The sequence below is a fragment of the Schistocerca cancellata genome, chromosome 10, assembly GCF_023864275.1.
Source record: "Schistocerca cancellata isolate TAMUIC-IGC-003103 chromosome 10, iqSchCanc2.1, whole genome shotgun sequence".
Lineage (NCBI taxonomy): Eukaryota > Metazoa > Arthropoda > Insecta > Orthoptera > Acrididae > Schistocerca > Schistocerca cancellata.
The window spans coordinates 177,553,749-177,697,927 of NC_064635.1; the positions used below are offsets into that span (position 1 = coordinate 177,553,749).

Below are 144,179 nucleotides of genomic sequence, written 5' to 3' on the forward strand. Positions count from 1 at the left end.
TGTGGTTCATTCTTATCTTTTGTGTTTCTGTTCCTTGGACGCAAAATTCTATCTATCTCTTTTCTTGAGTAGCCGTTTTTTTCAAAAGCCTGCTTCAGATGTTTCACTTCAGCATCCAAATGTTCAGGTGTACATATCCGTTCTGCTCGATCGACGAGACTTTTTATGACACCTCTTTTTTGTTGAGGATGATGATTAGAATTTTTATGTAAATATCTGTCCGTATGTGTTGCCTTCCGAAAAACTTTATATTCCAAGCTTCTATCTGGCCGTCTCATAACTAAGACATCCAAGAAAGATATTCTGTTTTCCTTTTCTATTTCCATGGTAAACTGTATTTTTGGGTGAATTTTATTTAGATAATCAAAGAAATCGTCCAAGGCCTTTCTGCCATGGGACCATGACATAAAACCGATCTTTAAACCAACTAAGAAAATAAGTCAAGTACTACGATCTGTGAAGGATAAGCGCCCTCCTCTGTCGACATGTGGTGTGTATAAAATTCCATGTACCTGTGGTAAAGTTTACATTGGTACTACCAAAAGAAGCGTAAACACGCGACTGAAAGAGCATAAAAGTCTTTGTCGACTTGGAAAAATAGAAAAGTCAGCTGTAGCGGAACATGCTCTTCAACCAGGCAACCACCAAGTGAAGTTTTCGGATACCGAAGTTTTATGTACAACGTTAAATTACTACCCACGGCTTTATAGAGAAGCTATCGAAATTTATAAACATAACGATAATTTTAATAGGAAAGAGGAGGCTATGAAACTTAGCGATATATGGACAGTGGCTCTACAAAACTGTTAACAATTTTTATCTTTGACAAGGTGGTAATCGATAGTCAACCTTATCTTTGCTATGGATTATCACTGCTCATCACGTGTCACCTGAACCACGCCCCTCTTTCTTACAATATATAAGTCGCTCTCAGACACCCGACCAGTCAGTCGGCAAGACTCAGCGGAGCAGCGCCTCTGAGGAAGTCCAGCGCAGTCCTGGACGAAACGTAAGGAGCAGAAAAGTTCTTGGACCACGACCTCGCATCCCGGAAAGTATATAAACAGCCATGTCAACCGGTCGTGAAAGCCTTCATTCTACAATCTGTGCACACAATCCTGCATGACGACCTGAAAATGCGAAAAGTGTCATCCAGGTGGGTGCCACGAATGCTGACGGACGACCACATGGCTGCCCGTGTGGCATGTTGCCAAGCAATGTTGACGCACAACGACAGCATGAATGGGACTTTCTTTCCGTCGGTTGTGACAATGGATGAGACGTGGATGCCATTTTTCAATCCAGAAACAAAGCGCCAGTCAGCTCAATGGAAGCACACAGATTCACCGCCACCAACAAAATTTCGGGTAACCGCCAGTGCTGAAAAAATGATGGTGTCCATGTTCTGGGACAGCGAAGGCGTAATCCTTACCCATTGCGTTCCAAAGGGCACTACGGTAACAGGTGCATCCTACGAAAATGTTTTGAAGAACAAATTCCTTCCCGCACTGCAACAAAAACGTCCGGGAAGGGCTGTGCGTGTGCTGTTTCACCAAGACAACGCACCCGCACATCGAGCTAACGTTACGCAACAGTTTCTTCGTGATAACAGCTTTGAAGTGATTCCTCGTGCTCCCTACTCACCTGACCTGGCTCCTAGTGACTTTTGGCTTTTTCCAACAATGAAAGAAACTCTCCGTGGCCGCACATTCACCAGCCGTGCTGCTATTGCCTCAGCGATTTTCCAGTGGTCAAAACAGACTCCTAAAGAAGCCTTCGCCGCTGCCATGGAATCATGGCGTCAGCGTTGTGAAAAATGTGTACGTCTGCAGGGCGATGACGTCGAGAAGTAACGCCAGTTTCATCGATTTCGGGTGAGTAGTTAATTAGAAAAAAAATCGGAGGGCTTAGAACTTGAATGCACCTCGTACTAATTATGTAGCAGAAACTGTCATTAAACACTACATTGAAATGGAAGAAAATTCAAGACCGCTGACTTCTAAAACATGTTTTGCAGCAAGACATTAGCCATAAGTGACGAAACTGCCAGCTCTTAGTAACATTAGGTCCCACATCAGTGTGGGATCCGTACCAGATGGGGTTGATGGAAGAGAGAGAGAAGATCGAACGGAGAGCAGCGCGCTTCGTTACAGCTGCTAGTAACTGTGACATGTGGGTTCCCCTCACTCCAAACATGCGAATTGTTCATGTTCAAGACTCCAACACGCCCGAACGTTGCTTCCTCGGTAAACAACACAGAGGATGGAAATGTAGGACGCATTTCACACTGTTCCAGGTACCACTGCGATATCTGTGCTCTGGGTGGATAATCAATTGGTTCCAGGTTGCGGACACGCTGTGAGTCAAATGGACGTAACGATTGTTCTCGAAGGACTGTTCTTACATTCGTCTGATTAGTCCCCATGTCGCGTGCAGTTGGACGAGTACTGATTGCTGCAAGACAGCTTCCTCAAATTGCAGCGTTCTTACCGTGCGACGGCGTCCCTGTCCAGGTAATCTGCTAATTGACCCGGTCTGACGCAGACGTTGGTACACAGCAGCAAAGGTCGTATGATGCGGGATACGGCGATTAGGATATTGTTGCTGATAAACCCGCTGTGCAGCTCGTCCGTTGTGGTGCGCTACGTAGTACGCACTAACCGTATTCGTGTACTCACTCCAGGTGTATCGCTCCATCAGTAAACAGAGGCAATGCACTACTACACTGGTGGACAGCAGTTGCCTACAACTGAAGAGTGTAATACGCCCTCTAACAACTGAAGATCGTAATACGGCCTGTAACAACTGAAGATCTTAATACGGCCTGTAACAACTGAAGAGCGTAATACGGCCCCCACCTGTTTAAATAATCTTCACAGGAAAAACATTAGGGAAATATATTTGTTTTGATGTCCCCTACATCCTTCCAGAGTTTGTCGGTTTAAATACTTTTTACCCTGTATAAACACCGATGTGTAGGAAAGGTATTAGTGTCGCATTCGTGTAGCCGATGTTAGCGCGGTAAACGTGGAAACGTGTAGTACAACGTTATTATCAAACGCTCCCAAACAGGACCAACGTGCTGTTATTCTCTTCTTGGCTGCCGAAGGACAAACAGCGGTAAACATTAATCGGGGAAGTAAAAGTGCTGTGTGGAGCAGCACGTCCGTCGAAAACCACCATCGTGAGATGATGACGCGCCAGGGGTTGGCGCTGCTGCATAGTAACGCACGTCTCCATACCGGAAACGTCGTAACGCAAGAAAATGGTTCAAATGGCTCTGAGCACTAAGGGACTTAACATCTGAGGTCATCAGTCCTCTAGAACTTAGAACTTAGAACTACTTAAACCTAACTAACCTAAGGACATCACACATATCCGTGCCCGAGGCAGGATTCGAAACTGCGACCATAGCGTTCGCGCGGTTCCAGACTGAAGCGCCTAGAATCGCTCGGCCACCCCGGCCGGCCGTCGTAACGCAGAAATTAGGCCAACTCAAGTGGCAGACACTCGAGTAACTACCTGAGCCGTGTATCAACTCGTGCTACCTTGTGTTTAGATTTCATTGGTTTTCCTTTTCTTCCCCTGACATGTTTGTTTGATATGTTGGCTGCTTGGTAGTCTTTTCCCTCTGCTATCGATATCTGCGTTTTTGCTTCCGTGAATCTGCTATGGAGGAAGTGAGATCAAATGGCTCTGAGCACTATGGGACTTAACTTCTGAAGTCATCAGTCCCCTAGAAATTAGAACTACTTAAACCTAACTAACCTCAGGACATCACATACATCCATGCCTGAGGCAGGATTCAACCTGCGACCGTAGCGGTCGCGCGGTTCCAGACTGTAGCGCCCAGAACCGCTCGACCACACCGGCCGCGCGAAGTGAGATCTTTGACCGGCTGTAACCTCGTGTGGTGGCGCGGAAGTAGGGGCGTTGCGCGCAGAGAGAGTGTGGTGGGCACCAGAGGGCAATGTGACTCTCCAGCGCGAAGCAGGCGTGGTTGTTTGTACCGAGTCACCACGTGATGTATGTCGGTTGTGTGTAACGGGCGGTTCGAGTTGACGGAAGAGCTCCCCGCGTGTTGGTTGTTTACAGAATCGACCCACGAGTAGTTGCTGTTCATATCGCCTTGGTGGGACGTTAACAAGCCTCTTTAAATCCTCCGTTTCAACACTGGAGTTTAAGAAGGAGACACCTAACATGAAGGAGCGGTCACTACCCGTCAACGTTGCAGAGAAGACGTAAACTCCGGTGACAGAGCGTGTTGTCGCGTGACCGTGGCGTGTTGGGTACGCTGGCGACGCGTGCGCGGTCGGATGTGTGGATCCTTGCCATCGGAGGCCGTGTACTGCCTGTTCGAGCATAATTGCAAGTTAAGTTCGTGGAAGGTTCAATCATTAAGTAATAATTTTGTGTAACCAGCGTCTCTTCTGCCTTGTGGCCTCCGGCGACCGGGTTTCCTGTCCCTGGCACCGGTGTAATTGGAGACAGTGATCTTTCCTCCACCTCTCGTTACTGTCCGATGGGAGGTGTAGTTTTGGCAGTTTAATTGTTTCGCTATTCTGTCGTGGGTTATGAGTAAATTCATGCTTCTTGTTGGTTGATCATGTGGTCGCTCATTCAGGACTGTATGGTGTAATGTTTCCATGCACGAGGTTAGCTCTAATTCTGTCAGCAAGTTAAGCCATCTTATTACAAGTTTTCGCTGGCTAAAAGTCGCTGCAGTGACCAGCCTGAGAGTTGCAACTGTGTTTACGGGCGTATTTAAATTGGTCAGTATTGTATCTAGCCTGAGCATCCCTGAGTGGGTGATTTGTGGCCGCCTTACACTGGTCCGTCATATCTGTTATGTTCTAATGATGTTCCAGGACACTTCTGTTTAAAAAATTTTTTTAATTACCTCCAAGTTTGTAAATTCCTTTTATTGCCATTAATCGTGTGTTTGCTGAGACCTGTTTAATTTTTTTAATGGTGGTGTTGGTAACTTCACTACCACACCGTACTTTATTAACAAAGTTCTGTATTTACTTTGGTAGCCTGTTTACTAATGTTCTTTAAATTTTTTTAAATTGTTGTATTGCTTTAAATTACTTTGATGGGCGTTAGCGGCATGTTTTAAAAGGTAGTTTATTGCCGTACTGCTAGCATATGTGTTTTTTTAATTGTTTTTAAACTGTTGTATTGCTATAAATTACTTGATTGCCGTTAGCGGCGTGCTTTAAAAGGTTGTTTATTGCCGTACTGCTAGCTTCTGTGTTTTTTTAAAAAAAATTTTTGTTTGTTGTATTGCTATAAATTACTTGATTGCTGTTAGCGGCGTGCTTAAAGGCTGTTTATTGCCGTACTACTAGTTTCTGTAAGATACGAATAAAACATTTGTGAAAATGTCAACTCGACAGTAGATTACTAGAAATTTGGCCCAGTTTCCCAACTTGTGGTGTGGCTTGTAGTAACCCTAACCACGGTGTGTGCCACTACCTTACAGTCCTAATCTCTCCCCATGCGATTAACACGCCTTCAGTTCTTTTTTTTTTAATAAAGCCTTTGAATAGTCTACGATTCCTACTGGACGAGGATGTGCACAGGCAGTTACGGACTCCTTCACACAGCAGGACACCGCATTTCTAGAAAACGTGTGTCTTCAGCCTGGAGCGTCGTTGGGATGATTGGCCTTCGGTGCTCACGGTTATTTTGTATCATTGACATACCAATTCTGAAAACGACCTTCGAACGGAAACTTTTCGATCTCCTCTTATAATTGTACCGTTACCGTCGGTTGTGTGAAAACTACACACTAATAATAAAATTTATCAAAGTACCGCGTGAATAACGATTTGGCGCCGGATGGTGTGGCCGAGCGATTCTAGGTGCTTCAGTCTGGAACCGCGCGACCGCTACGGTCGCAGGTTCGAATCCTGCCTCGGGCACGGATGTGTGTGATGTCCTTAATTTAGTTAGGTTTAATTATTTCTAGGCTCTAGGGGACTGATGACCTTACATGTTAAGTCCCATAGTGCCCAGAGCCATTTGAACCTTTTGATTGATGATGGAAAAGAGCCACCGTGGTACAACAACCGAGTTAGAAAACTGCTGCGGAAGCAAAGGGAACGTCACAGCAAACATAAACATAGCCAAAGCCTTGCAGACAAACAAAAATTACGCGAAGCGAAATGTAGTGTGAGGAGGGCTATGCGAGAGGCGGTCAATGAATTCGAAAGTAAAGTTCTATGTACTGACTTGGCACAAAATCCTAAGAAATTTTGGTCTTACGTCAAAGCGGTAGGTGGATGAAAACAAAATGTCCAGACACTCTGTGACCAAAATGGTACTGAAACAGAGGATGACAGACTAAAGGCCGAAATACTAATTGTCTTTTTCCAAAGCAGAGGAAGACTGCACTATAGTTTCTTCTCTAGATTGTCGCACAGATGATAAAATGGTAGATATCGAAATAGACGACAGAGGGGTAGAGAAACAATAAAATCGCTCAAAAGAGGAAAGGCCGCTGCACCTGATGGGATATCAGTTCGACTTGACACAGAGTATGTGAAGGAACTTGCCCCCCTTCTTGCATCGGTATACCGTAGGTCTCTAGAAGAGCATAGCGTTCCAAAGGACTGGAAAAGGGCACAGGTCATCCCCGTTTTCAAGAAGGGACGTCGAACAGATTTACAGAGCTAGAGACCTTTATCTGTAACGTCTATCAGTTGTAGAATTTTGGAACACGTATTATGTCCGAGTATAATGACTTTTCTGGAGACTGGAAATCTACTCTGTAGGAATCAGCATGGGTTTCGAAAAAGACGGTCGTGTGAAACCCAGCTTGCGCTATTCGTCCACGAGACTCAGAGGGCCATAGACACGGGTTCCCAGGTAGATGCCGTGTTTCTTGACCTCCGCAAGGCGTTCGATACAGTTCCCCACAGTCGTTTAATGACCAAAGTAAGAGCGTATGGACTATCAGACCAATTGTGTGATTGGATTGAAAACTTCGTAGATAACAGAACGCAGCATGTCATTCTCAATGGAGAGAAGTCTTCCGAAGTAAGAGTGATTTCAGGTGTGCCGCAGGGGAGTGTCGTAGGACCGCTGCTATTCACAAATGACCTTGTGGATGACATCGCAAGTTCACTGAAGCTTTTTGCGGTGGTATATCGAGAGGTTGTAACAATGGAAAATTGTACTGAAATGCAGGAGGATCTACAGCGAATTGACGCATGGTGCAGGGAATGGCAATTGTATCTCAATGTAGCCGGCCGAAGTGGCCGTGCGGTTAAAGGCGCTGCATTCTGGAACCGCAAGACCGCTACGGTCGCAGATTCGAATCCTGCCTCGAGCATGGATGTTTGTGATGTCCTTAAGTTAGTTAGGTTTAACTAGTTCTAAGTTCAAGGGGACTAATAACCTCAGCAGTTGAGTCCCATAGTGCTCAGAGCCATTTGAACCATTTGTATCTCAATGTAGACAAGTGTAATGTGCTGCGAATTAAAGGAAAGAAAGATCCCATATCATTTAGCTACAATATAGCAGGTCAGCAACTGGAAGCAGTAAATTCCATAAATTATCTGGGAGTAGGCATTAGGAGTGATTTAAAATGGAATGATCATATAAAGTTGAACGTCGGTAAAGCAGATGCCAGACTGAGATTCATTGGAAGAATCCTAAGGAAATGCAATCCGAAAACAAAGGAAGTAGGTTACAGTACGCTTGTTCGCCCGCTGCTTGAATGCTGCTTAGCAGTGTGGGATCCGTACCAGATAGGGTTGACAGAAGAGATAGAGAAGATCCAACGGAGAGCAGCGCGCTTCGTTACAGGATCATTTAGTAATCGCGAATGCGTTACGGAGATGATAGATAAACTCCAGTGGAAGACTCTGCAGGAGAGACGCTCAGTAGCTCGGTACAGGCTTTTGTTGAAGTTTCGAGAACATACCTTAACCGAGGAGTCAAGCAGTATATTGCTCCCTCCTACGTATATCTCGCGAAGAGACCATGAGGATAAAATCGGAGAGATTAGAGCCCACACAGAGGCATACCGACAATCCTTCTTTCCACGAACAATACGAGACTGGAATAGAAGGGAGAACCGATAGAGGTACTCAAGGCACCCTCCACCACACACCGTCGGGTGGCTTGCGGAGTATGGATTTAGATGTTAGATGTAGAGGTGTGATTTCTTTGACAGAGTTGATGATAGATCTGTGTTCGAGAAATGCAATGCCGAAGATTGGTACGCCTTTCGCTACCTTTTGTTGTATTTTTCTCTTGAAGATGCAATGGTTTCCGCAATGCAAGGTTTCATTGACACTTAGTCGCGGTTCTTGAAGAGCAAGGATGAGAATTTTTTGTCGGCTGATTTCTTTTGTGAGATTATTTAGTTTTCGTGTTTGGATCAATGTATCGATGTTTAGGATGACCTTAGATATTAAGCCTCATAGTGCTCAGAGCCATTTGAACCATTTTTGAACAATTTGGCAATCTTCTGCCTTCATGTTATGTGACATGTGAAGAAAATAGACTGATGCACCAAAGAAACTGGTATAAGCATGCGTACTGAAATACAGAAACATGTAAACGGGCAGAATATGGCGCTGCGGGCGCCAGCACTTATAAGAGACAACTGTCTGGTGCAGTTGTTAGATCGGTTACTGCTGCTACAATGGCAGGTTACCAACATTTAAGTTAGTCTGCACATGGTGTTATAGTCAGCGCACGAGCGATGGGACACAGCGTCTCCGAGATAGCGATGAAGCGGGAATTTTCGCGCACGACTATTTCACGAGTGTAGCCTGAATATCAGGAATCCGGTAAAACATCAAATCTTCGACATCGCTGCGGCCGGGAAAAGATCCTGCGAGAACTGGTCCAACGACGACTGAAAAGAATCTTTCAGCATATACTAAGATGGTATCTGTTCTTTCGGACATGTCCATACCATCAGTGGCCTTGCAGCTCGTGAGAATGAAATTACAATTAAATGAACAACCTTCGTTGCTTACAGGCGTTGACATACATCAACGGGGACAGATGAAAATGTATGCCCCGATCGGGACTCGAACCCGGGATCTACTGCTTACATGGCAGTATTTATATATAGTTAAGACTCACCGGTCACTTGGCCATCTTCTTCTTCTGTGCGAATGCACAAATAGTGCCCTAGCTCTTACGGGAATCGACAATGCGCCGCTAGTAATGAGTATAATTGGTGAGGGCACTACGAATGTAGTGCGGGACAGTACGTTGAGAATGTGGGTTTCGCGTGAGGCGTGCCAGGGATAAATCCCTGCAGTCGCGTTATCCTCTGTGTCCTCGGTGGCTCAGAATGACAGAAGTGCAGCCCTTCCGCCAATTTCTGCCTATTTCAATGCTGGGCCATCAGAGTGCGAACCATTCACTGAAATATCATCGTATATTGGCTTTCGCAGCCCAAGGCCCACTCGTGTACCCTTCATGACTGGAGAACACAAAGCTTCGCCTTGCCTCAGTCCGTCGACACCGATATTGGACTCTTGATGACTGGAAACATGTTACCTGGTCAGACGCGTCTCGTTTCAAGTTGTACTGAACGGATGGAGACAACCTCCATGGGGACCCTGCATGTCAACAGATGACTTTTCAAGCTGGTGGAGGCTCTGTAATGGTGTGGGGCGTGTGCAGTTGCAGTGATATGGGGCCCCTGGTACGTCTAGATACGACTGTGACAGGTGACAGGTACGTGAGTATCCTGTCTGATCACCTGCACCCATTCATGTCCATTGTGCATTTCGACGGACTTGGGCAATTCCAGCAGGACAATGCGACATCCCACACTTCCAGAAATGCTACAGAGTGGCTCCAGGAACACTCTTCTGAGTTTAAACAGTTACACTGGCTGCCAGACTCCCCAGACACGAACATTATCGAGCATATCTTGGATGCCTTGGAACGTGATGTTCAGATCTTCAACCCCTCGTACTCTTACGGATTTATCGATAGCCCTGCAGGATTCATGGTGTCAGTTCCCTCCTGTACTACTCCAGACATTGCTCGAGTCCATGCCACGTCGTGTTGCGGCCGTTCTGCGTACATTGTAATGGGCAGGTGTACCAACTTCTTTGGCTCTTCAGTTTATACCAGCAAACAATTACAAAAAAATGTTGTTTTAAGGAATGGAGCCGCCTCGTTACGTTTCACGAGTTTGTAATTAGCTAGCGTGAAATAAACAGACGGGTAAAATATCATGTGATTTCTAAATAGTCGCAAATACAGGGTGAAAAGTATTTAAACCGGCAAACTCTGGGAGGTTGTAGGGGACATAAAAACAAATATTTTTCCCTAATGTCACTTTTTCCTACGAGGATTATTTAAACCGGTGGAGGCCGTATTACGCTCTTCAGTTGTTACAGGCCGTATTACGATCTTCAGTTGTTAGAGGGCGTATTACGCTCTTCAGTTGTAGGTAACTGCTGTCCACCAGTGTAGTAGTGCATTGTCTCTGTTTACTAATGGAGCGATACACCTGGAGTGAGTACACTGATATGGTTGGTGCGTACTACGTAGCGCACCACAACGGACGAGCTGCACAGCGGGTTTATCAACAACAATATCCTAATCGCCAAATCCCGCATCATACGACCTCTGCCGCTGTGTACCAACGTCTTCGTGAGACCGGGTCATTTAGCAGATTACCAGGACAGGGACGCCGTCGCACGGTAAGAACGCTGCAATTTGAGGAAGCTGTCTTGCAGCATGTGGAGCGGGATCCTGCAATCAGCACTCGTGCAGTTGCACGTAACATGGGGACGAATCAGACGAATGTAAGACCAGTCCTTCGAGAGCAGTTGTTACGTTCATTTCACTTACAGCGTGTCCACAACCTGGAACCAGTTGATTATCCACCCAGAGCACAGTTTTCGCAGTGGTACCTGGAACAGTGTGAAATGCATCCTACATTTCCATCCTCTGTGTTGTTTACCGATGAAGCAACGTTCGGGAGTGATGGAGTCTTCAACATGCACAATTCGCATGTTTGGAGTAAGGATAACCCACATGCCACAGTTACTAGCGCTCATCAAGTGCGGTTCTTCGTTAATGTGTGGGTCGGTGTTGTTGGGGACTGTTTAATTGGGCCGTATCTGCTACCTAGACCATTAAATGGCAGGCACTATTACAATTTTCTCGCCAGAGCATTGCCAGAACTGCTGGAAGACGTCCCGCTCCCAAGAAGACAACGCATGTGGTTCCAACATGACGGGGCGCCCGCTCATTTCAGTCCTCGTGTGCGTCGATTCCTGGACCGACGGTTCCCAGAAACGTGGTCCTGTACCATGGCCTGCTCGATCCCCAGATATGTCCCCTCTGGATTTTTTTGTGTGGGGAGAGATGCGCAACCTTGTTTACGCAACTCCTGTTGCATCAGAAGAGGATCTGGTTGTCCGGATAGTAGCAGCAGCAGGAACAATTCAGGATACTCCTGGGGTTTTTGCCCGTATCAACCAGAACATGATCCGACGGTGTAACCTTTGTTTACGTGTCAATGGAGGCATTTTCGAAAATATACTGTAACTGCAATTGGGTTGTGTTAATGTGTTGTCTCTTGGTCATAAACAAATGGAAAAGTGTTTGTTGGTTTAATTAATTTGCCGCCAGAGGAATCTTCCTCTACCTGTTTAAATACTCCTCATAGGAAAAAATGATATTAGGGAAAAATATTTGTTTTGGTGTCCCCTACAACCTCCCAGAGTTTGTCGGTTTAAATACTTTTCACCCAGTATAGCTCTGAGCCAAAAATTCCTTTGGAAAGGAGAAACTAGACTTGTAGCACCTGGACCGCACCGGGACCACTATCCCAGAGAAACAGCGTGTTTTCAAGTATCTCAGGTGTTAGCGCTACAATTAGGTAGCGGAGTGGGAGGCTCGTATGAGGAGCACTTGACTGATAACACGGTGAGTCAAGTCGCGGTTGTGGACTTTGTACGGAAGCGGCGCTCATATAAACGCACAGGAAGGCGTCTTGTCGGCAGTTACGTAGCGGACGCTGACGGAAGAATCACTCTTACAGGTACAGCTTTAGGTTATTTTGGTTGCACCTTTTTTTTTTCTTACATTGGAACATTAGCACACTGGACAAGCGTCAGTCACCTAGAGGAGGCATCAAGATAATACCGTGTAACTTTTGAGAACGTTTTAGATGTAGTCACTTTATATTGCAGTGATAAACATAATTCTACCTTGTTAACTGAATCTTCCGTCGGTTCTTGGTAGAACAACATTATAATAAATGAAAACCACCAGTTTTCTTTCATTGTACAGTATCACTTTTATTGTGTTAAAGGGGGTAGGACGTCAAACGGGTCGTCTTGGAGCAGGAGAGACACCACAGGACATTTTAATTTCCACTGCGTATACTTTTACGAATAAATTCATAAAACTTTGTCAGCATCACCAGGAAGGATTCAGGTTTCACAATCATAGCAGTCGAAGTTCAAAAACATAACCGTTTTTTTACGTGTTAAAGTTCATCATTTTTTCACTTCTATTGGCTGCGTTTGTTGCTATAGGTACACGTTTCTTCATAAGTAAGAGACATTCTTCGGTGAATTTTGCACAGCATACAAACCATACCTAGCGGTGTATGAAACTCTATAAATTATTTAATTTATGAAAAAATGAATGTGCTGTTATATTTTAAACTTCATGTTTAGAAAAAACTCAAATTTTATAGTTAAATATCTCAATTTTTACCGTAGTTTTTAATAGATTTGGAAGATTCTAGAGTTTCATACACCTGTATGGTTTATGTGCTTTACAAAATGAAAAAAAGTGTACCTATAACAACAAATGCAGCCAATGGTAAGTGAAAAAAGGTGAAATACAAATGTAAAAGAATAAATTATTTTCTTATATTTTTGAACTTCCGCCACTATAAATCTAAATCCTGAATCCTTTCTGGTCATTCTGACAAAGTTATATGAATTTATTTTTAAAAGTATAGACAGTGGAAATTAAAATGTCCTGTGGTGTCTCTCCTGCTCCAAGTCGTCCCGTTTGACGTCCTACCCCCCTTGACTGATTTTCGGCTTACAAGGCTATCTATTCTCACTATTATCACCAAAGAAGCGACAGTGTTCGTGAACGACATTGGAAAAGAAATTACACATCTAGACTGAAGCAGAAACGTACAGTAAATAACATCCGTCAAATATGTTATTTATTTATTGTACGTTTCCGCTTCAACCGAAAGTAAACTAGTGCTTTTCATTTATTATAGTTTTACTATTTACGGGAAGCCTAACGCCACATGTATAATTAATTATTAACGCAGATTCATGTCACCCTTCTAAATACGAAAAAAGCCTTTTTTTTTCAAATCTGTGATTTACAGAATACTTAAATTAACCCTGTCACCAGATACAATCCAAAAAGGACTAAACATTTTGAAGCCAACTGTCAAATCTGTCCTAACTGCAAGGAAGTTGATTACTTGCTTCGTAAATTGCTATAGTCTGACAACAATCTTGCAACTCGTAACAGCAAATTTACCAAAAGAAAATAAACGGGCTTAATTTCTGATAAAAAATAAATTCTTAAAGAATACCGGTTTCACAATAGCCTTTACTACTAACAATCGTTTGCAGAATAGGCTGAAACATACAACTGGAAACTGCAATAATATCTATCTAAATTTCGGCGCTATTAAAACGTTATGTAAGCACTGAGACAAATAGTACATTGGTCTGATAGGTCGGAACTTCGCTACTCCTTATTAGGAACACACTTCGGGTACATCTCGTAAGAAGTCAGTATTTGGCCAATACCTGAGGCATCACTATCACGCGGAAGGATTTATAACGAGTAATTTAAAAGTTCTTCAGAAAGCAGCTAAAGGATTGTTACTCAGCACAATAAAAGAGATAGAAATTTATGCTCATTATAAAAATAAACACTCGTCCATAGTCAGCGAGCAATTAGACTTCAGAGAAAAATATTTCTGTGGTCTTTTTGATGACTTATTACGGAACTTTCCTGCTCTTCTTTTCCTCTTTCATTCTTTTATTTTATTTTTTTATGAGAAGTTTTCTTGATTGTATAAAATTTCGTTCACCTTATTTTAAACTCTTGTCTGCTTATGTTTTTACTTTTTATTCATGACTATCTTAATACGCCCAGTTTCTTTTATGGCAATTACTGTGCAGCGCCTCCCTTGATGTAATATCATGTTTTTGCTCAAGACTAACCAAAGAATGGTACTTTATTTGCATTCGTCTTCATTACTCCAAATAATAATTGTAAATTAACGCTTACTGCGATTTTACGGATTTTTTGTGACTGTAAACAACTACGTTCAAAGTTTCTTTTAACTTTCGACTTCTGAAGCGTTTATTTTACATTTACAACTACTTAGATGGTTCCATGATGTATTACATCGCAGTGATGTAACCTGTATTTCCGTACATATTAAATTATGTACGCCTATTTCATGGAATATTTTTGACTATAAACGAGTATGTTCACTTCTTTTAGACGTCAATTTCTTCTGCTCGTTGGCAATGACATTTCGTACCGTAGTTCTTTTGATGTGATTTATTTTTCCATGCTTTAGGTATTAGGAATGAGTAGGCAGTCTCGGATGCAAAATGGTTTTTTATTTATTTAATTTGCGACTCGCTTCACTCTCACAGAATCATCATCAGAAATCTGGGAGAAAAACAAGTTTCCTCAGCAAAACTTTATGATCCAGGCATCAGCTGTAAAGCTACATTGTCAGTTAAATAAACTCCAGCGGGACTTTCTTTACATTTGCCACTTGTGTTCGAGTGTTTTTACTCGGTGAGTTTGTCTTCGGTTACTCTCGTTTCACAACTCAGGACGTGGTTTCCCAGTTGCTGTATTTAACTGATAACGTAGCTTTATAGTTGATTCCTGGCTCATAAATTTGTTCTAGGCACTTCAGTCCGGACCCCGCTGCTGCTACGGTCACAGGTTGGAAACCTGCCAGGCATGGATGTGTGTGATGTCCTTAGGTTAGTTAGGTTAAGTAGTTCTAAGTCTAGGGGACTGATGACCTCAGATGTTAAGTCCCATAGTGCTTGTACTGAGGAAACTTGTTTTCCCCCCAGACTTCAGGCAGGCTAGTCGGTTTTGGAAATGTTATTGTCTACAAACCACTGCCCCACCGATGCCGCTTTACGGCAGCGTGCTCTGTCACAGAGTCATCGTCTCCAAGCTGTTCACCGTTTGCTAGAACATGTTTCTGTAAAATGTGTTCGTTTTCTTGCGTATTTTGCATTTTCGCGAAAGCCGTAAAGGAACTATAGTCCTAACGACGCAAAACGAGCCCCAACTGTAACACCACCTTCCCTGTACTTCATTCTAGGTACCACACATGATGACTATTAAAAGTTCAATTCATTTATCTTGGCGGCACGCGCATGCCCGCCCAGACGCGGGAGATTGCTGCGTTGCCGGTTGCACACGACGCACGCGCCAAGAGAAGCCGTGCCATAGTACGAGGTGCATTCAAGTTCTGAGGCCTCCGATTTTTTTTCTCTGGACTGGAAAGAGATAGAAACATGTGCATTGTTTTAAAATGAGGCCGTGTTCATTGTCGATATGTCCCAGAGATGGCAGCACTGTACGGCAGATGGAATTTTACCGCCAGCGGCGAGAATGAGAACTGTTTTAAATACTTAAAACGACGATGTTTTCCTTACTTGAACAGCGTGCAATCATTCGTTTTCTGAATTTGCGTGGTGTGAAACCAATTGAAATTCATCGACAGTTGAAGGAGACATGTGGTGATGGAGTTATGGATGTGTCGAAAGTGCATTCGTGGGTGCTACAGTTAATGAAGGCAGAGCATCGTGTGACGACAAACCGAAACATCCTCGAGCTCACACAAGCCGGGCTGACGACATGATCGAGAAACTGGAGAGAAATGTTTTGGGGGATCGCCGAATGACTGTTGAACAGATCGCCTCCAGAGTTGGCATTCCTGTGGGTTCTGTGCACACAATCCTGTATGACGACCTGAAAATGCAAAAAGTGTCATCCAGGTGGGTGCCACGAATGCTGACGGACGACCATATGGCTGCCCGTGTGGCATGTTGCCAAGCAATGTTGATGCGCAACGACAGCATGAATGGGACTTTGTTTACGTCGGTTGTGACAATGGATGAGACGTGGATGCCATTTTTCAATCCAGAAACAAAGCGCCTGTCAGCTCAATAGAAGCACACGGATTCACCACCACCTAAAAAATTTCGGGTAACCGCCAGTGCTGAAAAAATGATGGTGTCCATGTTCTGGGACAGCGAGGGCGTAATCCTTACCCATTGCGTTCCAAAGGGCACTACGGTAACAGGCGCATCCTACGAAAATGTTTTGAAGAACAAATTGCTTCCTGCACTGCAACAAAAACGTCCGGAAGGGCTGCGCGTGTGCTGTTTCACCAAGACAACGCACCCGCACATCGAGCTAATGTTACGCAACAGTTTTTTCGTGATAACAACTTTGAAGTGATTCCTCATGGTCCCTACTCACCTGACCTGGCTCCTAGTGACTTTTGGCTTTTTCCAACAATGAAAGACTACTCTCCGTGGCCGCACATTCACCAGCCATGCTGCTATTGCCTCAGTGATTTTCCAGTGGTCAAAACAGACACCTAAAGAAGCCTTCGCCGCTGCCATGGAATCATGGTGTCAGCGTTATGAAAAATGTGTACGCCTGCAAGGCGATTACGTCGAGAAGTAACGCCAGTTTCATCGATTTTGGGTGAGTAGTTAATTAGAAAAAAAATCGGAGGCCTTAGAACTTGAATGCACCTTGTATAGTGTAGTTCGCAAACTTACGTTTAGGGGGGAGCGAGCAGTTTATGAAGTAAAGCCACCACGGCCGCATTAACCCTTTCGCTGCTACACAGACGTGCTCTCCGCATGCCGCGCTGTGCGCGGTTTCGTCATCACTGCACTGCTCTCCTGTGCAGACACACGGTGTTCCCAGTGCTTTGACACACTTATCATTCTATTTCACAAAAACTATTTGGCCCAAAAATTTGATTTTTACACATCTTCTTGACTGATACCTTCCCCCCGTAAATGACTTACTTTTGTTGCGATGTTCAACGCAGTTATTCTGCAGCATTAGATGTAGTAAACCATTGCACAAAATTCTGAAGAGTTTGCATAGCGTATACTTCCCGTATGGTCGTTTTTAGTTGCCACAATGTTGAGAATGAAATGTAGACAAGATACCTAAATTTCATATAAAATTTGCTGTGTAACAATATCTCATTTAAGTACCGATAGGTGTCGTATGTAATACTGAGAAATATTCCGTCTTTCGCGACTATAATAAAAGTTTTATTTATACCAGAGTCATTTCGCGTTTTTCTAAAAAGTTCTGATTAAAACAAAGTTGGCGAAGTACACAAAACTGAAGTGTGGACGTAATAAAACATAGTAACTAAAATATATTGTCAGTGAAGCGCAGTGCGCAAATGATTTGTGTTTGTCACAACGGACAGCAAATACTTGCCAAAACATAGATCAGTCGACGAAAATACTGAATATGATGATGTTGCCAAAGCAGCGAAACAAACAATTGCGACAGACAATCAAGTAGCTCGGCAACGTACGAGCCGAAATTCTGCTCTAAATAATACTTTTAATACTGTTGCAAAAGAATATATCTCAATATGAATAGTAAAATAGCGACTGCGGAAGAGAAGATACACAAACAAAACAGATAACATGAATATTGTATGTGTGCCTTTTCATTGTTTTTAATTGCTGTGAAAAGAAATATTGGAGGACAAAATTAGAAAAACCGAAAACGTATTATGATTATAATTAAGAGACAAAGCACTAGAAATTGCAAAAAAGTTACATTCAAACGAATAAAATTCATGAAGTAAGACACTTCCATATTGTTTTTAAATAAAGAAAATATTAAGCACCGAACAAGGTTGGAACTCTGAACCCTTCTCTTAGCAGTCAAACACCTTAAGCTTAACGCTATTGCAACTTGTTTTTCTACGGATTTCCTGGAGGACTGCAAAATCTCACGCAAAATACCGAGAAACTCTGTTGGTATGACTATGAATTACTCACGTTTCGACGAAGTACAATAGGAAATAAACAATTACCGCTGTTCTTTATTGCGAAAAAGTGGTTTGTGAGAATGATAAAAAACACCTTTCCTTGCTATCGCCTGAATTTGGAGGCTTATTGCTTGTTTTGTTTACTTAATTAATAGAATATGAAGCAACTAGTATAAAGAATGCTTTTCCAAACTTTCTATAAAAGAAAGTCTGCTATCAAGACATTGCTTTTGTTCAATTACTTTATTTATGACTGAACGTTTCTAAAACTGAAGACACTCGTCCGTGCTCTGCACTGCAGTCGAGCTCTGGCAACGTCGTTCTCTGTTCATTGGCTGACTGTGTTTTGTGACGTCAGATGCGCAGAACGAACCTAAACTCGTCCGCCATCGTAAATGATGCATAGTAACGTTTTCCAGGCATTCAGCCAACCCCGACGCTCCCGTAGGACTGCGACAGGGCAAAGCGTGGTTCGTCGCTCCGAATCACTGGTTCCCAGTCGTCCACTGTCTTTACACCACCTCAAGCGTCGCCTAGCATTTACTACTGAAATGTATGGGTTATGTAACATTGTACCCCAGTCTTTGTAACTCACCCCGCACAGTCAGTGTACTAGCTAGATTGCTGGGACACACGAGTGATTTCTTTCGCCAGTTTAATGCGATTTTATACGACCACCCTGTGCAATGTTCGACCGTCCACAGCTCGTGGTCTCGCGGTCGCGTTCTCGCTTCCCGAGCGCGGGGGTCCCATGTTCGATTCCCGGCGGGGTCAGGTATTTTCACCTGCCTCGAGATGACTGGGCGTTTGTGTTGTCCTCATCATTTCATCATCTTTCACAAATGTGGCGCATTGTGGACTGAGCAAAGGTTGGGAAATTTTACGGGCGCTGATAACCGCGCAGTTGAGCGCCCCACAAACCAAACATCATCATCATCATCATCAATGTTCGACCGTCCTTGTTCGTCACTACATGAGGTATGTGTGGTCTTTGTTTATCTGTGGTTATTCCGTCGCGCTTCCACTTCACAAACGCATCACCAGCAGTTGACTTCGGGAGTTCTAGAAGGGTTAAATTGTGCCCTGATATATTTCCCTCTCAGGTGACAGACATCCAATGACTAGTCCACATTCCAAATCACTGAACCCTCCTGAGCGAACCAATCTGATGCCACTACTTCTGTACTGCCAACACAGAACGCCCATCCTCCTTTCACACTGGGGGGTCCATCTCTCATGACATTTAGCGGTCAGTTCCGAATTACACAGGGGTGTTGCGATATTTTTACGAGGGTAATTTCAAAAATACTAGCGCGAATTCTTTACAGACGAATGGAAAAACTGGTAGAAGCCGACCTCGGGGAAGATCAGTTTGGATTCTGTAGAAGTGATGGAACACGTGAGCCGATACTGACCCTACTACTTGTCTTAGAAGAAAGATTAAGGAAAGGCAAACCTACGTTTCTAGCATTTGTAGACTTAGAGAAAGCTTTTGACAATGTTGACTGGAATACCCTCTTTCAAATTCTGAAGGTGGCAGGGGTAAAATACAGGGAGCGAAAGGCTATTTAAAATTTGTACAGAAATCAGATGGCAATTATAAGAGTCGAGGGACATGAAAGGGAAGCAGTGGTTGGGAAGGGAGTGAGACAAGATTGTAGCCTCTCCCCAATGCTCTTCAATCTGTATATTGAGCAAGCAGTAAAGGAAACAAAGGAAAAGTTCGGAGTAGGCATTAAAATCCATGGAGAAGAAATAAAAACTTTGAGGTTCGCCGATGACATTGTAATTCTGTCAGAGACAGCAAAAGACTTGGAAGAGCAGTTGAACGGAATGGACAGTGTCTTGAAAGGAGGGTATAAGATGAAGATCAACAAAAGCAAAACGAGGATAATGGAATTTAGTCGAATTAAGTCGGGTGACGCTGAGGAAATTAGATTAGGAAATGAGACACTTAAAGTAGTAAAGGAGTTTTGCTATTTGGGGAGCAAAATAACTGATGATGGTCGAAGTAGAGAGGATATAAAATGTAGACTGGCAATGGCAAGGAAAGCGTTTCTGAAGAAGAGAAATTTGTTAACATCGAGTACTGATTTAAGCGTCAGGAAGTCGTTTCTGAAAGTATTTGTATGGAGTGTGGCCATGTATGGAAGTGAAACATGGACTATAAATAGTTTAGACAATAAGAGAATAGTAGCTTTCGAAATGTGGTGCTACAGAAGAATGCTGAGGATTAGATGGGTAGATCACATAACTAATGAGGAGGTACTGCATAGGATTGGGGAGAAGAGGAGTTTGTGGCACAACTTGACTAGAAGAAGGGACCGGACCACTGGAGGCGGGCTGCACGATGTTGGGGCGTGAGCGGAAGACGGCCTAACGGTGTGCGGGACCGTAGCCCAGCTTCATGGAGACGGTTGCGAATGGTCCTCGCCGATACCCCAGGAGCAACAGTGTCCCTAATTTGCTGGGAAGTGGCGGTGCGGTCCCCTACGGCACTGCGTAGGATCCTACGGTCTTGGCGTGCATCCGTGCGTCGCTGCGGTCCGGTCCCAGGTCGACGGGCACGTGCACCTTCCGCCGACCACTGGCGACAACATCGATGTACTGTGGAGACCTCACGCCCCACGTGTTGAGCAATTCGGCGATACGTCCACCCGGCCTCCCGCATGCCCACTATACGCCCTCGCTCAAAGTCCGTCAACTGCACATACGGTTCACGTCCACGCTGTCGCGGCATGCTACCAGTGTTAAAGACTGCGATGGAGCTCCGTATGTCACGGCAAACTGGCTGACACTGACGGCGGCGGTGCACAAATGCTGCGCAGTTAGCGCCATTCGACGGCCAACACCGCAGTTCCTGGTGTGTCCGCTGTGCCGTGCGTGTGATCATTGCTTGTACAGCCCTCTCGCAGTGTCCGGAGCAAGTATGGTGGGTCTGACACACCGGTGTCAATGTGTTCTTTTTTCCATTTCCAGGAGTGTATTATATAGTATTACACGGACTGCACTGAGCGCTAGATTGCGCCAGACCCTCACACAGTAAATCGCAGTTTTAATATATTTTTTAACATTTATGGGACACTTTATATGAATGATAATAAAGATAGACTCTCTGAGGAACATTTAAAGCCAATAAAAGAAATTAGGTTCAAATCATCTACATCTGTATCGATACCCCGTAATCCACCTTACGGCCCTTGGCACAGGGTATACAGTACCACTACCAGTCATTTCGTTTCCTGTTCGACTCGTAGAAAGAACGAGCAAAAACGGCTGTCTATAAGCCTCCATATGAGCCCTAATTTCTCGTATCTTATTTTCGTGGTTCTTGAGCGTCAGCCGGCCGCTGTGCGCAAGTGTTTCTAGGCGCTTCACCGGGGAACCACGTGGCTGCTACGATCGCAGGTTCGAATCCTGCCTCGGGCGTGGATATGTGTGTAGTTTGGTTAGGTTTAAGTAGTTCTGCCTAGGGGACTGATGACCTCAGATGTCCCTTAGTGTTTAGAGCCATTAACCTTGAGCGCAGTTTATGTTGGAGACAACAGAACCTTTCGGCAGTCAGCTTCAAACGCCGCTTCTCTAAATTTTCTCAGTCTTGCTCCTCGAAAAGAATGTCGCCTTGCCTCCAGGGATTCTCATTTGAGTCTCCAAGGCATCTCCGCAACAAATCTAGCAGCCCGCTTCTGAATTGATTCGATGTCTTCCTCTACTCCGACGTGGTACGGATCCCAAACACTCGACCAGTACTCAAGTATAGATATTTAAACGATGTGGCTGTGTCAAGCAAGACACTACTAATGCTGTGCCCGAACATTATACGTTTGTTCTCCCTACCCATGTGCGTCTACCCACATTTTTCTACATTTAGACCTAGCTGCCGTTCATCACAACAACTAGAAATGCTGTCTAAGTCATCTTGTATCCTCTTACAGTTACTCAACCTCTACCCCACGACACCATCAGTAGACAGCCGGAGATTGATGCTCACTCTGTCCGGGAAATCAGTTATACCGGGTGATAAAAAAGTCAGTATAAATCTGAAAACTTAATAAACCACGGAATAATGTAGATGTTGTTGTTGTTGTGGTCTTCAGTCCTATGACTGGTTTGATGCAGCTCTCCATGCTACTCTATCCTGTGCAAGCTTCTTCATCTCCCAGTACCTGCTGCAACCTACATCCTTCTGAATCTGCTTAGTGTATTCATCTCTTGGTCTCCCTCTACGATTTTTACCCTCCACGCTGCCCTCCGGTACTAAATTGGTGATTCCTTGATGCCTCAGAATATGTCCTACCAACCGATCCCTTCTTCTGCTCAACTTGTGCCACAAACTCCACTTCTCCCCTATTCTATTCAATACCTCCTCATTAGTTATGTGATCTACCCAACTAATCTTCAGCATTCTTCTGTAGCACCACATTTCGAAAGCTTCTATTCTCTTCTTGTCCAAACTATTTATCGTCCATGTTTCACTTCCATACATGGCTACACTCCATACAAATACTTTCAGAAATGACTTCGTGACACTTAAATCTATACTCGATGTTAACAAATTTCTCTTCTTCACAAACGCTTTCCTTGCCATTGCCAGTCTACATTTTATATCCTCTCTACTTCGACCACCATCAGTTATTTTGCTCCCCAAATACCAAAACTCCTTTACTACTTTAAGTGTCTCATTTCCTAATATAATTCCCTCAGCATCACCCGACTTAATTCGACTACATTCCATTATCCTCGTTTTGCTCTTGTTGATGTTCATCATATATCCTCCTTTCAAGACACTGTCCATTCCATTCAACTGCTCTTCCAAGTCCTTTGGTGTCTCTGACAGAATTACAATGTCATCGGCGAACCTCAAAGTTTTTATTTCTTCTCCATGGATTTTAATACCTACTACGAATTTTTCTTTTGTTTCCTTTACTGCTTGCTCAATATACAGATTGAATAACATCGGGGAGAGGCTACAACCCTGTTTTACTCCCTTCCCAATCACTGCTTCGCTTTCATACCCCTCGACTCTTATAACTGCCATCTGGTTTCTGTACAAATTGTAAATAGCCTTTCGCTCCCTGTATTTCACCCCTGCCACCTTTAGAATTTGAAAGAGAGTATTTCAGTCAACATTGTCAAAAGCTTTCTCTAAGTCTACAAATGCTAGAAACGTAGGATTGCCTTTCCTTAATCTTTCTTCTAAGATAAGTCGTAAGGTCAGTATTGCCTCACGTGTTCCAGTATTTCTACGGAATCCAAACTGACCTTCCCCGAGGTCGGCTTCTACTAGTTTTTCCATTCGTCTGTAAAGAATTCGTGTTAGTATTTTGCAGCTGTGGCTTATTAAACTGATTATTCGGTAATTTTCACATCGGTCAACACCTGCTTTCTTTGGGATTGGGATTATTATATTCTTCTTGAAGTCTGAGGGTATTTCGTCTGTCTCATACATCTTGCTCACCAGATGGTAGAGTTTTTTCAGGACTGGTTCTCCCAAGGCCGTCAGTAATTCTAATGAAATTTTGTCTACTCCCAGGGCCTTGTTTCGACTCAGGTCTTTCAGTGCTCTGTCAAACTCTTCAGCACGTATTGTATCTCCCATATCATCTTCATCTACATCCTCTTCCATTTCCATAATATTGTCCTCAAGTACATCTCCCTTGTATAGACCCTCTATAGACTCTTTCCACCTTCCTGCTTTCCCTTCTTTGCTTAGAACTGGGTTTCCATCTGAGCTCTTGATATTCATACAAGTGCTTCTCTCTTCTCCAAAGGTCTCCTTAATTTTCCTGTAGGCAGTATCTATCTTACCACTAGTGAGATAAGCCTTTACATCCTTACATTTGTGCTCTAGCCATCCCTGCTTAGCCATTTTGCACTTCCTGTCGACCTCATTTTTGAGACGTTTGTATTCCTTTTTGCCTGCTTCATTTACTGCATTTTTATATTTTCTCCTTTCATCAATTAAATTCAATATTTCTTCTGTTACCCAAGGATTTCTACTAGCCCTCGTCTTTTTACCTACTTGATCCTCTGCTGCCTTCACTACTTCATCCCTCAAAGCTACCCATTCTTCTTCTCCTGTATTTCTTTCCCCCATTCCTGTCAATTGTTCCCTTATGCTCTCCCTGAAACTCTGTACCACCTCTGGTTCTTTCAGTTTATCCAGGTCCCATCTTCTTAAATTCCCACCTTTTTGCAGTTTCTTCAGTTTTAATCTACAGGTCATAAACAATAGATAGTGGTCAGAGTCCACATCTGCCCCTGGAAATGTATTACAATTTAAAACCTGGTTCCTAAATCTCTGTCTTACCATTATATAATCTATCTGATACCTTTTAGTATCTCCAGGGTATACAACCTTCTTTCATGATTCTTAAACCAAGTGTTACCTATGATTAAGTTGTGCTCTGTGCAAAATTCTATGAGGCGGCTTCCTCTTTCATTTCTTAGCCCCAATCCATATTCACCTACTAGGTTTCCTTCTCTCCCTTTTCCTACACTCGAATTCCAGTCACCCATGACTATTAAATTTTCGTCTCCCTTCACTATCGGAATAACTTCTTTTACTTCATCATCTATTTCTTCAATTTCTTCGTCATCTGCAGAGCTAGTTGGCATATAAACTTGTACTACTGTAGTAGGTGTGGGCTTCGTATCTATCTTGGCCACAATAATGCGTTCACTATGCTGTCTGTAGTAACTTACCCGCATTGCTATTTTCCTATTCAGTATTAAAGCTACTCCTGCATTACCCCTATTTGATTTTGTGTTTATAACCCTGTAGTCACCTGACCAGAAGTCTTGTTCCTTCTGCCACCGAACTTCACTAATTCCCACTATATCTAACTTTAACCTATCCATTAACCTTTTTAAATTTTCTAACCTACCTGCCCGATTAAGGGATCTGACATTCCACGCTCCGATCCGTAGAACGCCAGTTTTCTTTCTCCTGATAATGACATCCGCTAGAGTAGTCCCCGCCTGGAGATCCGAATGGGGGACTATTTTACCTCCGGAATATTTTACCCAAGAGGACGCCATCATCATTTAATCATACAGTAAAGCTGCATGCCCTCGGGAAAACTTACGGCCGTAGTTTCCCCTTGCTTTCAGCCGTTCGCAGTACCAGCACAGCAAGGCCGTTTAGGTTATTGTTACAAGGCCAGATCAGTCAATCATCCAGACTGTTGCCCTTGCAACTACTGAAAAGGCTGCTGCCCCTCTTCAGGAACCACACGTTTGTCTGGTCTCTCAACAGATACCCATCCTTTGTGGTTGTACCTACGGTACGGCTATCTGTATCGCTGAGGCACGCAAGCCTCCGCACCAACGGCAAGGTCCATGGTTCATGGGGGGAGGGGGGGGGGGTATAATGTAGATAATGTAGATACAGAGGTAAAAATTGACACACATGCTTTGAATGACATGGGGTTTTATTAGGAAAAAAAAAACCAAAAGTTCACAAAATGTCCGACAGATGGTGCTGGACAGCAAAACGTCAGTGACTCCGCATGACAATCGTGTATCAGCGACATGAACTGTTACCTGGCGATTTAGTGAAGGGGAGGGCATTTGCGATGTGGGCATTTTAAAAGATTGCGGAAGATGACGATTGATTGAGTAACGAGTTGTAGAGAGACGAAGCTCATTTCACGCTCCGAGGGTCTGCCAAGGCCCACAACTGCAGAATTTGGGCTGCCGAAAATCCTTGAACTGTCGTGAAAATTCCATTGCACGACGAGAAAGTCACGGTATGGGTTGGATTTACGACATCTACCGTTATCGTGCCTTTTTCCTTCGAGGAAATGCGTGATTCTGGTTTTGTAACTGCTACCGTGACGGGTGAGAGGTACGCCAATATTTTACAGAATCGCATCATCCCCTGCCTGGCTGATAAACACCTGCTGGAACGTACGATGTCTATGCAGGATGGCGCTCCACCCCATATTGCTAGACGTATGAAAGATCTCTTACGCGCGTCGTTTGGTGATGATCGTGTGCTCAGCCGCCACTTTCGTCATGCTTGGTCTCCCAGGTCCCCAGACCTCAGTCCGTGCGGTTATTGGCTTTGGGGTTACCTTAAGTCGCAAGTGTATCGTGACTGACCGATATCTCTAGGGATGGTCGTATGTAAAGTACACAAGCGGCAAGACGCAGTCAATATCTTCGCTGCGCAGTGCCGATGGTACTGTTACCGACGACTGTGCCGCTAAAGCGGAGTTGTTGAACGCAGTTTTCCGAAATTCCTTCACCAGGGAAGACGAATGGAATATTCTAGAATTTGAAACACGAACAGCTGCTAGCATGAGCTTCTTAGACGTAGATACCTTAGGGGTTGCGAAGCAACTCAAATCGCTTGATACGGGCACGTCTTCAGGTCCAGATTGTATACCGATTAGGTTCCTTTCAGATTACACTGATACAATAGTTCCCTACTTAGCAATCATATACAACCACTCGCTCACCGATAGGTCTGTACCTACAGATTGGAAAATTGCGCAGGCCGCACCAGTGTTTAAGAAGGGTAGTAGGAGTAATCCATCCAACTATATACCTATATCATTGACGTCGGTTTGCAGTAGGGTTTTGGAGCATATACTGTGTTCAAACATTATGAATCACCTCGAAGGGAACGATCTATTGACACGTAATCAGCATGGTTTCAGAAAACATCGTTCTTGTGCAACGCAGCTAGCTCTTTATTCGCACGAAGTAATGACCGCTATCGACAGGGGATCTCAAGTTGATTCCGTATTTCTAGATTTCCGGAAAGCTTTTGACACCGTTCCTCACAAGCGACTTCTAATCAAGCTGCGGGCCTATGGGGTATCGTCTCAGTTGTGCGACTGGATTCGTGATTTCCTGTCAGGAAGGTCGCAGTTCGTAGTAATAGACGGCAAATCATCGAGTAAAACTGAAGTGATATCAGGTGTTCCCCAGGGAAGCGTCCTGGGACCTCTGCTGTTCCTGATCTATATAAATGACCTGGGTGACAATCTGAGCAGTTCTCTTACGTTGTTCGCAGATGATGCTGTGATTTACCGTCTAGTAAGGTCATCCGAAGACCAGTATCAGTTGCAAAGCGATTTAGAAAAGATTGCTGTATGGTGTGGCAGGTGGCAGTTGACACTAAATAACGAAAAGTGTGAGGTGATCCACATGAGTTCCAAAAGAAATCCGTTGGAATTCGATTACTCGATAAATAGTACAATTCTCAAGGCTGCCAATTCAACTAAGTACCTGGGTGTTAAAATTACGAACAACTTCAGTTGGAAAGACCACATAGATAATATTGTGGGGAATGCGAGCTAAAGGTTGCGTTTCATTGGCAGAACACTTAGAAGATGCAACAAGTTTACTAAAGAGACAGCTTACACTACACTCGTTGGTCCTCTGTTAGAATATTGCTGCGCAGTGTGGGATCCTTACCAGGTGGGATTGACGGAGGACATCGAAAGGGTGCAAAAAAAGGGCAGCTCGTTTTGTATTATCACGTAATAGGGGAGAGAGTGTGGCAGATATGATACGCGAGATGGGATGGAAGTCATTAAAGCAAAGACGTTTTTCGTCGCGGCGAGATCTATTTACGAAATTTCAGTCACCAACTTTCTCTTCCGAATGCGAAAATATTTTGTTGAGCCCAACCTACATAGGTAGGAATGATCATCAAAATAAAATAAGAGAAATCAGAGCTCGAACAGAAAGGTTTAGGTGTTCGTTTTTCCCGCGCGCTGTTCGGAAGTGGAATGGTAGAGAGATAGTATGATTGTGGTTCGATGAACTCTCTGCCAAGCAATTAAATGTGAATTGCAGAGTAATCATGTAGATGTAGATGTACATGTAGATGATGCTGAAAGACAACATCCGACGCCAACGCCTCACCATAACTCCGGACATGCTTTACAGTGCTGTTCACAACATTATTCGTCGACTACAGCAATTGTTGAGGTATGATGGTGGTGGACATATTGAGCATTTCCTGTCAAGAAGATCATCTTTGCTTTGTCTTACTTTGTTATGCTAATTATTGCTATTCTGATCAGATGAAGCGCCATCTGTCGGACATTTTTTGAACTTTTGTATTTCTTGTTTCTAATTAAACCCCATGTCATTCCAAGCATGTGTGTCAATTTGTACCTCTCTATCTACATTATTCCGTGATTCATTCAGTTTTCAAATTTATACTGACTTTTGGATCACCCGGTGTATACAGAGAATAATAGCGTTGCTTTCACAGTTCGTTGGGGCATTCCTGACGATACCTTCGACTCTGTTGAGCACTATCCGTCGAGGAGAACATACTGGGTTCCAAAACTTACGAAGTGTTCTAGCCACTCTCAGATATCCTGAACGTATTACATATGATCGTACAGCACCTCCCTTCCAGTGCAGTCGACTGCAGTATTAAGTTGGACAACAAACATTTGGAAAACGAGTCACAATTTAAATATCTAGGTAGCCAAATTAGAAGCAGAAGGTGCAGCTCGTATAGCCAATGCAGCCTCAGTTTTCGGTAAACTGAATCACCGAGTGCGGAAATCACATGATCTCAAACTAAAATGGCGGTCTACAAAGCAATGATATAACCAACTTTATGCCTCGTAATCCTGGCGCTGTTATAAAGCTAACATTAGGAGGCTAGACACCTTTAATCTTTGCTGACTGACAAGGAGACGACACGAGCGTGGGGTCGGCAATCTGTCCGAAATTTTGTGTGGTGAAAGAGGACCCCTAACACCTCACGTGGTTAAAATATTAGGACGCACTACCCGGGAAATCCCGGGAAAAATCGATCCAAAGTTTCTTAGGTACTTATGAGTATAAAATGTTGGTCCATTGCCGAGCCACCGTCTGGCATGGATGTTTAGGGCTCGGAATCTTACGCCAGAGGTCTCGGGTTCTATTCCCCCCTGGCACTTTTTTTCTTCTGTTTCATTTTCTTTTGTTATTCCACCAATTATTCAGAAAGTTTCCCAAACCTACATTATCTTTAACAAATTAGTTAGATTACTGAATAAAAATTATTTTCTTTTTCTCCAACAACACAATTCATGGCGGTGGGTTTCCCATTTTTCATTGTAAAGTATATAAGGAGAATCATTGGGTTTTTAATCAGAATAACAAATTCGATTGGGAAACATTCAATTTTTATACATATAATAATTATAAACAAGAACCGCAGTGCTAATTATCGTAAAAAGAAACAAGCAATAATTTTAGCGACATCTTGAGCAACATATAAAAGCGAATTTTTTACAATCACAGGGCGTTTGCAATAACTCTGTACAAAAATATGCCCCATTAACATTTACGAAAATGTTTTGCGTTTCTGATAATTTTGAGGCAAACCAGGCATATTGAATCATGTCTCGGAACATTGGTGACGATAACTGATGGTGAATTATAGAATGAATTTTTATACCGTCTTCGCGGGAATTAATTTCACGATTCTCCTGTAACAATGCGCTGCAATTTTGGAAGCAATAGAAGAAAAAAAAATGAGGAAGGAGAAACCGAACCCGAGACCTCTGGCTTGAGGGTCCGAGCGCTAACCATGTAGGCCAGACGGCGGCTCGGCAAGGGACTAATATTTTATACCCATAAGGCACCTAAAAAACTTTGGATCGATTTTTCTCGGGATTTTCCGAGTAGTGCGTCCTAATATTTTAACCATTTGAGGTGTTAGGGGTCCTCTTTCACCACACAAAATTTCGGACAAATCCCGGACCCCACGGTCGTTCCGTCTCCTTGTGAGATCAATTCTCCGCATGAAATGGGAAGACCGTGTTCCAAACACGGAGATTTTGCGTCGCGTGCAACTGCCTGGCGTCGAAGCTCTCTTAATGAGACACCAACTGAGGTGGAGTGGCGAGGTGGAGTGGCCATATCACACGCATGGACGACAGTAGGCTTCCCAAAGCGGTGTTCTACTCAGAGATCTCGTGTGGAAAGCTGCGGCAAGGTGGCCAACACCTGCGATATAAGGACACCATCAAAAAAATGGCTCTGAGCACTATGGGACTCAACTTCTGAGGTCATTAGGCCCCTAGAACTTAGAACTAGTTAAACTAAGGTCATCACACACATCCATGCCCGAGGCAGGATTCGAACCTGCGACCGTAGTGGTCTCGCGGTTCCAGACTGCAGCGCCTAGAACCGCACTGCCACTTCGGCCCCAAGGACGCCATCAAACGCCACCTCACAGCCTGTGGCATTCCGAGCAAACGTCGGGAGGAGCTTGCAGTGCACCGATCAGAATGGCGCTCAACTGTACACTGTGGAACAACTCGATCATATCCGTCCAAAGAACCTGGATGATAAACGAGAGCTCCGCAGATCTAAGCCCAAGCCTAATTACATCTATACGTATAACTCCACTGGGCACCTGTATTGCACTTCTTGTGACCGGATCTTCAAAGCAAAGCTCGGTTTTCAAGCCCACATCCGAGCCCGCCACAATACGGACTAAACGACTGACGGAGTCACTGTCGACGAACACGGCGAGGAGAACATCATCACCTTCCGTAACAGCCGGCATTTCTGGGAATCTCTTCATCAATAGTAGGCAGTATGTCACGTGAGAAAATAGCAAGCTGAGTCTTCTATCCTGTGAGACCTTAACTTTTCCTGGAGAAATGAATGTTGGAACAACTTACGGGTTTGCTGCCGGGTGACGTCGTCGACCACCGCCGATATTTCGACAGGAGAACACCCTGCCATTCTCAAGGCACAACTGCAAGGAGGATGCAAGGTGCAAGGGAATTTAATACCTCGGTTCACAGAGGAGAAACAAGGAAGATACCACACACAGAGCAAGTGTCAACACAAACAAAGATGACCAACACCAGAAATATCGATGGTGACTAATCAACAGGTGAGGTAGTACTAATTCTGTCCCTCGGTTTTTTGATGAGAGACAGAGCCGGATTCCAAGCAACATTTAAACAAAATCCACCATCTCTGTTAATAAGGTTGCTTGATAGTTTGATTTCAACAGCTTCCTTAATAACACTATCCCAATAGCTGGACGTGCAAGCCAGAATCTCCGTGTTGTTGTATTCCATAGGATGACCGGTGTCAAGGCAGTGTTCTGCAATAGCGGATTTGCTCGACTGTTGTAAGCGTGTGTGACGCTTATGTTCAATACACCGGTTTTCAACAGTCCTGATTGTCTGGCCAATATATGACATGCCACAGCTGCAAAGAATACGATAGACCCCAGCCTTACGCAAACCAAGATCATCTTTTACGGACGCCAACAGGGAGTTACAATGGGAAGCCCGTTGTCACCCATTGTGGCCAATTTGTGTATGAAGGACTTTGAGGAACGTGCATTGGAGTCAGCGACCTCGGAACCTGCGTGTGTTTTCAGATATTTAGATGATACTTTTGTTGTTTGGCCTCATGGTAGTGAGAATTTAAACCGGTTTTTGGAACATCGGAATTCAATCCACCCGAATATTCAGTTCACTATGGAGGTGGGAAAGAATGGATGCCTTCCCTTGCTTAATGTGTTGGTCAAAAGGAAGATTGGTGGTACGTTGGGGCATTATGTTTATAGGAAGCCTACCCACACTGACTTGTATCTGCGAGCTGATAGCTGTCACCATCCAGCTCAGCGTGAAGGAGTATTTCGCACCTTGGTTCACAGGGCCCCCATTATGTCAGACTCTGAAAGTTTGGCAGCTGTGCTATCACACCTCGAGGTCACCTTTCGTCAGAATGGTTATAGTGAGAGGCAGATCAAACGTGCGTTGCGCCATCAGCCTTCTGTGCAACGGGTGAGTGACGATAGCAACGAAGTGGCACCTGAGTCTACGGCCTTTTTGCCTTACGCAGGAAGCATTTCCAACAGGATTGGCCGTATTTTGCGGAAATATGATGTGAAATGTGTGGTGTCACCGCCAGACACCACACTTGCTAGGTGGTAGCCTTTAAATCGGCCGCGGTCCGTTAGTATACGTCGGACCCGCGTGTCGCCACTATCAGTGATTGCAGACCGAGCGACGCCACACGGCAGGTCTACAGAGACTTCCTAGCACTCGCCCCAGTTGTACAACCGACTTTCCTAGCGATGGTTCACTGACAAAATACGCTCCAATTTGCCGAGACGATAGTTAACATAGCCTTCAGCTACGTCATTTGCTACGACCTAGCAAGGCGCCATTACCAGTTACTATTGAGATTATGAATAATGTACCATCAAGAGCGATGTTCACCATTTATGGATTAAATTTAAGTATTCCACCAGCTACGTCCATTTTTCTAAAGTTTAATTTCCTTGTCCTGTTCCAGACCTCACGCCAGCCTGCGTGAGCTAAAACGCATGCCTTTCGGCTTCCTTTAGTATACCGGTGTTGGCTCTCCTGCCAACCCACAACAAAATGTGTTTTTGGACAACCTTCTAAGATTAAGGACCTGTTGGCGTCCGTAAAGGATGATCTTGGTTTGCGTAAGGCTGCCGTCTATCGTATTCGTTGCAGTTGTGGCATGTCATATATTAGTCAGACAATCAGGACTGTGGAAGACCGGTGTATTGAACATAAGAGTCACACACGCTTACAACAGCCGAGCAAATCCGCTATTGCAGAACACTGCCTTGACACCGAACATCCTATGGAATGCAACAACACGGAGATTCTGGCTTGCACGTCCAGCTATTGGGACAGTGTTGTTAAGGAAGCTGTTGAAATCAAACTATCAAGCAACCTTATTAACAGGGATGGTGGATTTTGTTTAAATGTTGCTTGGAATCCGGCTCTGTCTCCCATAAAAAAACCGAGGGACAGAATTAGTGCTACCTCACCTGTTGATTAGTCACTATCGATATTTCTGGTGTTGGTCATCTTTGTTTGTGTTGACACTTGTTCTCTGTGTGTGGTATGTTCCTTGTTTCTCCTCTGTGAACCGAGGTATTAAATTACCTTGCACATTTCTTCCTCGTTGCATTTGTGCCTTGAGAATGGCAGGGTGTGCTACTGTCGGAATATCGGCGGTGGTCGTCGACGACGTCACCCGTCAGCAAACCCGTAAGTTGTTCGAATCTTCTATCCTGGTCTACCGCATCGAGTAGGTGGTCGTAAGGTTTTGCCGCTTCAGTCTACCTGTTGACGTGCACCTGCTGTTTCCAATACATCTAGCGTGAGTAGAGCGCGCTGTGTTTATCAGCTGATCGGAGCCGCCAGGAGGGCCTTCGCCTGGCCGCTCCGGCTTAAGTAAACCCAGATCGGTGTCATAACGCCGTGAGTCAGCTATCAGCTGCCGGAAGTCGCGACCTTGCACCCTGTGCGCATGCGCCGTGGCTGCCTCCACTCAAATCCTTCACAGTCTGCAAGCGACGCACCGACGCGCAGCATCGCTGAGAGGTACGTCTGGCAAGGTTCTCTCGTTTCACGTTTACAGGCCTCTTGTTTACGCTCTCTGAGGGGGCATAGGGTTGGCAGTTGTCAAGTCTTCTGGTCGTTGGCCTCTCCCATATCGGAATGTTCGTCGCAGAGTAGCACTTACACCCTTCGTTATTCATTCACTCACTCAAATTGCTCCTCACATTGAAACGTCCCTTTAGAAAAATTAATGAATGACTGTGCTGATAAACCTCTTACGAATCCTAAGGAAATGAAATTCGAAAACAAAGGAAGTTAGTTACAGTTCGCTTGTTCGCCCACTGCTTGAATACTGATCAGCACTGTGGGATCCGTACCAGATAGGGTTGATAGAAGAGATAGAGAAGATCCAACGGAGAGCAGCGCGCTTCGTTACAGGATCATTTAGTAATCGCGAAAGCGTTACGGAGATGATAGATAAACTCCAGTGTAAGACTCTGCAGGAGAGTCGCTCAGTAGCTCGGTACGGGCTTTTGTTGAAGTTTCGAGAACATACCTTGACCGAGGAGTCAAGCAGTATGTTGCTCCCTCCTACGTATATCTCGCGAAGAGACCATGAGGATAAAATCAGAGAGATTAGAGCCCACACAGAGGCATACCGACAATCCTTCTTTCCACGAACAATACGAGACTGGAATAGAAGGGAGAACCTATAGAGGTACTCAAGGTACCCTCTGCCACACACCGTCAGGTGGCTTGCGGAGTATGGATGTAGATGTAGATGTAGACGTACGTTATTTGATTTTCAAACAGCTGGGCAGAACTGAACGTACTCAGACGTTTCTCTCTTTACTTATTCTGATCACTACTAAACTGACACACAATATTTTTAGTGGAACGCGATCTGACTTTCAATAATCCCTACAAAAGAATGGCCCTGACTAACAACCTATACCTTTCATGAATCACTTACCTCACAAAAATCTTCATTACTCGAACTACTGCAATACAGCGAGCGACACTACTGCCAGCTACATAAAAGATTCTTACTACTGAAGGCGCTAACTACTGATGGGCATAGTCAGCAAATGAAAGATTTTGATAGAGAACGAACAATGTATTTACCTTAATAATGTTCAAAAGTGACCCACATCCACCACTGCTGGCGGCTCACTTCCAACTGCGCAACGCTAAGCGCTGTTCACATCCAACTGCCCAACACTACAATAGCAAATATTCCAACAATGCCAACCAGCACAGCCAGTGATTTTCATACAGAGCGCTAGGTGACGTTACCAACATAAAAACCTAAACAGCCTACTTACATTACAACAAGATGAAGAGCCCCCAGGGACGTGGAACTAATCAAGATCTGCGATAGAAAAAGCAAACCAAATCGTAGCAACTTAACCCATCGGCTTATACTGCCGGCTCGAAGCCCGCCGATGGTTTCTAGTCTGTTATTGCATTACCGCCTGAGACGGTCCGAGCATACTATAGCTTCTGCTTAGTATTCCTTTTTCTCTGTTAACAGATGGCATTACGTGTTATATACAATTAGAAAGCTGAGAAATCGATCTGGTTAGTGGTGTATAACTCATTCGATTTCTTCCTATATTTTGCGAGGCATAAGCAATCGTTTCACGGTTCTGTTAGGTTTATCCCCCGTCCGGTCTAATCCCGTCCAGAAATCACCGTCTACAGATTCTGCAGTCTGCAAAGCAAGGAACAAGAAACGTGATACACGGCATGAATGTGACGAGTGTCTAGTGGTATTACACATGCCTGTATTTTTTCGGATATACCTTACCAACAAAAACTTCTACAACCGTATTATCTTCTCTCCTCATAACTTCAATAATTAGTAAGTACAGATTTGTAAAGAATTCCTGTCAAAAAGTTATATAATTCTGAGAAAAGTGTCTACGACGAAATACGCTGATTTTCGTAAATTAAAATAGTAAATATGTGAACGGCTATGGGGAAAAATATTAATAAGTGAATGGGTTAATAACGATCGTGTGATACCCAATTCGCTCTGACCGTTCACAAAACACAGAACGCAACAGATATTGGCGCCAAAGTGGTTGCCGTATTCCTACCAGAAGGCATTCGATATAATTCCGAGTGGGCGAATGTGAGCGAGCGCAAATGGAACACATCTTCTCCTTCTTAATCGAGAGAAATCATCATACGTAAAAGTAATTTCGAGTTTACCCTAAGCGAATGTTGCAGTACTGTTACTTATCAGAATACATTTTTTTAAAATGTTCAGATATGTTTGAAATCCTATGGGACTTAACTGCTAAGGTCATCAGTCCCTAAGCTTACACACTACTTAACCTAAAGTATCCTACGGACGAACACACCCAAGTCCGAGGGAGGACTCGAACCTCCGCCGGGACCAGCTGCACAGTCAATGAGCGCAGCGCAGAATACATTTAAATGGCGCGCTGGATAACGTCGGAATCTCCGTAACACATGTCGCTGATGGTGGTGTTCTACACAGAGAAATCGCAAGGCTAGAAAATTGTAGCGAAATGCAGAAAGAGCTGTCGCGGAACGTCGCTTGTTACAGAATTTAGCTGTGATCCGCTACATATAGGGTGACAATTACTGAACTACACTACTGGCCATTAAAATTGCTACACCACGAAGATGACGTGCTACAGACGTGAAATTTAACCGACAGGAAGGAGATGCTGTGATATGCAAATGATTAGCTTTTCAGAGCATTCACACAAGGTTGGCGCCGATGGCGACACCTACAACGTGCTGACATGAGGAAAGTTTCCAACCGATTTCTCATACACAAACAGCAGTTGACCGGCGTTGCCTGGTGAAACGCTGTTGTGATGCCCCGTGTAAGGAGAAGAAATGCGTACCATCACGTTTCCGACTTTGATAAAAGCGGATTGTAGCCTATCTCGATTGCGGTTTATCGTATCGCGACATTGCTGCTCGGGTTGGTCGAGATCCAACGACTGTTAGCAGAATATGGAATCGGTGGGTTCAGGAGGGTAATACGGAACGCCGTGCTGGATCCCAGCGGCCTCGTATCACTAGCAGTCGAGATGACAGGCATCTTACCCGCATGGCTGTAACGGATCGTGCAGCCACATCACGATCGCTGAGACAACAGATGGGGACGTTTGCAAGACAACAACCATCTGCACGAAAAGTTCGACGACGTTTGCAGCAGCATGGACTATCAGCTCGGAGACTATGGCTGCGGTTACCCTTGACGCTGCATCACAGACAGGAGCGCCTGCGATGGTGTACTCAGCGACGAACCTGGGCAAAAATCATTTTTTCGGATGAATCCAGGTTCTGTTTACAGCATCATGATGGTCGCATCCGTGTTTGGCGACATCGCGGTGAACGCACTTTGGAAGCCTCTATTCGTCATCGGCATACTGGCGTATCACCCGGCGTGATGGTATGGGGTGCCGTTGGTTACACGTCTCGGTCACCTCTTGTTCCCACTGACGGCACTTTGAACAGTGAATGTTTCATTTCAGATGTGTTACGACCCGCGGCTCTGCCCTTCATTCGATCCCTGCGAAACCCTACATTTCAGCAGGATAATGCACGACCGCATGTTGCAGATCCTGTATGGGCCTTTCTGGATACAGAAAATGTTCGACTGCTGCCCTGGCCAGCACATGCTCCAGATCTCTCACCAATTGAAAACGTCTGGTCAATGGCGGCCGAGCAACTGGCTCGTCACATTACGCCAGCCACTACTCTTGATGAACTGAGATATCGTGTTGAAGCTGCATGGGCAACTGTCTGTACCTGTACACTCCATCCAAGTTTTGTTTGACTCAATGCCCAGGCGTATCAAGGCCGTTATTACGGCCAGAGGTGGTTGTTCTGGGTACTGATTTCTCAAGATCGATGCACCCAAATTGCGTGAAAATGTAATCACATGTCAGTTCTAGTATAATATATTTGTCGAATGAATACCCGTTTATGATCTGCACTTCTTCTTGGTGTAGCAATTTTAATGGCCAGTAGTGTAATAAAACAAAAAGTAAACACAAAGCTGAAGTGTGAAGCTTGCCATCGATAGGAAGACGGCGACAAACATGTAATACGACATGTGATCAGGCAATGCAGCGATCCCAGATAACGACCGTAGCGCATGGATCGCTAGGCATGCTAACAAGGAGGACCCTACGAACGCCCCTTAACGAGCTGATTCGTGTTGGTAGTGTGTGTAGGGCGCCACCAGGACATCAACATATGCAAACAGGAAGACGCATCTCTCAGCCGTTTTCAAGAACATCTAGTTTGAAACTGTTTGACTTGCCTATACAGGGTGTCCCAGCTATCTTGTCCACCCAAAATATCTCTGGAACAATAATAGCTATTGGTAAACGACTTTCACCGGTATCAATGTAGGGCTGGGGCCCATGAATGTACATATTTGGAAACATTCTAAAACGAAAGCATATGTGTTTTTTAACACAAACTTATGTTTTTTTTAAATGGACGTCCTATATTTTTTCTTCAGCAATCCATAGCATGACAAAGCACATATACAATGGCGTTGATTGCATCCCAATATTCCCATTACATCCCGAGATATTAAGACGCGAAGTTGACGCTTGAAACACCCGACATGCGCTGCTAGCGCACGTCCTGAGGCTCAGGCGTGAACCCCATGCTGCCCGTAATCGCGATGTGATTGACATGCGTAATCACACCTCCATACTTATCAAGAGGTCCGAAACGAATAATACGGTCTGCTGCGCGATTACTGGCAGCATGGGGTTCACGCCTGAGCCTCAGGACGTGCGCTAGCTGCGCATGTCGGGTGTTTCAAGCGTCAACTTCGCGTCTTAATATCTCGGGATGTAATGGGAATATTGCGATGCAATCAACGCCATTGTGTATGTGCTTTGTCATGCTATGGATTGCTGAAGAAAAAATATAGGAGGTCCATTAAAAAAAAAACATAAGTTTGTGTTAAAAAACACATATGCTTTCGTTTTAGAATGTTTCCAAATATGTGTAATCATGGGCCCCAGCCCTACATTGATACCGGTGAAAGTCGTTTTCCAATAGCTGTTATTGTTCCAGAGATATTTCGGGTGGACAAGATAGCTGGGACACCCTGTATACCAAGTATGGTAGCAAATACTCAAGCACTTCGCAGCTGAGCGAATAAATCAAAGCTGAAGATGTACTGTTCCAGGGCAAAGTATACTTTCCCACCGCCTGGACAAACGCCGTAAACTGGATGAAGGGGATGGCCACGTTTTATCTGTATCGCGCCGATGACGAGAACTTCATAGACTTGAGGTACATACTGCAAGAGCAACATAATATCTTGCGGCGACACTTGAAATACAGAACATGTTTTTCCACTTAGTTTGGTTCGTTATTCACGGAAGGAACACATAGAAAATGTTGTGGGGAAGGCTAACCAAATGGTTCAAATGGCTCTGAGCGCTATGGGACTTAACATCTGAGGTCATCAGTCCCCTAGAACGTCGAACTACTTAAACCTAACTAACCTAAGGACATCACACACATCCATGCACGAGGCAGGATTCGAGCCTGCGACCGTAGCGGACGCGCGGTGCCGGACTGAAGCGCCTAGAACCGCTCGGCCACACCGGCCGGCTAAAGCTAACCAAAGACTGCGTTTTAATGGTAGGACACTTGAAAAATGTAACAGATCTACTAAGCAGACTGTCCTCTTTTAGAATACTGCTGCGAGGTGTGGGATCCTTACCAGATAGCACTGAAGGAGTACTTCGAAAAAGTTCAAAAAAGGGCAGCACGTTTTGTATTATCGCGAAATATGGGAGAGAGTGTCACAGAAATGATACAGTATATATATATATATATATATATATATATATATATATATATATATATATATAATGCAACGCCCTAAATGACTCATCGTCGTCCAGCCAAAACCGCTAAAGACAGAAACTTGAAATTTGGAGAGGGTGTTGTTTTCTTACACTGCAGGAATAGTTTAAGAATGCGTTTTCCGAAATTTCTTTCCTTAGAGGTGATATACATACGGGATGAAAAACTGTTTCGAAATATATCGCTACGAAGGCAATTTTGAAGTAGACCTATGGCAAAAGATTTTTGGTATCTCGGTCAGAAAGAAGGAAATACGTGTTTCAGCATTTTTGGAGATTTAGTCTCTATGGAGGCGAAATAGCGCGTGAAAGATTTTCTAATAATAAATCATTATCAAAGAACTATTAGATTATTTTCAAAGCTACATCTATGAAAATTTGTATTTAACTTCTCGGTTACAAATAAAAATTACAGCTTTCAATGTTTTTGAAAATTCAACCGCCACAGGGGGTGAAATAAGAGGCGAAATGTTTCATGAAAATATTTCGTTCTGAAAACATTTTTACTGCTAAATCTACGATAATTGGTATTTGGCTTCTTAGTTCCAAATGGTAAATATGTATTTCCCTGTTTCTGAAATTCAACCCTCAAGGGAGTCAAATTGCGTACGTTGATTTACTGACACATCACTGCTCAGTCCAAACCGTTAAGAATAGAAACTTGAAATTTCCAGAGGATGTGGATCTTATACTGTAGACATCGTTTAAGAAGGGATTGCTCGAAATTCCACTTCTAAGAGGGGTGAAATAAAGGATGAAAGGCCTTTTACAAATATGTAGCTACTGAGGCAATTAAGAAGATAGAACCACGAAAATTGGTATTGGGTTTCTCAATCAGAAATAAAAAAAAATACTTGTAGTGAGTGATTTCTCATAATCATTAATAAAGAACTACTTAAGCATTTTTAATGCTACAGTCATGAAAATTGGTGTTTGACTTCTAGGCTAGAAATAAAAAGAATGCATGTTTCAGTGTTTTTGGAAATTCAACCCCCAAGGGAGTTAGAGGATGAAAAGTTTTAGGAAATTATTTCATAATGAAAGCATTTTCAAAGCTAAATCTATGAAATAAAGAACGCTTATTCCACTATTTTTGGAAATTCAAACTCTAAGTGGATGAAACAAGGGATGAGAATATTTAAGAAAATATTTCGTTACAATAAAAAATTTTAAAGCTACATCTATGAAAACTGCTATGTAACTTCTCGGTTAGATATAAAGAAATATATGTGAGGCGACGAAAGTTCCTATGAAAATGTGACCACAAGAACACGAAAGGCATGGGTAACAAAAACCTTGGACTCCAGCTATAAGAATCGCTTTTTGGTCAGAAGGGAATTCGGAAAAGACCATGCTTCTACGACTTTAATACGAGTGAAAAGCGTAGAATATGTTGCGATTTGTGTACAACATAAAAATTCAATTACAGAAAAACAAAAAATCTATGCAGACCGTACAGTCGATGCGAGCGAAGCAGTGGGCGTTCAGCTATTCACTAAATTATTTTTCCCTCTTGTATTAAAATTTTATTAGTTTTATTGCCCTTCAAAGTGAACTAGGTGTTCCATTAAAATATCAGGATTCTCATAGAGTTCCGTCAGAAGAAAAATTTTGGAACGCCTGGCATTTTGACATGTTCACCCTGCATTGCTGGTAACTGAAGTCCGCAGACGGCACTAGACTGTGAATATTTGACAATGCTTGCCACTCGTTCTTGCGAAACGTCAGAAAAAAACTCAAAACGGCCGTCGGCCGAAGACCCAGAAGAGCGCCAGCATGCAATAAATCAAAAAGTTGAAACAAAAGCTTCATAGTACATAGTAAAGTATCACCATACGGCCTAATGCAGTTTTAGCTTACGACAGGTTAATTTCACATCGTAAACAAAAAAAGATAGCAAATGCTTCGAAAAAACTCGATTCTTCCTCAGTTATATTAAATAGCTACTTAACATTAAATTATGCGTCGATGTCTGGCAGATAATGATAGTAATATTAAATAGGAGACACGTCCTATTGCTCATCTATATTATATTTATGTAGTCACGAAACAGAATATTATAATTATTTAGTCACGAAAGAGCTTTCGGCTTCTTAGGCTATATTCAGGTGACAGCTGAATGTCGTAAACACAGAAAATAGAGCGAGACTTACACAGATATTATTTATAGAGACGATTCGAAAGGTACCAAAATGATCGCATGTTAAGTGCTTGGATGCGAAAGAATTACATTTTTTGTCACACGGAAATAGTTACATTAACTTAAATAGGAAAAGCAAAGTTTTTGGGGGGAGATACATTTAACAACTGATGAAGAGGTCACGCGGAAATAACTACATTAACTTAAACTGCAAACATAAAGTTTGTATGTGAAGATACATTTAACAACAGATGAAGAGATAAAATAGAATTTACACTTTATATCTAGTACTTATAACTGTTGTTGTTGTGGTCTTCAGTCAGGAGACTGATTTGATGCAGCTCTCCATGCTACTCTATCCTGTGCAAGCTTCTTCATCTCCCAATACCTACTGCAGCCTACATCGTTCTGAATCTGCTTAGATTATTCATCTCTTGGTCTCCCTCTACGGTTTTTACACTCCACGATGCCCTCCAGTACTAAATTGGTGATCCCTTGATGTCTCAGAACATGTCCTACCAACCGATCCCTTCTTCTGGTCAAGTTGTGCCACAAACTCCTCTTCTCCCCAATTCTATTCAATACCTCCTCATTAGTTATGTGATCTACCCATCTAATCTTCAGTATTCTTCTGTAGCATCACATTTCAAAAGCTTCTATTCTCTTCTTGTCCAAACTATTTATCGTCCATGTTTCACTTCCATACATGCTTACACTGCATACAAATACTTTCAGAAATGACTTCCTGACACTCAAATCTATACTTGATGTTAACAGATTTCTCTTCTTCAGAAACGCTTTCCTTGCCATTGCCAGTCTACATTTTATATCCACTCTACTTCGACCATCATCAGTTATTTTGCTCCTCAAATAGCGAAACTCCTTTACTACTTTAAGTGTCTCATTTCCTAATCTAATTCCCTCAGCATCACCCGACTTAATTCGAGTACATTTCATTACCCTTGTTTTGCTTTTGTTGATGCTCATCTTATACTCTCCTTTCAAGACACTGTCCATTCCGTTCAACTGTTCTTCCAAGTCCTTTGCTGTCTATGACAGAATTGTGGTTAGCACACTGGACTCGCATTCGGGAGGACGACGGTTCAATCCCATCTCCGGCCATCCTGATTTAGGTTTTCCGTGATTTCCCTAAATCGCTTCAGGCAAATGCCGGGATGGTTCCTTTGAAAGGGCACGGCCGATTTCCTTCCCCATCCTTCCCTCACCCGAGCTTGCGCTCCGTCTCTAATGACCTCGTTGTCGACGGGACGTTAAACACTAATATCCTCCTCCTCTTTTTATGACAGAATTACAATGTCATTGGCGAACCTCAAAGAAAACTTAATTTAACAGAGGTGGGAAAAGGAAATTGCGTTTGGGTATTTAATACCTCAAAGAAAACTTAATTTAACAGGGGGGGGGGAATAAATTGCGTTTGGGTATTTAATACTTAGCTGACATTCTGTGGCACATGTTAGTGAATTTCCAATACAGTCATCTTCCTGCATTTCTATACAGAATGTAAAACTTCACATTGCACACTCTAAGACTGATTTTTTGTGAAAAGATGGTAGGCAAAGGTTGACTCTTTTTGCCTTAAACCTCTGCTTCTCTCAGACGATCTTACAGCTCGCTTCCATTGATGGCTGCTGCTCTGCCCTGATTGATGATATACTATGGAGAAAGAAAATGCCCAAAATTACACCACGTCTGGGCGTTGGTCAACAGGAACGTGTCAGGAGGTACTAAAATTAGTGCATCATCCCATACATTGGCAGACTTTCAAATAACCTCGTGAAAAGTTTATTCTCGCAACTACCGATTTGCTTTTTATAATATCAACTGCAAATCAAGAATTTTATTCAGTAGTAATTACAAACTGTAGCTATTCGCACAGAGTTGTGGGTATACAATTACGTGTTAGAACTGTGGAAAAGCATAGTTAGGTCACTCTGGGAGAGCTGTGGAAATTATTTTATCTGGACATGACAAATTTGTCATAAATGGTACGAGGTGTGTGAGAAAAGTAAAGAGACTGACAACTCTTCGAGCAACCTGGGAACGCTGTGTTGTTCTGCTTGTGTAGACCGGTGTGTTCATCCTTTCCAGATGCTCAGTCGGAGGTTCAGCTCCATACAGTCATCACATTGTTCTTGAGAGCGCCTTCACTGATGTTCTGTTTTTGTCGTGTATTGCGAAAATGAAAGAGCAGAATTCAGAGCAACGTTATGCCACCAAGTTCTGTGTTAAACTTGCGGAATTCGCCAGTGTGACCATTGAAAAGCTGAAACAGGCCTATGGGGAACATTCCTTATCAAGAGCACAAAGTTTTTCGCTGGCACAAATCATTTTTTGCAAGGCCGACAACATGTTGAAGATGAACCTCGCTCAGGAGGTCTTAAACTGCAAAAACCCATGAAAACACCAGCGAGTGCTTTCTCTTGTGAGATCAGACCGACGTTTATCAATAGAGATGATAGGTGACCTGTTAAACACTTTCGCCGTACATCAAATTTCGACCTTAGATTTGCGCAAAGGTTTGTGCGAAAATGGTGCCGAAAAGCCTCACAACTGAGCAAAGGGCAATCGAAGAAATGTGTGCATTGATCTTCTTGATGGGACTGTCAATGACGATAAATGGTTGAATCTGGTGGTAACAGGTGATGAATCCTGGATTTTTGAGCACGTTTGTGAGATAAAACGTCAAATTGAGACTCCTCCTCGACCGAAAAAAGTTCGAATGAGAAAATCATAGTTCAAAACAAGGCTGATCTGCTTTTTTGACATTAGGGACCCGTGCATATAGAATTTGTTCCTCTAGGACAAACTGTGGACAAAAGTGTCCTTCAAAGGCTCAAGGAAAGAATAAATCGAGTGAGACCGGACATTGCAGACAAGTGGATGCTGCATCATTACAACGCCCCATGTCACACAGCCACTCCCATCGAGGAATATTTGACCTCAAAAGGCATTCCTGTTGCTCGACATCCCTCCAATTTAGTCATCTCAGTCGTTGTAACTTTTTTCTTTTCCCTAAATTGAAAAATGTTTTAAAAGGACCTCATTTTGGGACTCTGGAGAAGATTCAAAAGAATGTGATCTGCATGTGGAAGGCCCTATCAATTAAAATCTTTCGGTGCTGCTACCAAGACTGGAAAGAACGACTCCACCGGTGTATAGATGCCGAAGGGAACTAATCTGAGGGGACAATTCTGTTGTTTGAAAAACGTAAAAACTTTGGTAGGTAAAAACTCAATCTCATATCTTTTCACACACCTCGCATACCTCTTTTTCCAAATAAAAGAGCAGATCATAGGATTAGGAATAATCTTTATAAAGATTCGAAGTCACTATAGATCTGAAAGACTTCATTATCGAGCAACACACATTTTCAATAACTTGCAAGCACTCAAAATATATTTAGCTACTAATAAAGGTCTGTTTAAGGGATGCCGAAGGATTTATTTGTGATCTTCCCCTTCTACTTCACTGACAAATTTCTTCGTGTAAAAGCAATCCACCTACACACTATCACCGACATCAAAAAACCTCTGTGTTACGTAAAACCCGCTCCCTACACGTCTTAGAGCAGTAATGCGACCTGTGTACTTAAGATCTGTAACCCGCTTTCTGTTTGATAAGGTCTGTTTGCACATGCTTTCTGTTATCTGAGTCCGAGATCGGCTTCCATACAATGCTATGCCCCACACGCACGTTGTCAGAAATTTCTTTTTCAAAATGAGGCCTATGTTTGACACTAGTAAACTTTTGTAACGGCGACTGCCCTCTTTGTCTGTTTCTTACGTCCTCACTCCTTCGTCCAGTCTGCATTATTTTGCTTTCAAGGTAGCAGACCTTTTCGTTTCTACTTTGTGACCACCGATGTTGATGGTATAGTGCGAACTTTAGATGAAGGCCAACAGGCACATGCATATTTCTACATTCCCCCGTGCAGGCTGTGAAAGTAGGTACGAGCGTGTGGAATAAGTTCACAGATACGTGAGTGCCTCGTCGACTTCTTAAGTAATAGAACCCAGTACGTTATTCTCGACGGCGAGTGTTCATCAGAGTCAAGGTTACAGTCAGGAGTGCCCCAAGGAAGTTGTTGTGGTCTTCAGTCCTGAGACTGGTTTGATGCAGCTCTCCATGCTACTCTATCCTGTGCAAGCTTCTTCATCTCCCAGTACTTACTGCAACCTACATCCTTCTGCATCTGCTTAGTATATTCATCTCTTGTCTCCCTCTACGATTTTTACCCTCCACGCTGCCCTCCAATGCTAAATTTGTGATCCACTGATGCCTCAGAAAATGTCCTACCAACCAATCCCTTCTTCTAGTCAAGTTGTGCCACAAACTCCTCTTCTCCCCAATTCTATTCAATACCTCCTCAATAGTTATGTGATATACCCATCTAATCTTCAGTATTCTTCTGTAGCACCTCACCTCGAAAGCTTCTAATACCTTCTTGTCCAAACTATTTATCGTCCATGTTTCACTTCCATACATGGCTACACTCCATACAAATACTTTCAGAAACGACTTCCTGACTCTTAAATCTATACTCGATGTTAACAAATTTCACTTCTTCAGAAACGCTTTCCTTGTCATTGCCAGTCTACATTTTATATCCTCTCTACTTCGACCATCATCAGTTATTTTGCTCCCCAAATAGCAAAACTCTTTTACTACTTTAAGTGTCTCATTTCCTAATCTAATTCCCTCAGCGTCACCCGACTTAATTCGACTACATTCCATTATCCTCGTTTTGCTTTTGTTCATGTTCACTTTATACCCTCCTTTCAAGACACTGTCCATTCCGTTCAACTGCTCTTCCAAGTCCTTTGCTGTCTCTGATAGAATTACAATGTCATCGGCGAACCTCAACGTTTTTATTTCTGCTCCATTGATTTTAATACCTACACCGAATTTTTCTTTTGTTTCCATTACTGCTTGCTCAATATACAGATTGAATAACATCGGGGAGAGGCTACAACTCTGTCTCACTCCCTTCCCAACCACTGCTTCCCTTTCATGCCCCTCGACTCTTGTAACTGCCATCTGGTTTCTGTACAAATTGTAAATAGCCTTGCGCTCCCTGCATTTTACCCCTGCCAGCTTTAGAATTTGAAAGAGAGTATTCCAGTCAACACTGTCAAAAGCTTTCTCTAAGTCTACACCCAATGAAGTATGAAATTGGAAATTTGTGGTAAGATCTTATTGCACCATACTGCTGAGATCATTGGCCCCTAAGCTTACACAGTGTTAAATGTAAAGTAAACTAAGGTACGGCAAGGACGACACATACACCCATGCCCAAGGGAGGACTTGAACCTCCAAAAGGGCGGAGCCGCGCGGACCGTGACAAGGCGCCTGAGACCGCGCGGCTACCCCGCTCGGCAATGTAGTATGACAGGACCGGTGCTGTCCTCTACATACATAAACGATTTGGCGATCAGGGTGGGCAGCAGTCCCCGGTTGTTAGCTGATGATGCCGTGGTGCATGGTAGGGTGTCCAAGTTGAGTGACTGTAGGAAGATACAAGATGACAAACAAAATTTCCAGTTGACGTGGTGAATGGCAGTTAGCTCTTTCTTTCTTTCTTTCACTGGTGCCATGCCGCGCACTGACGCAGGGTCGACATTGTTAGGAACGGATTTGGCAATGTTAGTGGAAAGGGGTGGCCGGATGCCCTTCCTGCCACCACCCCGTACCCCCCGGGACGGATATAGTGTACCCCAGCTGTCTGCATCTAGTGTAATTAATGGGATAGTGCGAGCGTGTTCAGACGTCTGCAAGTCTTGTAACTGAGGCGGAACGTGGGGACCAGCCCGGTATTCACCTAGCGGGATGTGGAAAACCGCCTAAAAACCACATCCTGGCTGTCCGGTACACCGGCCCTTGTCGTTAATCCGCCGGGCGGATTCGATCCGGGGCCGGCGCGCCTACCCGGGTCCAGGAAGCAGCGCGTTAGCACTCTCGGCTACCATGGCGGGTATATGGCAGAAAAATCTGGAAAAATAAAGTTAATGCGGATGAGTAGGAAGAACAGACCTGTAGTTTTCATATACAGTATTACTAACGTGCTGCTTGACACAGTCAATTCGTTCAAATATCTGGGCGTAATGTTGCAAGGCGATTTGAAATGGAAGGAGCATGTATGAACTGTGGTAGGGAAGGCGAATGGTCGACTACGTTTTGTTAGGAGAATTTAGGAAATAGTGACTCAACTGTAAAGAAGACACCATATAGGACGCTGGTGCGACCTATTCTTGAGTACTGTTAGAGTGTTTGGGGTCCGTACCAGGTCGGATTGATGGAAGCCATCGAAGAAATTCAGAGGTGGGCAGCTAGATTTGTTACCGGCAGATCCGAGCAACACGTGTTCCGGAGATGCTTCCGGAACTCGGGTGGGAGTCTCTGGAGGAAAGGCGACGGTTCTTTTCGATGAACGCCATTGAGAAAATTTAGAGAACCAGCATTTGAATCTGACTCCCGAACGATTCTACTGCTGCCACCACACATTGCGCGTAAGTACCACGAGGATAAGATACAGGGTGTCCAGAAAAGGGCTCCCTGATTTCAAAATTAAATATCTCGAAAACAAAGATCGATAGAGGGATGCAGTAAACGGTTTGTTTATTGTGAAAGCTGTAAGAAGTTTATACAGCAGTTTGAAATAATAGTTACAAAAGCTGCTAACAGATGGCGCTGTACTCTGTACAGCTCATATCAGCATACATAAGTGAAATAATCGTATGAAAACAATCTTTGCAAACAATCACATCACAATGTTTTCAAAATGTTCACCATTGGCACTACAGAGGTGGCGCAAACGAAGAACTAAATTCGCCATCACATTGCGTAGTGTCTCAACCGAAATGGATTCACATGCCACAGAGATCGCCGATTCAAGCTCGTCCAGCGTGGCGGGATGCTTGGGGTAGACCATGTCTTTCACTGTGCCCCACAAAAAAAAGTCACAGGGAGTCAAATCTGGCGAATATGGAGGCCAATCCATGCCTGCACCAGTAAATTTGGGATATTTCAAAGCAATGACTCGATTCCCGAAGTATTCCTCAAGAAAGCGAAACACTTGTTCGGTCCGATGTGGTCGGGCTCCATCTTGCACAAACCATTCAGTACCTGGTCGAGCCTCTAACGCTTGCTGTGTGGCGACTAATTGTTCCAAAATTGCAACGTAACGTGCACCAGTGACCGTTTCTCGAATGAAAAAGGGCCAATTATGCCTCTGCTGCATACTGCAGCCCACACAGTAACTTTAGGAGAATACAGGGGTTTCGCTTCACACCAATATGGCTTTTCGGAACCCGAAAATCGCCAGTTCTGCTTATTCACGTATCCATTCAGGTGTAAGTGTGCTTCATCTGTAAACCAGATGCAGCCAACACAAATCCTTCACTATCAATCATTGTGAGCATCTGATTAGCAAAGGCAACCCTTTGTTGCACAGCTCGTACGGGTATGGCGTGGTGCGTTTGAATTTTGAATGGAAACATGTGTAGGCTCTTTCTCAGTATTTTCTGCGTGCTGGAACGCTTCAAACCAGTCTCAGATGCAATTCTACGGACGGATGACATTGGATTTCGCTGAATAATTCCAGAAACTGTGGGGTTATTTTGAGGTGTAACTGCGGTTTGCTTGCGGCCAACATGCCCCACTAGATCATCAGTTACGCTGCCTGTTCGTTGAAATTTTGCGAAGAGCGTACGAATGGTTTTCGCATCGGGTCCTTTTGGAACATTAAATCGTGCTTGAAAACTTCGCCTTGTTGCCGTAGGACTCTCTTCTAACCTGTGGTCCTCTAGCACCAGAAAAACGCGTTGTTCAATGGTGTACATGGTTTTAATCTCTTCCTTCGGTACGCTAACCCCCTTTCACGTTTCAATAGTGGAACTGATCGCTCTGGGCTTCGATCACTATTTATACTAGGTATTACGTATGGCGAATACAGCGCCATCTGTTAGCAGCTTTTGTAACTATTATTTCAAACTGCTGTATAAACTTCTTACAGCTTTCTCAATAAACATACCGTTTACTGCATTCCGCTATCGATCTTTGTTTTCGAGATATTTAATTTTGAAATCAGGGAGTACTTTTCTGGACACCCTGTATGAGAAATTGGGGGTCATACGGAGACAGTCGTTTCTCCCTCGCTCTGTCTGCGAATAGAATAGGAAAGGAGACGCCAAGTAGTGATACAGGGTGCCCTCCGCCACGCAACATACGATGACTTGTGGAGCATCTGCGTGGATGTAGATGGCTCAGCCTATATCCTGCGCTCTTTTTTCCTGAGAATGGCAATGTCATAGGCGTGTCTTAACACATATCTTTTCGAACCGAATTTTATTCCCGCTGCTTAACCTTTCTGTTATTTCCGTCAGTGATTCTTCGCAGTACAAGTTGAACAATAGCGGACAAAGATCGCATCCTATTACTTTTCTCTTGACATTTCTCGCCGAGAGAAGTATACAGGGTGTTACAAAACGGTAAGGCCAAACTGTCAAGAAACATTCCTCGCACACAAATAAAGAAAAGATGTTATGTGGACATGTGTCCAGAAACGCTTAATTTCCGTGTTAGAGTTCATTTTAGTTTCGTCAGTATGTACTGTACTTCCTCGATTCACCACCAGTTGGCCAAATTGAAGAAAGGTAATGTTGACTTTCGTGCTTGTGTTGACATACGACTCATTGTTCTACAGTACTAGCATTAAGCACATCAGTAAGTAGCATGAACAGGTTAGTGTTCATCACGAACGTGGTTTTGCAGTCAGAGCAATGTTTACAAATGCGGAGTTGGCAGATGCCCATTTGATGTATGGATTAGCACGGGGCAATAGCCGTGGCGCGGTACGTTTGTATCGAGACAGATTTCCAGAACGAAGGTGTCCCGACAGGAACACGTTCGAAGCAATTGATCGGCGTCTTAGGGAGCACGGAACATTCCAGCCTATGACTCGCGACTGGGGAAGATCTAGAACGACGAGGACACCTGCAATGGACGAGGCAATTCTTCGTGCAGTTGACGATAACCCTAGTGTCAGCGTCAGAGAAGTTGCTGCTGTACAAGGTAACGTTGACCACGTCACTGTATGGAGAGTGCTACGGGAGAACCAGTTGTTTCCGTACCATGTACAGCGTGTGCAGGCACTATCAGCAGCTGATGGCCCCCACGGGTACACTTCTGCGAATGGTTCATCCGACAATGTGTCAATCCTCATTTCAGTGCAAATGTTCTCTTTACGGATGAGGCTCCGTTCCAACGTAATCAAATTGTAAATTTTCACAATCGACATGTGTGGGCTGACGAGAATCCGCACGCAGTTGTGCAATCACGTCATCAACACAGATTTTCTGTGAACGTTTGGGCACACATTGTTGGTGATGTCTTGATTGGGCCCCATGTTCTTCCACCTACGCTCAATGGATCACGTTATCGTGATTTCATACGGGATACTCTACCTGTGCTACTAGAACATGTGCCTTTACAAGTACGACACAACAAGTGGTTCATGCACGGTGGAGCTCCTGCACATTTCAGTCGAAGGGTTCGTACGCTTCTCAACAACAGATTCGGTGACCGATGGATTGGTAGAGGCGGACCAATTCCATGGCCTCTACGCTCTCCTGATCTCAAATCTCTTGACTTTCATTCATGGGGGCATTTGAAAGCTCTTGTCTACGCAACCACGGTACCAAATGTAGAGACTCTTCGTGCTCGTATTGTGGACGGCCGTGATACTATACGCCATTCTCCAGGGCTGCATCAGCGCGTCAGGGATTCCATGCGACGGAGGGTGGATGCATGTATCCTCGCTAACGGAGGACATTTTGAACATTTCCTGTAACAATGAGTTTGAAGTCACGCTGGTACGTTCTGTTGCTGTGTGTTTCCATTCCATGACTAATGTGATTTAAAGAGAAGTAATAAAATGAGCTCTAACATGGAAAGTAAGCGTATCCGGACACATGTCCATATAACATATTTTCTTTGTTTGTGTGTGAGGAATGTTTCCTGGAAGTTTGGCCGTACCTTTTTGTAACACCCTGTATTTGTGTCAATTGCCTGAAACCCATCACCGATTCTGTCAAGAATCCACCTACAATGTATAAAACAGCTTCAAACTTCTGATAACTCTACCAATGAGATAACGTATGTTTGACGTTAAGCATGTAAAACTTTTATGGTTGTAGACGCAAAATCCAAATTATGTTCCTTTTATTAGTTTTGGATTATTCACTGCATGAGTTTACTGTGGGTAATTTGCGCACCTTTCTAAGAGAAGAAAGTTATCCGCGGGTCTAAAATTTTTATGACGTAATATCTCCCGCACTATGTGCCGCACAATGATATAATTTTACACGGTACATTCAGCGGTATGTGTGGATACTGAAAGCAAAATGTGTTCCTAATAGAGTTGTTAGGAAAGAAGTAACAAATTAAAAGCCGTTTCCAATGCTCGAGGTTTACTGCATGAACACCGAGAATGTAGTAAAGCGATAAGCTTTCTTCCTGTCATTGTTTTGTGAGGCGTGTCAGCCAGTAAAAGTTCCCAAGTCTGGACGCATGGACAGAAAACAGTCTATACCGACAGGTGTAGCCCAGTTAGTGATGCAGTTACAGCCATGCAGAAAACATCAGGTCGTAAAGTCTGTGACGTGTTTGTGGAAAGAGTAGGGAAAAAGCTATCAACACGCTGATGTATATTCATATTAAGGTACCACATATAAAAATATCTGGACTCGTACCCGTTGCACCCTGTACATCGGGTGTCCCAGGAATAGTCAGTATTCGAGGATATGACAGGAACGATCATTCAGGACCAAAAGGTCAGTAAACATACGCTCTAAAAGGCTACAAGAACTCGTTCAATAGAAAAGATGTGTTTCAGAGTGCCGAAAAATGGTTCAAATGGCTCTGAGCAAAATGCGACTTAACTTTTGAGGTCATTACTCGCCTACAACTTAGAACTACTTAAACCTAACTAACCTAAGGACATCACACACATCCATGCCCGAGGCAGGATTCGAACCTGCGACCGTAGCGGTAGCTCGGTTCCAGACTGTAGCGCCTAGAACCGCTCGGCCACTCCGGCCGGCCAGAGTGCCATGGTTACTAGCCGTTTTTTTCTTGTTTTGGTCCATACCACTTCTCAAAATGTGGAAAGCTAAGAAACTCGTTTCACATTAGCACTCTTAGCACGTAAGTCCGTGTTTACCAGATTTTTTCAAAAATGGCTCTGAGCACTATGCGACTTAACTTCTGAGGGCATCAGTCGCCTAGAACTTAGAACTAATTAAACCTAACTAACCTAAGGACATCACACACATCCGTACCCGAGGCAGGATTCGAACCTGCGACCGGAGCGGTCGCTCGGTTCCAGACTGTGGCGCCTTCAACGGCCAGCTACTAGATTTTTTGTTTAGATCATCGTTCCTGTTGTTTCCCTGAATACTGGCCATTCCTCCTTGGGCACCCTGTTTGTATCATGTTAAGCAATACCCTCATTACGCTGGTGTCGAATGCGAGTAGTAACATTTAAGAGATATGTGTGAGTACAGTACGAAAGGGATCTTATGTGTAGGTGACTGATCAGAGTTAGTTAGTAGTCGACGATTAAGTAGTGTGTCGAACACGTGTAAGGACGCGATCTACTTACCCTCCTGCATCTAGTACTTGCAACATATGACTGAAGCAAGCTAATACATGCAGATCATTTTAAAGGTGGTTTTTTTCCTTACAGGAACGTCGTTACCTTCTAGCTTAGAATATGCTACAGGAACCTGCAACAGATGCACGTTAAGTTGGCCTGTAATTCCCACTGTGCCTTGGAGAATGATTATACGTTCTAGACTCTAGAGACTCAACAACACGCTATACTTCCGGGTCGATCTCCTTGAACTACGCGAAACGTAGTTAACCAGAAAAAGCGACTACTAGGCCTCAAGGCGAATACATGAAGTCCACGGCATGTAGTTCTCAGAGATTGCCGCCGTATTCAGTCACCTCGACGACTTAAAATGTGTGTGATTTCTCTCTCCTTCTCTCTCTCTCTCGTACTTTTCAGTGGTTTTTCTGCTGACTTATTCGATATCGTGCGTTCCATTTGACATCTTTCCTTTCGGATTTTGTATGCACATTGAAGTTGTAAAACTCCCTCTTGTGGCATCACTGTTACCTCACATTTATGTTATCAGCATTACTCCTTATACATCGATGTCTACACGTATTTTCTGCTAAATACCGTGATGTGCGTGGCGGAGGGTACATTTTACTCCAGTAAACAAGGCGTGTTAAAAAATAACGAGAATCTTCGTTTCTCGGAAACAGTTTTACTTTCTCGTCTGCATCAATGTTATCCCACTCAAAATAGCTCCCATTAGATATCATACACTCATGTAAGCGCTCTTTGGAATGCTAATACAACAAAAAAGATGGGAAAATAAGAATGGAACGCAGTAACAAAGTGCTCGGATTAGAAAAGGTTCTCGTGCGGTAGCGTTCTCGCTTCCCACGCCCGGGTTCCCAGGTTCGATTCCCGGCGGGGTCAGGGATTTTCTCTGCCTCGTGATGGCTGGGTGTTGTGTGCTGTCCTTAGGTTAGTTAGGTTTAAGTAGTTATAAGTTCTAGGGGACTTATGACCACAGTAGTTGAGTCCCATAGTGCTCAGAGCCATTTGAACCATTTTTAGAAAAGGTTCAAGAGAGGGACGTAGTCCTTCACCCCCGTCGTCCATTCTATACATTGAGGAAGCTATGACGAAAATAAAAGGTGAGTCTTATGACTAGGATAAAAATTCAGGGCAAGGATATCAGTGTTAATATTCGCTGCTGATACTGCTGTCTTCAGCGAAACTGAGGAAAAATATGCAGGATCTGTTAAGTGGAATGAATAGCTTAAAGTGGACACACTATGGACTGAGAGTACACAAAAAATGCAAAAGTGCTGAGAAGTAGAAGACAGAAGATTAGTGACAGACTTAAGATCTCATCTGGGGGCCGCAAAGTAAACGAAGTTAAGGAAGTCTACTGCTTCAGAAACAAAATGCAAGGAGTACATAAAAAGCAGACTATTACAGGCAAACAGTACACTAAAATAACCGTACTAGTAGCAATTATCAGCCTCAGTTTGAGGAAGAAATTATGTGAAAATGTACGTTTGGAGCACAGCATTTTATGATAGCGAAACATGGACTGTGGGAAAACCTGAACAGAAGAGACTCGAAGCATTTAAGATGTGCTGCAGAAGCATGTTGAAAATTAGGTGGGTTGATAAGACAAATGAGGTGGTTTTCCGCAGATGTGCGATGAGAGGAAAATCTGGAAAACATTTACGAGAACTACTCTGGAACGTTACTTGACGGTCCATCTACGGTAGATGTTTACCTACTAGTTGTTTGGGCATGGATATGACGTCCTAGGACTGCTAGGTATACTATTTTTTAATAATTTAATCCGAATTTTAATTTATGAATGTTAATCTTTAACTTTTTTAAATTTCTTAATTGTTCAACGGAGTAGGTTAGAACTGTCATTTTACGTTAGATTTCAGATGCAACTGATATGGGGCTAATACACCGAAACCGTGGTAGTGTACAGCGACTTCTGTTGTGTATGGCTTGGGCCAATAAAAATATTTTACAAATGTGGCGGATTTCATTACCGTGAACATGTAGTAGAACAGTTGTGGGTGTCGCACAAATAAAAATTTAAATTTCATGTGATTGTTGTTCTACAAATAAATGCCGTTCCCGTGGGGAGGTTATTTTCTTCCTGTTTGTTGTGTTTTCTAAAGGTGTTACGTCGAAAACTTCATTTACATGTGGAAAGAAGCGTCGGACGGGTGTCATTTGCATCTGAATGTTTTCCTGTCGTAATGAATGGGCTTTCTGTGCTCTCCGCAGAGTCGTAACACCTGCTGTCTCAGCTTTTTCGAAAGACAAATGGGAACGCGAGAAGAATGTAGGGGAAAGTCTGGTGTGCCGTCAAGATTGCGATATCTGCAGTGTGTGTGTGTGTGTGTGTGTGTGTGTGTGTGTGTGTGTGTGTGCGTGCGTGCGTGTGTGTGTATAATGTGTATGGTAAATAGCCATCAGCTGCGAATGAATAGCATACTATAACGTTCGGTCTTACCAGATATCTCTATTGCAACTGTGCTGAAGTAAAAGTATGTTGTAGACTTTATAGAAATCCTAGTGAAACTAGATCTTGTGCGGGTACGAAATTTTCCAGAGATTTTGCAGCCAAAGTTTGTAAATAAATAATTTCGTTGAGTCGAAGTGAAATCTCGTGCTAATTTCGAATATAAATCAACAAGCCTTATTAGCAGAACTACGTGCATTTTTTTGTTATCCAGAATTATCGTTCATAACATGAAATTTTAATTATTATGTTAGAAGATTTATTAGCGGACAAGTCCTGTTTTGTGTATTTTATTATTTGCATGAGATATTCCGCCTGGTCTCCCTTCGAAGACGTACTTGAAGTCTTGAACGGCAAAGCAGTCAAAGGCGGCCAAATGTCACGTGCGCCGGCCGCGCTGTCAAGGAATACCAATGACCAGAAGTTTATATCAATAATGTACATATTTATCTATTGAAAAAATGCTTGTTATTCGTCACCCAGAAGGTCTGCTGAAAGACGATACTCATCATCTAATATGCGTAGTATTTAAAGGCACTATTTTTTTTGAATCATCAATCTTCTGACTAGTTTGATGCGGACCGTCACGAATTCCCCTCGTGTGCCAACCTCTTCACCTCAGAGTAGCTCTTGCAACCTGCGTCCTCAGTTATCTGCTGGATGTATTTCAATCTCTGTCTCTCTTCACAGTTTTTGCCCTCTACAGCTCCCTGTAATACAATGAAAATCATTCTCTGATGTCTTGACAGATGTCCTACCGTCCTGTCCTTTCTCCTTGTCAGTGTTTCCCACATATTACTTTCTACTCCGATTCTGCGCATAACCTCCTCATTCCCTACCTTATCAGTCCACCTAATTTTCAACGTTCGTTTGTAGTACCGCATCTCAAATGCTTCAATTTTCTTCTGTTCCGGTTACCCCACAATCCACATTTCACTACTGTTCTGTGCTCCAAACGAACATTCTAGGAAGTTTATTCCTCAAATTAAGGTCTGTGTTTGATATTAGTAGACTTCTCTTTGCCAGGAATGTCCTTTTTGTCAGTGTTAGTCTGCTTTTGATGTCCTCCTTGCTCCGAACTTCATGGGTTGTTTTGCTGCCATAATCAACTTGGTGACCATCAGCCCTAATGTTAAGTTTCTCACTGTTCTCATTTCTGTTGCTTTTCATTACTTTCGCCTTTCTTCGATTTTCTCTCCAGCCATATTCTGTACTCATTAGACTGTTCTTTCTATTCAGCACATCACGTAATTCTTCTTCACTTTCACTTAGGGTAGCAATGTTATCAGCGAATCGTATCAATTAGATTCTTTCACTTTGAATTTTAATCCCTCTACTGAAAATTTCTTTTACTTCCATCATTGCTTCTTCGATGTACAGATTGAACAGCAAGGGCGAAACACTACATCCCTGTGTTACAGCCTTTTTAATCCGATCACTTCGTTCTTGGCCATCCACTCTTATTATTCCAATTTGGCTCTTGTACATATTGTATACTAGCTGTCTCTCTCTCTGTAGCTTGTCCCTATTTCTCTCAGAATTTCGAACATCTTGCACCATTTTATATTTTCGTACGCTTTTGCCAGGCTGACAGATCGTATGAACGTGTCTTGATTTTTTTTAGTCTTGCTTCCATTATCAACCGCAACGTCAGAGTTACTTGTCTGGTGCCTTCACCCTTCCGAATCTAAACTGATCGTCATCCAACACATCTTCAATTTTCTTTTCCATTCTTCTGTATATAATTCTTGCCAGCAAGTTGGATGCATGAGCTATTAAGCTGATTGTGCCATAATTCTCGCACTTGTCAGCTCTTGCAGTCTTCGGAACTTTATGGATAATATTTTCCCGAAAGTCAGGTGGTATTTCGCCAGACCCATGCATTCTGCACACCAACTTGAATAGTCGTTTTGTTGCCACTTGAAACGTCACCTTAGAAAAATTAATGAATTACTGTGCTGATGAACCTCTACGTTATTTGATTTTAAAACAGCTGAGCAGAACTGAACGTACTCAGACATTTCTCTCTTTACTTATTCTGATCATCACTAAACTGACACACAATATTTTTAGCGCAACGCAATCTGACTTCCTATAATCCCTACAAAAGAATGGCCCTTACTAACAATAACCTATACCTTTCATGAATCACTTACCTCACAAAAATCTTCGTTACTCGAACTACTGCACTACAGCTGCCTGTAATCACAGTTCCTCAATTAGCACCACCCAGGAGGCACGTGTAGGGATTTTAAGGTTAAACCTACAAACGTGAGCAACGTTACTCGAAAGTTCCAGATAATCACTGGAAGCAACATAAGTAAGGAGCCGAAGCTGAACAACGGATTGCCTCAAGGATCAGTTCTGTCACCCTTACTGTTCAACCTATATCTATCTGATCTACCTGACACTTCGTCCAGAAAATACTTCTATGCCGATGACCTGGACCTAGCCGTAAAACATCAGGAAATGAAGAAAACAGAAGAGATTCTAGCCAATGACCTGTCTGCATTAGATAATTACTGCAAAATCTAGAGACTCCAACCCAGTGTGAGTAAAACAGAAGTGTGTTGCTTCCATCTGAATAACCGGTTGGCAAAAGTGAAACTGGACGTAAGCTTCAGAAGTAGAATTCTTCGTCATAATGTTGTTGTTGTTGTTGTGGTCTTCAGTCCTGAGACTGGTTTGATGCAGCTCTCCATGATACTCTATCCTGTGCAAGCTTCTTCATCTCCCAGTACCTACTGCAACCTACATCATTCTGAATCTGCTTGGTGTATTCATCTCTTGGCCTCCCTCTACGATTTTTACCCTCCACGCTGCCCTCCAATACTAAATTGGTGATCCCTTGATGTCTCAGAACATGTCCTACCAACCGATCCCTTCTTCTAGTCAAGTTGTGCCACAAGCTCCTCTTCTCCCCAATTCTTTTCAGTACCTCCTCATTAGTTATGTGATCTACCCATCTAATCTTCAGCATTCTTCTGTAGCACCACATTTCGAAAGCTACTATTCTCTTCTTGTCTTAACTATTTATAGTCCATGTTTCACTTCCATACATGGCCACACTCCATACAAATACTTTCAGAAACGACTTCCTGACGCTTAAATCAATACTCGATCTTAACAAATTTCTCTTCTTCAGAAACGCTTTCCTTGCCATTGCCAGTCTACATTTTATATCCCCTCTACTTCGACCATCATCAGTTATTTTGCTCCCCAAATAGCAAAACTCCTTTACTACCCTTAAGTGTCTCATTTCCTAATCTAATTCCCTCAGCGTCACCCTAATTAATTCGACTAAATTCCATTATCCTCGTTTTGCTTTTGTTGATGTTCATCTTATACCCTCCTTTCAAGACATTGTCCATTCCGTTCAACTGCTCTTCCAAGTCTTTTGCTGTCTCTGACAGAATTACAATGTCATCGGCGAACCTCAAAGTTTTTATTTCTTCTCCATGGAGGAGGAGGAGATTAGTGTTTAACGTCCCGTCGACATCGAGGTCATTAGAGACGGAGCACAAGCTCGGATTCGGGAAGAATGGGGAAGGAAATCGGCCGTGCCCTTTCGAAGGAACCATCCCAGCATTTGCCTGAAGTGCTCTAGGGAAATCACGGAAAACCTAAATCAGGATGGCCGGACGCGGGATTGAACCGTCGTCCTCCCGAATGCGAGTCCAGTGTGCTAACCACTGCGCCACCTCGCTCGGTTCTTCTCCATGGATTTTAATGCCTACTCCGAACATTTCTTTTGTTTCCTTTACTGCTTGCTCAATATAAAGATTGAATAACATCGGGGATAGGCTAAAACCCTGTCTCACTCCCTTCCCAACCACTGCTTCCCTTTCATGTCCCTCGAATTTTATAACTGCCATCTGGTTTTTGTACAAATTGTAAACAGCCTTTCGCTCCCTGTATTTTACCCCTGCCACCTTCAGAATTTGAAAGAGAGTATTCCAGTCAATATTGTCAAAAGCTTTCTCTAAGTCAACAAATGCTAGAAATGTAGGTTTGCGTTTCCTTAATCTAGCTTCTAAGATAAGCCGTAGGGTCAGTTTTGCCTCACGTGTTCGAATATTTCTACGGAATCTAAACTGATCTTCCCCAAGGTCAGCTTCTACTAGTTTTTCCTTTCGTCTGTAAGGTATTCGCGTTAGTGTTTTGCAGCCTTGACTTATTAAACTGATAGTTCGGTAATTTTCACATCTGTCAACACCTGATTTCTTTGGGATTGGGATTATTATATTCTTCTTGAAGTCTGAGGGTATTTCGCCTGTCTCGTACATCTTGCTCACCAGATGGTAGCGTTTTGTCAGGACTGGCTCTCCCAAGGCCGTCAGTAGTTCTAATGGAATGTTTTCTACTTCAGTGGCCTTGTTTCGACTCGGGTCTTTCAGTGCTCTGTCGAACTCTTCACGCAGTATCATATCTCCCATTTCATATTCATCTACATCCTCTTCCATTTCCATAATATTGTCCTCAAGTACATCGCCCTTGTATAGACCCCGTATATACTCCTTCCACCTTTCTGCTTTCCCTTCTTTGCTTAGAACTGGGTTTCCATCTGAGCTCTTGATATTCATACAAGTGGTTCTCTTTTCTCCAAAGGTCTCCTTAATTTTCCTGTAGGCAGTATCTATCTTACCCCTAGTGAGATAAGCCTCTACATCCTTACAATTGTCCTCTAGCCATCGCTGCTTAGCCATTTTGCACTGCCTGTCGATATCATTTTTGAGACGTTTGTATTCCTTTTCGCCTGCTTCATGTACTGCATTTTTGTATTTTCTCCTTTCATCAATTAAATTCAACATTTCTTCTGTTACCCAAGGATTTCTACTAGCTCTCGTCTTTTTACCTACTTGATCCTCTGCTGCCTTCACTACTTCATTCCTCAAAGCTACCCATTCTTCTTCTACTGTATTTTTCCCCCATTCCTGCCATTTGTTCCCTTACGCTCTCCCTGCAACTCTGTACAACCTCTGGTTTAGTCAGTTTATCCAGGTCCCGTCTCCTTAAATTCCCACCTTTTTGCAGTTTCTTCAGTTTTAATCTACAGTTCATAACCAGTAGATTGTGGTCAGAGTCCACATCTGCCCCTGGAAATGTCTTACAATTTAAAACCTGGTTCCTAAATCTCTGTCTTACCATTATATAATCTATCTGATACCTTCTAGTATCTCCAGAATTCTTCCATGTATACAGCCTTCTTTCATGATTTTTGAACCAAGTGTTAGCTATGATTAAGTTATGCTCTGTGCAAAACTCTACCACGCGGCTTCCTCTTTCATTTCTTACCCCCAATCCATATTCACGTACTACGTTTCCTTCTCTCCCTTTTCCTACTACCGAATTCCAGTCACCCATGACTATATTAAATTTTCGTCTCCCTTCACTACCTGAATAATTTGTTTTATTTCATGATACATTTCTTCAATTTCTTCGTCATCTGCAGAGCTAGTTGGCATATAAACTTGTACTACTGTAGTAGGTGTGGGCTTCGTGTCTATCTTGGCCACAATAATGCGTTCACTATGCTGTTTGTAGTAGCTTACCCGCATTCCTATTTTTTTATTCATTATTAAACCTACTCCTGCATTACCCCTATTTGACTTTGTATTTATAACCTTGTATTCGCCTGACGAAAAGTCTTGTTCCTCCTGCCACCGAACTTCACTAATTCCCACTATATCTTACTTTAACCTATCCATTTCCCTTTTTAAATTTTCTAACCTACCTGCTCGTTAAGGGATCTGACATTCCACGCTCCGATCCGTAGAACATTAGTTTTCTTTCTCCTGATAATAATTGGAACCCAAAATATCTTGGTGTCACCCTGGATCGTACACTATGCTTCAAACAACACCTTCTTAACTTAGCTCAAAAGTTGAGGACTCAAAACAACGTCCTCCGTAAGCTACGCGGAACTACCTGGGGATCTTCAGCAACCACCCTGCGATCTTCAGCTCTGGGCTTGGTGTACTCAAGTGCTGAGTATTGTGCTCCTGTTTGGACGAACAGTCATCATACAAGGCTTGTTGGCACCCAGCTGAGTACGACAATGCGCATAATATCTGGCGCAATCAGATCTACTCCAGTTTATTGGCGTCCACTGTTAACCGGTATAATGCCTCCTGATCTACGCAGATGTACTGCCCTTATGAGAGAATTCCACAAGATTTCCAGGAATTCCAACCTACCCGTGCATAGCGACCTGCCGCTTTTAAATCGTAAGAGACTGAAATCACGCCATCCAACTCTGTGCGATGTTGCTGACATGGTTGCTAAGGATTTCAAACCTCTTGAAGAATGGAAAGGTCGGTGGGAAGCAGTGACAGATGTGCACCTGCATAACATCTTCTCACAAGGGAACCTCCCCATCGCACCTCCCTCAGATTTAGTTATAAGTTGGCACAGTGGATAGGCCTTGAAAAACTGAACACAGATCAATCGAGAAAAGAGAAAGAAGTTGTATGGAACTATGAAAAAATAAGCAAAATATGCAAACTGAGAAGTCCATGCCAAGATAGACAACATCAAGGAGAGTGTGAGCGCAGGAGCTCCGTGGTCCCGTGGTTAGCGTGAGCAGCTGCGGAGCGAGAGGTCCTTGGTTCAAGTCTTCCCTCGAGTGAAAAGTTTAATTTTTTATTTTCAGACAATTATCAGAGTTCTGGCACTCACACGTAATCAACTTCGCTCTCCAAAATTCCAGGACATGTTCAGATTTGCTTGGACATATGCAGGATTTGACGGTCTACACACGGAAAAATTTGAAAACGTTAAAAACATATGTTTTGACAGAGCACAGAGAAAACTGTGCGACTGTGAACCTGTTGCATTCATTTGTTGCAGTTTATGTGACAAACTCTTATGTTTTCATCCCTTTTTTGGGAGTGATTATCACATCCACAAGGAAACCTAAATCAGGCAAGGTAGAAGAATCTTTTTACCCATTCGCCAAGTGTGTAAGTTAGGTGGGTCGACAACATATTCCTGTCATGTGACGCACATGCCGTCACCAGTGTCGTATAGAATATATCCGACGTGTTTTCCTGGATCAAATGTTTTCGGTTCCCATTGGAGAGGCACGTCCTTTCGTCTACTAATCGCACGGTTTTGCGGCGCGGTCGCAAAACACAGACACTAAACTTATTGCAGTGAACAGAGACGTCAATGAACGAACGGACAGATCATAATTTTGCAAATATGAAGCAAGTAAACTATTTGGTCGAGGGAAGACTTGAACCGAGGACCTCTCGCTCCCCAGCTGCTCACGCTAAACACGGGATCACGGCGCTCCTGAGCTCATATTATCCTTGATGTTGCCTGTCTTGCGCATGGACTACTCAGTTTGTATATTTTGCTTATTTTTTTCATAGTTCCACATAACTTCTTCCTGTTTTCTCGATTGATCTGTGTTCAGTTTTTCAAGGCCTATCCACTGTGCCAACTTATAACTAAATCTAAGGGGTGTGCGATGGGGAGGTTCCCTTGTCAGGTGCTAAAATTCCAAGTGGATTCGACCTACCACGCAAGACCCGGACTACTCTCAACAGAATCCGTACCGGCCATGGCCGATGCAGGGATGCTCTCTTTAAGTGGAAGAAGCTGCCTGACCCAGCCTGTGACTGCGGGGATCCATACCAGACTGTTCACCACATTGTCAGTGAATGCAGGATTCGGGCCTATCACGGCGCCAAAGAGGACTTCCTGCTAGCAACTCCAGATGTAGTGCGCTGGATTGAAGGTCTGCATATTCAGTTGTAAAGACAAAGTTAAGTTTCTCGTGTGTCAATATGTACATATGTATATGTAATTTAATTTCATGACACGTCTGTATTAGCTATACGCTAAATAAATAATAATAAATGTTGGATCCGAATGTGCTCCAAGAAGTCAAGGTACAGGAAGCGGGTGAGCTGGCACGGGATACGAATTGGGGAAGGTAGACGGATGTGGAGGGGGAGGCGTACAGCTTTCCGCAGAATGCATCCCTCATTGGGCCAAACAGATGGAAGTCAAGTCGGAAGGTGCGATACCCGGGTTGTAGAATGAATGACGAAGAAGACTCCCATGATGTTTTGTGAACTGCTCTTGGGTGCGTAGGCTTGTGTGGGGCGTCGCGTTGTCATGGAGAAGAAGTTCGTGTGAATCTTTGTGGCGACGAAGATGCTGAAGTCGTTTCTTCAGTCTTCTGAGTGTAGCGCAATACACTTTAGAGTTGATCATTGCAATGAGAGGGAGTACATCAGGCAGACAACCCTTCAGCGTCTCAGAAGACCATCGCCATCGCTTTTAACGGTTGAGGGTGCGGCTTTGAACCTTTTCTTTGGATTATCGTTTTGTTTCCGGTTCGGAGTGATGAACCCATGTGTCATTACCAGCGATGATGTTTGACAACATATTGTCGCGACCCGGCTCGTAACGCGAAAGCAATTTCGCACAGATGGTTCTTCGTCGCTCTTTATAGTCTTCTGTTAGGCAGCGAAGAACCCAGCGCTCACGCACCTTTGAGTAACCAGGCTGGTCGGTCCAAAAGTGCAGGAGTCACAACTGTGAGCGGCCGGCGCACACACAGGAAATCAGAAAGGTCTGCGCGACCCTGTTGCGATGACGACAGACACCTCGCTCGACGGCTCGCCGTGCTTTTGTTCACTCTTCTTCGATGCGCGCGGAGTTGTTTCAGCACATTGTCAATGCAGGGCTCGTCTTCTCGGAGTTCTGCTTGCGCAGTGTTACCGATCAATTGCTCGACCATTGTCACGGACTTTCCGTCAGTTAGGTTTGTTCTCCCGAAGGAAGCTTCTTGTGGTTGCTGCGGTTTCCCGAGCGTGGGTTGCGTCTTCTGTAGCTCTGGATCGACGTTTCGCCGAAGTTCTCGGCACTGCGATGTCGGTTGAGTCCACCGGTAGACGAAGGCATCGCGGACGCCCCTGAGCTCACGAAGCGGCCGAACCTGCAGTTGTACGACGGATCTCTCCCACACAACGGCCTCCCAGTAGCTTGGATTACAGGAGCGCGCCAACCGCCAGGCCTCCGTAGACAAGCGCCTGTGAATATCTGCGATGCTTTAGTTTCCCACCAAAAGAATAACAACTCTCTGCCTGGATTGCATCTCCATTACCGACGCCATTCTGGACACTGCGTATAGCACCGCCACCTATCGGAAGTTCGTAAATTCAAAAGTATTAGTAAGTCAATTTGTTCAACAGACTTTCGATGAGCTCCATCCGCTACACGGTGCTGCATGCGGACCTGTCAGACTTAAATCCTGCAAAAGATTGCTTAGGACCGAGGTAAACGATACCCAAGTGGACTACCCACCACCAATACATCGAGATGGATAATTTGAAGAACATTGAACCGCATCAGAACCTGTGTGGCGCCATTCAAAACAAATGGAACTTAGCGAAATGCAGGACACGGGACATCTACAATGTTCCCTATGTGGCGTAACACGACCGCCTCGAGTATTAGTCTAACTAAAAATGACCGTGCTGGTGGAGGGACCCCGATACGTCTCAACCGGTATCCGACGTATGTAAGTTTGTAAGTAACTGAAACCAAGAATCTTTAATTTTTCCCAGAATTATCCGAATAGCACGTCCACACACGCAAGAAAGGTTTATAAGACTATAAAATAATGACTGTTCACACATCTGCCAAAATCAAAAGTTTACTCCTACCAAAGTGCTTAAGTAAACAGACCGGACAAACCGGGGCTGAATGCTGTCTGCTAAGGTAATGGCAGAAATACAAGTATTTGAACAACAGACGACAGTGATCCTCATGAGAATCCGCATAACAGCTAGTTAATACGTAAATATAGAAACTAACACTAGCAAACAAAGTGAATGTGCGTATATGTGTGTTAAAAAGTGAACGAATAATAAAAAATGAGGACTTTAGTACCTCTAGTACCGTATTTCCGCCTTAATTCGACAGTTCAGGTATGCACTATACTGTTCGTGGTTTCTACAGACAAAATCGCACAACTCTAGCAGTCAGACAACTCGCCGATTTGCATATCGTAGTTTTAAGATTAATGAGCCGAGTAGTAGTTCCGAACGGGAAGCAACGCGACACGTTTGGTTACTAGTTCCTTATCCGCAGCACACAATGAAACCACCTAAGCGTATCACCGATTGAACAGTTATTTTACATCGGCCACTCACAAAGCACAGTTGCACTCGCGTGCCACTATACTCACCTTCTGTGCTCGCTGCAGATTCTTTGTTGGTGTTTTTCTCTGTAAACCTATCGGTGTGTTTCTACAGCTAAACACGTCTCGCTTAACATTACACTTTCAGACATCCCGAGCACATCGATGTATAATTTCATAAAACGCTACAGCTTCACATAGTTATCCTCACGAAAAGTAGTTTTGAATTAGAAGCACATAAACGTGCAAACACACAACATCAAAAGCTAAAATTGTTTTTCCATTAACCCGCTTGTACTCGTATGATAATTCCTGACACGGTCACTCGCGTAAATGCCACATGTCATTCACAACATGAACGTTGCATTTGGACACTTTGAACGATTGTAGAAGCTTTTTATGTAAATCTAAATATAATAAATATTTAATGCAAAAATGTAGTAAGGTATAGGCTAGGTGATAAATAGTTTTGAGAGCTGAAGCTGGAATATTCCACGATGTCCCACAACAAATTCCGCATTTTTTCAACCGAAACTGCCTGAGAAAAAAAAGTGTTGCATTGCTTATTGAACGCCTCTTATGTTCTCGACATCTCCTGCTAAAGCAGAGGACCGCTTTCAGCCAAGTTAATACACATATCATTTGCTATTTGTACAGAAACAATGTGGGGGACAGACCCACCTACGTCACACAGGGCTGGTGTGAAAAATGGGTGACAGAGGAGCACGACTCAGGAACACCTGGAGCAATTAAATTTTGTATACAGGATGGTTCAAAACTTCCACAACCAATAGATATACAGGATGATTCAAAAAGAATACCACAACTTTAAAAATGTGTATTTAATGAAAGAAAAAAATGGTTCAAATGGCTCTGAGCACTATGGGACTCAACTGCTGAGGTCATTAGTCCCCTAGAACTTAGAACTAGTTAAACCTAACTAACCTAAGGACATCACAAACATCCATGCCCGAGGCAGGATTCGAACCTGCGACCGTAGCGGTCTTGCGGTTTCAGGCTGCAGCGCCTTTAACCGCACGGCCACTTCGGCCGGCATTAATGAAAGAAACATAATATAACCTTCTGTTATACATCATTACAAAGAGTATTTAAAAAGGTTTTTCTTCACTTAAAAACAAGTTCAGAGATGTTCAATATGGCCCCCTCCAGACACTCGAGCAATATCAACCCGATACTCCAACTCGTTCCACACTCTCTGTAGCATATCAGGCGTAACAGTTTGGATAGCTGCTGTTATTTCTCGTTTCAAATCATCAATGGTGGCTGGGAGAGGTGGCCGAACCACCATATCCTTAACGTACCCCCATAAGAAAAAATCGCTGGGGGTAAGATCAGGGCTTCTTGGAGGCCAGTGATGAAGTGCTCTGTCACGGGCTGCCTGGCGGCCGATCCATCGCCTCGGTTTCATAGCTGAACCTTTTTCGTAGGACTCTCCATACAGTTGATTGTGGAATTTGCAGCTCTCTGCTAGCTCTGCGAGTCGATTTTCCTGGGCTGCGGACAAATGCTTGCTGGATGCGTGCTACATTTTCATCACTCGTTCTCGGCCGTCCAGAACTTTTCCCTTTGCACAAACACCCATTCTCTGTAAACTGTTTATACCAACGTTTAATACACCACCTATCAGGAGGTTTAACACCATACTTCGTTCGAAATGCACGCTGAACAACTGTCGTCGATTCACTACCGCCGTACTCAATAACACAAAAAGCTTTCTGTTGAGCGGTCGCCATCTTAGCATCAACTGACGCTGACGCCTAGTCAACAGCGCCTCAAGCGAACAAATGTACAACTAAATGAAACTTTATAACTCCCTTAATTCACCGACAGATAGTGCTTAGCTCTGCCTTTTGTCGTTGCAGAGTTTTAAATTCCTAAAGTTGTGGTATTCTTTTTGAATCATCCTGTAGATCGATCACAGTCCGCATGCTACAGTACAGGCTAGACCTCAACACAGTTTAATATTAACGTCTAGCCTGAAACTGTATTAGTTACTGGTAGGGCCACACGTTCCCCAAGCGTGTCTTACAGGTGATGTCTATGGAAACTTTACTCGGAAAGCCGTCCAACACTAGAAGACGTGTCCCTGAAAATAAGAACAAACGTGTGATTTGTGCACGGTGGAACTGTAGAACATTTCGGTCTCAGAGTTAGAGACGCACTATTCGATAGCTATCATGACAGGAGGACCACTTCCGTGGTATGTACGTTCCCTGGCCTCAGTCCTTTACATCTCCAGGGGCACGTGTTCTGTCCAGCAGACCATCCGGAAGCAAAAAGGTCTCGATCTGCGTGTCGTGTAAGCCTGCGCAGCCATTCCAGATCGCCAGGGAGCACTTGAGAGAGTGCGACAGCCCATGACTCGACGGGTCGCCAACCGCCAGTTGCCTAGATACAAGGCCTACGCACAGCGGCCATATTGGCACGTGACGTCACAAACTGTTGGCCATCTTATCTGTAGTCGGCAGTCCTGTTGGCGTGTATGTTGTGTTGAAAGTGTGTGCCACGTGAAAGCCATATATATTTCATAAAGTATTCGCCTACAGTTCTTCGAAGTATGGGATACAAGTGTAGCGTTCCCTTTGGCAGGGAAATTATAAATCAAATTCAAATGGCTCTGAGCACTATGGGACTTAAACATCTATGGTCATCAGTCTCCTAGAACTTAGAACTACTTAAACCTAACTAACCTAAGGACAGCATACAACACCCAGTCATCACGAGGCAGAGAAAATCCCTGACCCCGCCGGGAATCGAACCCGGGAACCCCGGCGCGGGAAGCGAGAACGCTACCGCACGACCACGAGCTGCGGACAAATTATAAATCCCAAAAAGGCCTGAAAGTGCACATGTTTCGATTTCCCACATGTGTGAAGTTGAGAAATCGCTGGATTGCAGCTATTCCCAGACAGGAATTTGTTTCTACGCATCATTCAAGAGTAAGTAAATTACAAAAAAATTTATAGCGTGTTATTTGTTTCCATTGCACCACATTTGCCAATTGTTTTTAAAAGCAGTTATGCATCATGTACCATTATAATTTGTTTCTTAATTCTGCACCATTGCTGCGAGGTTAATACGAAGCAACTGTTGTCACACAGAATAGTTATATTCATTAGTGTGTATTCCTTATCATTCCTACCAGATTATTGAGCGTCCAGTACATTTATCTGGAAGAGCTACAGAATGATTTTGTTCAGTTTTACATATACAGCTATTCGGAAATAATTTCAGTTTGAATAAACTACCTTTCGAAAATTGCTTTAATGAATTCAGTGTTCGACATTTTAAGCAGTATAGAAAGCAGAATTTCGATGTAAGTGCATCATGATCAAATTAACAGCACTCTGTGACACGAATTTCAGTCAAGGATATAGGAGAAACAATCTTTTCATGTTTGAGGTTCTTAAATTCTGGAGAAACAGGGAAATAAAATATTTTTCCTGTTTACATCAGGAGGTGCTCCATTTCGTCGAATGATTTGAGTTTCGTGTAGGTCAGCAAATTTTGAAGTGGAGAGGAAAGTTTACGAAAATAACCAGGGAAACAAATTCTTAAATTTTGTAGGAGCTCCAGCTGTTTTATTTAAAACCGAAAACGTTTGCTTGTTACTGCATATTGCCGATATTTTACTGCAAGAAGACATAGCTCCTGCAGTAAAAGAGAGAATTTAAAATTACAGTTTGTATTCGAGTCTAGAAACGCGTATTTAAGGCATATCTTCAAAGTAATTTTACATCCTGAAATATCATAGGGCAGTTTTGTTCAGTTACTTTACGCAATGATATAAATTTCCATACTTTCATTACAAGGACATGTAGGAGAGGAGAGCACGAGTATCTCTGTGCGGTCTCAGCTCTGAAACTCGTAAAGTTCGTACAGCTGCAGAGTGCTTAACAGGAGCGTCCCTATACAGACCCGGCCATCAGTATGTGACGTCACAAGTGATCGCACAGGCCTGCAGCCTAGGTGGTGTTGTTTGCGCTCGGTTATTCAAAACGCGTGACGTCACCCACTGCGCGGAAGCAAGCGTAAACGGAATTTTGCTGCTGTCTTTAGCGAGCCAGGGTGCGAATCGGACACTCACACAAACTATGATCTCCCTCCAAAATGTCCTCCGTAGACGGGGACCAAACGTTGGGTTTTAGTGTGAAATCCCTTTGACCACGGCCTAATAGTCCGGTAGCAAAGAAAACTACGGAATATTATCTGATATTAACGTCTTTGTTGGAGTACCGACGTGGACCGATGTAGTCTAGTGGTTGAGGCAAAACGGCGTCACATCGTCACGGTGATACGGGGTCTGTTGATGTTGACGTTGTTCTTGTTGTTGTTCCAGGATGGACCCCTCAGGCAAAGTGGCGCTCATCACGGGAGCTGCCGGCGGGCTGGGGAGGGCCTTCTCAAGGGCGCTGCTCGCCGCAGGAGCCAAGGTCAGCGCTGCGGCAGGGAGGCAGTCCTATTGAAATCTGCACTCGTCTCATCAACCTGATCTGGTTCTGATCATTCGATACACTCCCGAAGTCCCTTTCCCACAGGCAACGAGAGCCTGCCAACTCACACGTCAGACAACTGGTCTGAGGTAAAAAAATGGTTCAAATGGCTCTGAGCACTATGGGACTTACACTACTAGCCATTAAAATTGCTACACCAAGAAGAAATGCAGATGATAAACGGGTATTCATTGGACAAATATATTATACTACAACTGGCATGTGATAACATTTTAACGCAATTTGGGTGCATCGATCCTGAGAAATCAGTACCCAGAACAACCATCTCTGGCCGTAATAACGGCCTCGATAAGCCTGGGCATTGAGTCAAACAGAGCTTGGATGGCGTGTAAAGGTACAGCTGCCCATGCAGCTTCAACACGATACCACAATTAATCAAGAATAGTGCCTGGCATATTGTGACGAGACAGTTGCTAGGCCACCATTGACCAGACATTTTCGATTGGTGAGAGATCTGGAGAATGTGCAGGCCAGGGCAGCAGTCGAACATTTTCTGTATCCAGAAAGGCCCATGCAGGACCTGCAACATGCGGTCGTGCATTATCCTGCTCAAATGTAGGGTTTCGCAGAGATCGAATGAGGGGTTGAGCCACGGGTAACACATCTGAAATGTAACGTCCACTTTTCAAAGTGCCGTCAATGTGAACAAGAGGTGACCGAGACGTGTAACCAATGGCACCCGATACCATCACGCTGGATGATACGCCAGTATGAGGATGACGAATACACGCTTCCAATGTGCTTTCACCGCGATGTCGCCAAACACCGATGCGACCGTCACGATGCTGTAAACATAATCTGGATTCATCCGAAAAAATGACGTTTTGCCATTCGTGCACCCAGGTTCGTCGTTGAGTACACGATCGCAGGCGCTCCTGTCTGTGATGCAGCGTCAAGGGTAACCGCAGCCATGGTCTCCGAGCTGATAGTCCATGCTGCTGCAAACGTCGAACTGTTCGTGCAGATGGTTGTTGTCTTGCAAACGTCCCCATCTGTTGATTCAGGGATCGAAATGCGGCTGCACGATCCGTTACAGCGATGCGGATAAGATGCCTGTCATCTCGACTGCTAGTGATACGAGGCCGTTGGGATCCAGCACGGCGTTCCGTATTACGCTCCTGAACCCACCGATTCCATATTCTACTAACAGTCGTTGGATCTCTACCAACGCGAGCAGCAATGTTCCGATACGATAAACCGCATTCGCGATAGGCTACGATCCGACCTTTATCAAAATCGGAAACGTAATGGTACGCATTTCTCCTCCTTACACGAGGCATCAAAACAATGTTTCACCTGGCAACGCCGGTCAACTGCTGTTTGTGTGTGAGAAATCGGTTGGAAACTTTCCTCATGTCAGCACGATGTAGGTGTCGCCACCGGCGCCAACCTTGTGTGAATGCTCTGAAAAGCTAATCATTTGCGTATCACAGCATCTTCTTCTTGTCGGTTAAATTTTGCGTCTGTATCACGTCATCCTCGTGGTGTAGCAATTTTAATGGCCAGTAGTGTAACATCTGATGTCATCATCCCCTAGAACTTAGAATTACTTAAACCTAACTAACCTAAGAATATCACACACATCCATTCCCGAGGCAGGATTCGAACCTGCGACCGTAGCGGTCGCGCAGTTCCAGACTGAAGCGCCTAGAACCGCTCGGCCGCACCGACCAGCCTGAGGTAACACCCTACAGCCTGACTATCAAGCCAGGTGGCCTAACAGTCAGAAAAGTTACAGCTGCATGACCACTGTGCATTTAACACTAAAGTACGCAGCGGAGGATTCATCGAAGCGCTTCCACCGTATTTCTCTAGGGGCTGAAGCGTAAATATTCCACGATGTCGTACACACATCAAAAAATTTTTTGCATCACCCCAGTTCGCAGAATTCCTGAGGATAGACATTGTCTGTGCATATTGCATCACAGACACAGTCCCTTTCACTGTTCAGAGATGTCACTAACCCGTCAAAATGTGTAAACAACCATTCATGACCAGCGCCTATTGGACGGAGGGGTTCCCACAGCGGATCAGTTCAAGTCATTCCACCAGGAAGGAGGTACACGGATCGTGTTGTCTGTAGTTCAGCCACGGGCAGACTGTCAATACCGCGGTTAGATCGCGTCCGCGTTGTTACTTTGTCCCAGGAAGGGCTCTCAACAAGGAAAGTGTCCAGACTTCTCGGAGTGAACCAAAACGATGTTGTTCAGACATGGAGGAGATACGGAGAGACAGGAACTGTCGATGGCACGCCTCGCTCAGGCCGCCCAAGGGCCACTACCTACGGGTTATGGCTCGGGGAAACTCTGACAGCAACGCCACCATGCTTTTCGTGCAGCCGCAGGACTCAAACTGCGCACAATAGGCTGCTTGATGCGCAACCTCACTCCAGACGTCTATGGCGAGGTCCATCTTTGCAACCACGACACCATGCAACGCGGTACAGATGGGGCCAACAACATGCCGAATGGACAGCTTATGAGTAGAATCACGTCCTCTTCACCGATGATTGTCGCATAACCGTTCAACCAGACAATTGTTGGAGACGTGTTCGGAGGCAACCCGGTCAGGCTGAACGCCTTAGACACAATGTCCAGCGAGTGCAGCAAGGTGGAGGTTTTGGGGTGGCGTTACGTGGGGCCGACGTACGCCGCTGGTGGTCATGGAAGGCGCCGTAACGGCTGTACGATACGTGAATGCCATCCTCCGACCGATAGTGCAACCATATCGGTAGCATATCGGAGAGGCTTTCGTCTTCATGGATTAACGCCCCCATCGTGCACATCTTCTGGATGACTTCCTTCAGGATAACGACCTCGCTCTACTAGAGAGGCCAGCACGTTCTCCAGACATAAACCCTATCGACCATGCCTGGGATAGATTGAAAAGGGCTCTTTATGGACGACGTGACCCACCAACCACTCTGACGGATCTACGCGGAATCGCCGTTGAGGAGTGGGACAATCTGGACGAACAGTGCCTTGATGAACGTGTGGATAGTACGCCACGATGAATACAGGCATGCATCAATGCAAGAGGGTGTGCTACTGGGTATTAGAGGTACCGGTGTGTACAGCAATTTGGACCACCACCTCTGAAGGTCTCGCTTTGTGCAATGTGTGGTTTTCATAAGCATTAAAAAGGGCGGAAATGATGTTTACTTTGATCTCTAGTCCAATTTTCTGTACAGGTTCTGGAACTCTCGGAACCGTGGTGATGCAAAACTTTTTTTGATGCGTGTATAAAAAATTACGCATTTTTTCAACTGAAATTGGCCGAGAAAAAAAATGCGTTGCCTTACTTATTGAACGCCTCTCGTGTTTTCGGTATCTCCTACTTAAGCACAGGACCGCTTTGAACCAGCTTGATAGATATATCATTTACTATCTGTACAGAAGCACTGTGGGAGAAAAGAACCTTAAATTTTTCCACCGTCAAACTTATTGGCGTCATGCACCTTTCCTCGTCACTGTCAAAGAGCTGCAATAGCTGCTGTTCATAACTCTGCATTCGTTCGTTCGACAGCACACGTCTTCAATAGTTTGTTTACTTATGTGTGTACTTAGCTTCTAGTCCAAAAAAAAGGGAACAACCTCCCTCCTCCTGACCTTAAGCAGTTCTTTACAGTCACTCATTCGTGATAAAGTAACGCAACAGACTTTTGAGTAATAAATGTTTGGAACATTATTCGTGGAAATAAACAGCGATCGACAAAACAATAGAAAAAATATTTGGAAGAAAGATAGAATGTAAGCTATTTATTTTATTCGTTGGGACCGGCTGGTGTGGCCTGCGGTTCTAGGCGCTTCAGTCTGGAACCGCGTGACCGCTACAGTCGCCTCGGGCATGGATGTGTGTGATGTCCTTAGGTTAGTTAGGTTTAAGTAGTTCTAAGTTCTAGGGAACTGATGACCACAGTGCTCAGAGCCATTTGAACCATGTTATTCGTTGACTGCTTTAGATCTCTTATAGGATCGGAGTCAGGCCATTTTACCCTGTGAAGCTGAGTAATACGCTTTCTTAGAGGTCAAAGCACTTGAATAAAATCAGAAGAATAAACTAATATAAAACTGTGGCTGGCGTATCTTTGATGACAGCAGGGTACTATGGCGTGCAGCAGTTCGCTCTGGAGAGCTGTGAAGAACACTGCTTAGAGGGGGGGTCGGTTCGCGTTACCAAACCGAGTTGAGAGGATTTCAAGTCAGCTCGAGTTGACTTACAACCCGCGTTGTGTACACGCCGCACGCGGCTCCCGCCACTATCGATCACAGTTTCGTCCGAGGCCAGAGTATATCGCCGTCGCGGCGACCGAATCCTACTTGAACGAAGTCGATTCTATGCGTACAGAACGGGAGTCGCCCACTGTGATCTTAAAAAAAATGCAGTAGATTATTGCGATTTATTTTTTTTCACAACATTAGCGTAATGGTCACTCGGGAGTTAAGATTTTGCGTAGAAAGTGTCTGAGGGAAACGATGACGAAGTGGTAACAGTGAACATTCATGCTCGAGCAGCGCTATCTGGCTACCGTAAGATCGCCGTATCGTCACCAAAATCCGTACAGCAAATTCTGGGTGTCTCGTGAGTAATTTTTAATTGCAGCCCACAACATAGCAACCATTCATGACGAGGCATTTAGCTACCTTACGATCGTCCTGTCACCATCCAATTCGGTGCCTCATGAGCATATTTTGAGATTTTAGTCTGTAATTTTACTCTGTAATGTGGCGTCCATTAATCTTCATGACGAGGCATTGACTGCCTTACCATTACAGCAAATTCCGGGCGAATCACCATCTTCAAAATTTCATGTCGAAAGACTCGAAGACTCCCGCTTCGCAGTCATACTCGTTGACAGGAATTTGGCTACCACGATCGCCTGATAGTTGTCAATATCTATACGGCAAGTTTCGGAAGACTCACGAGTCTATTTTTCAAATTTTAAAACAAAAGACCCAAAACTGCGGCATGTAGCAAATTACGCATTCATGCTCGTCAGCAGGCTTTTGGCTGCCGTATGATCGGCCAATGGCTAGCAAAATTTAAAATTTGAATTTTGCATGTTTCACAAGTGTATTTTCAAAGTTTCGAAGAACAGACTCAATAGTGCCACCTGTAGTGGAGTATGCCGTCATAATCGTGAACAGCCATTTGCCCACCTTACGATCGTCCGATAACTGTCAAAAATCTGTACAGCATATTTCGGATTTTTCACATATCTATCTTCAAAATTTCAAGCCGAAAGACCAAAAATAGCCGCTTGTGTAACACACTCGTGACTGTATATATGATCACTGGTTAGGAAACCGCGAATCTCCGGTTGATTGACTGAACTGAATCGTAAGCCGCACAGCGGCGAATGAGGGAACGGTGTTGAATGTTGTCTCAGTTGTTTCGTCCAAGTCGTTTTGGACTCGGTTTACGCAAAACTTTCAAACCGGTTAACCCGGTTCGGTGTAAACCCGAGGTGGCCTATCAATAACACTGTTGAGTGGAGCTTAGTCGTTCATGTTTATATAGAGAAAGCTCCGTACACCGCCTCCGGCATAGCATCTCTAACAGTAGTAGTAGTAGTAGTAGTAGTAGCTAGTAGTGGTAGTAGTAGTAGTTTATTCATCCACAGACTATTTACACTGCATCGATTTCGTCAGAAAATACGCAGTACAAATATATATGTATAGGGATGTACAGTACCCTATACAACGTTACATTGAAATTGTACACACAGCTTCGATTAATGGCATAAAAGATATAATTCATGGAAGACATAGTTGAGATTTAAATGAAAACAGAAATAGTTGTCTTAAGCAATAGAACCCAGTACGTTGTCCTCGATGGTGAGTGTTCATCGGAGGTGAGGGTATCACCTGGAGTGCCCCAGGGAAGTGTGGTAGGTCCGCTGTTGTTTTCTATCTACTTAAACGATCTTTTGGATAGGGTGGATAGCAATGTGCGGCTGTTTGCTGATGATGCTGTGGTGTACGGGAAGGTGTCGTCGTTGAGTGACTGTAGGAGGATACAAGATGACTGGGACGCGATTTGTGATTGGTGTAAAGAATGGCAGCTAACTCTAAATATAGATAAATGTAAATTAATGCAGATGAATAGGAAAAAGAATCTTGCAATGTTTGAATACTCCATTTTTAGTGTAGCGCTTGACACAGTCACGTCGATTAAATATTTGGGCGTAACATTGCAGAGCGATATGAAGTGGGACAAGCATGTAATGGCAGTTGTGGGGGAGGCGGATAGTCGTCTTCGGTTAATTGGTAGAATTTTGGGAAGATGGGGTTCATCTGTAAAGGAGACCGCTTGTAAAACAGTAATACGACATATTCTTGAGTACTGCTCGCGCATATGGGATCCCTATCAGGTCTGTTTGAGGGAGGATATAGATGCAATTCAGAGGCGGGCTGCTAGATTTGTTACTGGTAGGTTTGATCATCACGCGAGTGTTACGGAAATGCTTCAGGAACTCGGGTGGGAGTCTCTAGAGGAAAGGAAGCGTTCTTTTCGTGAATCGCTACTGAGGAAATTTAGAGAACCAGCATTTGAGGCTGACTGCAGTGCAATTTTACTGCTACCAACTTACATTTTGCGGAAAGACCACAAAGATAAGAGAGATTAGGGCTCGTACAGAGGCATATAGGCAGTCATTTTTTTCCTCGTTCTGTTTGGGAGTGGAACAGGGAGAGAAGATGCTAGTTGTGGGACGAGGTACCCTCCGCCACGCACCGTATGGTGGATTGTGGAGTATGTATGTAGATGTAGAACGCTTCTGTTCAGAATATTAATTCAGATCGTAGGAAACATTTGACAGAAAATGCTATTGACATTGAGTATGGCATATGGTATCAAGATAGAATATTACTTGCTGCTAGGATGTTGAAGGTATTTGTTTACACTGTAATAGCGGTTGGTCATTAAAAGCTTGAATATTGCTTCCTTAAATGCAGACGATTATTTTAAATCTCTTTTATATGTGTTGGAAGTTTGTTGTACAATTTTGTACTTTGAATGTTTGTTTCTTTCTGTGCAATAGCCTTGTTCACTCTTTTTACGTGGGTATCATTGCACATATTTGTATTATGTGAATACAGGTCTGAGTTGGTTTAGAAATTTTCAATGCACCTTTTTAGATTAACTAGACTTTTTTTGTATGTAGAGTCATGGTAAAGATAGAATATTTAGCTGTTGAAATAGCTGCTTGGAGGGTATTAGCCTTAAACTGTTGGTACTTATTGGTAATAGACATGCCTACATTACGCGGAATAGATTTATAAAAAATGTATTGCTATGGTCATAGAATACATAAGATGCTCTAAATGTCATGTAAAAGACATGAGTTACAAAAAGTTCAAAATCAGAGAGTAAATCAGTCTCCAGTGAAATTGGCTCATTTAAACGTAAGCTACCTTCTGCAGAGATTTAGGGCGGACGTAAGGGTAGGAAGTATAGCAAGTGCAAGCTAACAGCATTCTCTGCAGGGTCAAAAGTATTTAAACCGACAAACTCTGGGAGATTGTAGGGGACATCAAAACAAATATTTTTCCCTAATGTCATTTTTTCCTATGAGGAGTATTTAAACTGATGGAGGCCGTATTACGATCTTTAGTTGTTAGAGGGTGTATTACCATCTTCAGTTGTTAGAGGGCGTATTACGCTCTTCAGTTGTAAGCAATTGCTGTCCACCAGTGTAGTAGTGCATTGTCTCTGTTTACTAATGGAGCGATATACCTGGAGTGAGTACACAGCGGGTTTATGAACAACAACATCCTAATCGCCGTATCCCGCATCATACGACCTTTGCTGCTGTGTACCAACGTCTGCGTGAGACCGGGTCATTTAGCGGATTACCTGGACAGGGACGCCGTCGCACGGTAAGAACGCTGCAATTTGAGGAAGCTGTCTTGCAGCATGTGGAGCGGGATCCTTCAATCAGCACTCGTGCAATTGCACGTAACATGGGGACGAATCAGACGAATGTAAGAACAGTCCTTCGGGAGCAATTGTTACATCCATTTCACTTACAGCGTGTCCACAACCTGGAGCCTGTTGATTATCCACCCAGAGCACAGTTTTCGCAGTGGTACCTGGAACAGTGTGAAATACATCCTAAATTTCCATCCTCTGTGTTGTTTACCGATGAAGCAACGTTCGGGCGTGATAGAGTCTTCAACATGCACAATTCGCATGTTTGGAGTGAGGATAACCCACATGCCACACTTACTAGCGCTCATCAAGTGCGGTTCTTCGTTAATGTGTGGGTCGGTGTTGTTGGGGACTGTTTAATTGAGGAGTATCTTCCACCTAGGCCATTAAATGGCACGCTCTATTTCAATTTTCTCGCCAGAGCATTGCCAGAATTGCTGGAAGACGTCCTGCTCCCAACAAGACAGCCCATGTGGTTCCAACATGACGGGGCGCCGGCACATTTCAGTTGTCGTGTGCGTCGATTGCTGGACTGATGGTTCCCAGAAACGTGAATTGGCAGGGGTGGTCCTGTACCATAGCCTGCTCGATCCCCAAATATGTCCTCTCTGGACTTTTTTGTGTGGGGAGAGATGAGCAATCTTGTTTACGCAACTCCTGTTGCATCAGAAGAGGATCTGGTTGCCCGGATAGTAGCAGCAGAAGGAACAATTCAGGATACTCCTGCGGTTTTTGACCGTGTCAGACAGAACATGATCCGATGGTGTAACCTTTGTTTACTTGTCAATGGAGGCATTTTTGAAAATCTACTGTAATTGAAATTGGGTCTGTTAATGAGTTGTCTCTTGGTCATAAAAAATGGAAAATTGTTTGTTGGTTTAATTAATTTGCCACCAGAAAAATCTTCATCTACCGGTTTAAATATTCCTCATAGGAAAAAATGACATTAGGGAAAAATATTTGTTTTGATGTCCCCTACAATCTCCCAGAGTTTGTCGGTTGAAATACTTTTCACCCTGTATAACCAGTCTTGTATAATTAAATATGCCTGAGCGAGGTGGCGATGTGGTTAGCACACTGGACTCGAGTTCGGGAGGACGACGGTTGAAAGATGAGTCCGGCCATACTGATTTAGATTTTTCGTGATTTCCTTAAATCGCTTCCGGAAAATGCCAGGATGGTTCCCTTGAAAGGGCATTACCGACTTACTTCCCTAATCTGATGGGACCGATGATCTCGCAGTCTGGTCCCCCTCCGCAAAATAAACCAACCAACCAACCATAATTAAATATGCCACACGAGAGTTTCTTAACACATGTGAAAGGGTACTAAACATCATGAAAATTCATGTTCAGTTGTAAAAAGGAATACCTTGCCCAGATATCTTTTCCATAGTCTTGTCGTAATATATCGGTTTTGCGTGAATCTTGCTTCATGGAGCTTTCCACACAGACATGTAGACCGTTATTTAAATGTAACACTGCCACATCATTTAGAACATTAGTAGTTTATAGTCTGTTATAAAGTGTACGCATAACATGCATCTTTACAGATTTACGAAGGGCGTTTGAAAAGTCCGTGCAAAAATAAAAACTACTTACTTGTTTGGGGTAAGCCTTTTTTTATTTTTCGACATAGTCTCCTTTTGACTTACACACTTCGTCCAACGATACCCTCTTTTGTTGATCACTTCTGAATAATAGGAATTGTCCAAGTTGTAACGGAACATATTAAAGGCTTTACTTTACCGAAGTATGCGATACCCTCCAAATTCAACCAGTTTAACGAGTATTTATGATTATAGAAAAGTTATTGTGTATGTTAACAATGATTGCATAACATGTCTCCATAAACAGTCAGCCCATTAAATTATACTGAATAACTGATCCACACAAAAGTTAATATCACTTGATCACTGATACAGCAAATGTCATCATGTAAAAACACTAAGTTCATCTTAAATAATTAATATGAAGTACGAAAAATAGTGGCCAACTTAGGTATTTTGGATCTCCTTAAATAAAAATCACCCAGTGAAACCTGTTTGTTCACTAGGAGCGTTTTCACTCAGTATACACGTAATCAATCCTATTTTAGACGAAAACCAATGTAATTCTTAATAATTCATGTTATTTACTTATTTATGCAAATTAGAGAAGTCAATTGACAAACTTCTAAAAAACGGCCTTTTTGTGACAAAGAATTATTCTGTCAAGTCAGCAAATCTGTCTGTCATTTTAATAACATGTTAAATTATGTCACTCGATGCAAATTAATAACTTTTCTGCACAAATTATGATAACAGATGTACATGTGACTTATAAACTATATCTCTTCTTAGTAGTTTTTTGACAATGTTATAAATACAAGCAGCAAGAACGGTCGGGGGCGCAGTCGGAATGTCACTTTGGTAAAGTGTGTTTGTGTGTTATTGTTTGAGGTGGATAAACAATGTAATGAACATGTAAAGGAAGTACTACTTTGTGTTGTGTCATGGTCTTTGGTGGACAGTGGCGTTAAGATGGCCACCAGAGTAATAAATATTTGAAGTTTACATATTTGTTGGTTTCGCTCGTTCTTTATCATCAAAAGCACATAAAAAACACGGGACCTCATGTTTTTAACCCTAGACAACCAGATTTAGAGCCAGCATCAGCATCGAGACACAGCAGCGATCTAGCAAGCAGCAGCGATTACCACAATGCATTTTAATGGCACCAACCTAACATCAAGTGCTAACAAGCTCCGAAAATGGGAGTGAAATAGTGCGATTATAGCAATTAGCAATATCTACGACTAGGCAACCATTACAAGAGTGGGGGCTCAGCCGGGATCTTTAAGTGCATTGATGATAATAGTGCAGCTATAAATTTCGTAAGTTCTTAGCACTCCAAAAAAGTTTATTTGTGCAGTGTGGCAACAGTGAAAATACGTCAAACTGAAAAAAAAACTTGTGTATGTGCAGACTACCAAAAAATATCATTACACCGCTCAGAAGATTAACGTCTGGATTATGTCAATGGAATTCATCAATAAAGACTTCAGCTTCGATAAAACCGAATAAAAGTGAAGAAAGCCAACAAGAACACGACATCATAGCATAGCTACAAAAAGCAAGGTATTTTGTTGTTGTTGTCATTTAAAAAATTAATAGTTAACATGTCTCTACCTGAGAGTGATGACATCGTAGGAAATGTAAAAATTGAACCAGGGGTGGTGAAAAATTAAACTTAACAGAGTGGCTAGCAGAGTTTGCAACTCAAATAAGCTCACAACTTAAACAATCGAGTGAACAAGTAAGTTTGAAACTTAAAGAAAACACAGATAGACTGGATAAGTTAAGTTTGAATTTTGATCTATTAAGTACTCATCTCAATGAGAAGGGTGAGGAAATTAAAACTACCATCAGTAAGGACACTAGAGAACAGTTGATACACTTCAGAAAAGAATTTCAAGTTAAAGTTGAAAGTTTAAATGAAAACATACAAGCTAACACAGACAGCATTCCTGTCATCTACAACAGAGTAGATACTGAAGTTGAAAGATTAGATCAGAGAATAGCCAAAACATCAGAAAATCTTAAACAAGAATACAACCTGTATACCACTAATGTAGATACAAAAGTAGAAAATATACACAATTGGGAGACGCATTGATGTCCAAAGAAACGATTTACAATCAAAATACAATGTATGGGCACATTCAAGTGAAATGCTTTTCTGGTGAAAATCTGCACCCTATTAACTTTATTCACCAATGTAAGGATATGTTTGTTGTAGGAATGTCAGATAACATAAAAATTAAGTTAGTATAAAGGTTTCTAGAAGGGGAAGCCCTATCCTGGGCAAATGAGAATAATGATTCTTGGAATACTTTTGAAGAGTTTGAAGCTAAATTTATTTGTAAATTTTGGTCACAATCCATACAAGCCAGATTAAAGTCAGAATTTCTAAATGGACCAGTGTATAGAGGGAAAGTAGGAGGATTGCAAAAATTTTGCAGAGATCAATTGAAAAAACTTGCTCACTTGAATAACTCTTTTGATATTATGACACAAATTGATGTTTTGAAAAGAAGGTTACCAGAGAGACTGCAGTGGGAATTGGTCCATGGACCAGATGATTCAATGGAAGAGTTCCTGAAATTTGTAATTAGATAGGCCCTTGGAAAGAGAAAATAACCAAAGTTTTGGCTCTGGCAATAACCAGTATGGGGGGGGGGGGGTGGAACAGGAATGTAAATAGAGATTACTATGGGAGGAGAGACTTTGAAAATTCTGGAAATAATGCTCCAAATAGGGGAGATAGGAGATATTAAAATGATTTCAGAAACAATACACAGGAGGGAGGATGAAGGAGAGATAACAGGAATGATAGAAATAGGTATTGGGGAAGAGAACAAGATAGAAGGGGTTTGTTGAAACTAGTGAACAAAACGACAGCTACAAACGGACAGACCGAGGGAACCAGCTGGGAAACGGTTGACAGTCCCACTAGATGTCCATAGTTTTGGAGCTAGACAATATTATGACAGGACAACACATAACCGAAACTGGAAAAGGAGAGGATACAATGTAAAGAGTAAGTACCATGAAAATACTGACGTTGTTAGAATGAATAAATTAGAATTTAATAAAAGGTTTTGGGATAGTATGAGTAAAAGTGATACAGTTAATAAAAACAGCGTTCAAGCACAGGTAGTTAGTGAAAGTGCAGAAGTTGAAGGTATTGCAGAGTTCCATAGTTGGGCTGAAAAAGATACTGGTGTTAATAACAAGTCAGACACACCACAAATAGAATCTATTTTGGGGGGTTTATTTGATAAGAAGGGGGATGACGACGTGTTTAATGGAGCCAAAGACTCAATTGCTGAGATTCAGATAAATAGGGGGGAAACTGAAGATGGGGTTGTTGTGGAGAAGGAGGTAGAAGTAATAGAGGGACATTTAAATAATGATCCTAAATCAAATGATGTTATTGATGAGAGTGTGGAGGAAGAAATAAAAGTATTTGTAAAATTGAAAAGTGATAATGAGGTAAAGGTAAGTGATGTGACAAATATGGGTAATAATGAGGTTAATTTAAGTGAAATGCAGGCTAGGGAATGTGTATCTGATGACAAGCTATTGCCTATTGGGAACTATGAAACACTAGTCTATGAGAATGGTAATAATGATAATATTAAAGAAAATAGAAAGGGATGGAATGTAAATGTGCATTTTCAAGAAAAAGGGGAAAAGTTTTTAGAATTTTGTGGAACAACTATGGGAACTGTATAAACAAAGATGCCTTTTGGAAAGAATTAGCAAAGGTAAGTGCAACCTTGTATCCTAAATGGTGGACAAGAATCCGTAGTGGACTTTATAAAAAATGGGGTGAAAACAGTAGTTTGCTAAGTGGCAACACAGTGTTAAGAGGACCAGATGAAAACAAAGGTTTATATTTAAATGTCAATGCTTTGCAAACAGTGAGGGATGTGTCTAAGTGTAGGAAAGAGACATTAGACCTAGGAACTAAAGAAATTGAAAATGATCTATTGTTTGAAAATACTGAAATAGACAAAGGTGTTGAGCTAGGTTGTCCATATGTTAAAGTAAACATTGACAAGTGGGAAGGAAGAGTGTTAGTAGACACAGGAAGTCCTGTTTCTGCCATCAATTCTAGACTTAGAGATAAGCTCAGAAATTCTCAACATTTTCCTGAGATGCCAGTTGTTGGATTAAAAGTGAAAGGAGCTACAGGCAGAGCCAGTAAGGTAGTTAAGAAACAAGTGTTACTTACTTTTAAAATTGATAACCTAAATTTTGAACATGGATGCTTAGTAGTAGATGACCTGAATGAAAATTTCATTTTAGGTATGGATTGGATATTAAAAGTGAATGCTGGGTTTAATTTTGCAGCAAAACAAATGTGTATTATAGAACCTGTGATGCAACAAAGCTGTGTAGTGAATTTGTTAATTTTAAACTGCGGTGATGGCTGTAACCACATTCAATCAGTGTATCATGAAAATGAGGATGTTTATTACCCAGATGAGAACTTAGTGGGAGATGCAGAGGGTCAAGAGTTTGATAAGTTAGTAGAGAAAAAACTGGGGGAAGCTGAAAGCCTAAATAGTACACAGAAGGAAAAATTAAAAGAGTTATTATGGGAATTCCAAGATGTGTTTGACGACAGACTTCGTAGAGTGAAATATTATCAATATAAATTACAGTTAAAACCTCATGAGCCTTTCTTTATAAAACTGTATGGAATACCATTTACAAAAAGAGATGCTGTGGAAAAAGAAATACAAAAAATGGAAAATTGGGAAGTTATAGAAAGAAGTTGCAGTGCTTATAACAACCCGTTGGTCATTGTAAAAAAGGGAGGCAATAGCGTTAGGATTGTATTAGACTCCAGACATCTGAACAAGTATCTCATCAGAGAAAACGACCACACAGAGAGTATAGATGAGCTGTTAGGTAAATTTGAGTGTGTCAAACATATGACAAGCCTAGATCTCACCGCTGGTGTTCATCAAGTTGAACTTAGCCCTGATTCGAGAAAATATACAGCCTTTTTATATAATGGTAAATGTTATCAGTGTACAGTCGTACCATTTGGTCTCAATGTATCAGTTGCGGAATTCATCAGAGCATTAGATTTTGTACTTGGTCACGAAACTAGTTCAAAATTAACCATTTATGTAGATGACATTTTAATCACTGGGAAAACTTGGGAAGAACACCTTGAATTATTAAGGGAGGTATTTATGAAACTCAGAAAGGGAGGAATGACATTAAAATTAGAATAATGTAAATTTGGGCTAGAGGAGTTAAAATTTTTGGGACACATCATTACAGAACAAGAGATTTTGCCAGACAAAGACAAAATAAAAGCCACAGAAAATTTTCCAACACCTAGAAACAAGAAACAACTCAAATCATTTTTTGGCTTCACAGGGTTTTACAGAAAATTCATCAGTAATCAAGCATTAAATGCAGTTTGTTTGTATAACTTACTTAAGAAAAATGTAGTGTGCGATTGGACACCAGAATGTGAAGATGCTTTTAACAAAATCAAAATGCAACTATGTAACAGCCAACTTCTACATAGACCAGACATGTCAAGTCCTTTCTGGCTAGCTACTTACAGCAGCGATGCAGGGTTAGGAGTACATTTATTTCAAGAAAAGGAAGTAAATGGAAAAATGGAACACCGAACAATCGCATTTGCCAGCAGAATTCTTCAAAAACATGAAAAACACTACACAGTGACAGAAAAGGAATTACTAGCTATACATTGGGGTTTTACAAAATTTAGAAATTACCTCTTGGGACATCAAGTAATAGTACAGACATACCACAAAGCATTAAGCTATCTCCAAGAGTGCAGGTTATACCATAACAGACTCACCCGATGGGCTATGTTTCTCCAGCAGTTTGATTACGAAGTGAGGTCCATTCAGGGAAAACAAAATGTGGTAGCAGACACTTTACCAAGACTACCTTTGGGAAGTGATTTGGAAGGAAGTAGTGGGGAGGATGAGAAAATTTTCAAAATTATGTATCTAAAGGGCATTACAGAGGAAAAGGAAATACAAAAAATCTGTAACGACATTAGGAGGTTTCAGAACCACGATGAAAACTGGAAACTAGTCAAAAGTTACATAGGAAAAACTGGGGGAGAAAAGGTAGCATACTATAAAGTACACAAGGGGATACTATTCAGAAGACCTAAACCCGATTTAGACTATTGGAAACTGTGTTGGCCTGAGCAACAAATAGATACGCTCATTACTTATGTACATGAAAGCTTTGGCCACTGTGGCACCACTAAGTGTATTCAGAAAATACAGGAGAACATTTATTTTTACAACGTTAGCAGAGGAGTAAAGAAAAAGCTATCAACATGTGACAGATGTCGGAGGGTAAAAGCGACTAACCAAACAACCAGGGGAATAATGCAGAACATATTACCCACAAATAAACTCGATCTCGTTGCAACTGACATCTACAGACCGTTACCCAAGACAAGGGTGAGGGGGTTACAGTTATATTTATGTCATGGTAGACATCTTCTCCAAATTTATAAAGCTTTATCCCTTAAGGAAAGCTACCAGCAAACAGATAGTTTCAATAATTACAAGTAATTATTTCAACACTGTGGGAAAACCAAAGGCAATACTTTCAGACAATGAGTCTCAGTTGACCTCTAACTACTGGAAAACTTTTATTGAAGACAAGGGAATTAAACACATTTTAATATCTGGTCACCATTCATCAAGCAACCAAGCTAAGAGATACATGAGAGAGATTGGAAGACTTTGCAGAACCTACTGTAGCCAGAACCACACTAATTGGTTAGACCCGTAAATAGTTTTGAAGAAATAATGAACAGCTTACAGCACTCTTCCACTGGATTTTCCCCACACGAAATAATGTACAACCAATACCCCGCTAGTTTCTTCACTGAAAACATAGAGTATCCACCTTGCAAAATTATGTCACCTCAAGAAAGAGAAGACTGTGTACGGGAAACCATGAAAAAACAAGGGAATTGAGAAAAAGGCAACATGCAGCCAAAGGAAAAGCTACACAGTTCAAACCAGGGGACCTTTTACTCGAGAAGACACAAGAGAAATCAAAATTATTGTCAGCCAAACTTAAAAAGTTTTTTGATATTTACATTGGTCCATTTGAAATAAAAGAAAGCCCACATCCTAATGTGTATAGTCTTATCTTTCCCAGATCAAGAAGGTTATTTGGATTAAGAAACATCACTGAATTGAAACCATATAAACGTGATTAACCACATTTCCCTGTTTGAATACAGTTACTTACCCATTTTCCGTAAAGCATGTTATCAGCAAAGATTTTTACTGGGTGTGTCAAATAGCAACTACCACTCATCCTACAGACCCTGGAAAAGTTCCAGATCTCTGAGACAATGTTTTTATATTTTTATTGTCACTATTGAACATTAAATTTTGAGACATCTTCTTTACTTGCAATGGGCAAGTTTAACCATGCACCCAAAGAGGTGACAAACATTTATTACTTTCTGTTTGTATTGTTTAATATGGGACATACTTGCACCAAATATAAAAGACAATGTAAAAATTGTTGTGCAAGACCCATCACTTTCTTACTATTCTTTTCTTAGGCATAAGATTTGTGTACAATTTAACATTCTGTAAATGATATTACCCGAGGGGGGGGGGGGTATTGTAACGGAACATATTAAAGGCTCTACTTTACTGAAGCATGCGATACCCTCCAAATTCAACCAGTTTAACGAGCATTTATGATTATAGAAAAGTTATTGTGTATGTTAACAATGATTGCATAACATGTCTCCATAAACAGTCAGCCCATTAAATTATACTGAATAACTGACCCACACAAAAGCTAATATCACTTGATCACTGATACAGCAAATGTCATCATGTAAAAACACCAAGTTCATCTTAAATAATTAATATGAAGTACGAAAAATAGTGGCCAACTTAGGTATTTTGGATCTCCTTAAATAAAAATCACCCAGTGAAACCTATTTGTTCACTAGGAGCGTTTTCACTCAGTATTCACATAATCAATCCTATTTTAGACGAAAACCAATGTAATTCTTAATAATTCATGTTATTTACTTATTTACGCAAATTAGAGAAGTCAATTGACAAACTTCTAAAAAACGGCCTTTTTGTAACAAAGAATTATTCTGTCAAGTCAACAAATCTGTCTGTCATTTTAATAACATGTTAAATTATGTCACTCGATGCAAATTAATAACTTTTCTGCACATATTATGATAACAGCTGTACATGTGACTTATAAACTATATCTCTTTTTAGTAGTTCTTTGACAATGTTATAAATACAAGCAGCAAGAAGGGTCAGGGGCACAGTCGGAATGTCACTTTGGTAAAGTGTGTTTGTGTGTTATTGTTTGAGGTGGATAAACAGTGCAAAGAACATGTAAAGGAAGTACTACTTTGTGTTGTGTCATGGTCTTTGGTGGACAGTGGAATTAAGATGGCCACCAGAGTAATAAATATTTGAAGTTTACATATTTGTTGGTTTCGCTCGTTCTTTATCATCAAAAGCACATAAAAAACGCGGGACCTCATGTTTTTAACCCTAGACAACCAGATTTAGAGCCAGCATCAGCATCGAGACACAGCAGCGATCTAGCAAGCAGCGGCGATTACTACAATGCATTTTAATGGCGCCAACCTAACATCAAGTACTAACAAGCTCCGTAAATGGGAGTGAAATAGTGCGATTATAGCAATTAGCAATATCTATGACTAGGCGACCATTACAAAGTCTGCAAAATAGCTATTAGTTGCTGCAATCGCCTCCTCATTTGAATAAAATGCTTGTCCCACAAGCCATTTCTTCAAATTGGGGAACAAATAGTAGTCTGAGGGAATCAAGTCTGGAGATAAGGTGGGATGTGAAACGAGTTGGAATCCTATTTCCATTAATTTTGCGACCACAACTGCTGAGTTGTGTGCTGGTGCATTGTCATGATGAAAAGGGGCTTCTTTGCGGTCCAATCGCCGGCGTTTTTCTTGCAGCTCGGTTTTCAAACGGTCCAATAACGATGAATAATATTCACCTGTAATAGTTTTACCCTTTTTCAGATAGTCGATGAGGATTATCCCTTGCGAATCCCGAAAGACAGTCGCCATAACCTTTCTGGCGAAAGGAATGGTCTTCGCCTTTTCTGGTGCAGATTCTCCCTTGGTAACCCATTGTTTAGATTGTTGTTTGGTCTCAGGGGTATTGTAATGTATCCATGTTTCATCCACAGTGACAAAACGACGCTTAAAGTCCTGCGGATTCTTCCTGAACAGCTGCAAACCATCCTCGCACTTCACATGATTCCATTTTTGGTCAAGCATGAGCAATGACAGAACCCATCTTGTGGATAGCTTTCTCATGTCCAAATGTTTATACAAAATATTATCTACCCATTCATTCGAGATGCCCAGAGCACTATCAATCTCAGACACCTGAACTCTTCCATCATCCATCACCATACCATGGATTTTATCAGTGATTTTTGGAGTTGTAACCTCCACAGGGCTTCCAGAAAGTTCAGCATCACTTGTGCCCACATGGCCACTCCAAAATTTTGAAACCACTTATAAACTGTTCGAACAGAAGGTGCAGAGTCACCATAATGTTTATCAACCTTCTCTCTAGTCTCCTGAGGGCGGTTTGCCTTCCGTAAAGTAATGTTTAATCACCACACGAAATTCTTTTTCATTGATATTTTGACAATCACTCGACTTCCTTGATTTACATGGATGCCAAACAAAAAAGAAATAGACAAGAATGGCTGAAACTTGGTCAGATGTTGTAACAGATGCAAGTGGTAGGGGTTGAAATGCAAAATGCCGCCTCGAAATATTCCACAATGGTTTCTGCCAAAAGTTCTGTTCACGGATTGCATGCGCAGCTGATGTTTGTGGCACAAAGCTCTGTCTCTTACCCGCCACTATCTCCTATGAGACACGTGTTCGTCCTGTTCTTTTCCCATTGCATTGTCACTCAGTATCACGAAACTGGCAAAACGAACCCAAAATGCTCTGGTGGTTAAGTCAACATTTTCTGTGATTGCTTATTATGAATGCACACTGAACGCTCATAACCAACAAACACTTTGCGTATTCTAACACACAAAATCTGGCCTCCTGCAGTGCTGCCATCTTGTGGATTGCCATCACAAGCCTGCCATCTAGCGTGCTCACGAGTCACAATGCAGGCTTTTTAAGTTGGACAATGTATCTATTTTTTCATGTACCACCCATCTTTATATATCGTACACATGTCAGTAAACAATTCTCTGAAACCAGATTAATCATTAAAGATATCTCTCTACGATGCTGCCTGCATGGTGTGCAAATGAAACGTTAATCTGTGAATGCAAATAAAAAATATTTACATGGCCTCCAGACAATAATCAGATTAAGCCACATTCATATGACTGAATGAATATTCTCCTAACGTTGTCTTTTGGATGTAACAAAATATTAACAGCATTCATGTCTCCCTCTGCAGTCGATCCAATCTGACACTATCTACTTTCAACTGGTTTCAGGTGGTGCTGTCGGATGTTGATGAGGCGGCTGGCAAAAAGGCAGTGGACGAGCTGGAAAAAGAGTTTGGGAAGGGGAACGCCATCTTTGTCAAAGCTGATGTCACCAACTCTGCTTCCCTTGAAGGTGAGAAGTGCTCTTGCTGCCAATGAAGTCACAAATGGAAGGTTGTTTTCCAGCGCCATTATCGTCATCAGTCATCTGACGTCCAGCTCTGGATAAAGGAGTCCTCTAGACATCTCCGTTCATAGTCGTCTTCAGCTATACAGTTTCGTGATCTGATGTGTGTTTTTTCATCTGTCAACTTTATATAATGTGGCTGTTACAACTGCGGCACCGTGAAGGCAGCTTGCAACAAATGTCAGAATTGTATGATTGGATATGCAAATCATTAGCATTTTAGCGTAACTGTATGAAACAGGTAGTATTGAAGCCTTCTACATTCTGTATATGTTGTTGTGTTGTTGTTGTGGTCTTCAGTCCTGAGACTGGTTTGATGCAGCTCTCCATGCTACTCTATACTGTGCAAGCTTCTTCATCTCCCTGTACCTACTGCAGCCTATGTCCTTCTGAATCTGCTTAGTGTATTCATCTTTTGGTCTCCCTCTACGATTTTTACCCTCCACCCTGCCCTCCAGTACTAAATTTGTGATCCCCTGATGCCTCAGAACATCTACCAACCGGTCCCTTCTTCTAGTCAATTTGTGCCACAAACTCCTCTTCACCCCAGTTCTATTCAATACCTCCTCATTAGTTCTGTGACCTACACATCTAATCTTCAGCATTCTTCTGTAGCACCACATTTCGAAAGCTTCTATTCTCTTCTTGTCTAAACTATTTATCGTCCATGTTTCACTTCCATACATGGCTACACTCCATACAAATACTTTCAGAAACGACTTCCTGACACTTAAATCAATACTGGATGTTAACAAATTTCTGTTCTTCAGAAACGCTTTCCTTGCCATTGCCAGTCTACGTTTTATATCCTCTCTACTTCGACCATCATCAGTTTGCTCCCCAAATAGGAAAACTCCTTTACTGCTTTAAGTGTCTCATTTCCTAATCTAATTCTATCAGCATCACCCGACTTAATTCGACTACATACCATTATCCTCGTTTTGATTTTGTTGATGTTCATCTTATACCCTCCTTTCAAGACACTGTCCATTCCGTTCAACTGCTCTTCCAAGTCCTTTGCTGTCTCTGACAGAATTACAATGTCATCGGCGAACCTCAAAGTTTTTGTCTCTTCTCCATGGATTTTAATACGTACTCTGAACTTTTCCTTTGTTTCCTTTACTGCTTGCTCAACATACAGATTGAATAACATTGGGGAGAGGCTACAAACCTGTCTCACTCCCTTCCCAACCACTGCTTCCCTTTCATGCCCCTCGACTCTTATAACTGCCATCTGGTTTCTGTAAAAATTGTAAATAGCCTTTCGCTCCCTGTATTTTACCCCTACCACCTTCAGAATTTGAAAGAGAGTATTCCAGTCAACATTGTCAAAAGCTTTCTCTAAGTCTACAAACGCTAGAATTCTGTATATATGGAAAGATTATGCAGTGGGTTTCCCATTCAGAAATTGTTAGCTGTATGCGGGAAGATCGTGTTTTACCGTGGGTAAGAAGGGGAAACATCTTCCAGAACATGTTGGAATCGGACAGCATCAGGACCATGGCATATCGCAACTGTGTTTTAGGATTCTCCAGTGCTGTTACTCGCTTTCATCTGGATCCAACATCCATAGATCGGTGATACTGTTGTTTGCATTACTCGGAAACGTTGGACAGCTGTACGAATATGGGATTGATAGGATCAATGGGGCCGTAGTAGATGCCATTAAAATTGTTTGCTGGATGAGGAATTAAACTTGGAACCTTTACCTTTTATGGATAAGTCTTGTACCAACAGAGTTATCCAAGCATAACTCATGGCCCACCCTCGCAGCTTTACTTCTGCAAAGGGTCCAGCTTTTATTCGCAGTCCGGCAAACAGTTTTAATTGGTTCAAATGGCTCTGAACACTATAGGGCTTAACTTCTGAGGTAATCAGTCACCTAGAACTTAGAACTACTTAAACCTAACTAACCTAAGGACATCACACACATCCATGCCCGAGGCAGGATTCGAACCTGCCACCATAGCGGTCGCGCGGTTCCAGACTGTAGCGCCTAGAACCACTCGACCACCCCGGCCGGCACAGTTTTAATTACTAGGAAATTTCAAATTAGTGCACACTCCACTGTAAAATGAAAATTCATTTTGACACGTTATTTTCCTTGCACAGTATCAGAATCCTTCCATGGGTAATGACAGACTAATATGTTAAGTCTGTGCAGTTTAATATTCTCTAAACTGATACCACCTAACATACGTTGTAACATTATGTGATTGCCTTATCATTTTAAATCATTCACTAATCGAGCAGTCGCTCGGCAACAGCTACAGTTAGCAAATAATGTTGCGAGAATGTAAAAGGTGAACGACCTGTGACGTAACTTGTTTATTGTCGAAGCGCCGTCAGAGATGCAGTGAGTTATTGACTTTGAAAACCGCGGCGCGAAAAACGGACAGAAGAAGAACACTTTTACACTTTTTTTTTTTTTTTTTTTTTTTTTTGAGGTACGAGATATTCTCGATGGACAGTTACTCATTCTTCTCTTGTCTCCTGTAACTTGTGTCGGACGCGCATGTCTTGCCGCCGTATTATTATTGTCAAAATTAATATTGTTCTAGTGTAAAGTAAATGTGTAATACTAAAAGTGCCTAGCAGTAGATTTATTGTGCGACGTGTATGTGAAAACGTCAAAGGAATTGTTTTCATTAAGAGAAGTGCCAGTCAAAACGGCATCCATGTTAAATCCGTCATTGCAGTGTAAGTTTGTCTATTACTTGCCATAAATTCAGAGTTAAATGGAACTGGTGTATGGACTATTCATTTACTATAGAATCTATGTCGCACTTCTTCATGAAATTATTTAATTTTCTATATGTTTCTGCCAAATAGAGAGTTCACAGTCACGAATTCTTTCGTCGAGTTCGGACGGATGTTGCATGCGGCGAAATATTTTCTCCGCGTCATATTCTACTGGTAAATGCATGACAAACTACGGTCCCTTAGGAAATTCATGTTGAGCTATCCAAAATAATTATATTTTGAATAGGCATTTACTCTCCTATGCAATGCAACTTCCGACTGATCAGACGATCCAACAAGAAACAGCCGCACACGGTCGGCGTTCGCAAATATGTTTCCACCGCTGATTATAGCTATATGTTACAGCACAAAAGTAACATATTGTTATAATTAGAGACTACGAACGGGGACATTTATAACTGTATGTTTATGTATACACATTACGTAAACATATCGTTATAACGTACAAACAAATCTCTTATATACAAAATTAAAAATGATTTGCTTCCCATCATTTCTATGTAAATCACGTAAATGATCACTGGAACATGTAACTAAGTGGCTGACTGTTCTTTGCAGAGGTGTTTAAGGCAGCCGAGTCGACATTCAAGCGCCTCGACATTGTCGTCAGCAATGCAGGAATCATGCGAGACTCCTTGTGGGAAAAGCAAATCGACATCAACATCGTGAGTACTGTGGCTGCTGCCGTAAAATTACTGTATGTAATGAATAATTCAAACACGAGGCGCCGTGTCACTTCATTCCAAAAACAACCAAATAATTCGTCGGGTACAAGGCATCTTTAGCATCTGACATTTCATTGCATTAGTAGTATCTATACATCAGCTTAGTAACTTAGGTCCCATCTATAACACTGCTTGCTCACAAAACTTCACATCAGATTACGTTAACTTAGCTACTGCACTATTTTCATGCCATTTTTAAAATACAGACTGATATTATTACAAGGGAGACAGGGCAACCAAGAGTACAGGATGATGGCATCACCATCAAAGCGAATAGAAACTTGATAAACAACAAGCCGGAAGTCGAAAACATTTTGAATAATCATTTTTTAGATGTTGTAGAGAAAATAGGATCTAAATGTTCATTAGAAGAAGCAAGGCAGTTAATGGAAGAGGCCTTACCCACACCATTTGATACAATTGAAATTCCACCCACCTCTCCTGCTGAAATTAGGAAGATAATAAACTCTCTGAACAATAAAAGCTCACATGGAATTGATGGCATTTCCAGCAGGATAATGAAAGCTTGTTCCCAAGAAATAAGTGGCATTCTTAGCCACATATATAATAGCTCTCTGAAGCAGGGTATGTTCCCAGATAGACTGAAGTATGCCAGTGTTAAACCACTGCATAAAAAAGGAGATACGTCTAATGGCAACAACTACCGCCCAATCTCTCTTCTGACTGCCTTACCCAAAATTTTTGAAAACGTAATGTATTGTAGAGCAGCTTCACACCTTTGTAAAAATAAAGTTTTAACAAAATGTCAGTTTGGTTTCCAAAAGGGTTTTTCATCGGAAAATGCTACATATACATCACTAATGAAATATTAAATTCTCTGAGTACCCAGAAGTCACCTGTTGGGATTTTTTGTGATCTATCAAAGGCTTTTGATTGTGTAAATCATGGAATACTTCTAGATAAGCTCAAGTACTGTGGTATGAATGGTACAGTGCGCCAATGGTTTAAATCATACCAAACTGGAAGAGTGCAGAAAGTTGAAATAAGCAGTTCACATAATATGCAAAAAACTGGTGATTTCTCAAACTGGGGAACAATCAAGAATGGGGTGCCACAAGGTTCGGTCTTGGGTCCTCTGCTGTTCTTTATATATAATTTATAATTTATAATATATAATATATAATTTATTTAAAGAGCTAGAGATCTTTACTGTAGCCTCACAAGATATATATATTCACTTATGAAATTTGTTACTAACAATCCGAACGAATTCAAAAGTGCAGCGTACATGGCTACAACACTAGGAGAAAGATGATCTTCACTACTCAAGGTTAAATCTAACTTTGGCTCAGAATGGGGTAAATTATGCTGCCACAAAAGTCTTTGGTCACTTACCTAATGACATCAAAAGTCTGACTGATAGCCATATAGCATTTAAAAGGAAATTAAAAGAATTTCTTAATGGCAACTCCTTCTGCTCATTAGATGAATTTTTGGATATAATAAGTGCGTAATTTCCCCAAGCCCCACAAAAGAAAAAAAAAATTAAAAATATTGTCATGTAATATTTTGTGTAATGTAATATCTTGTATAGACACTTTTTATTAACATGACATGTTCCACATCATTACGAAGTGTTGTATTCATGATCTATGGAACAAGTGCTAATCTTATCTATAATTAATGTTCAACAATATGAGTTTTGAAAGCTATTGTTTTGGCTTATTTGGGTAAAGTGTGACTCACAGCCAGCATTCTAACCTGTCAAAACCACCTTTCAATTAGCTGGTAAAACTGATTCCTTATGTCTGAACCAAGATGTTCCTCATCTCCCCATTTCGACACTTTTGCAGCCATGGCAGTTCCATTCCATAGAGTTTGAATTTAAGAAGGTCCCTGCTCCTGGAGAAGATGTCTTTTTGACTCTGAACTTCCTGGCATTTCCTCTCTCTTCTGGACAAATGGTGAAATAAAGCTGTAATTAATTTTGTAGCAGAGTTTGGGGAGAGAGGGTGGGGAGACTATCCTTGTGGGAATTGGGCATGTGTGTTCCAATGGCCTTGTTGCATTGGATACAACATGTCCCATCAGATCACCAAGTTAACCTCACATGTGGATGGCACTTGAGTGCATAACCATCTTGGTATGTTATGTATTATTGGCAGTTTTACATTGGCCTTTATAGCAAAGTGGAGAAGCAGTGTGATGTAAAGTTCCCGGTCACCAGTCTTTGGATTAAATTCCAAACCTTTCCTCAGAGTGTATTGAGGTGAAGGCATGTAACGATGTTTACGGTCACCCATCCATTGGATGGAGACGTTAAACTCTGTTGTCTCATTGGTGCTATTTGAGAGGAGCAGGCTATCTGACTGGGTTTCACCTTTTCCCTTTCTTTAACTCAAAGGAACACAAATCTGAGAGTAGACCGTACAAGCACATATTGAAGTCAGGCACATAACACAGTCACGGGTACACTTTATAAGAGGTTGGAGGAAGACAATGTCAAACTATCTCCATTAAAGCCTTTCAATAAACTGTGATATAGGATTCCTGCTTATGTTCCCCTACACTCATTCCTGGAGTATGGGACCACTTTGATATAATTCAATAAAATTTTGCTATAGCCTACAATTTGTAATGTGCTAAGCTAATGAGAATTAAAAAAAAATTATTTGGCACTTTCGCTATTCATTTCACATAAAGTAGTTTGTATTTTATGGTAGTACTTAATTACAGAAAAAATAATCTTATTACAAATGAAATTTTAGTCTGTCACATTTCTGTTATGCAGCTACTATGACTGGTACAGCCATCCTACAAGTTATGTATCATCCCCTGTTCTCATAATATTGTAATAGTTATGTTGACAAATGCTTCAAGTGATTTGCGGCTGGTAATATGGTATTGTAACTGTTGTTGTTGTTGTTGTGGTCTTCAGTCCTGAGACTGGTTTGATGCAGCTCTCCATGCTACTCTATCCTGTGCAAGCTTCTTCATCTCCCAGTAACTACTGCAGCCTACATCCTTCCCAATCTGCTTAGTGTATTCATCTCTTGGTCTCCTTCTACGATTTTTACCCACCACACTGCCCACCAGTACTAAATTGGTGATCCCTTGATGCCTCAGAACATGTCCTACCAACTGATCCCTTCATCTAGTCAATTTGTGCCACAATCTCCACTTCTCCCCAATTCTATTCAATACCTCCTCATTAGTTATGTGATCAACCCATCTAATCTTCAGCATTCTTCTGTAGCATGACATTTTGAAAGCTTCTACTCTCGTCCATGTTTCACTTCCATACATGGCAACACTCAATACAAATACTTTCAGAAACGACTTCCTGGCACTAAAATCTATACTCGATGTTAACAAATTTCTCTTCTTCAGAAACGCTTTCCTTGCCGTTGCCAGTCTACATTTTATATCCTCTCTACTTCGACCATCATCATTTATTTTGCTCCCCAAATAGCAAAACTCCTTTACTACTTTAAGTGTCTCATTTCCCAATCTAATTCCCTCAGCATCACCCGACTTAATTCGACTACATTCCATTATCCTCATTTTGCTTTTGTTGATGTTCATCATATATCCTCCTTTCAAGACACTGTCCATTCCGTTCAACTGCTCTTCCAAGACCTTTGCTGTCCCTGACAGAATTACAATGTCATCGGCGAACCTCAAAGTTTTTATTTCTTCTCCATGGATTTTAATACCTACTCCAAATTTTTCTATTATTTCCTTTACTGCTTGCTCAATATACATATTGAATAACATCGGGGAGAGGATACAGCCCTGTCTCACTCCCTTCACAACCGCTGCTTCCCTTTCATGCCCCTCGACTCTTATAACTGCCATCTGGTTTCTGTACAAATTGTAAATAGCCTTTCGCTCCCTGTATTTTACCCTGCCACTTTTAGAATTTGAAAGAGAGTATTCCAGTCAACATTGTCAAAAGCTTTATCTAAGGCTACAAATGCTAGAAACGTAGGTTTGTCTTTCCTTAATCTTTCTTCTAAGATAAGTCGTAGAGTCAGTAGTGCCTCATGTGTTCCAACATTTCTATGGAATCCAAACTGATCTCCCCCGAGGTCGGCTTCTACCAGTTTTTCCATTCGTTGGTAAAAAATTCGTGTTAGTATTTTGCAGCTGTCACTTTTTAAACTGATAGTTCAGTAATTTTCACATCTCTCAACACCTGCTTTCTTTGGGATTGGAATTATTATATTCTTATTGAAGTCTGAGGGAATTTCATCTGTCTCATACATCTTGCTCACCAGATGGTAGAGTTTTTTCAGGACTGATTCTCCCAAGGCCGTCAGTAATTCTAATGGAATGTTGTCTACTCCCAGGGCCTTGTTTCGACTCAGGACTTTCAGTGCTCTGTCAAACTCTTTAGCACGTATCGTATCTCCCATGTCATCTTCATCTACATCCTCTTCCATTTCCATAATATTGTCCTCAAGTACATCGCACTTGTATAGACCCTCTATAGACTACTTCCACCTTTCTGCTTTCCCTTCTTTGCTTAGAACTGGGTTTTCATCTGAGCTCTTGATATTCATACAAGTGGTTCTCTTTTCTCCAAAGGTCTCTTTAATTTTCCTGTAGGCAGTATCTATCTTACCCCCAGTGAGATAAGCGTCTACATCTTTACATTTGTCCTGAAGCCATCCCTGCTTAGCCATTTTGCACTTCCTGTCAATCTCATTTTTGAGATGTTTGTATTCCTTTTTGCCTGCTTCATTTACTGCATTTTTATATTTTCTCCTTTCATCAATTAAATTCAATATTTCTTCTGTTACTTTGATATAATTCAATAAAATTTTGCTATGCCTACAATTTGTGATGTGATAAGCTAATGAGATTAAAAGAACTTTTATTTGGCACTTTCGCTATTTCACATAAAGTAGTTCATATTTTATAGTAGTACTTAATTACAGAGAAAATGATCTTATTACAAATGAAATTGTAGTCTGTCACATTTCTTTTATGCACCTACTATGACTTGTACAGCCATTCTAGAAGTTATGTGTCATCCCCTCTTCTTGTAATATTGTAATAGTTATGCTGACAAAAGCTTCAAGTTATTTGCAGTTGGTAGTATGGTACTGTAACTATTACGATAAAAAATAGTTTCCTGCAGAAAATAATTTTTTTGAGGGAAATTCAATTGTTTAGTTGACTATTGAGTCTCATGCTAAAATGCTCAAGACGGTCATATGACCTAGATATGACGAAATGAGTCAGTAAGCTCTCTGTCAGATGCTACTGATCTTAAGCCTTCATATAAATTTATTGGAATTAATTGTTAATGAATAAAGTTAGCCTATTTGAAAATGGTTTGTCCCAACTTCAAGAGATGAAGAATCTGTGTGTGACAGCAACACTGAGCCAAAAGTAATGATGGGGCTTGGTTTGTATGAAATGAGGTATGGAAATAATTAGCTTTCCATGAAACTGAAATTAGTTTGAACCACCAAGACTCAGTAAAAATTTTTCTTAGTGACTCTACCAACTGAAGTGCCAAGGGTTGGGTTGAGTTGTTTGGGGGAAGAGCCCAAACAGCGAGATCGTCACTCTCATCGGATTAGGGAAGGAAGTGCCCTTACAAAGTAACCATCCCGGCATTTGCCTGGAGCAATTTAGGGAAATCACGGAAAACCTAAACCAGGATGGCCGGATGCAGGATTGAACCGTCGTCCTCCCGAATGCGGAAGAGTCAAGGATTTGATTAGGTGCCAATGGGAATTTGAAGCAAGGTGAATGGTGACTTAATTCATATCAGATGTCGACTGAAAAATGCAGCTGAATAAAAACAGAGCTCCTCGTCCAGGTCCTGAAGGCAGAAGAGATGTTGACAGCCATGTCATCCTCTGCCTTGAGCTGTCATGCAGTATGGAGTGGTATGTGGTCAGTATACTAGTGTTCCAGCCTTTTGTAAACTTCCCACATTGCGCAGCCGCTGCTTCTCATTCCTGTAGCACCCAAACTGGCAACATGAGACTGAGTGTACCTCATGTCAGTTCCCCCACCAAGGAGAGAACCTCAACAGTAATGTGAGTCGAACCTGTGTCATTATGGCAGCCATTTACACTGACCACTCAGCTACTTTGATGGATCCAGCTGAGTGAGCCCATAAAATCTACATTTATGTGCTTTACAACTGTAAGGAGACCTACATTCCAGTACTGAAGCTGACATTTTTTCTATTAAATTTCTATGGTGCAGGCCTCTTTGTGGCATTGGCCCTAGCCTTGCTGCTCAGATAGTCTGCTTTGTCAATGATGACCCTAAATGATAAGATTTAGTACATCTGTACTATAGCCCAAATTAGGCTCGAAGTGATTTTCGTCTCTTTAGGTGCAGGAAAAAGTGACTCTGTTCGTAATGCTGTCATGGGCTGGCTGCAGTCTCAGGAAGCAGATTCATTATTATGCTTATACAAATTGCTTGCTTAGCTGTGGCGTGATTTACTGTGGAAATACAGGTACAGAAAAACAAACTTTCTAATTTCGAAAAGGGGCTATTGGTGTAATGAAACGAGTTCCCCTTTGAAAGCCATACAGGAAATACGAGGGCCGTTCAGAAAGTAACCTCCGGTTGATTTAAAAAAAATACACGAAGTTAAATAAAAATATTTTAGTATATACATCTTACAACTACATCTTCGCACTATTTTTCTACATAGTCTCCATAGCGATTGAGGCACTTATCGTATCTCTTCACAAGCTTTGAAATTCCTTCTGCATAAAAATCACCCGCTTGTGCCTGGAGCCAGCCTGTGACTGCATCTTTGAGCTCTTCGTCGTCATCAAACCGCTGTGACCCGAGCCATTTCTTCAAATGCATGAAGAGGTGATAATCACTTGGCGCCAGGTCTGGGCGGTAAGGTGGATGGTTGATAACGCCCCACTTGAAGGACTCAAGAAGGGCCGTTGTTCTGCGAGCAGAGTGAGGACGGGCGTTATCGTGCAAAAAAACGATACCGGAAGTCAGCATACCACGGCGTTTGTTCTGTATAGCCCGTCGTAACTTTTTTATTGTTTCACAGTACACGTCTTGATTAATGGTCGTACAACGTTCCATGAATTCAACCAACAACACCCCTTTGGCATCCCAAAACACCGTTGCCATCAGTTTTCTGGCAGAAAAATCTTGCGAGGCTTTTCTTGGTTTGGTAGGCGAATTTGAATGTGCCCACATCTTTGATTGTTCTTTTGTCTCAGGGTTCACGTACTTAATCCAGGTTTCGTCACCGGTCACGATTCTGTTTAACAATGGTTCTCCTTCGTCCTCATAACGTGACAGAAAGTCTAAAGCAGAGGCCATTCTTTGAGTTTTGTGGTGGTCGGTAAGAATTTTGGGCACCCATCGTGCACAGAACTTATGGTAACCCAATCTTGCTGTCACTATCTCGTACAAGAGAGTCTTAGAAATCTGTGGAAAACCAGTAGACAACTCTGACATTGAGAAACGTCGATTTTCACGAACTTTTGCATCAACTGTCTGAACGAGTTCGTCAGTCACCAATGATGGTCTACCACTCCTCTCTTCATCATGAACGTTTTCTCGTCCACTTTTAAATAAACGTACCCATTCACGGACAACTCCTTCACTCATAACTCTTGGTCTGTACACGGCACAAAGCTCACGATGAATAGCTGCTGCAGAATATCCTTTGGCTGTAAAAAACCTTATGACAGCACGCACTTCACATTTGGCGGGGTTTTCTATTGCAGCACACATTTCAAACTGCCACAAAAACTAAACTAGCGCAGGTACGACATTCACTCGACCACGGCTTGATGCCGACTGACCTGTTGAGTGCGTGAACGCACAGATGGCGTCGCTACTCCCCCCACAACCCGCACTGTGACCGATCGGAGGTTACTTTCTGAACCGCCCTCGTATATAAAGAATTTAAAATAATGACACTTGTGCATTAAAGTATAAATTTTCAGCATTGAACAATCATATTCATAACCACAAAACTAGAAACAGAGATGATTTCCACAGATATGCTACCGCAAACCCATCCTTTGTAACTATTGAAAGTCATATATTGTTCTTGTACACTTCCTTTGGTGCAGTAACACTTTAAGTGTGTGCAAACATTTTAAGTGAGAAGTAAGTTAGAAATAACACTTAAAAAACTAACAACTTTGCTCATCTGGTTCTTGTAGATCTTTGTCAGTACTTGTATTATGGCTTGATGTATTATTCATTGTCAACTGACAGGTGTGATTGGGTCAGTTATTGACAAATAAGAACTCTCTTGTACAATGAATTTTTATCCTTTCTTTTTGTTTTTCATGTCATATTTCAGTATAATTTCACAAATTGGTTCAATTCTTCAACATGACAATGTCATGACAGACACTTCACAATATTCCTCTGTAATTCACTGGGACACTAGTATTACTTCTGTAATAACATTTTACAACTAACTGCTGCAGTTCTACTACTACAAACTGATACACAATGATTAACTACAAAGATACAATATCTCACAGCCCAGAAGTATTTGAATTCATCAATCTTTACATCCAAAGACTCTAATACAGTTTACTATTTCTTGTTAAAAGATTTCCAGAATAAATCATCTAAATATGAGTAATGATAGTAGCTTCAGATTAGAGTTACTGTTTCAAATTAATTTGCTAATAAATCTTGTGTTAATAGTGTCTAGTAGTTTTATTTATGAGAAAATATGGTAATTATTTTGGTATCTAGATAACAAAAATCGTTAACACCGGATTATGTCATAGTCTATGGGTTGTGTGTGTGTGTGTGTAAAACAGAGAGAGATAAGGAGGGAAAGAGGGGGGAGGAGAGAGAGAGAGAGAGAGAGAGAGAGAGAGAGAGAGAGAGAGAGAGAGAGAGGTGCCCTGACCAGTTCCATTGCAACACACATTAGAAAGCCATTCATGAAAAAAGTGTATATCACCAAACCAAAATACTTTTTAGTGCATTGCCTGGTATAATAAAGAAACTTGTGAAATTCCATAAATTCAAAATAGGAATAAAATAGTTATTAATAACACATAGCTTATAAACACTAAAGAATATCTGATTGTAAGAAAGTAATATTATTTACACATATCAAAGTGAGGGACATGAATTTGTAGATAACTTAAATATGAGAAGTTTTATAGTAATTAGCCCTGGCTATTAACTAACTACATTTATACAATGCACATATTTAATGGGCGAATAAAGGGAATGATTTGTTAACTGTTCAAAAGGAATTTGTCAGTCCATTAAGGAGTGTGACACACTTAAATGTGAATTGTGATTATGTAGATTATTGATACCAACATGCACGTCTATAACTTTTCTAATAAATCTTTTCTAACAGTATTATTATTTTATTTGTATGCTATCAGGAGTAACTTAACTGTCATGCAGTTCACTGTGCTTTGAATAGTATGGTGTAGATTGGATGTAGGTGTAACCTTTGTACTTCTGAAATCTTGGCTTAACAGAAGGTAGGCATCAGATTGAAATTCAATGTTTTCAGCAGCGAGGATGCTGACTCACTAATACTGACTCAGTCATATAATATTCACCTTAATCTCAGCCTTCAGGGACATGAAATTCATCGAGGTAAAAATTAGTAGGCAGAACAACTACTACAGCCTACATTTTTAAGAATATAGTGTACTAAATTCAGATAACCTATGTACACAAAACACTACAGGTACCAGCTACCTGTGTACTGGATCAATTAGAACATTACTGTTAAATGGAATTTACATATCTAACATGATCTTTTACTTTGTTTCTGGATGTCTGTGGATTTTCAATTTCAAGACTTTTGCACCATATTAAAAAGCTTGCAGTGTCACCTAAATATTATATCAGGAACTTGCGTAGTAAGTCTCACTGATATCAAGAATTTCCAAACAGTAATGTTCATGAGTTTTTAAAATTGATTTCGACTGTCTTCTTTCTTCTAGCTTTAGAGAAAAACATAAAAGATGCCATGTTATAGAAACACCTTTGTCTTGGGACTGCATGAGTATGGTGGCTTATTAATGTATGTATAGCTTGGGCCATAGTTTACTAAATATTGTGATCAACCTTGGATTTCAGAGTTATTATTGGATTCAACCCTGTGGGTAGTACATGCTTAACTGAAGACTCGCCTATTTGGGTTAAAGAATATGTAGTCTTTAAAACAAAGACCCCTCCCCCTCCCAAAAAAATTTATCTAGACTATTACATACTACCTTAAAAACTCCATTCTAATTCCTGCATAGGAATCATAGTCTGTATGCAAATTATTTTTACATCAGGTACTGCATTTTTTAAATACATAGTTTGTGCTAAAGTCACATAATGTTATGAGGGAGTACACAGTATCATGAAAGAGTAAACATTTTGGCACATGGCTAATCAAATAAATAAATAAATAAATAAGTGTAGGTATCCCCATGTTCCTAACAATGCTTCTGACACAAGCATCAACTTTAAATAGCATTCTTACAATCAGTTTATGCACAATAAATAGTTTTTTGACTCTGGCTGTACTACTCCAGATGATTAGGACAGTAGTGGGTGAAAGTGTGTTAATAATACCACCTGCAGGTCAGCGCACGGAGAGAGATTTTTAAGTGTAAAGCAGACAGAATTGAACTATTAGCTTAATTTAAAGGTGCGTTGGTGATAGCTCAATTTATTATTCACTTGGATGCCCTGGGACATCACACATGGAGGTCATCTGGAGTGTGCTTATTGATCTTGTGAGCTTAAGATTGTTTTCACTATATATTTTAATTTCAAACCTGGCTGCTTATTACTCCAATAAACAAATATATCGGAACATTTGAGAACAGCAATCACAGCATATATTTACTCATCTTGTGTTTCGTTGGAACTCATGAAAGATCCTAGCCAAATAATTTGCAGTTTCTATCATAGCCCTGAGTTTGTCTCAACTTTTGAATGCTGCAAGTGGAATCTGACTTTGAATTTTCTTATACACCAACTCCTCTCTCTTTTCAGTTTTTCATTGCATACAGCATTTATTTGCTTTTATTTACAAAAATGTTACTTTTGTGGAGAGAAGACATCTTCACAGCTGGTTCATGCTAATACCAAATCTTATCTGTACCATAACCAAAGATGCCATAATAAACAAAGATAAAAATATAAAGATGAATTTAGAATGTTTTGGCATGCAGGCCTTTTATGTAAATAATTTACCCTTTAAATTTTCATATGATTATTATTAAAAATTTAGATTTATTATTTTATAAAATGAAAGAATTTTTTTGGAATGTTACAACTGTATAATGTGACTAAAATGTATGAAAGTTAACATTTAGTCAATTTGGATGTGATGCAACAACATGCACAGGTATTATTCCACAAAAATTCCAAAAAAACAGAGAACCTGAAATGATGAAACTGTGTCCCATACCATGAAAATGAAAAATTGAATTAACTGATAATGCATGGCAATAATGAAGAAGAGGCTGATACACATCTGAATGAAATCCAATACCCTTGAAATTTGGCAATCTGAAAAGCTGAATGCTATTTTTATTTCTTTTAAATTTTGTAATATTAGTCTTAATAGGATTAAGTTCTTTCTCACGAACACTTTATAAGTCTGATCTAACATTCACCTGATCTAGTATAGTATAGACCATAGCTTTAGAAGAGGCATTCATTATCTTTAGTAAATCACTTATGTGGGTCAAGAACTGGACTGAGCCAAGAAAAAAATCTTGTGGTACACCCTGTTTAATGTTTACCCACTCCAGATTTAGTCTTATTTCTGCGATATAATTTGACTATGTTATCTTGCTTTGCAGAAGGGTGTTGTGCACACGATGTTGCTGGCCTACAAGCACATGGGCAAGCACGAAGGTGGAAACGGTGGTGTCGTTGTCAACCTGTCCTCTGTAGCAGGCCTGGAGCCAGTATCTGTGCTTCCCATCTATGCCGGCACAAAGCATGCAGTGGCTGCTATGACCCGTTCCTATGGGGTCAGTAACTACTCACATCTATACATCTTTAAAATAAACGTGTTGTGTAAAGCAATCAGACACCCAACTGAAGTGGTGCAGGGACACTGACACATTCTTATGAACTGCCTTGCAAGTTTACTTTTGGTTTCAGTTATTATACACAGTTGTTCCACCACACACATACCTTTCTTTCCACACTGTGTCTTAAGATCTACCTGTGTTTAGCTTTTGCCATAAAATTTGGGCTCCTATCAGTAGTTTCTCAAATCAATAATTCCTATGGCTATACGTATCATTTTATACTCATCTCATTCAGAGTCACACACACATGGCTTGATATTTCTGTGGTGATGTGAAACAGTTGAATAACACAAAAAACTTTGCATTATTATTGTTTGTTATTATGGTATTCACCACAAAAAGAAAATATATTGCTACACTTCAGTATGGCTGTCATCAGTGTGTCATCAGCCTGCTAGCAGAAATATGGCCTGCCTTCAGCAGAGGCTGCTTATTTTCTTACAGTGGCTTCTGATGTCATGATTGTGTCAGCCAACCACTACATCATAATTATGAATTACATTTTGCATCAAATTATTATTTGTACAATTTAAAATTATTCTGAAGGCCAGTATACAGCAAGTGCCAAGATCCATCTTGTTAGCTTTATAAATAGTTTGGACAAGAAGAGAATAGAAGCTTTTGAAATGTGGTGCTACAGAAGAATGCTGAAGATTAGATGGGTAGATCACATAACTAATGAGGAGGTATTGAATGGGATTGGGGAGAAGAGAAGTTTGTGGCACAAATTGACTAGAAGAAGGGATCGGTTGGTAGGACATGTTCTGAGGCATCAAGGGATCACCAATTTAGTATTGGATGGCAGTGTGGAGGGTAAATATCATAGAGGGGGACCAAGAGATGAATACACTAAGCAGATTCAGAAGGATGTAGGTTGCAGTAAATACTGGGAGATGAAGAAGCTTGCACAGGATAGAGTAGTATGGAGAGCTGCATCAAACCAGTCTCCGGAGTGAAGACCACAACAACAACAACCATAACCATTTCTTTGCTTACATGCAGTTGATTTCTCTCCCATACACCCAAACCAATATATTGAGTTTGATGCCTTCTGTGGCATCCATCCTACCATCCATTCATTACAATTCCCCCTTCAGCTCCACATCAACCATTCCATCTCCATCAGCTCCGTAAAAACCATTATAAGGAAAATTACCCACCCATGCCATCCCAGAGCTCCTTACCCAAATATACAAACATCCAGCCCACTTAATTAAAATAGTAAAATAAGTAGGACTACCACTCAAGCACTTGTAATCCCCAATCCACTAATCATTCATAAATATGCCAAAATTAGTTTGAAACTACTAAAAGTACTAATTGACTGAACATGGATACTAAATCACATGATCATCATCCACACATAAAAGACCATTGTGTACCTCAACCTAACGCATGTGAATGTGGCATGCATTTCCATACTGTCCAAGTTCTGTCACTCCCACCAATTTCTTGAACAATAGCCACTATGCCTCACTTTCAACATTTGGCTACCTGCTCCCATCCGTGCACACTGAAGTGACAAGTTATGAGACAATGATATGAGCATATGCAGGTGGCCATAGTATTGTGTAAATGAGATATAATAGGGTAGTGCATTGACCGAGCTGTCATTTGTGCTAAGCTGATCCATGTGAAAAGATTTCCAATGTGGCTATTGCTACACAATGGGAATTAATGGACTTTGAAGATAGAATAATAGTTAGTTGGAGCTAGATGCATGGGACATTCTATTTTGCAAATCCTTAGGGAATTGAATATACCAAGATTCACAGTGTCAAGAGTGTGCTTGGAATACCAAATTTTGGATATTACTTCTCCCCATAGACAACCCAATGGCTGATGGCCTTCATTTAATGACAGAGAGCAGCGGTGTTTTTGTAGAGTTGTCAGTGCTATGAGGCAAGCAACACTACATGAAATAACCATGGTAATCAGTGAAGGATGTGTGAAAAACATGTCCAATATGACACTGTGGAGCAATTTAGCATTAGTGGGCTATGGCAGCAGATAACTGATGCGAGTGCCCTTGCTAAAGTGCGCATCATTTATGATGGCAGCCGAGTTTAGGTTCGTTCTGCGCATCTGACGTCACAAAACACATTCAGCCAATGAACAGGGAACGACGTTGCCAGAGCTCGACTGCAGTGCAGAGCACGGACGAGTGTCTTCAGTTTTAGAAACTTTCAGTCATAAATAAAGTAATTGAACAAAAGCAATGTCTTGATAGCAGACTTTCTTTTATAGAAAGTTCGGAAAAAGCATTCTTTATACCAATTGCTCCATATTGGATTAATTAATTAAACCAAACAAGCAATAAGCCTCCTAATTCAGGTGATAGCACAGAAAGGTGTTTGTATCATTCTCACTAACCGCTTTTTCACAATAAAGAACAGCGGTAATTGTTTATTTCCTATTGTACTTTGATGAATCGTGAGTAATTCATAATCATAACAACAGTGTTTGTCGGTATTTTGCGTGATATTTTAAAGTCCTCTGGAGATATATTGAATGACAATCTGCATTAGCATAATGGCTAAAGCATATGGCTGCTAAGCGAAAGCTTCTGAGTTCAAACCGTGATCGGTACTTCATATTTACTTTATTTAAAAACAATTTCAAAGGGTCTTACTTCATGAATTTTATTCGTTTGAATGTAATTTTTTTAAATTTCTAGTGGCAACTAAAATCGACCATACGGAAAGTATACGCTATGGACTTTTATCTCTGTAAACTCTTCAAAATTTTGTGCAGTGGTGTAATATATCTAATGCTGCAGAATAACTGCGTTGAACATCAAAACAAAATTAAGTCAAGAAAGATGTGTAAAAATAAAATTTTTGGGCCAAATAGTTTTTGTGAAATCGACTGATAAAGTGTGTCAAAGCAGTCGAAACACCATATGTCTGTACAGGCGAGCAGTGCAATGATGACAAAATCGCACCCATCGCGGAATGCAGGGAGCACGTCTCTGTAGCAGCGAAAAGGTTAATGCAGCCATGGGTGCTTTACTTTAGAAACTGCGCGCTCCCCCCTAAATGGAAGTTTGCGAACTATACTGTGGCGCTGCTTCTCTTGGCGCATACAACTGGCAACACAGCAATCTCCCGTGTCTGGGCAGGCATGCGCGAACTGCCAAGATAAAAGAATTGAACTATAACAGCATATCACCTGCAGCAATTGTGACCATATCAGTTGGACTGTAGATGACTGGAAAACCATGGCCTGGTCAGATGAGTCCCAAATACAGTCGGGATTAGTGTGTGCTGCAGACCCCATGAAGCCCTGGACCCAAGTTCCCAACAAGGGGCTGTACAAGCTGGCGGTAATTCCATAACAGCGTGGGCTGTTTTTACATGGAATGGACTGCAGCCTGTGGCCCAACTGAACCAATCATTGACTAGAAATGGTTATGTTCAGCTACTTGGGGAGGATTTTCAGCCAGTAATGGATTCATATTCCTGAACAACAGACAGTTTAAGTGAATGGTTAGGAAACCCACATCACTTGACTTAAATCACACTGAAATTTTATGGGACAAATCAAGAACTCAGTTCATGCACAAAATCCTGCACTGGCAGCACTTCCACATTTATGGATGGCTATAGAGGCTGCATGGCTCAGTATTTCTGAAGGGAATTCCAGTGACTTTTTGAGTCCACGTCACATCGAGTTGCTGCACGACACCGGGTGAGAGGGGGCTTGCCATCATATTAGGAGGCATCCAACTCACTGTATTGCACCAGATTATACAATTCCTTCCCCTCGTGAATTGCCAAAAATATCTTGACCTACATCCTTAAGAAAACTTGATTCGTGACACCACATTGTATCCATAATCTTTGAAACCCTTATACTTATGAGCTCATTCCACCTTCCTTCCTATTCAAAATATTCCACATTCTCCCTCAATGGAATTACAATATCTGTGAGCTTAACCTGAGACAATTCCTGAGATGCAAATATATCATTATTTCTATCCTACCCAGCCATTTGGTCTCATATTAATACTTCAGTCCAAATGTTTACCCACACTACATTCGTTATTTCACTAACAGTGTGATAGTAATATTTATAAAAATAAAGAAGAACTTTTTGTGTTTGCAGGATAAACTGCACCTGGACAAGACTGGAGTGTCTGTAATGGCACTGTGCCCCGGGGCCTCAGACACTCCTCTGGTGCACGATGCCCACCAGTTTGTGCTTCACGACTACCTCAAGGAACCCCTTGTCCATGCTCTCAACATGTTCCCCATCAACAAGTATGTCAATTCTTTGCAACACCCTTGCTTAATTTGAAACACATAATAAGGAGGTAGATAAGTTAGAGGTAAAACCTAAATGCTTCTCTTGGGAAGTAAAATGTGAATGTTTTGGGAGTGATTAAATCTTTTTAAAACACTTCATGGGACAATTTTCTATACTACTAGTATTTACATAAGTAAGGCAAAAAGACAGTGTGACGTCACAATAGAGAGATAACCAATGTCAAAAGACAAAATATCTCATAGCCTCTGCCACTCGTATATTTATATTTTCTAAACAATTTGGTCATAATATTTTTGTCCTTGGAGTCTTTCATGGTGGAATGCTTCAATAAAATCTTCCCGGCTTACAAGCTGCATCATTTTGAATAAAACACTTGAACTTACGACAGCTGTCTCCACCATTAGCACGAGGAGTTGAAATCACTGACTGCTGGTACTGTCACAGAGCTCTGCTTATGTATATGTAATGGCAATGTGGAACCTTCCAGAGAGGGCTGGGGTGGAAGGCAAGTTGGGCAGCTCCTAGTAACTCTGTCCCATCATGGGGACAAGTGACGTCACATTTGTACAAGCAGTTGACTGCTGCTCCCATGTCCCTGCCAGAGCCAAGCCTACATCTTTGCATTTGCTCAATATCAAAAGCCTGCCTCCATGCCCCACTAAGTGTGTGCCCCTGGTTTTTGTCATAAAATTTATCACAATTAGTTTCATTATGTTGCAACAGATTTTGCATAATTTATTATATTACATTTTCTTAACTTGATTCTTTAAACTTAAATGTTATTTTCCTTCTCAAGATATTCTTCATACATAAAAAATTCAAATTTATGCTTTCAATTCAATTTCTAATTTCATCGTTGATTTTATATGACTAATTTTGGGTTTCATTACTCACCCATGTGAATATGATGATGTAACATAATTTTAAAATTACAATCAGTTTTGGTTTTTGATATTAAAATCATTGTTTTGAAATAATTAAGAATTTATATTCCATAAACAACATAGTCCCTCATACTTTTGTATTTTTATTAGACATTATTAAATTTAACAATTACAATATTCAATTACAAAATGAAACAATTTCCTCAAATCAGTAACCAACAGTGTCTAGAACAGGACTGTATCAAGCGCTGCACAAATTCTTCGTATCACATACTACTTGTGCATCTGGCTAAGATTGCTAAATTGCTGCCTTAGCATGTCTATGGGACTGAGAAGCTATGAAAGTCATTTATGTTTTCTTCTGTTAGACATAAAAACCGTAACCAGACATTCTATAATTGGATACATATCCTGTGCTATGGAAGACAAAACACATCTCCTTCAGGTACATAATATATTAAATGTATGAGAAGGAAAAACTTATGCTTTTATTTACATTTGTTTAATTCTGGTGAATGTCAACTGTCTGATAGTAATGGTGGCTTAACTTTTTTCCCAGTTTTTAAACCCTAGACGGAATCTATTTTAATGGCAAAGAACAACAAGTTGCTTGACTGAAAAAAAAACTGAGAAATGGAAGGTTATGTAACAGTTTCTGAAAAGCAAGTTCAGTTTGGCACATATTTTCATTTGTCATGACATTTTCATTATGCTGCAAGTTCTGCAATTATGAATGGTTTTCACTTATATGACTTCATTCCATTACATTTTCATTGATTTCATCCTCATTGACTCAGTTCATTTTAGTTCAGTGAATTTTATTAAACTGAAATAATCTTTTTTCTGATGGATAAAGGAGAATCCAGAATAGTAACATTCCTCTAAATTTTCAGGAACATTAGAGTAAAAAATAAGTGGCATGATAAAGAAATGAGATTTTATATTTTAAATAGTCTGATGGTGGGGTTACTGGACAAAGAAATGCTTAATCACAGGACTTTGGCATATGACAGTATCCGGAAGTGTAGAAACCATATGATATTGTACACTTATTTCAAGAAATAGATACTGCCTCTTCTGCAACACCAAAACAAGTAATATAGGATATGATGATGTGTCTTCTTGACAAATTGCAAGTTCTCCCTCAAAAAGTCATTAGTGGTGCTATTGAATCCACATTATTTATGTGTGAAGTACTGGTGACAGTTCATTTTGATCACAGACCATAAAAAGCAACTAAAAATAAAGTTTCTTTGCCTGTGTATGTGCCGCCTTTGGATTCAGACCTGATTTTGGTTTTGATGTGACAATATGCTGGCATCAGATTGTTCATACTTATGACACCTAGTTAAGGAAGCTTCTACTCTTATATCTACATCCATAGTCTGCAAACCACTGTGAATGGTACTCTCCACAGTATAAGTGAAGAATCTAAGAATATACTATAGCCTTCCACATATCCTTTGCGCAAGGACCACAAATAAATGATTTATTAACTACTGTGCAGACAGAAGAATTTAAGCAATCATTCTTCCTGACTACATACATATATGGCATGGAAAGAAATTCTAATACATTGTGGTTCTTGAAATTTTGTTACTAGGCTTTGGCAAGATAATTGACATTTTTCTTCAACATCTACCAGAATTCTGTTTTACTCTCCCATAGGTTAAACAATTGTGTGACCATTCGTGCTGCTCTTTGTTGTATACATTCAACATTCCTCACACACTCGATAAATGTTCTAGTGGGGTTCTTATGAAATTTCATAAAGTATCTCTTTTGTAGACTTAGAGCTGAAATGACCTAGCCTATTCTAGACAGCTGCACTTCAGGACGGACAAGAGAAGATTGAATGTGCAGTTAAACAGTGGTAGTATAGATAGATGTTTATTCATGCAGCTTTATACGGCAATCTGGTCCACCTCAAGATTGCACTATGTGCATGGATACTCAGATGACTGCAGACTGCACTGATCCTCCAGTCATGCGGTCAACATCCATTGTCCAGAGTCGCAGGTGGCAGCTGCCATGGCACCACATCAATTGCCAGCAGGCAGAGAATGACAGTGGCTGACTAGTCACCCCTGTACATACGCATTACCACCATGAAGTACACTTGGATCTGATTGCCAATGCTAGATGCCCTAATGCTGAGCAGTAATGTCCCAGTCACCCTCCAGGGTAGAATGGGGCAGTGGCCAAAGATGTCTCAGTGGCTAGGAGACCACGAGGATGGACATCCCCCAAGGGGATTGTAGACAGTTTGTAATCCATAGGCCCTAGCTACTCACAGGACGGAGGCTGGCTGGACCCCAGCTCCCCTCATTGGTGAAACTCCCGCAGCCACCATGCTACATTTATGGTGCCCCTTGTGCCAGAACTCAATGAGTGAATCAGTGGGCAGGTTTCCTGCTGGGTTTCATCAACAAATTTTAGCCACGGTCTCTCTGAAACTCAAAAACTCACCATTCCCGCCATTTCAGAACAGACAAAAAGGCTGCATGATTAAATGCCTGGATCCCCTAAGCTCGATTATTTATGAATAACAATATCAACATTTAAAAATCAATAACTATTCTAATTTTTTCTAGGAATTACTCATTCAGAAATCAAGCTTTGTACACTTCTATAAGCATCTTTTGGGTGTACTCATTTTTTTCTATGACAACTCACCACTGTAATTTGACTTCTAATATGGATAACTTACCAAAAGCTGGGACTCCATAATTGTCCATCTATGACATGGGAATATAACCATAGTGAGTACCCATCACTGTTCTTTTTTGAATGCCATGACTATGGTTCCGTATTTCTACCATTTCAAAAATTTCATATACTGATTTGTATGTTTGACAGAAATCTGAGGATGTGTCTATACTGAGATGAAACGAGTAGCTGCAAATAAAGCACCTTCATATAGCTATCCACCTTTTGGAAACACCTCATCATTCTTCACTTTTTAACTGTGGTAATTTTTATCATAATTTGAATGGTTGCCGAGTGCCGAGTGATGTTATTGTTATTCATAAAATCCCTAAGCTGTGGTTGTCCTCCCCAGAAAGTTTCTTTTTTTTTATAATTTCTACACAACATACTTGCCCCATCAGGTTCTCAAAGCATCCTCTGATCCGAGCACAAGTGTTCTGGCTGGACTAATTTGCAGTGTGAGAGTTTCTGAGTTACAATATAGAGAAATAATTAGTGTTGGTTTAGATATGCATTTAAATTATGAACTGATGTTGCTATTAGGAATTGTTTAGCTGCTGTTTGCATTTTGGCAGCAGGTTTCATTTGACGAGAGAGAGAGAGTATTGAACACTTTCTTGTGTAATGAACTCCAGTCTGCGCAGTGCTAAGGTTTTGGTAGTTCACAAAGCAGGTCAAATTTTATTATTGTGTTGTGACTGTGACAGGGGTTTTTGCTTTGTGCATATGGTTATGAATAGCAAAAAACATCAATCAGTGTATATATTGGTATATTATTCTCAAACTTCTTAAGTTTCTATTTAGGTTTCTGCATGAATAACTAAGATGGAACAGAATGTGTGGATGAATGATTGGATGAATCCAGCACAATTTAAATATTCTCTCCAACTCCTGTGCAAATGATTACTCTGGAGAGGAGGGATGAAAATACTGTATCTTATGCATCCTCTGCTTTCTGCTTGCAGGACAGAGTTCATCGCTGAGGGATTAATGCGAGTCATTCGTGAAGGTGAATCTGGATCTGTGTGGGTAGCAAACCTTGAAATGATCAAACCAGTGATCTACCCAAGACTGTTGCAGCCTTCTACATAAGAATGTCTGAAAACAAGAACTACGTAATACACATTCTATGGAAACAAAAAACATCGCTGTAAACTTCATGTTTACTTCATTATGCTGTAACTGAGTACAAAAATTCCACACTTAGAAGGAAACAGGCTACTCAAATAAATATTATATCACACACAAATAACACAGAAATGCCTAGGATTACAGAATTATGGATATGTAGAGACAATTCTTAATTGGGGCCAGAGCAGGGCTCAAAACCAGATTTCCTGCTCGCTCCAAGCATTAACCTTAACCACAAAGGTTGCACAGCACAACTCTAGGCCTCATTTAAACTTTCATTTTCACTGGTTCTACCTATGATTTCTGAACACTAGTGCTCAAGATCCTCTCAATCATTCTTAAAATTCCTATTTTGCATCTGAAAAAGCTTCAAACACAGCACTGTATTACTGCACAATATTTATTAATGTGGAGTAAAAGATAGAAAAATAAAGTTGGTATGTTTGTGACAGATAGTTAAGAGAGCTGTCGTTAAATAACGTGACACACTTAGCTTCTTTGAGACATTTTCACTGTATGTGTACCACCCATAAAATCATCAAAGTTTTGTGTTTTTAGTGATATTAAGCTTGATGGCATGTTTGAAACTTAATTGGGACGACAGGAAGAGGAGGGCTAGCCACTAGCACAACAGTTGCTAAGATGGACTGGAGTTGGATTCAGTATGAGGGTCCTATAGCCTCACACACTGTCTTTGGCATATGCTTTTAACCATTAAGATTATGCTTATTCCTTCTTTCAGCTGTCTGTTATTCTATTACACTAGTGATTGTTACCATGTGAAAATGTGACAAATATTAATTGACTGATACAAGAATAAATCAAATTCTTTAAGTTACTCATTGACAACTACAAGCAGTAAGAAAGTATTTTTTGAACTGACTATAGAAGTCGTCATTGTGTAATAGTAAAAGTTTTTAATAGGCTGTCAATCAGAGATATTGTTGTCTGCATAGGCAAAGTGATATTATTATGTTTGGAATACTATCTAGTTTGTTGTGAAAGCAATTAAGTTAATCGTTTGTGTCAAGTGTCCTTAGCAATGCAAAATTAGATTTGAAGTACAAATCTGAATCTAGTGACACACAACATTACGCAATCTTGTGCCGACTTTCTTTAGTATTTATCACAGTATATATGTTGTGGTACTATGAATACAAATTTGATTGCCTCATTTTTGTTTTCATCCATTAGAACCCATACCTTCCACATTGCTCTCCAGTCCTGAATGAACATACTGTCATGAGCATTTCACACAGAGTAATTTACGGGCAATGTTTGACTGAATAGAACACATTCATTCCATAGGCTTTAATGACTGTAATACAACTTCTGCTATAAGGTAAATACAAACCATTCATAGTTACACCCTAAAAATGAAAAACTGCTTTAACAAATGAGGTGTAAACTATAAATTCCTGTAATTGTTCATATTATAGATATGTTTGCATAGCATACTGCCACACATTAGAACAAAGTGAAATTAACTGCTCATGGAGATTAATGAACTATACTGTGATGAGCGGTTGAGTAGGGAGATTTTTGTTTGGAAATGCAGCTGTCTTACATTGTTAGCCTCCATCACCTTAGCTAATGTTATGTAGTAAAAATTTGCTGTGTTATTAATTGTTACTGAATTAATAAAGCTTGAAGTATTTTTCTGTGTTTGTCTTTATTCTACCTTTTGCTATCAACTGTCAATTAATTTTTTTGATAATGTCACTGAAAAATGTGCTTTCTAGAGTTTTAGAGTTCTTTTATTATTTTATTTTCAAATTTTCCTTTAGTTGAAATTCTGCAAATTTGTGGTAAATTCCTATGGGACCAAACTGCTGAGGTCATCAGTCCCTAGGATCACACACTACTTAATCTAACTTAAACTAACTTACGCTAAGGACAATACACACACATACACCCATGCCCGAGGGAGGACTCAAACCTCCGAGGGGGGATGGAGCTGCAACAACCGTGGAAAGGCACCTGAGTCTGCGCGTTGTAGCCACGTGGCCCTTTAATTGAGGTTATGCTGATGCAAAATAAATTTTAATATTGTATGGAGGTTTAACTGAACTAAACACTCAGTTAAACCCACAAAAATCCTTTATGCCCTCTCTTATAATTATTGTTACATATAAATCAATAGAAACATTATAATTAGACTGTGAATTACAGGACTGATAATGTCAAAATAACATAACAAAAACCACCAATTATTGAGAATATCCGCAATGACAAGTTTACTTGCCAATATGACAATCATTCATTGGTGCCTGGAGAGCAATTCTTAAACAATGTACAGAAAAGGTTTTCACCTTAGGAACTGATGATTTCAGTTTTAAGCAGTGAAATGAACATTTGAAAATTTTCACAGAAGTTCAAGAAAGAATGCATCCTGACTATGGCTTATTGTCACTGCATGTGATAGCCATTAAGGCTTAAAGACAAAAATCGACAGCACTCTGACATTATAGTCTTCTAAGGGGAGTCAAAAATCTATACTGAATAAATGGTAAAGAGAGAAAATGGCAGGACTAGTATAACTCTGGGTGTTCATAAAATGAAACTGACCTCCAATGCAAATACAAGTTTCAGCAAGAAGACACACACTAGCTGGGTAAGGTAGCAGCAACCACTGTCTAGAATGAATAAATGGTAAAGAGAGAAAATGGCAGGACTAGTATAACTCTGGGTGTTCATAAAATGAAACTGACCTCCAATGCAAATACAAGTTTCAGCAAGAAGACACACACTAGCTGGGTAAGGTAGCAGCAACCACTGTCTAGAAGTCACTGATAGCACTGACTCAAATAGTCTGCAGAGCACTTGGACAGCCTCCATCTACTAATAGAGGTGAACTTGTGGCCATGGTTGCAATAATTATTGCTTCAGGAGCAGCTATGTCCCAGTTAATGATCACTTGGCACACAATGTCCTGCCTGGTCCTTCAAGTAGTACTATAATATTAGACTGCATCAACAGTTGATTACATTTATCAGTTCCACAGCACACCATCAGAGAAGAAGGCCCACAATTTTATGCTGCTAAAATTTTGCATGTCCTAAGAGATGGAGACATTTTACTGATGTTTGACTAGTACAATTAAATTTAGGCCTACAGGTGAAACAAGTTTTGTATGTGAGACGAAAGTTGAACGTGTTGTAATTACTGAATCCAGTTCTTTTATGACCATTTGAATGTGCAAAGTGATGTGAATGAACTCACATTGTATTAGCTTTTATTAGCATTATGTAAGCTATTGTGATTTTATTATTTTTTGTTTGTATGTCAGTATGCTGTATTCCATAACATGCAGTCATTAGCTGCCTTGATATGTATTATGTTTTTGAATGTATACCAGTTAACAATAGTGGCTCAGTGTACCTCACATTATGGATGAGTTTACCTCCTGCAGAAGGTTAAGTGGCCACTTACAATTATGGTACATTTTGTTCCATCTTTGTTAATATTCGGAGAGGGCATTTAATTTTTTTTTTTTTTTTTTTTTAGATATTTATCAACACAATGGCATGTTCTCCCCCCCATGAACCATGGACCTTGCCGTTGGTGGGGAGGCTTGCATGCCTCAGCGATACAGATGGCTGTACCGTAGGTGCAACCACAACGGAGTGGTATCTGTTGAGAGGCCAGACAAACAGTGGTTCCTGAAGAGGGGCAGCAGCCTTTTCAGTAGTTGCAGGGGCAACAGTCTGGATGATTGACTGATCTGGCCTTGTAACATTAACCAAAACGGCCTTGCTGTGCTGGTACTGCGAACGGCTGAAAGCAAGGGGAAACTACAGCCGTAATTTTTCCCGAGGACATGCAGCTCTACTGTATGATTAAATGATGATGGCGTCCTCTTGGGTAAAATATTCCAGAGGTAAAATAGTCCCCCATTCGGATCTCCGGGCGGGGACTACTCAGGAGGACGTCGTTATCAGGAGAAAGAATACTGGCGTTCTACGGATCGGAGCGTGGAATGTCAGATCCCTTAATCGGGCAGGTAGGTTAGAAAATTTAAAAAGGGAAATGGATAGGTTAAAGTTAGATATAGTGGGAATTAGTGAAGTTCGGTGGCAGGAGGAACAAGACTTTTGGTCAGGTGATTACAGGGTTATAAATACAAAATCAAATAGGGGTAATGCAGGAGTAGGTTTAATAATGAATAAAAAAATAGGAGTGCGGGTTAGCTACTACAAACAGCATAGTGAACGCATTATTGTGGCCAAGATAGACACAAAGCCCATGCCTACTACAGTAGTACAAGTTTATATGCCAACTACCTCTGCAGATGATGAAGAAATAGATGAAATGTATGACGAGATAAAAGAAATTATTCAGGTAGTGAAGGGAGACGAAAATTTAATAGTCATGGGTGACTGGAATTCGTCAGTAGGAAAAGGGAGAGATGGAAACATAGTAGGTGAATATGGATTGGGTGGAAGGAATGAAAGAGGAAGCCGCCTTGTAGAATTTTGCACAGAGCATAACTTAATCATAGCCAACACTTGGTTCAAGAATCATAAAAGAAGGTTGTATACCTGGAAGAATCCTGGAGATACTAAAAGGTATCAGATAGATTATATAATGGTAAGACAGAGACTTAGGAACCAGGTTTTAAATTGTAAGACATTTCCTGGGGCAGATGTGGATTCTGACCACAATCTATTGGTTATGAACTGCAGATTGAAACTAAAGAAACTGCAAAAAGGTGGGAATTTAAGGAGATGGGACCTGGATAAACTGAAAGACCAGAGGTTGTAGAGAGTTTCAGGGAGAGCATAAGGGAACAATTGACAGGAATGGGGGAAAGAAATACAGTAGAAGAGGAATGGGTAGCTCTGAGGGATGAAGTAGTGAAGGCAGCAGAGGATCAAGTAGGTAAAAAGACGAGGGCTAATAGAAATCCTTGGGTAACAGAAGAAATATTGAATTTAATTGATGAAAGGAGAAAATATAAAAATGCAGTAAATGAAGCAGGCAAAAAGGAATACAAACGTCTTAAAAATGATATCGACAGGAAGTGCAAAATGGCTAAGCAGGGATGGCTAGAGGACAAATGTAAGGATGTAGAGGCTTGTCTCACTAGGGGTAAGATAGATACTGCCTACAGGAAAATTAAAGAGACCTTTGGAGAGAAGAGAACCACTTGTATGAATATCAAGAGCTCAGATGGCAACCCAGTTCTAAGCAAAGAAGGGAAGGCAGAAAGGTGGAAGGAGTATATAGAGGGTTTATACAAGGGCGATGTACTTGAGGACAATATTATGGAAATGGAAGAGGATGTAGATGAAGATGAAATGGGAGATAAGATATTGCGTGAAGATTTTGACAGAGCACTGAAAGACCTGAGTCGAAACAAGGCCCCGGTAGTAGACAACATTCCATTTGAACTACTGATGGCCTCGGGAGAGCCAGTCATGACAAAACTCTACCATCTGGTGAGCACGATGTATGAGACAGGCGAAATACCCTCAGACTTCAAGAAGAATATAATAATTCCAATCCCAAAGAAAGCAGGTGTTGACAGATGTGAAAATTACCGAACTATCAGTTTAATAAGTCACAGCTGCAAAATACTAACGCGAATTCTTTACAGACGAATGGAAAAACTGGTAGAAGCCGACCTCGGGGGAGATCAGTTTGGATTCTGTAGAAATGTTGGAACACGTGAGGCAATACTGACCTTACGACTTATCTTAGAAGAAAGATTAAGAAAAGGCAAACCTATGTTTCTAGCATTTGTAGACTTAGAGAAAGCTTTTGACAATGTTAACTGGAATAATCTCTTTCAAATTCTGAAGGTGGCAGGGGTAAAATACAGGGAGCGAAAGGCTATTTACAGTTTGTACAGAAACCAGATGTTAGTTGTAAGAGTCGAGGGGCATGAAAGGGAAGCAGTGGTTGGGAAAGGAGTAAGACAGGGTTGTAGCCTCTCCCCGATGTTATTCAATCTGTATATTGAGCAAGCAGTAAAGGAAACAAAAGAAAAATTCAGAGTAGGTATTAAAATTCATGGAGAAGAAGTAAAAACTTTGAGGTTTGCCGATGACATTGTAATTCTGTCAGAGACAGCAAAGGACTTGGAAGAGCAGTTGAACGGAATGGACAGTGTCTTGAAAGGAGGATATAAGATGAACATCAACAAAAGCAAAACGAGGATAATGGAATGTAGTCAAATTAAGTCGGGTGATGCTGAGGGAATTAGATTAGCAAATGAGACACTTAAAGTAGTAAAGGAGTTTTGCTATTTAGGGAGTAAAATAACCGATGATGGTCAAAGTAGAGAGGATATAAAATGTAGACTGGCAATGGCAAGGAAAGCGTTTCTCAAGAAGAGGAATTTGTTAACATCGAGTATAGATTTAAGTGTCAGGAAGTCGTTTCTGAAAGTATTTGTATGGAGTGTAGCCATGTATGGAAGTGAAACATGGACGATAACTAGTTTGGACAAGAAGAGAATAGAAGCTTTTGAAATGTGGTGCTACAGAAGAATGCTGAAGATAAGGTGGGTAGATCACGTAACTAATGAGGAGGTATTGAATAGGATTGGGGAGAAGAGAAGTTTGTGGCACAACTTAACTAGAAGAAGGGATTGGTTGGTAGGATATGTTCTGAGGCATCAAGGGATCACCAATTTAGTATTGGAGGGCAGCGTTGAGGGTAAAAATCGTAGAGGGAGACCAAGAGATGAATACACTAAGCAGATTCAGAAGGATGTAGGTTGCAGTAGGTACTGGGAGATGAAGAAGCTTGCACAGGATAGAGTAGCATGGAGAGCTGCATCAAACCAGTCTCAGGACTGAAGACCACAACAACAACATGGCATGTTCCACATTTACTTAGCTTCAAAAATATTGACAGGAAAAATTAAAAAGTAAAAGCTTTCTCAAGTTTTTTTCTCCATCAGTTTTCCAGTCATAGGCAGTGAATTAATATTTAGAAAATAACCACAGTGTTCTGCAAACTGAATTCCGAATTCAGATACTGAGAAGCTGTTGTTAGTACCTGCAGCTCCTTCTGCAGGTAGCTGCAGAATGTTCTCGAGATCACAGCACAAATAATTCTTATTACTCGATTGAACCTTAGATTGGAGAAATTACCCTGAAAAAGTATCACATATAAAATTAAGGAATGAAAGTAACTCAAGTATGCTACTTTTTCACTTTTGTATCATCTGTTTGACAATATCCGCAGATATAAAATTTATTTTATGTACTGAAGCAGTCTGTGGGATGCTCCTCCCACTTGAATTTATTAACAAGTTATAATGCCAAGAATTTAATAGTCAACTTCTTCTACATGCTTGTAATTGTATTTTAGATATGCCGGAAGAAAACCTATTGCAATCACCGAACTGCATATAGTGTGTATTTTCAAAGTTCAGTGGCAAATAATTGGGCAGGATCCACTTGATAATGTTCATAAAAATTTCATTAAGGGTTCTTCCCGAAAGTTTAATGATTTGGTTTTTATTGTAATGTTTTCATCATCTACTAATGAAACAAAATTGGGATTTGATAACATTACTGATGGAAGGTGATTTATAGACTCAAGAAAAAGCAAAGCCCTAACATGGAATTAGGGGTGATACTGCATGTAATTAATTTCCAGTAGGATGGTGACATAGCTTAATGCAAGACTCTTTTCTGTTGACACTTTTTGTTTATTGGTAGGCAGAGATCATTTGAACCATTTCTACCATTTCCTGTAATAACTTACTTAAAATATATTCTGGTTTACACAAGCACCTTTGACAGACACAGAACGTAGCAGTCTTACTGTCTAATGAATTAAGTACCTTCTCACTGTATGAGTAAATAGTGTTCTTGGTACTGAGACCCTGTAAAAATCTAAACTGTGACTAAACCAAGTCATAATGAGTCTTTATCAGTTGATATGTGAAGAGAAGGGGTAGTTTAAGTACTGAGGTGGTCTTATAGACTGCATCGAAATTTCTGTAATGGCACTCCACAAATCACTCTCACAGCATGTTTCTGTAAGTTAGAAATTTCTCAATTCTTGTGCACTCTTGTAGTAGGATCCTGGTGCAGTAAACTGAAAATTTTAAACAATTATATTTACCTAACATAGTGAAACCTATTTCTAAAAGAAAAACATTGTGCTGTTACATAACTGTACACCAGTACCCTCATTCCATTATGATCAACTACGCATTCAGCATCCCAGAATTTTTTTAATATTTTGGTGGTAATGTGTACTATTAAATCTTTAGTTACTTTATTTGCTATAAACAATTTCTATGCTTTTGGTATTACTGTCACTGTTGTTTTTTGATCATGTGCAGTCATAAAATAGTTGCTTACCTACCTATCTCTCTCTCTCTCTCTCTCTCTCTCTCTCTCTCTCTGTGTGTGTGTGTGTGTGTGTGTGTGTGTGTGTGTGTGTGTGTGTGTGTGTGTGTGTGTGTGTGTGTGTGTGGTTGTATGATTTGCCACAGCTGGAATGCTATGAATGTAAATCATAAGTGATTTTGAAGGAATAATGGCCAGTGAAATTGTTACCTTAATTCCAAGATGAATTTTTCATCCTGCCATGTAATGTTTGCTGCTTTGAAACTTTGTGGAAGATTAAAATTGTATGTCAGACTGGGACTCAACTGAAAATGTAGCTTTTGTGGACAATGTTCTCGGTGTATGGCGTACCCAGGCAAAACCATGACCTTCTCTCACAGCTTCAACTCTACCAGTGACTATCTCCTACTTATTCAACAAGGAACTTAGTGTTCCTGCATTCTGAATTTTGTGCTGTAGCTGCGACCTCTATTTGTCAAGGCTGTTCTTTGTTTCCTGTTACATAAATATGACACATCTTTCAGTAATTATTTATCATTTATACAGCAAAAACAGATCAGCTTGTGTGTGTGGGAAAATGCTGAGTACCATGACCAATATGTGAAAAGTGGTCCTAGAATCATGTTAAATAGTTCATAGAGTTTGATTTTGTATGTCATTGGTAGCCTGTGAGGGAAAAAAAATGTGGTAGGAAAATGAGATAAGATAAAATAGGGCAGGTAAATAAGACCTGTAAGGTACCTGGTTGGTTCAAATGGCTCTGAGCACTATGGGACTCAACATCTTAGGTCATAAGTCCCCTAGAACTTAGAACTACTTAAACCTAACTAACCTAAGGACAGCACACACACCCATGCCCGAGGCAGGATTCGAACCTGCGACCGTAGCAGTCCCGCGGTTCCGGACTGCAGCGCCAGAACCGCTAGACCACCGCGGCCGGCGTAAGGTACCTCACAGCTGACGTATGAAGTTGAAAGTCTGCTTAGGCGCCAACAACGAGGGACTTCACGGTCAACAACCTGTTCCCAGCTTGTGTATTTTTATGCTCATTCAACAATTCTATCTATGTCTTTGTTGTGATTGCACCAGCAGCTGTTCCAGTCTTTGCTTTAGATTATTTACTTATATTTATTGCATTGTTACCTGCAACTTATTAAAGGTGAACTATGTTGGTCCTGCACATTTTAATGATTTTCACAGAGATAAACTCATGCTGCAGTGTTCTTCTTTGGCACAACAGTGTAGAAGTGTGAACAAGAACAGCTAAGTGAAAAATCCATGCAACACACATGTTTATTTATATATAAAAGCCGACTCTAGAATTTTTGTTTGTGTGAGATCATGTGTACAAGATTTTTGTGTTGATTTGAAGTTCAAGATTCACATATTTTACTGTTCACATCACTTTTGCATAATCTTTCACCAACTGTTATCAGCAGTCACTTGTATTTTGATATACTTCAATCATTCCAGTGACTGGCAGAGAAGGTTGAGAGAATCAGCCTTGTGCAGCAAGTTTCAATGCAGCTCACACAATCTGCATCATTGTCTTCAAAACTGTTTGTGGGGTTTTGGTTCTGCATTGAGTGGAAGGACTGAACCAGAGACTTTGAAGCTTCTACGACAAGCTAGTTTCTCGACTCGCGCCAAAGGGTTGAGAACCGTAGGGTCTCCCTAAATGGGTCAGGTAAATGCACTATTGAACAAAGGCTGCTACTCAGGTAGCTGAATTTGTGTGGGGGATATTAGATTAGGTGACTCTCCATCCAGTCCAGATAACAATAGCTGCAGGAAACACAGAAGTATCAGTGTAACATCAAAAGAAATGCCTCCCACAGATGGAAGTATTAAAATCCTAATGGTAAACTGCCAAAGCATTCACAACAAAGTGCCAGAGTTCAAAGTGCTCATAAAAAACAGTGAAGCTCACATAATACTAGATACAGAAATCTGACTGAAGCCTGAAAGTGAGATTTTAGGGGAAAAATTAATAGTATATTGAAAGAACAGGCAGACGGGAAGTGGATAAGGTGTATTTGTTGCAGTATATAAGAAACTTAAATCCACCAAGATAGAAACTGAAGTTACGTGCAAAATTGTTTGGATAAGATTCTATGTCAGGGTGCAAATAATGGAAATGCTAGGGCCTCCCGTCGGGTAGACCATTCACCTGGTGCACGTCTTTCGAGTTGATGCCACTTCAGTGACTTGCATGTTGATGGGGATGAAATGATGATGACAAGGACAGCTCAACACCCAGTCTCTGAGCAGAGAAAATCTCTGACCCAGCCGGGAATCAAACTCTGACCATTAGGTATGACATTCCGCCATGCCAACTGCTCAGCTACCAGGGATGGACAGTGTGCATATAAAATGCTAACTGAAGACTTTTGTTGCCTACCAGACTCCTCTACCAATGTAACAAAAAGCTTCAGAGAAAACCTCAGTTCACTTGCAGGTAAGGTCCACAGTCAGACTGCAATCATTGGTTGAGACTTCAATTACCCAACTGACTGGGAAAATTACAGTTTTGATAGGGGTGTGAGTCATAAGACATGCAGTGAAGCATTACTAAATGCCTTCACTGAAAACTACCTACAACAGATACTTAGGAACCCCACTCATGATAGAAGTTATGTTGGATCTAATGGCAACAAGTAGATGTCCACACTGAAAGTAGTATCAGTGACCATGACATGAATATGGCAACAATCATTAACAAAGTACAAAGGACAACTAAAACAATCACAAAGATATGTATGTTCAGTAAACTAGATAAAAATCAGTAGTCAAACAATGGGAAATCCAGGATGGAATGTAACAATACCAGAGAAGGAAAGTTGCTACTCACCACCAACACCAGCTTTTCTGAATTGTGCGGGTGGGAAATTTCCCTGCAATACATCCTACGTTCCCATAACCCTCCTGGCCTCAACCTTTGTTAGTCGCTGTCCTCACCCATCCAGCCCCCTCCCTGTTCCCATTCCAGCACTACACAGCCATCATTTCACCGCCACACCCAGTCTTTTAATTTATTTTTATTTTTCTTATTATTTTTCTTTTTGTTATTGTTTTTATTTCTCTCCTTTCCACTACTTATCCCCTCCCCCATCAGCACCTTCTGTCCTGCCCTCTGTCTAAACTGCAACACTTCACTGTCCGCCACTCACACCTCCTCCATACCCCCACCCAGTCGCCACTCCCATCATGCACTGCTGCTGCTGCTTGCAGTGTAGTTTCAGCTATCTGAAGTGGGCAAGTTGTGTTTGCCTGTGTGTGTGTGTGTGTGTGTGTGTGTGTGTGTGTGTGTGTGTATGTGTCTACTGCTGACAAAGGCCTTAATGACCGAAAGCTACGATTGTGTGAATCTTTTTATTGTGCCTATAGCGACTCAGCATCTCCGCTATATGGTGAGTAGCAACTTTCCTTCTCTGATATTGTAAAAATCAGTAGTGGCATACCTCAATGAGTAACTTGAAACTTTCATCACAGGACAGGAGGTTGGAGAGGAACTATGGCTCAAGTTTAAAATAATAACTGACCATGCACTAGGTACATATGTACCAAGTAGAATGGGAGGGAATCTCCAAGGTATACAGTCATTGTAAATAAACTTCTGAAGAAACAGTGAGTCCTGCATTATAGGTGTAAAATAAGATGTAGGGCTACAGATAGAGATGCTGAATGAAACATGTTTGGCTGTTAAGAGAGCAATGCATGATGCCTTCAATGACTCACAGATAAGTCACAACAACATCCTATTTTTAAACATTCAGGGTCTTGAAAATAAAGTTGAAATTCTGGAGGATTCATTGCCACAGAATAAATATTCTTTCTTATGTCTATCAGAACATTGGCTTAAACCAGAACAAATACAATACTATGTACCAGAAGGTTATAAATATGGAAACAGTTTTTGCAGATCTCAGCACCGTAATGGTGATACTGTTATCTATGTTTCAAATGAAATAGAGTGTAGAGAACTAGATCTTAGTTGGGCATGTGTAGAGAAACACTTTGAAACTACCGAGATCATATGTGATATAATGAAACTTATCATAGTATGTATCTACCATTCCCCTGACTCAGATGATAAAACTTTTTTAGATAATTTAGACAGTGTACTCTGCTACATAACGAAATGGAAACAGTATGTAACTGTAATTGGGGGAGACTTTAATTCAAGCTTTGATGTAACATGTAACAAACCCAGTGTAAATAAGTTACTGAATATGCTAAGGCAGCACAACTTCCATCATGTACATTCAGAACCAACAAGACTACAAGCGTGCTTGGATAATGCTTTTGTCAACTGTGCACGTGATATGTACTCCACCAAGGTAAAGGAATTTGTTTTCTCAGACCACTCCATGTTAACAGTAGAGTTAAGACATTTTATGAAAGGGGATGTGAGCAAGGCTGCAAAAGAAGTTAACAAAATCTAATACCTTAATATTAACAAAACACAATCTCATAAAACTAACACATCATCTGAGCATAACAAACTGGGACAAATTATTTCAAAACTGTGATTCCAGTGCCCAAACAGTTTATGAAACATTCCACAATTACTTAACAGGTATTTTAAAAGCCCATCTTGTTCAAAAGAAATACCATAAAACAAGAAATGGTAAATTTTGGTACACCAAAGAACTGGAGAATCTAAAAAATAAGCTACTGCTGTTGAAGCGCCTTGCCAAAGTAAACAATTCTAATGAAATTAAGGATCTCGAAAAAATCACTAAGAAACTGTATAAGAAAGAGTTACAATTGGCAAAACTAAGATACAACACAAATTTCATAAAAAATACTAGAAACCAATGCAAAACAGCCTGGTCAGTAATTAATACCGTTAAAGGTGAAGTTAGAAACTTTGACAAGACAGTCCCAATACCAGCATATACATTCAATAAATATTTTATAAGCTATGCTGATGATATCAAAAAGCTGATCAGTAAACCCAATGTAAGATGTATACATTATCTGAAGAGAGCAAACCTAAATCATAATAGGGCCAGATCATCATTGAAACACTTCAAAGAGGTATGCCAACATGAAGTTCTTAAAATAGTCAAAGAAATGAAAAATTCATACAGTACAGATATTTTTAATATGTCAAACAATCTATTGAAAGAAATCATACATTACATTGCAGCACCATTAACATGTTCCATAAACCTGTGTCTCATAGAAGGGTTTTTTCCTGATCCTCCAAACTATCCAAGGTAACTCCAGTCTTTAAGAAGGGTGTCAAATCAGATCCTGCAAACTACAGACCAATTTCACTAATTCCAGTACTAGGAAAAGTCTTTGAAGGCATAATATATAAGCAGATGTATGAGTACCTAGAACTAAATGGTATGTTAAGTGCATCACAGTTTGGTTACCGAAAAGGAAGGTCAGCTATACATGCCATAGAGCTCTTAGTCAGAGACATTCTAGCAGCATTTGAGGACCATGCGCATGCACAGGTAACCTTATGTGATCTGAGCAAAGCTTTTGACTGTGTTGACCACTCACTTCTGCTCTCTAAACTTGAGGACTATGGAATATGTGATAAAAGTTTAAAACTCATCAAATCATACCTCAATAAAAGGAAGCAGGTGGTGAGTTCAGGAAGTCATCCGTCAAACATACTCGAGATTCATCACGGTGTGCCACAGGGATCTAAATTGGGACCACTTCTTTTCCTTGTACACATAAATGACTTACCAGGAAATATAGATGTAATGACATATATGTATGCAGATGACACAACTTTTCTATCTGTAAACCATGTACTTGATAACCTTGTAAGTGATATGAAATTGGCAAAAGAAAATGCAACATCATGGTTTAAAGCCAATGGTCTGCTATTAAATGAGGAAAAGACCCAGAATATGTGGTTCAGTCTATCAAAGACTACAAAAATAGAAAAACAAAAGGCAAAGTTTTTAGGTATTGTACTTGACAACAGTCTAACATGGAACTCTCATGTTGATCACATAGTGGTTAGGTTGTCAAGAGTTATATATTTGTTGAAGAGACTGATGTGTTGTGTGACATTTGAATACGTAAGGACAGCGTACTTTGCCTTTTTTCAATCTGTTTTAAGGTATGGGTTAATACTCTGGGGAAACAGCAGAAAAATAAATGAAATTATGGTGATCCAAAAGAAAGCAATCAGAGTAGTGGCTAAGGTAGATAATAGAACACATTGTAAACCATTGTTCATTAAATATAGAATTTTAACAGTAATTAATTTATATATTCTTGACAGTGTTAACTACATACTTGCTGAACTACCTAATTTAAGTGTAACAAATAAAAGGCATGGCTACTATACAAGAACGTGTACTTTTCTGCTGTTGCCACAAAATAGATTAGCTAAAACTAACAATAGTCATAAGTATATGGCAATTAAAATATATAACAAATTGTCTAAAAATGGGTCAATCAAGCCTGACAAATTATTTAAAGACAATGTTCATAACTTCTTGTTAACTAATCCATTCTATTCATTAGAAGAATTTTTAGAAATGCCCAATATCAACTTAAATATGTAAAAATTTATTTTATAAAATTAATAGGTTAAGTGAACTGACGAAGTCTATTGCATGTAATAATGCTGAATGACTAATAAAGAATCTGAATCTGAATCTGACTACGATAACAGGATATTGTCAAATGATCTTTCATAAAACCCAAAGAAATTCTGGTTGCATGTAAAGGCCGTTAGTGGCATCAAAGTTAGTGTCCATCACTAGCAAATGAGACAGGAAACTGTGTTAGAAACTGTATGCGTTTAACTGAAAAGTACATCTAAATGTATAACTTCAGTTGACAAAGTCAACTACATGGTAAATATGCTGAAAGGCTAATAAATAAACATCTAAACACTTTGTGCAATCGTGTGTTTACACTGAGGTGACAAAAGTCATGGGACAGCTATATGCAGATATACCACATGCATAAGATATAAAAGGGCAGGGCATTGGCAGAACTGTTATTTGTACTAGGTTATTCTTGTGAAACAGTTTCTTATGTGATTATCATTGAACAACAGGAATTGACAGGGATTAACACATAGGACATTCTACTTCACAAATCATTAGGGAATTCGATTTTCTGAGATTCACACTGTCAAGAGTGTGCTGGGAATGCCAAATTTCAGTATTATCTCTCGCCATGGACAATGCAGTGGTTGACAGCCTTCACTTAGCAACTGAGAGCAGTAGTACTTGCATAGAGTTATCATTGTTGACAGACAAAGGCTGTTACTGGCACCAAACTTAGTGACTAGTCCCTAGTGAATGAGACAGGAACTGAAATTGAGGGTAGCACAGCAAAAGGCGAAATGTTTAACTCTGTTTTAAAATTTTCCTTTACCAAGGAAAACCCAGAACAATTTTCCCAATTTAATCCTTGTACCACTGAAAAGATGAATGAAATAAATATTAGTGGCAGTGGTGTTGAGAAACTGCTGACATCATTAAAACTGAACAATGCTTCATGGCCCAATGGAATCCCTGTCAGATTATATACTTAATTTGAGACTGAGTTTGCCCCTCTTTTAACTGTAAACTCTCAAACAAAAAACTGTGCTCAGTTCTTGGAAAAAAGCACAGATCACACCCATCCGCAAGAAGGATAATAGAAGAGATCCAAACAACCATCCAATATCCTTGACATTGATTTGTTGTAGGATCTTAGAACATATTCTGAGCTCAAACATGATGAAGTGTCTTGATCAGAATGACCTCCTCAATGCCAACCATCATGGACTCGAAAAATATCGATGATATGAAACCCAACTTACACTTTTCTCACATGATGTACTGAAAACTTTCAATCAAGGCAGTCAGGTGGATGAAGTATTTCTTGATTTCCCAAACGCATCTGACTCTGTATTACACCTATGATTATATGTGGTATTAAATAAAATCTGTGATTGGACTGGGGACAAATGATCACATAGACTAGCTGTAGATAAATTTTATTTATATTTTATTTATTTCATATTCCATTAATCCATATTGTGATAAATCACATGGATGTGGAATGAGTCAAGATTATATAGCACAGATATAATACATGTATATAAAATGACAAAAATGCACCATAAAATGATGAGTAAGCTTGACAGTTAAAATCAAATCAAAGTTATAGCTACAATAACATAAAACAATTGCTTAACAAGAAAATATAGTACACTGTCCAACTTAAACAGTTAAAAATGAGTTATAGCAAAACACATTAAAACTAAGTTTTAAGAATATAAATACCAATGGCAATACGATTTACAAGAAACAATCATCGCTTTATCTGCAGGTACTCGTCAATAGAGTAGAAAGAATTTCCCATTATGTATCCTCTTAGTTTATGTGTAAAAGTAGGTAAGACATTATCGTGAACTTCAATATCCAAAAGAAGAAAGTTGAAATTTTTTCTGGCAGAATAATGAACACCTTTTTGCAAAAGACTTAAATGTTTCAGATTCCTATGTAAATAATTTTTTGACCTAGTATCATGATCATGACATTCACTGTTAGTTTTAAAAAGAGACTGGTTATTAGAAACAAAAATCATGAAAGAAAATATGTATCAAGAGGTGACTGTTAATATTTGCAACTCATGGAACAGACTTCTGTAAGGATATTTTGGATGATCACTGCTCGTGATTCTCACAGCTCTGTTCTGTCCAGTAAATATTTTTTTGGCTAAAAGCTTGTTACCCCAAAATATGACATCATAGAATGGAAACAACCAAAGTAGACAGCTTTCATAGCATCCAAGTCACGAATGGGGGTGACTACACACAGAGCATAAGTTGCGACGCTGAGCCTTTTATGCATGTCTAGGATATGCACAGACCATTTCAACTTGTCATCAATTAGAATGCTCAAGAACTTCGATGATTCACAGGTAGTGTATTTAGTTTACCACAGTTTAAGTGGCATACATCATATTCTTGCTGACATGTATGAAATGGCATAAACTAAGTTTTTATAATATTTAGAGTTAGTCCATTGCACTTAAACCAGTGTAGGATGTCAACAAGTACAGCATTATATTCATTTTCTGGGTCATTGTTAGCAGAATAGTGGTACCATCAGCAAAAAGAGTAAATTTACACTCGTTGTCAGTACAAAGTGGGAGATCATTGATGAAATTAAGAAAAAGCAAAGGTCCCAAAATGGACGCTCGGAGCACTCAACATTTTAATGTGCCCTAGTCAGATGAGATGGGACTGTCATTTGCACCATTAATTATCACCTTTTTTTTCTGTTTTGTAGCTATGATTCAATCCACCTACTAATGCTACCCCCCAAGCCATAAGACTTAGCCTTCTGTAAGAGAACGTTGTGGTCTACACAGTCAAAGGTCTTTGACAAGTCACAGAAGATTCCAACAGGCAACATTTAATCATTTACGTCAATACTGTGCCGCCTGCACTTCACTGACCTTGCCCTTGTCAAAACAAACAGCTGCGCGACATGTGATCCCGCCACAGCTACTGCACCCGCATCTTGTCAACAACTCGCCGACACTATGCATGCTTACCACCCGGCCGTTCACTACTCAATCGCACCTGCAACTTGTTCACCCATCCTAGAAGACGATTTCAGCCGTATCAATGCTTCATACAGCAGTTAACGTGTTCTCACTCCGCCGCCGCTGAGTACTGAGTGTCACATTCGCGATCGCACACACGAACTCTTCTACTCGAACTGTTATGTTGGGTCAATTGCCCGTATGCCTAGATTTACAGATAAAAAATCTAACTTACTTTTGAGACTTCTTATATTGTGATGAAAAATAATAAGATTCTTACAGCTACCTTCACTGTCCTTATGCAGGACTGTTTGCCCATTCACACTATTTTCCCCTGTGCGCTCAATACTGTGTTGGATGCATTTTGATCTATGTTGCAGCCAGAAGTTTGTTCACTGGTTGTCGTTGGTAAGGTCATGGTGCTGGCCATAAAAAATCAGTTTCCATTTGGCAGTCTTCTTCCTCTTGTAGAAAACTGTGGGACACCCTTTTTCCTTGAAGATACTGCATCATAATTACTTTCCAGTTCTTGAGGTTCTTTGTGTGGAATGGTACTGATTTATCTTTGGAAAGTATTGGTGATGAAATTACACCACTGCTGCTGGTTTTAGAAGAAGGATCAGTCATGTATCTAGATAATACAGTATTTTCTTTACATTTGGCAGTGTCAGGATGAGATACAGCTATACATCTGTTCCTTTCATTCACATGAGTTCTCTGCATATCTTGGCATAGCTTGGCTTCTACTCCACAACATCTGACTTTTCTTGCAGAGCTTGTTGCAAGTGTTTTTACTACTTCACACTGTTTCCATGGGTTTGATACTGAAGAAGCAATGTTTCTGCACAGCCTCATGTTTTGTTCAAGTGTAGACCATGATTAGTGTAATCATACCTTTGCAAGAATAAATTGACATTAATTACAAACACTTTAACATTAGCAAACTTAGACAAGAAGTTCATTGTATATTCATTCAATCTGTACACTGTTTTGCTAACTTCTGGCTTGTCATAAAAGTAAGGAATGGTAGATAACAATAGGTTTGTATGATCAAGTCCTACAGTTCACTTTTATAAGTCTGGAACAAAGTTGTTTTGCTTATGAATGTCATTTTTTCGTGCAAGGATCATAACTACTTTGTCCCATTTGAAATCACTAGTAAGTTCCAGTGCCCATTCAACTAAACCACTGAGGCATGCATTTCGTTTAACAACTGATGTTGTATAGTATTTGGGCTTTAAAAAGTCATTTAGCAAAGATGCACAGTTTTGCCCATGACTGTCTGATAGTAATAAGATTTTTTTCATTGGCTAACACACAGGTGGTCTTTCTGATGGATTTTTAGAAACATTGTCCCTTTTTACTGCTCGAGAAGATTTCTTTGTTTCATAAACTTTATCATTTGAGGCACTACAATGGTTTCTTGTATTCAGATGATATAACTGCTGAGAGATGAGATGTTTTGTTGACTTCCTGGGCAGGTGCCAAATTGTTCTGTCGCCTTGGTTTCCACATTTATTCCTTTGACTTTTGGCAGACAATTTGACATTTTCAGCTTTCAGTATTTGCAGCTGTTCTAACAACACAATTATTTTTCCTTTGCTGTCTTTAGTGGTCACTTTTTGCAGTTATCTTTTGTTTTGAGTCTGCATTTGCACAGTTGTAATGGTAAAAAGTTTTACATTGATTGATTGATTTATTGATCCACTTTCATCTATAGCTACACAATGATCAAGAGATATTTAGATTTTTATGTTAATATTAACAGTTTTATATATAAAATACCTTTGTACTTAATAACACACATTAATATATGAATTAATGATGAATACTTAAATTAACATTGTTATGCTATACACAGAGAGACTGCATTGGGTTAACATAGAAAAATTTAGTTTTGTAGGTATTCATTTATTATGTAAAAGCAGTGATCAACCAAGTACAACTTCAATTTAGATTTGAAGTGACCAATGTTTTGTATGTGTTTAACGGTATCTGGTAAGGCATTGTATAGTTTGAGACTAGGATGGATAAGACCATTTTGAAATAACATCGTGTTGCCACTTTCAACATGTATATCCAGTTTTTGTCTTGTATAATAGCTGTGTATTGTGTGATTTTGAGTGATGAGTGGTCTTTTTGTATGTAAGTTTTGCTTTAAATGCATTATATTTTCAAGTATATACATGCAAGGAAGTGGCAGGATCATCCTTTTTTGAAACAATGGTCCACATGATTTGCGATTATCTACCCCTTCAATTTTTGTTATAATTTTTTTTGAATTTTAAATATTTTGATGGCATCTCCAGAATTTCCCCAGAGCATCATCCCATACCAGAGGTGAGAGTGTACAACTGCATAATATACACATTGAAGTGTGTTGTAGCTGGTTCAGTTTTTTTAATGTATGTAACACAAAACAAGAAGTACTTAATTTTTTTTTCATTTGCTCAATATGAGTTTTACACTTCAAGTTGTCTCGTAGATGAAGTCTGAGAAATTTGGTACAGGCTGTTTTGGCAACTGTCTGTCCATAGAGCTCTAGATTGGGTGATATCAGATTTTTTGTTTGTGCTGTGTGTATATCCATAGCTACAGTTTTTTCAGTGTTTGTTATTAAGTCATTGTCATCAAAGTAACATGTTAGCCTGTCCGTGGCTTCTTTTATGTTTTTTACAATAGTTTCTTCTGAGTTTCCTGTAATTAGAACATGTGTATAATCAGAAAATTGAAATAGTTTACTGTTGTTGTTGTTGTGGTCTTCAGTCCAGAGACTGGTTTGATGCAGCTCTCCATGTTACTCTATCCTGTGCAAGCTTCTTCATCTCCCAGTACCTACTGCAACCTACATCTTTCTGAATCTGTTTAGTGCATTCATCTCGTGGTCTCCCTCTACGATTTTTACCCTCCATGCTGCCCTTCAATACTAAATTGGTAATCCCTTGATGCCTCAGAATATGCCCTACCAGCCGATCCCTTCTTCTAGTCAAGTTGTGCCACAAATTTTTCTTCTCTCCAATTCTATTCAATACCTCCTCATTAGTTATGTGACCTACCCATCTAATCTTCAGCATTCTTCTGTAGCACCAGATTTCAAAAGCTTCTAGTCTTTTCTTGTCCAAACTATTTATAGTCTGCATTTCATTTCCATTCATGGCTGCATTCCATACAAATACTTTCAGAAACGACTTCCTGGCACTTAAATCTATACTCAATTTTAACAAATTTCTCTTCTTCAGAAACGCTTTCCTTGCCATTGCCAGTCTACATTTTATATCCTCTCTACTTCGACCATCATAAGTTATTTTGCTCCCCAAATAGCAGAACTCCTTGACTACTTTATGTGTCTCATTTCCTAATCTAATTCCGGCAGCAACACCCGATTTAATTCAACTACATTCCATTATCCTCGTTTTGCTTTTGTTGATGTTCATCTTATATCCTTCTTTCAAGACACTGTCCATTCCGTTCAACTGCTCTTCCAGGTCCTTTGCTCTCTCTGACAGAATTACAATGTCGTCGGTGAACCTCAAAGCTTTTATTTCTTCTCCATGGATTTTAATTCCTACTCCAAATTTTTCTTTTGTTTCCTCTACTGTTTGCTCAATATACAGATTGAATATCAGGGATAGGCTACAAACCTGTCTCACAGCCTTCCCAACCACTGCTTCCCTTTCATGTTCCTCGACTCTTATAACTGCCATCTGGTTTCTGTACAAATTGTAAATAGCCTTTTGCTCCCTATATTTTACCCCTGCCACCTTCAGAATTTGAAAGAGAGTATTCCAGTCAACATTGTCAAAAGCTTTCTCTAAGTCTACAAATGCTAGAAATGTAGGTTTGTCTTTCCTTAATCTCTTTTCTAAGATCTTCCCTGAGGTCGGCTTCTACCAGTTTTTGCATTCATCTGTAAAGAATTTGTGTTAGAATTTTGCAACGGTGTCTTATTAAACTGATAGTTCAGTAATTTTCCCATCCGTCAACACCTGCCTTTTAGGGATTGGAATTATTATATTCTTCTTGAAGTCTGAGGGTATTTCGCCTTTCTCACACATCTTGCTCACTAGATGGTAAAGTTTTGTTAGGCCTGGCTCTCCCAAGGTTATCACTAGTTCTAATGGGATGTTGTCTACTCCCGGGGCCTTGTTTCGACTTATGTCTTTCAGTCCTCTGTCAAACTCTTCACACGGTATCATATCTCCTATTTCATCTTCAGCTACATTCTCTTCCATTTCTATAATATTGTCCTCAAGAACATCGCCCTTGTATAGACCCTCTATATACTCCTTCCACCTTTCTGCTTTCACTTCTTTGCTTAGAAATGGGTTTCCGTCTGAGCTCTTGATATTCATACAAGTCGTTCTCTTTTCTCCAACGGCCTCTTCAATTTTTCTGTAGGCAGTATCTATCTTACACCTAGTGATATGTGCTTCTACATCCTTACATTTGTCCCCTATCCATCACTGTTTACCCATTTTGCACTTCCTGTCGATCTCATTTTTGAGACGTTTGTATTCCTTTTTGCCTGCTTCATTTACAGCAGTTTTGTATTTTCTCCTTTCATCAATTAAATTCAACATGTCTTCTGTTATCCAAGGATTTCTATTAGCCCTCGTCTTTATATCTACTTAATCCTCTGCTACCTTCACTATTTCATCTCTCAAAGCCACCCATTTTCTTCTATTGTATTTCTTTCCCCCATTCTTGTCAATCATTCCCTAATGCTCTCCCTGAAGCTCTCTACAACCTCTGGTTCTTTCAGTTTATCCAAGTCCTATCTCCTCAGTTTCCCACCTTTTTGCAGTTTCTTCAATTTTAATCTACAGTTCATAACGAATATATTGTGGTCAGAGTCCCTGAAAATGTCTTACAATTTAAAACCTGGTTCATGAATCTCTGTCTTACCATTATATAATCTGTCTGATACCTTCCAGTATCTCCAGGCTTCTTCATGTGTACAACCTTCTTTCATGATTCTTGAACCAAGTGTTAGCTATGATTAAGTTATGCTCTGTGCAGAATTCTACCAGATGGCTTCCTCTTTCATTCCCTACTCCCATTCCATATTCACCTACTACATTTCCTTCTCTTCCTTTTCCTACTGTCGAGTTCCAGTCACCCATGACTATTAAATTTTCGTCTCCCTTCACTACCTGAATAATTCCTTTTGTCTCATCATACATTTCATCAATCTCTTCATCATCTGTGGAGCTAGTTGGCATATAAACTTGTAATACTGTGGTAGGAGTGGGCTTTGTATCTATCTTGGCCACAATAATGCATTCACTGTGCTGTTTGTAGTAGCTTACCTGCATTCCTATTTTTTATTAATTATTAAACCTACTCCTGCATTACCCCTATTTGATTTTGTATTTATAACTCTGTATTCACCTAACCAGAAGACTTGTTCCTCCTGCCACCAAACTTCACTAATTTCCACTATATCTAACTTTAATCTATCCATTACCCTTTTTAAATTTTCTAACCTACTTGCCGTATTACGGGATCTGACATTCCACGCTCCGATCTCTAGAACATCAGTTTTCTTTCTCCTGATAACAACGTAGTCCCTGCCCAGAGATCCGAATGGGGGACTGTTTTACATATGGAATATTTTACCCAAGATGACACCTTCATCATTTAACCATACAGTAAAGCTGCAGGCCATCAGGAAAAATTACAGTCGTAGTTTCCCCTTGCTTTCAGCTGTTCACAGTACCAGCATAGCAAGGCCATTTTGGTTAGTGTTACAAAGCCAGATCAGTCCATCATCCAGACTGTTGGCCCTGCAACTACTGAAAAGGCTGCTGCCCCTCTTCAGGAACCACACATTTGTTGTCTGGCCTCTCAACAGATACCCCTCTGTTGTGGTTGCACCTGTGGTATGGCTATCGGTATATCGCTGAGGCGCATAAGCCTTTCCACCAACGGCAAGGTCCATGGTTCATGGGTGGGGGTGGGGGGGGGGGGGGATATTTTACTGCTGTCACTGCTTATGTTTAGGTCATTTACATAGAGTAAGAACAGAACAGGACCCATTACTGACCCCTGTGGCACTCCATATCTAACAGTCAGTAGCTTGGAATTATATTTCCTAATGACATTGTCCCTTTCTTGATCTATTTCCACATATTGCTCCCTGTTCTTAAGGTAAGAGCTGAGCCAGTTGTTAGCTGTTCCCCTAATGCAAGATTTTCTAGCTTGTGTAGCAGTTTTTCATGATTTATGGTGTCAAATGCCTTTGACATATCGAAAAATATGACCATGGTAAGTTTTTTGTTGTCTAATGCTATCAGTGCATCTAATAGAAAGGAGTGAACTGCTGATTAGGTTAAATGGTTTGCTCTAAATCCATGTTGGGATTCTGACAGAATGCCATTATCATCTAAGAAGTCTGATTAGCCTCTTATTGAAAAGCCCTTCTAATAATTTTGAGAAAACAGACAGAAGTGTCAGTGGTCTGCAGTTGGAAATATCATCTTTGTTTCCTTTCTTGTATAATGGCTTTACTTTTGCTATTTTCAGACATGAAGAAAAAGTTCCTGTAGCAAAACATAGGTTACATAGGTGGGTTAAGGGCTCAGTAATCAAGTCCCCACACTTCTTAATAATGAAATCAGGTATATCATCTACACCTGCAGAGTGTTTCATTTTGAGACTTTTTATTGTAACCTGTACTTCTTCTACATTTGTTGGGTAGAGAAACGTTGGTCTGCTTGAGACTTTTTTCCCTGTCTCTGTATGCTGTTTTCTATTAGAGGTCTGTTGTAGTTGTTTATCTGTTACATTTATAAAATAGTTATTAAACATATAAACTACTTCCTGTGGGTTATTAATGTTTTCCAAGCCAGCCTTTAATACTATATTATTAACTCTATTTTTGTATGATTGCCAGATTGCTTTGATTCTGTTTGAAGCATCTTCTATGTATTTGTCATTGTCTTGTTTCTTCACCTCCTTTATTATTTTATTTAAGATAGATTTGTATTTTTTAAAGTAACTATCAAACTCATGAATTGTTTTGTAGCTTCTTGCAATATTGTGAAGGTACCGTTTTCTAGCACAAGATTTCCTAATACCACTAGTAATCCACTTATTGCTTTTAGTGGTTTGGGTTGTTTTGGCTTTCAATGGAAAAGCAAGATCAAAATACTATTTAAAAATATTCATGAATGTCTGAAACTTATCAGAAATATTATCTGTACTACACACTAGCTCCCATGATTCTTATTGGAGATAATTCTGGAATGTTTGTACTGCAGTGTTACTGAAAGTTCTGTCCAAGCTTCTAGTGTGTGCATGATGGTCTGCCAGTCTAGATTTAATTACAACTGATTTATATTTTGTTTTGGAGCTAATAATTATTTGGTCTATAGTAGTACTAGAGTGATTCATTTCACGTGTAGGGGAGTGGATTTTAATCTCCAGATTATTGGCTGTTAATATATTCATTAGCTCAGATTTTGAATTGCTTCACTTATTAAAGTCTACATTTAGGTCTCCACATATAAGAACTGTCTTTCGCTTTGATACTACTTTATTTAGTACAGTATCAAGCCGAGTATTGAATTTTTTTATGTGTGTATCTGGAGATCTATATGAGCATATTACAATTAACTGGAATGCTGGAATTTCTATGCCTGATATTTGAAAACCTTTCTCAGTGTTTAAGGATTCATCATTGTCTAAGTAATTGAATTTGATGTCTTTCCATATGTACGCTATATGCAGTTCCCTCCACGTGTAAACTGATTTATACAAGTTTGTGTTGCTAACACATAATCTGTTATTTTCACTGTCTTTAACTCGTTTTCTTTCAGCCAGTGTTCAGTTAAGCAAAGTATATTAACATATCTCAGTTCACCTGATAGCAAGATTTCAAGCTCTGTTACTTTATTCTTAAGTGACTGTATATTCTGATGAAGAAGTGTGACCTGGTGAGACTTTAGGTATGTTCTGACTGTACATGGTTGACCACTTACCTTTATTCCTGAATTTAAATTATGTGGGAAATCTTCATTCTCATCTAGAAGCATGAGTTGCTTTTTTCCATTGGCCATAATAAAATGTCCTGATGGTGAAAAGGGGCAGTTCTCCATCTCTCTGGTCATTTTACTTGTGTGGTCGATGTTGAGTTGGTTTCTGTTTTTGCTGCAAGGACTGCTACTGGAGGTGGTGTTGATAGGTACATTTGAAACACATTTAACACACATTTAAAACACATGATACCTTTAATGACTTTCTTCCTGCACAAGCACAGTTTGCTGTTTGTTTCTTCTTGAAATGCAGTTTCATGGCTGTATTATGAAGTTGAAGCTACACAAGCACTGTGCTTTGTGTTTCTTTCCACACGCTTCACAATTAAGCAACAAGAGATGCACTTCTCAGCACTAAATACATTGAACTTCTTACATTTCACACATACTTCCGAATGTTTGCTTTTTTTGCCAAACTCATACTGCTCTGTCTACCCGTCATCAACATGGTTTCCTTGTCACACTTTATAGATGTATCACAGGTTTTCCAAATCAGGTGGTAGACTTTGTTTCATTGGTAGACTAATGGGGAAGTGAAACCAGTCTACAAGGGAGACTGCTTACAAATCACTTGTATGACCAGTTCTGGAATATTGCTCAAGTGTGTAGGATCCATACCAATATGACCAAGATGGGATGCGAAGAAAGTCTTTCTCATTGGTACTGTTGTAGAAAAGATTCTCAGACTTCCTGCCATGGTAGTTCATGGTAAAATCTTGAGCATTAGATGATTTCCACCACTGTCTTCATCAGGAGTAACTTACTGTCAAAATTGCTGCTTTGGTAGCCTTATGTAGCCTGCAGACAGCTTCCAATTGGTCAATAGTTACACCACACTGTGACAGATGGTGTCAACATCTGTACTGGTGGCACGTCTACTCTAATCATAGGGTAAACAATGCATGTTGAGCCACCAATTGCATTCCTTTCCTTCTACAGTGCTACATCCTGGAAAATAGGCAGAGTCCTGGGAATACAAAATATCAGATCTATTTTCCAATCTCCTAAGAAGAAGATAAAGCAGATGCTACATCCTATTAAGGACAGTCTTATCGTCAAGATTCCTGAGATTTACAACACTCCATGTGAGTGCGAAAGCGATTAAATTGATCAGTCCATCCACACTGTATCTGACCACTGTGCAGAACATCAACAGAATATTAAAAATTGATAACTGGAGAAATCTGCAGTTGCTGAGCACAGCCTCAAAAATAGAAAATACTGTTTGATGAAACTGAAGTTTTGTCCCAGGCTCCCACATACTGGGACTCTACAATTAAACAGGCTGTAGAAATAAGAGTGTGTGAGAAAATCTTTAACTGTGACAGTAGATATAACCTTAGAGGTATATGGAAGTGAGCTCTCAATACAGAGAAGAGCCAGAGACATTCCTCACAGTGTTTACGCTAAGGCGGGAGTGGTGACTGCATCAGCACATATGTTGACACCATCTGCAACAGCATGATGCAACTGCCAACCAATTGGAAGCTTGTCTTTGGGTTATGTAAGACAACCATAGCAGCTATTTTGACAGTGAGTTATTCCTGATAAAGATGATGATGGAAATCACTGAAAGCTTAGTGTTTTATCCTGAACTGATGTGGCAAGAATCTGAGAATATTTTATAAACTAACAGGGAATATTGAATGTATAAAGAGAAGGGCATCACAAATGGTCATTCTGATCAAATGCTTTCGAGTTACTTTGCTCTGCCAAACACTATTAGATGCCTGGAAAAGATTGTTCTACATATTATGCAAATGTAGACAGACAGTATACGTCAGCAATGGATTCAGCTAATGGGAGATGTCTGTTATCTCCTCCAATAGGACCATGTTCAAACCAACTTTCTTGTTGGTAATACTTTTACCTTTGTCTGATAGCATACAAGATGCCAGTTATTGAGAAAGAAACAAAATCAAATGACAGTTCTCATTATTAAGAGGTAAGAGATCACATACATTGCTCTACTGAGGATATACACATTGATATTATTGTTTTTATCTTATGAACTATGTTTTTAATATTGACTGTGCACAAGCAATGCTTGAGAACTCTGTGGTGCCATCTGTTGGCTAGTTACATAAATAAATGTTAATTTATTTTTTTGTAAATTGTCATATTCAGATTTTGTTTAACATTTATACGTGTGGAGTCACTTGTCATGAAAAAACACAATGAAAGCTTTAATGTATTCAAAAACCTTTGTAAACAGCACTTATATTGTGAATGGTCTATGGGGCACTAAAGTACTTTTGATATAACTGCTTCTTGGTTAGTTGGTCGGTTTTGGGGAGAGGACCAAACAGAAAGGTCATCTGTCCCATCGGATTAGGGAACGATGGGGAAGAAAGTTCGCCAAGCCCTTTCAAAGGAACCATCCTGGCATTTGCCTGAAGCAATTTAGGGAAATCAAGGTAAACCTAAATCAGGATGGCCAGACGTGAGTTTGAACAGTCGTCCTCCCAAATGCCAGTCTAGTGTGTTAACCACTGTGTCACTTCACTTGGTCTGCTTCTTGTTAGACAGGCATGCACAGTAAGGAGTAACTGAATATGATTATGAGCAGATGTGTGAGACGAGTACTGAGCACACGTAAATAGGGAAAATGGGAATATGTCTGAAGATGACAATCTCATTTCTTAAGGAGAATAAGTATGTGTGGAGTTGCTCACTGATGAAGGTGGAGGCATTGGCAACAGTTTTCTACATGTCAACAGCTATGGGAACATGATGAAGAACTGCTGTACCTTAGTTAGGCTTCATTAAGTTTTGCAGATTGAACACTTAGTAATTTCATACACATTACAACTGAGAATATAGTGCTTTAAATGAACTTCAGTTGTGTTCTTCTTGAAAAGGAATATTTTACCCTAAACTAAAATCTGTTCCTCTGTCCTAAATTCTAATGAGAATCATCAGAATTGTTCTTTCAGTAATTAATCATCTGAGAATTTGTTGAAAATCCATTGCATCTGACAACTGGTACAGTAGTGTAAGAACTTGTTTATTTATTTACATACCATTACTGCCATTAACTTAAATAGATGCCATTGATCTAGTTATTTGCGACTAGTACTGTAAGAATGTGAACTTTTGAATACCACGCAGTGTGACTGAGCTGTCACGAGTGTAAGAATGAATGTGTTTCTATTTCTTTGGTCTCACTGCCATGTTTCATTTGTTGTGATATCAGTGCATCATGATTAAATCAAAATTGTGAAGACTTGTGCTCAATGAAATTACCCTTTTTTTTTATCAAAAGTGTGTTACTAGATTTGTTTACTCTGTTTTTATATG

General features: G+C 41.0%; 1 protein-coding gene across 1 annotated transcript; it reads left to right on the top strand.

Moving 5' to 3' along the window:
• Positions 1 to 33,402: 33,402 nt before the first annotated feature.
• Positions 33,403 to 116,651, top strand: LOC126106577 (15-hydroxyprostaglandin dehydrogenase [NAD(+)]-like). The gene is made up of 7 exons (XM_049912920.1): positions 33,403 to 33,444; positions 70,115 to 70,208; positions 90,313 to 90,436; positions 93,812 to 93,918; positions 105,765 to 105,938; positions 110,109 to 110,263; positions 114,829 to 116,651. The coding sequence occupies exons 2-7, from the start codon at positions 70,116 to 70,118 to the stop codon at positions 114,953 to 114,955; spliced, it is 780 nt and encodes a 259-aa protein (XP_049768877.1). The 5' UTR covers positions 33,403 to 33,444; position 70,115; the 3' UTR covers positions 114,956 to 116,651.
• Positions 116,652 to 144,179: the final 27,528 nt, after the last annotated feature.

Bases quoted from the DNA above. Each gene is read 5' to 3' on its own strand.
- LOC126106577 (XM_049912920.1), top strand. From the start codon at position 70,116: ATGGACCCCTCAGGCAAAGTGGCGCTCATCACGGGAGCTGCCGGCGGG. The intron at 70,209-90,312 runs GTCAGCGCTGCG...AACTGGTTTCAG, and splicing joins TGCTCGCCGCAGGAGCCAAG to GTGGTGCTGTCGGATGTTGA. The intron at 105,939-110,108 runs GTCAGTAACTAC...TTGTGTTTGCAG, and splicing joins CTATGACCCGTTCCTATGGG to GATAAACTGCACCTGGACAA.